Here is a 144,179-nt window from a genome sequence, read left to right as displayed (position 1 = left end):
GTTTCTCACTATATCCTCGCAATGGCAGAGAGAGGGCAACAGAACTGTCGGACACCCCTTTTATAGGAGCATTAATCCCATTCATAAGGGACCCACCTTCTTGACTTAATCACATCCTAAAGGCCCCGTCACCTAATACCCTCACACTGGGGGTTAGGGTTTCCATATAAGAATCAGAAAGAGGACACAGACACCCAGTCCCCCCAAGGGATAAAATAATTTACAAGCCTTCAGATTAGAAAGATGCAGCAAAACAGACTAAGAAGTGACCAGAACATTTGCAGAGATCCAGGGGAGGGTGGTATCCAAGAAACAAAGGGAACAAGGTAATTTAACAAGAGCTTGATCACTATGACCAGTTTGTGTCAAACATAGAACAAGATGAGAACAGAGAATTGATCACTGGGATATGGCAACGTGGAGGACATTAGTGTCCCTGACAGGGTGACCTCCCAAGATTGTTTCCAGACTACTTTCCTTTCTCTCTACTCGCACCACCTAGGAGGCCACTGTCATCTCTCCCCTGGAAGGTGGCAACAGACCTAACACTAGCCTCCCAGGTCTACCTGTGCCTTCCTCCCAGCCGCTCCCACACCGAGCACATCTAATCCTAGCCACCACCACTACCCCATTTAAATCCCCGAGATAGCTTCACATGTCTTGTAGAGCGAAGTCCAAGCCCTTCATGTGATTTCCACCCACACGGCTTCTGCCCGTCTCTTCAACCCTCTCACTCCACTCCCACCAAAATCAAAACCACTCCCACTCCCATCACGGCCTTCTCTTGCTTCCTGGGGAGCTATACGCCCTCCCACCAAAAAGTCTTTTCATATGCTATTCCTTCTCCCTGCAACATTCTGCTGCCCCAGCCCCAACACACGTGCCCTATTAAGTCACAAGCATCCTTCCTCCTTCTGTTTAAAAGGGAGGCAGAGCATGTCCATCTAGCCTAAGTTACATCCACTCAGCACCTCGTACCCTATACCCTACTGCCCCTTACCACGTGCCCCGCGGATATTGAATTTATTTTTGGCAGAACTTTTCAACATTATCATTACATCATTGCTCTGTTGAAATCTGCCATATCCCCTGACTCAAAACAGAGGCTTAATTAATATTTTTAAATAAGTGAGTGAATAGTGGATGAACTCTATGAGATATACTATATTATTGTCCCCCTTTCACAGATGAGGAAACTAATATTTAGCAAGACCCAGACTTTGTTCAGGATTCTAACCCAGCTCGGCCAGACTCCCAAGCCCTAGCTACTACCCCTAACGCTGTGTGTGTGTGTGTGTGTGTGTGTGTGTGTGTGTGTGTGTGTGTGCACGCGCGTGCACTGCTCACCACTACCTGGAGTTTCTTAAGGGAACAGTTTATATTTTATTCATCTCTGAGTTTACAGACTATCCTGTATTTATTGTTAATACTATAGTCTCTAGAAACATTGATCGAATTGAGTTGTAGAGAATTGAATTCCATAGATTTGAGCTGAACTGAGCAAACATACAAGCCCTGTAAAAATATGTTTCGGTTGATCTTAGGAATTTTGTATTTGGTTTATCATGACAACTGCCGCCTCCTCCTCCTCCCCCTGCATTGCCGCGGTTTCTTTCTTCAGGGAAATGTTATTTTGCGCCCACCCTTATAGCTAGTGGCTTCTGGCAAATGTTCTTTCCTGCTTTTTCTTGCTCACCTCCAGCACTATTTGTGTTCGTCTGACAGAGAGGGGATTCGGGCCATTACAGAGCAACAGCAATTGTGTGAATGCTTTCAACTCAAGTCAGTGCACTTATGGGAAGCAGGGCTCTCAGGCTCCTGCAGACTGCAGACCACTTTGGCGAGAGGGAGGACGCCCACTAACCACCAACCACCCTCCTTCCCACGGGAGGCTGCCCCCGATGAAAACCACACCCCGGGAAAGGCGAGGCTGGTACTGCCTCTGATGGGCTGCAGACCAGACAATGTCTGCTTTTATTAAATAAAATAAACAAATGACTTAATACTGGAAACCAGGCCATAGATATAATAATAATAAAATAATCAAGCACTAATGCCACAGCCCACAGACCACCTGGTTCTCCAGCTGTGGATTACCAGGGGGTCCTCCAAAAGACTTCAGGGATAATTAAGGTGGTAATGGTAGTCATAAAAACAATAAATAACAATAATAACTGTTAACTTGGAATGCTGCAGTAAAATTTACGCAGAAGTTCACATTTACCCTCTTAGATCTCGTTGAGATACCATAAGTCTATGAGGAATACCAAACAAGAATATGATGACCGTTCCAGCACAGGTGAAGGCTCAGAAGGACTGGGTGACAGGCGGAATGCCTCATGGTCAGGAAGTGACATAGCCACTGATGGGTAAATTATTGACATACACCCTATTGGCCATCCTGCTGGTTTGGGACTGTGGTAGATTGAATTATTGTTCCCAATGCTTTCCCTGCTCTCTGTTCTAGAATTATACATCTAAACACTTTGCCACATGACTTTTTTCCCTCCCACTCTAGGTGGGCTATAATTCCCTGCTTGAAGTCTGGCTGATCATGAACTTGTTTTGGCCAATGAAATGCTAATGAGCATGGGACTCATAGCTTTAGAGGGTCTGCATGGCTCCAAAGGCTCTCTTGCACCCCTACCATTCACTGTAAGGAGAGTCTCAAGGGTCTGGTGGAAGGTGTTTGAAAGACATTTGGAGTTGATGGCATCCAACGTGCATGGAGGTTGCCAACCCGTCCAGGTGTACCTAAGATCAGCCAAAGTCCAGGTATCTTGCAGACCCATGAGGGAGAAAAATAAATGCTTGTTGCTGTTAGCCAATGAATTTTGATGCTGTTTGTTATGCAGCATTATGACAGCAAAAGCGAATACCGGGAGTATGTCTCATTTTCTGAGACAGAATTGGCTGAAAAGTGATGAAGCTGTCACAATGAGCAGAGAAATGAGCACAGACTTTGCCGTCAAACTCTAAGACTAGGATTCAAATCCCAGTCCTGCCATTCCTCAGCTGTGTGACTTTGAGGAAATTACCTGACAGCCTGAGCCTTCTTTCTTTATCTACTACTGGAGATAAAATACCTAGTTGATGGAGTAGCTGTATGGATCAAATGAGATATATTATGTAAAAAAACAGAACAATATGGTAACCATAATTGCTCACAATTGTTAGGTTCTTCCTTTTTTCACAATACATGCTAGACTGTGGGCACCTTGAGGTTAGCAAAGGTGTCTTTCATTCTACATGCTACATTTTGAACACCAGGATTTAATAAGCATTTATTCAAAGGAGGGAAAAGGAAGGAAGGAAGGAAGGGAAGAAGGAAGGAAGGAAGGAAGGAAGGAAGGAAGGAAGGAAGGAAGGAAGGAGGGAGGGAGGGAGGGAGGGAAGGAAGGAAGGAAGGAAGGAAGGAGGGAAGGAAGGAAGGAAGGAGGGAAGGAAGGAAGGAAGGAGGGAAAGAGGGAGGGAAGGAAGGAAGGAGGGAGGGAAGGAAGGAAGGAAAGAAGGAAGGAAGGAAGGAAGGAAGGAGGGAAAGAGGGAGGGAAGGAAGGAAGGAAGGAAGGAAGGAAGGAAGATAGGTTTATAACTAAAACACAACTAACTTCAAGAACACGCATGAAAGGCGCTCTCACATGCCATTCCCCTCAAAGCATTTCTCCCAGGTCAGCTGCTATGGCACAGGGTCTTAGCCCAAATGTGTGCACAGAGTATGCACATACTTTTTTATCTAGTATGAGAAATAAAAGCGGAGAAATGAATGCCTTCCTCATGGTTAGGATCATGTGAACCCCAGGCTGAGCAGCAGATGGAAGCACCTGGCTCCTGGGACTACTGGCTCGCACCTCCCTTGTGCGCAGGCACGCGGCTGGAGCTCCGTACCTGCGTGCTGACTGAGTAGAGGAGAAATGAGTAACTTAGTGAACCAGGGCTCACACAAGCCAATGAGAACCTTCTACGAAGGAAGAACATATGGGGCAGTGGGAAGGCACCGAGGCAAGACCATGCCACCAGGCCCTCAAGACCACGGAGTCTCAGTTCCCGCCCAGTTCTAGAATTCTGTGATGATGGTGAGGAAGAAAAGCACAGCCATAAACAGCACAAGCAGCCATTTGATGGGCTGGTTGCCTAATAAACACATTTGTTTATTATATGATAACATCAATGTTTTTGTTTTGGGCACAAATTATTACTTTTTTCTAATTAAGCTTATGTAAGCATTACATCTTATGTAAGATGATCATGTATCAGAGTATCTGAAACCAACAATATCAATATCAACAGATGATATTTTATTCTGGAAAATTCTTTTGATGCAGGTCTCTTGTCTAGAAAAGTATATTACTTTCTATATGCCATACTTTGTTAGACACCAAGGGTACAGAGATTTAAAAAAAAATAAGTCCTTCTTATGTTCCCCATTCAGTCAAGTCCTTCATGGTTTGATCAATCAGTTTTTGGCTCCTTATTAAAAAGCAATTTCCCCAATGCTGATACCCGTGGGATTCTAAGTCTTTCTTCTCAGGAGTCTGGTGAAACTCTGACAATATTTACAAATATCCCAGGAGGCTTTGACTCTCTGTCTTTATCCCAGTCCCTTCTCCATGGATAAAGTACAGGTAAGGGTATTTTTCCAGCTCACTGTGCTTTTTCTTTTAATCATACCACATGCTTCCTGGTCACAGATAAATGACTCAGGGGTGAAACACAAGAACCAAACTAAATCAAATAAATCCTCTTATTCAAGAAATTGAAACTTGAATGAAGAGACACAGGGGTGGTCTGCGAGTTAGCTGTTTCTGTGTAACAAGCACCCACAAGATTTAATTAAAGCACTGGTTTATTGTTTGTCAGGGGTCTGTTGTGGACTCCCCAATTCCTGCCATCCTAGCATTTGGCCCATTATGCGCACAGCCTTTCTTCAGCTATGCGGGCTATGCCAGAGTCCCTGATAACTCGCCACCTCTGCTGCAGTTCACCAGTCAGTCCGTGTCACCTGCCACCAAAACCCACTGCCGCCATCATCATCGTCGTGACTTTGAACATATGCACCACATTCTGTCAATTCTGCACACAAAAATTTCTCATGCTCATCTCTTCTTTGTCTCGGAGTCACGGCCTCGATGTGGGCTTTCCTCCTTTCTATCCTGAACCCCTGCGACAGGTTTTCTGAACCAGAATATTAACCCACTGCAGCTGGGCCCCACGGCGTACTGGCCCAAAGCCTTTGCACGCCTCAGGTGCAGTGCTGGCTTAGTTACTGCGTTTGGCAATTTCCAACCGTGAGGTGTCCCACACCTTTTCATGCGGAAACAAGTTGTTGACTCTTATGACATTCAGTGAGAGTTAAGGTGCTCTTTTCACCTGTTACACACTTACATTGAATTCTGTAAAGAAATGCATTTCTTACCACTTTTCCATTAACATCCTGTTTTAGGCCCCCCAGACTCTCTTTCTATAGTGCATAAAAACAAACATACAAATGGTAAAGATTTTTTTTGAAATGTGTCATTTGTGATATCTTTAGTAGACAAAATAACTAGTTTTACCTTGAAAGTAAATTGTATCTGTTCAGCTTTATGATAGTGGAGTCGCTCCAACAATGTGATGATCTGGTTGTGTATGGGAATTTGAGGATTACGTTAAAAAGATAAGAAGGGATGGAACAAGCCACTCTAGCGAAAAGGACCCTTAACAGTTTGAATGTGTCAGCAAATGCTCTGACCTGGTCTTCTGTTGTTGACAGAAAGGTAATACCTGAAACACTAGGCATATATTTAAAGAAGAGTTTGGTCCCCTTCCAGGGACTGACATATACCACTGACACAGCCCCCAGTATATGCGAGGTGGTCTTTTCTCTCAATATATGAGGTTTGTTGGTTTCGTTGGTTTTTATTCTGAAGCTTGCAGGGCTTCACGAACTAGGCTTGTAAATCAAATCCTGCCCATTGCTTATTTTTATAAATAAAGTTTTATTGGAACCCAACAGTGCTCATGTGTTTATGTATAGTTGATAAATGGCTTTGCACTACCCAAGCACACTGAGTGGTTGTGACAGAGATCATGTGGCCACAAAGCTGATTAACTATAGCCCTTTCCCCAAACTGCTTGCTGACCCTGGTCCAGAGGAAAGAGGCTTCACGTGGGGTCAGCAGACCTGGGTTAGAACCCCATCTCTGCCAGTACAAAAGGTGTGATGCCGAAGACATTAACTCTTTTCTCTGAGTTTGGCTTTTCTCATTGTTAAATGAAACCAATGACACCAGCCCCATGGAAATATTATGAGATTTAAAAACTATGCAAAGGGACTTGGATGGTGTGGCTCAATAGACCGAGCACTGGCCTGTGAACCAAGGGGTCAGCAGTTCGATTCCCAGTCAGGGCACGTGCCTGGGTTGCAGCCGGGTACCCAGTGTGGGGTGCTCCAGAGGAAACCACACATTGATGTTTCTCTCCCTATCTTCCTCCCTCCCTTCTCCTTTCTGAAAATAAATAAATATTTTTTAAAAAATTAAAAAATATGCAGAGGACTGGGAACAGAATAGACTTCACAAATATTTTTACATCCTTTATCCCTCACCCTCCACGTACAACCCACTCCCTTCTCTTGAGGGGTACGATTTCAAGGTACAAAAAACGTACTTCAGATACCTTTACTGACATAGGAAAAATAAAAACCAAAGCTTTTTATGATTCCCAAATGGATGTAATTTCTCTTTTTTTCTTCCCTTTTCTATTTACGCACCTCTGAAGGAATGGAGCAGGCAGCACACCTACAGGTCTGGGTAAGACACTGCTTTATAATGTGAGAACAAATCAGCAAGTTAAAAATGTAGGTGTTTTGCCAAGCTACTCAAAATCAATGTAGTTCAAGGACCACAAAATGCCTTCCCTCCAGTTAGAAATGGAATTCCCTTGCACCTAAGGTTCAGCATTCATAAACTGGTATTAATGCTTGACAACCCAATGATAAATTGTCTCCCATAGATACTCTCTCAAGAAGGGCCAAATTGCATAGTCACAGAGTTCTACTGATTCTTTAACTCTCTTTGCCACAACTTGCAAAGGTCCTTTTGTGCTTCTGTAGTTGTAAAACAGACGTTCAAGACGATCACCTCAATGTTCAAGTTCTGACAACCTGAAGCCACCACCCTCACCCACAAAAGCGGGTTCTCTGTCTGAAACTGCACTTGCGCTCTTCTGCCCGTGGTCTCTGATTCCATCTCCCAGGCAAACAGAAAAGCAAAGCTCTGTGTCCAGTATTGAGAAAAGTATTCCAAGTTTCTCAGTCGGAATTTGCCTACAGTCCTTGTGCCCAAGGAAGAAAGAAGGTGATTGAAGAAGCTATGTCCAGCTGCAGTGAAAATGAGCTGAAGTCAGATGGGTTACTCAAGAGAACCAACCATCCAAGAAGAAGTCAAGAGGAAGTGCCCAGTATGGACATTGCACCGGAGGAGTAATAATACTGACAATAATGACATTTTTTAAAAATACTGTCTTTGCACTGGGCGGTACGCTAAGAGCTCCAGCAGGGGGACTATGAGTTTGTTCCCTGCACAGTGCTGACTGTGTGTAAACGGCGCTCCTGGAGTCATGCAGTGCTGGGTCCACACACTCATTCACAGCAGGCCCCACACAGGATGGCGTCCTACATTCTCCACATGCTTTCCCTCGCTTAGTCCCTGCGACCAGCTTCTGAGGTAGGTTTTGTTACCCTCTTTTATCCAGACCTGTGTACTATCAATGAGGTTAAATAACTTACTCGTGTCTACGTGGTTGCTAAGGAGAGGAGTCAGGATTCAAACACAGATCTGCCTTGCTTCCTGCTTTTCCCACCATGCCCCCGTGTTTCTCCTTGATCTACTGATTGTCAGTGATGTGTTTTAACAGCAGAGAGGAGGTTGAGAAGCTTTCACAGTTTGCAGTATTCCACCAGGACTTACACAATTTTCCTAGAATGAAATGGGAGCTCAAAGAAGACAGAGCTCTTTGAGGCCGTGGGACACTATTTAATAAACTGCTAGCCCGGCCTCTGAGATAGAAAAGACTATTATAATCTCCGAGATGAAATCACTGTGAACAGGTCTCACATCCTCGCAGAGGGGCAGCTCCCTCCCGGAGAGAAGCATTCATACGGGGACGGCCTGGTCAATTGTTAACCCGGTTTGTGATAGGAATCTGTTTCCCACCACGACAGCGTCAGACATCAGCACTTCCAGCTTTAATGATCAACCCATCCTCGTTCGGCCTCTGCGTCTTATCACGAAGCTTTACTTGGACTTGAACATAAATATAATAATTAACAAAGGACCCAAATAAAACCCCACCCAGTTATTTATTGACCATGGAAAAGCAACTTTTCTCATAAAGTGATTTAGAAGAAAGATTGTGACGGTAGTGCTCCCAGCCAGAAAGAAAGTGAACAGACTCAAGACCTACCCAGTTCAGAGAACTCCGGCCAACATCAGCACCTCATTGCTGGAGGCAGCTTGATCTAGGAAGGAAAACAGACTGTGGAATCTCGGAAGCCTGACCGTTAATCTCACTTCTCATGCAATTAGAATGGTGATGTCTATCTCTGTTCATGTAAAGCAAGGGTTTATGAGAAATCACTCATCAAGGGCCCAGCATGTGGTGCGTGGCACATGGGCGGGGCATGCCGCTTCCCTCTGACCCAGGGGCCTAGGATCTGGGCCCTAGATCCTAGGCCACGTGGACCTCACCCACATGCTCTTAGAGTCTCGAGTCACATAAATCTGTCAACACTTGGCTGTAAGCAATTTGAAGGCGGTTCCTTTTGGTTGTATCCAACACAAAATATCCCCCCTACATAACAGACACTCAATAATCATTTAACTAACTCATTCATTAACTAGTTGACAAGAGTATCTGGAGCAGTTGGGGAGAGAATGTTAAATTTAACAGAGTTTGAAATGTTAACACGAAAGAAGTCAGCTGAACAGGAGAAGACAGTAGAACACGGGGCCTTCCCGACGCTGCACCATCTGGGGAAATGACCCCCCGTTCCTTTTCTCGGGAACCGTATTATTGGTCATTTAAGCTGGTTCTAGGAAAGGCTAAAGTGATGAGGATGCCTATCAATGCCTCCTCTGTACTCCCTGGAGGCAGGACCACTTACTGCGGTCAGATATCATCTTCATCCTGCCAAGAGTCATTACTAATTGGACTGGGGAAGGATACCAACCCAAGGATCAGAGGGTCTGTTTTAGCAAGTTACAGGCTTCCAAATTATAAAACCCAGTAGACTCGAGAGTTAAGCCCCCCATTTTGGGATTGTCAATTTTAGGGCCACATGGGCTAAGGAATAAACAGAGAGAGAAGGCTAGTTTGCGGGGGTGGGGAGGAGAGTAAATCAACCGTGCAAGGAAATAAAGATAGATGGCCATTAATTTCTGAAGGCAAGGACAGCAATGGAATTGCTGACTAATTTGGGGGAGCCTTCCAGTTGTTCATATACATACTTTATAATAGTCACAGATATTTGGAGGCCAGGTTAATACTGGTTTAAATGGCATGTTATAACCCTTCCCAAGAACTAGGTCAAAAAATGTCAGATTTCTATCCTGGAAGGGGCAAACTTTTGCAGAGAAGAAGTAAGAGTTTTCTCGTGTTTGAGCTCCCATTCTGTGCAATAATCAGGATTCATGCCCAAGCACAGGGCGTAATTTCCATTTCAGAGCCTCTCTATTCCCAGGCAGCATAGTTCTCACTTGAAAATCTACCATTATCAAACAAAAGGTATTGTGTCTTGCCAAGTTTTATAAAAATACAATAACACCAGGAAAATAATTACAGAGGTATAATACCAGTTAAAATACAAGAATATCAAATTTTAGTGTGAATGCAAGCACTTGTGTTGCCCCACAAGAAGGAAATAGAGGCATTTAAAGAAGATGTTTGGGGATTCAAAGAAAAGAAATCATTTAAGTTACGTCACAAATGTGTCCTACTTGGTGACGCAAGAGTTGCAAGACACTGTTCCTCCTCTGGAGCTCGTCATGGCACAGGGGAGGGGGAGCAGGGGGAGACACTGAAGAAAGAGCATCCTCCGTGCCAACCACCCCCACGGGAGGCGCCTCATTCCCATGGATGTCAGGACCTGGGAGAGAGCTAGCCTGCGGGTCAGAGTGAGATAGAGGAAGAGAGACCAACAGGCAACAGCCGGTCACAAAACGACTGTGCGGCTGACACGTCTCTGATAAATTCTATCAGTGGTCCCGTTCCCTGCCTTTCCCTATTTCTGTGTACTTTCGTGGAGTCCCCCACCACGGGAGGGGGAGGGGGTACTGCCCACTTCTTGACTCTGGGCTCAGCCATGGGATGTGCTTTAACAGAGAGGACGAAAAGGAAATAAGGTGTGCCAGTGCTGAAGTTGAGAAGAAGCCTGGTGTGCTCGCAGCTGCTCTCTGGCATCCCTGCCACTGCCCTGCCAAGAACATACCTGGGCTGGCCTGGGCAGGGGAGGGAGACGCATGAGCAGAGCCGCCAGCAGCCAAGGCCAGCCTGGGCCAACCAACCCCCAGTCAACTTGCAGACTGCGAGAAACCATACATGGTTATGGTTTGCTGTTCACATGTTTCACGTAATATCTAACTGATACAATCTTTACTTCTAAATGGTTTGTGTTTAATAAAATCAGAGGTACAATAAGACTCACCAACAGCACAAAATAAAACAGGAGCCAGGAAATTAAAGGGAGATGAGAGGGGGAAGCTACGGGTGAGCAGCGGATCACTGAATTTTTCGCTGGGACCAAATATCTTAGCCATCACAATCAGAAGGAAAAACAGGAGAAAAGAGACCAGAACCCACAGATATTTCCAATGGCCTGGACAAATTCAACTGAAATAAGGGTGCAATGAAAAGACTACAGGCTTTGGAATGAGAACTTAGATTCTCAATTGCCAGGTAAGTATTCTGAGCTCTTTCTTCCTCACCAGTTAAAATAGGAAAATGATACTCTTTTTTATAGCACAGATATGGGGATTAAAAACAGTAGTATGACAGAAGAAGAAAATAGCTCTTGGCAGATAAGCAGTAAATGATAGGCACTGGTGTTGGTAATACACTAGGCAAGTGTCCGCTTGTGTTTCCGGCCTTCACATTCTATCTTTCCCCCAAGCTCTGCTTGATTTCTCTCCTTCTGCACAGCCCTGTACCCAGATCCTCTGACTTATTCCTGATGTGGTGAGCTGGTACCCCAATGTGACTCTTCTCACCCTGTCCCTAATAATGACAGAAATAGTAACAACACGCACATAACTGCAAAAATAATGGCAGTTAAAATTTATGGAGCCGCTCACCAGACATGATTTTATTTACATTACATCTTTTTTCCCTACGTATTGGCCCCCCGTTTTACCATCAGTTTACAAATGAGAACACTGAGAATCAGAGACACTAATCACTTTTCCAAGATGACTACCGTTAAGAGGCAGTGAAAGAGTTTAAGCCCATGGTTTTATGAGGTCAAATACTGCCCTCTACACAGCTACACCACTGCACCTCCCGGACTCTGGTGGCTGAGTATCCTCTGCCTCTGAGTCACCAGTTTCTCGGTGGTCAGACGTGACGGATGGTTGGGGTAGGCGCCCTTGACCCCTAAGCAGACAGTGCAGTGACGATTTCAACCCTGTTAGAGGGGACTGACAGAAAGATCCTCTGCCCCATCTTAGGGAAGTCAATGAACAATGAAGAACAATTTCCCACCTCCCACTGGCTTCTGCAGAGCCAATCTGCAGAGGGTACCCGGGGCTGCCCACAGCCCCTCTGTGGGGCATGCTCTCTGCTCTCACGCGTGTCCATCCTCCCTTCAATTAGTCAGCTGGCAGCTCAGCGACTCCATCAGGCTGTTCCAGGAGGTCACACTTTGGAAAGGCTAACAATGAATTAAAATTTCATTTTAGACCCTTAATAGCCCAATCAATAATTTAGGGAGCAAAGGAAACATTTTCTGGGAAAGCATTAGCTTAACACTGAAAAGTATCTGCTCATGCCTTGGACACGACACCATTTTTGCAAGGGTTGGGTAGGGGGAGCAGAGGCTGAGAAATGCCTTCTGTATGTTCTCCCTCCTTCCCCATCCTCTCCTCCTCCTGCTCTCGGTCCTCTCTTTTACCTCTCCTCGCTGCTCCCATCTGCCCTGTCCTCTGTCCCATCTAGTCTCCTCTCTTCTTCTTCTGCCCTGCTACTGCTGTTACTATCTCCTATTTTCTCTTCCCTCTCAATATTATGCTTGCTGGTGCAATAACTAATTAATACTGTAACACACCTGTAGCTATGAATTTTTTTTAGAAACAGCTCAAAACCATTACCCACTAGTGTTGTTTAATTGCATTTTGAAGTATGAGTCACATTTAAAATTGAAGGTCCACCTTAAGGATAGTGCTATGAGTCAAATCAAAATTTTATTTTTTTCCCATGTGCTTGGCTGATTAAATATGTTTAATGTAAAAACTGTAAAAACAGACAAAAATTCTGAGAGTCCCAAGGCTGTATTTGAGAATTCACATGGTGGTTAATAATACATCTGACTTGCTAAAACCTTTGAACTGATTCCCAAGAATGTACTTCAAAATGCATTCTCTCTCTCTCTCTCTCTGCCTCCCCCCTCCTATTGTTGCTGATTGCAGGCTCACTAAAAAATCCATTTGGTTCTGGAACAAGCAACACTTCAAAAGAAGTAACCCGACAAAGGTTTTCTTCAGAAGTTTTTAGTGCAATGGGGCTGATTTTTAGTGCAAAGTGCAAAGCCCAAGGATCCCAATGCCCCACACTTTTCCACCCAGCCCAGTGATGAGTCACCCAATGAATGCAAAATAAAGAGAGCAATTACGCTTGTAAAAGAAAGTGAGCACTGTGGTGGCCCCTGATAACAACACAGAGGACAGAAGACTAGCAAATAGCAAAGGGTAGGTAACTTGTCCTCTCTCATCCTCACAAAAAGCAAGGCATTTGGGTGAATGGGTGATAAGAGCTGTAAGAGTCCCCACATCTCATTCTGCACCATGGCTGACCTCTGAAAATCCCTCTAAAGTCTGTGTGTCGGGAGATCAGAATTGTCACAAGAGACCATCCTTATTTGGAATCCTAGGATTAGGTGATCTTCAAAACCATTTTCAGATTTACAAAAGTATTTAAAACTAGATTATTTGCTCAGGTCTACATGGCAAAGGTGATGGTGGAAACCCAGTATCCTGATTTCTAGATCAATTCATGTCTCTTGACACTGCCTCTCTAGGTCTGACCCCCGATCCCCACACACTTTGTAGTTTTGCCACGACAAGGAGCCCAGGCACATGCTTGTCTGCCACCTGCAGGGACCACCCAAGGAGATAGTCCCGTTCATTTGCCATCTACTTCCACGCTGATTCCTCAGTCAACATTCAGTCAACTCCCGAGATGGCTGCTGCATCTCCAACTTTAGCTGCGTCAGAATCACCTCCATGCCTAGGAAAACACTGGTTGCTCTGCACCACCCCCGGAGTTTCAGATTCATTACGTCTAGACAGGCCTAAAAATGTGCATTTCTGACCAGTGTCTTGCGACAGTTCTCCAAGAGTCTCTTGCACTTCTTCACACCTTGCAGATAGAGGCATTGGGGTTCTTTATTCCGGACTACTTTTCAAGGAAGTTTATATAGTGAGCAGCTTTAGAAAATGGAGACAGTAAAAGGCAGGTGTATTCACTGTCCTGTATAACAAAGATAATGTCTATCTCCAGGCAAAGTTCCAGCATGCTTACTGTCCAGTAAAAGAGACTGATATTCTCCAAAGCCCTGATTTTTCTCCAAGAATGCAAGGGATGTGTGTGTACAGGCATTTTCTGGCCCTCTCGACATTGCCCTGTGAGAATGAAGGCTCAGGGACTGATGCAAGCAGTATTACATATGTATTATGTATTATGTATTATGTATATGTATTATGTATTACATATTTTAATTTATTTACAGGGTTTTCTCTACACCTCCTTGCTAGTACATTGCTTGAGTTCGAGGACTCCTGCTGTGTTCACTCTTTCATTCCCGGGACTTAAAACAGAGCCAGGTGTGCAATAGATGCTCAATAAACATTTGTTGAATGAATGAATATATAAGAAATAAATGAACAACTACTCAAATAGGTTAACATAACTTTTAATTCCATCTTATAGATGAGAAAACAGATATTGGGAGAATTTGAGGAACTTAGCCAAAATCACAGAGCTAGGACACTGCGAAGCTGGGATTTGAATCAAAGTCTCCTAGCTGCCACCTAAACTTGTCACACTTTACTTTGACCCTCACTTAATTTTCCAGATCTGGTCTGATTTCAACATTATGGTTTGTTTTTTTGTTTTTTGTTTTCCCAAAATCAAGTTGATCTTGTGGACAAAGATTTGCAGCTTCTGAGGAAGTTAAGGGAAGTTGATTTAAACTCTAATCACAATCCCCACTATAGGCTCCAAAAATAATTTTGAGCATCTTTAGAATTGGTGGCTTACGTCTCTAGAAACGATTCACTTAAACATGAACTACGCTTATTTCCAATGTATACCTTTCAAAAGCTGGTGTCCTTAAGTAGGGGGTCATAGCTCAGGTTTTCCTTAACGCTAATTCTTTGAAAAGTGATTGTTCTCTTATCTGGCAACTCTATTATGATATCAGCTAGCAAGAAATCTCCCTACCCCGACATTCCCTTGCCAAGACAGCTCAGAGCCTGTTCGAAGGACAAAGCATGCCTCCCACGGCGGCATTTGGACCCATGTAATTCAGATTCACTGAGATAATCAGTGTGTGATCATTAAAAGAGCACTGCACTGTTTACAGTTCTCAAGCATTTCAGGACATTCTCCTTTGTTCATTATACTCAATTAGAAATGTGAATGAAGGTTTCCATTAGGCAAACGCTGATCCCTTTTCCCATGTTTACTGTGGAACAGAAGCCAACAAGTCTCTTTAATTTCCTTCCAAGTTTTGTATACGAGTTGTATTGTTGAGAATGGGGTTTGGTGATACAACTGTTCTTCCTCTGTGAGTTTGGGCCACTTGGTAGGAGGGAGTACAACTCAATCAAAACTGCCTTCTGAAGAACATTATAATTTTTCTACTTTGTTTCATTAGAGTTTGGAGATACATTTGTGGAATTTTGTGGAAATCAAAATGCATTCTCTGTACACTGACTTTATAAATAACCAGATGCTATGGCGGACAGAACTGCGGCTCAGCTGGCCGGGGCCCATCCACGTGGCGCCTTGGTGAACGACCCAGCAATGAATGCTGGGAGTAGCAGATCTTGATTTGCAACATTCCAACCTTGGGGGTTTGCTCGGAGCAGCTCGGCTCGGAGCCCTCCTTTCCCATGAGACCCAGCGCTTCCCATGCTCCCTACCAGGCTACTAGCCAAAAGCATCCCCCGAAGTTTCCCATGTCCTTATCCGTGCAGGACCTGAAATATGTTGCCATCGGTCTCCACAAAGTAGTCCAGAAAGGCACGTGCCATGTTACTCTGGATCATGGCAAAATTCAGGAAAAGGTACAGGTCTTAACAGTCCGGGTAAAATCCAAGTGTAGTAGAACAAGATCTTGCAAGGAAGTCCGTTGCAACGCCAGCATCAGCCAGAGCCCACACGATCACAGAAGCAGCATCTCCTTTCTTATTAGTTAGTGCAGGCCACCTGGCCCCCTTCCTCACTATAAGCTACATAGTTGCTTGCGTACTTCTCCCTTCTCACCGCTCTCCTTCAAACTACGCGGCAAAATTCCCTCACCACAGACAGCAGGTCTCTTCCCTCACTACTACTGCCCCGCACGGTAGAAAGGCTTCGCCTTCCCAAGCCGCACGGCCAGGAGAGCTCCGCATGGCTGCTACATCCTGCTTTCCTCCTCCTTTCTGCGCCAAGTGGCAGAGAGACTGAAAATAGCTCCTGAACCTAGTTTAAATCCCGGTGCCTCCTCTGCAACCCGTCTTCTGACTCCTCCCACAATCGACTACATCTGCCCTGTTCTCTGGTACCTTCTGCTTCTCTCCAGCTGCCATTGTTAGTCCAGGTGGGCGTGGCCCCGAGGTGTGGCAGAGCTGCCTTCCCGCTCTTGCACAGGCACAGCAGCCCGGGAACCAATTCCAGCAACAGCACAGGTTGAGGGCACACTCATATTTAGCATGACTATGAAGCTAGCCCGCTGTTATTGATATGCAAAGTATCTCTTAACCAATCCCTGGGCTTCCTCATCCCCCAGCTATTGCAGCTTTGGGATTTTTTTTCTTTCTCTGTTTTCTATATCCCTGGGGGGAGGGGGGCTTCTCAGCCTACACCTTGTCCTGCACCTCATTCCACACCCGTTACAGAACCTTACTTGGAAATCAAGAAATCTGGATTCGTATCTCAGTTCCCCTTACAAGCCAGAGGACCTAGGGGAAGCTATTTCACTTCTCTGAGCTGAGGTTTTCTCACTAGTGAAAAATGGATTTGTAACAGCCGTGCTAACTACCCCATAAAATCATTATCAATATCGAATGAGATGATATGTATGAAAATGCTGATAATGTTTATTATTTAGAATTAACAGTCACATAAGCAGGTCTCATTGAAGGTAATCTTCAAAGTCACACCTAATTTATAATTTGACGCTCCAGGAACGCTTCATTACAATAGTCTAATGTCTCATCGGAACATTGACTCTATCAACAAAGAGCATAACAGGAGGACAGTTTCAATTTAATCATGCACGTATAATTGCAATTGGAAGGTTACACATGAAACATCCGCTCCTGGGGGTGGGGGGAGGGGCGTATTATGCTTCAGCCTTCAAATGCACAGAAATGGATTCTTTCCTCTTGTGTGGCATTTCACAAGGTCTCTGCCCTGGGAAAGGGGCGGGGTGGGGGGGGGCTGCAGAAAGAGGGACGGATTGGAAAGGTCTCGTTTCTTTTCAATTAAGATAGCCAGACTCCAAAGACATCATTCACAATGGGCAGTACACGGAGACACTCCCCCAGAAACACTTCAGGGCTGCTGGCGCGTGGCCAGGAGGGAGCTGGCCATCAGAGGCTGGCAGGTTGGAGCAAGGCTTTCCGCCGGCCAGATTCAGGAAAGGGAACACCCGGAGCGGGGCGGGGGAGGGGGGGGCACAAAGTAATTACCGTCATCAGAGCAATCACAACAACTCTGGAGTTGGGCTCCGTGGTTCACAAACAGGCGATTCCTTTTGTTCCGATGTTGGTGGTGACCCCTGGTACAGAAGCTCCCGAGGCAAAAAGCAGGGTATAACCTTTTCCTTCTTAATCATCAGCATTTAGCAGGGTAAATGTCATCTGCTGTCTGACTTTTCATCAACCACATAAAATCCTGGGATACTACGGTCCTGCACTTACTTAGAGACAAGCTTTAAAAAAAAATGACGTCCCCTCTTTCCTTTTTGTTTTCAAAATCATTTCATTTGCGCGCGCGCACACACACACACACACACACACACACACACACCTCCCTGTAGGGATTGCTGGAGGTGGCCTGCCTGCAACCTTCACATCAGAAGCTTCACAAGGCAGGATTATTGGAAGCAAATTGGGTAACGCACACACGACACTAACGAGGAGACTCAATGTAACTGTCGTGGGGAAATTATAAAAGAGCTGATCAGACATTGAATGTGAAGGAAAGGCCCCGAGGATTGTCATTTACGTAGAGGTGGGTTAACCTATATGGGGAAGATTTCCTTTGGCTCGTTAGTACTTGAAGTCACAAGCATTTAAGGATCTGAGACGCACCCTGGGAACAAGCCTGCCTCTGCGTCTCCTGCTGGAGAGTGATTAGCTGCATTAACACGAGCGCCCCTAGGGATTTTTCCAGATCAACTCAAATGACAGGGTTACCCTGACACCAAAATCTTAGGAAACAGGTAACCTGGTTTTGCAGCCCGCAACGCAGGCCACAGGAGGCATTGGCTCTCTTGGCAGAGCAGATGTGTCACTAGGAAATTACTGAAACAAAAACACATCCACCCTGCACCTGTCACAGAGTCACGTCCTGATGAGAAAAATTACCTGGTGGTGCCTGGTTCCAGAGATGTCTCCATTTTATTCCCAGGCCTGCCTGTTACTGATCTGTAGCTCCAGGAGCAGATTGCCCTAGGCAGTGTGAATGGTTGGGGTGGGGGTTGGACAGCCATCATCAGCCAACTCTTAGCTTCGGCAATCAGCTCTTAGCTTCTGATTTGGTCCGGAACAGCCACACAGCCTAGGACATGACCATGTCCAAACTCCAATCTTAGGTGGTCCTTATCTAAGCCCGGGCGCAACCTTTGTGAGACTCGAGACACACGCGCCAGCATTAAGGAGAAACAGGTGTTTCCATGAGCCAGCATGCTGAGGGGAGCCAAGGGTCCCGATTCAGTAAAATTTCAAGCTCCGGTTTCACTGTGGCAGAGTCATGGGTTTGGCATTGGGGTGTGCCATCACGACACCTGGGTTTGAATCCTAGCTCCACCACAAACGGCATGACTCCGGGCCAATCACCCACCTCCGGAGCCCCATCTCTCAGTAACCGAGACAATAAGAGAGGACCCACCTCGTAGGACGAAGATCTGCACCAGCCTCAGATCTGCATTTCAAACACACGGGAAGATAATCAAAGAAGCATTTCACAAAAGGGACTATCAAACCAAGATTACCCTGATGGTAGTTCATTAAAAACTAACAACCATAATTAAGTAAAATCATGGAATGGAATTTTTGTATCATCGATTAATCTTTCCTTCAAAATAAACCCGACTACCTAGTGGAGAAAATGTGTTTTTGATTCATTAAACAGCCCCACTGGTCGGGCTGCAGTTCCCTCTATATAATACTGTTAGTGAGGAGAGTGTATCTAATCTGTATTCTTGGCAGAAAGCGACTGGCTATCTTCAAAAGAAAAAGATGTATTAGAACTTTATCAAAAGAACACAGAATTGAAAAGAGGCTTAAAAACCAGGCTTGAGACGTGGCAGGCGAGGGACATAGACTGTCTCCTTGACCCACCTGATAAGGCTCCTCTGAGCCTGCTCATCAACTGCCAAGACCTCCACCTTGATGTCTGGCCTGCCTTTGGCCTGCTTAGCCCACTTCAGGCAAAAACGCTGCTAAGTCAGTTTGTGAGAACCCCCTGCCTTGATATCCGATCACCCTTGACATGATTTTCTCACCCTTCACCTTTCATGTATAAGTTTTTGGCATGCCTTTAGCAAGAATCCTGTTGGGTCAGTTTAGCAAAAAAAAATTCCCTGCCCTTAATGTCACCTCCTACTATTATTCTCTCCACTGGCCCGTTCTGATTCTGCTCCTGGCTCTCAATCCCCAGCTGTCCTTGTATTCAGAGTTGAGCCTCATGCCTCTCCCCTGTTGCAAGAGTCATGACCCCCAATTGCAATAATCTTTTTTAAAAAGATTTTACTTATTTATTTTTAGAGAGAGAAGGGAGGGAGAAACAGAGAGAGAGAGAAACATCAATGTGCGGTTGCTGGGAGTCATGGCCTGCAACCCAGGCATGTACCCTGACTGGGAATCGAACCTGTGACACTTTGGTTCGCAGCCCGCGCTCAATCCACTGAGCTACACCAGCCAGGGCCAATGCAATAATCTTGAATGAAGTTTTCCTTATCCCTTCAACAAGTATCAGGACATTTTTTTTTTTACCATGTGAAAGAAGGAGGCTTCCCAGGATCAAGAACACAAATACCTTTCCTCAAGAATCATCTGTTCTCCCACCCAAGTTCCACCACGGCACCTGGGATGTCTCCCGAGTTCTCCCGGCCTTTGCAGCGCTTGCCCCTGACTCAGTGCACTGGAGGGAAGCGTCAGATTGTCTTGGACTAGGTTTGCCTGCCCAAGCCCTGGTTGCCGGGTGGTGGAAAGAGGGATGGTTTTCCCTCCAGATTCCACGGACAGAGATCAAGTAGGTGGGGTGTTTCCTAAAATAGAAAGGGGGATTAGATTCTGTGCAGCAGAAATATCAATTCTCTACTGTGACTAGCTATTGCATGTGGCCTATGTATTGGGCAGTTTTCGTATCTCATTTCACTGAGCCTCACAAGCACCTGGGAAGACCAGGTGTTATTACACCCATACTACAGATGAGAAAACTGGGGCTCCGATAAAATCAGTGCCTTTTTCAAAGATTAAGCATCTGCTAAGGGGTGAGACACCTGTCTGACTTGATGTTTCCATGCAATTCACCTGGCTCCCATGTGAGTTGAATGTTGGGCCCAGGGCTGAGTGGAACAGCTGATCAGAAAAGAACCTTGTGGACAAACACGAGAGGAAAAGAGAATGGTGAGAAATCAAATCAGGGTCTGATTTTTCTTCTGTGATTACAAGACAAGGTGCTCTGTCTGCTTATGTGTGCTCACACACAGCACAGGATGGTAGAAAACAGTATTGTCTCTTGTGGGCATGCACGCTCCGGCAGCTCACTCCCCACAGCTGTACCCTGCCCTTGAATAAGGAGGCTGGGCCTCGTGGTCGCTGTGCTGTGTGAACCTCACTGCCCCGGAGATGCTGAAGTTCCGTGCGCCATGAATATTTATGATTCCTATTTGCCAGGCACCAGTGGAGATCGGTTTGACCTGAGGGTGATGCAGATCTGAAAAGGCTCTGTCCCCTCCCAGGAGTGTTTTCTTTCCTGCCAGTTGATGACATTCAAAACGATCATGGAAATTACTGACTGTGAGTGTTATTTCTTAATGTTTTAACCATTTTTACTCATACGGAGCTAGACAATAAAGTCAATAATAGTTTGAGTTTCACATCTAAAAATCTTTCATACACAATTATAATTTTTTTTCCTCCAACCCTCTGAGCAGGGTAAAATAGTAAAGCATAAGGATTAAAAACAAAAGCCAGGCTAGAATCTTTGCTTGGCTGCCTACTAATTGAGCCTCTCAACTTCATCTGTAAAACTGGAAAAGTAAAAGTATTGGCTTCATAGGGATGTTATAAGAACTTTGCACTGTACCTGCCCTGTAGTAATCACCACATGGAGTTGCTAGCATCTTTATTTTACACACGAGAACTTGGAGAAATGCAGTCATCTGCCAGGATCACAGAGAGCAACAAAGGCTGGACCAACCTTGTCCTTTGATTCCAAACACAGGACATTTCCCACCGTATCTCTCTATCTTCTCTTTCCTGGCCAGCTTCCTGCTGGACTTTAAACACACAGTGCCTTGCCGATTCATGTTTATTCTTGCGTCCACTATGATTATTCCAGGAAATAAGAGATTCTGCTCTGGGCCTAGCAGGTTTGCACCCCCTAAGCCGGGCACATCTCCAGCATCTCGCATTTCCCCTCATTTTCTAGCGATAACATGTTGCCCACGTCTGCAATCAACAAATTCCGAAACTTCTATTTTTGTGTGGCCTTGCTAATGTGCCCTTCACATTTACTCCCCACTGGGTGAAGTAGGACTTCCTGGCCCAAGGGGTACTGTTGTTCAATACAGAATTCTTTATCCAAGTGCAAAATGTAACCATGGTCCAGTAGATTCGAGAAAATAGGGAACGAAGCTCAGAGAAGAGATGCAAATGCAACATGTGAGAAACAAAAGATGCTGATATCTTCCTGTAGGAGAAAATCCAGTTACCCAAAAAGCACAATCAATGGGCCATTTCTAGGTGGCATCAGGAAGAATTTAGAAACAAAGGAGTTTATAAATAAAAGAGTGAGATATTATCCTCCTTGTGTATACCATGCTGGAATACAGCTACTTTCGCTGTGAGCCCTGAGAAAACTAGAAGGTGACTTTATTGAAATGTCAAGAATTATTAGATTGCCCTGGCTGGTGTAGCTCAGTGGATTGAGTGCAGACTGTGAACCAAAGTGTCGCAGGTTTGATTCCCAGTCAGGGCACATGCCTAGGTTGCCGGCCATGGCCCCCAGCAACCGCACATTGATGTTTCTCTCTCTCTCTCTTTCTCCTTCCCTTCCCTCTCTAAAAATAAATAAATAAAATCTTTTTTAAAATCTGCTTAAAAAAAGAATGATTAGATCATTGATTCTCATGTTTTTTTTAAATACAAATGTGGAAAATAAGTTCATCATGTGACTGTACTGTCCCTACGGAACGGAGCGTGGATGCCCACTCACGTAGGGCTGGAGCTCTGATGCAGACGGGCAGCTCCGCCCCCACGGATCTGTCCTTTTGTGAGGCAGAATAATGTCGAGGGAAGCTCAGGATGAGCCTGAGGTCAGATAGACCTGGCTTACGTCCTGACTTCGCATTTAGCAGTTGCTACAGGTTGCTTTTTCTTCCAGAGCCTCAGTTTTCCATCTGTGAAAGGGAGATTGTTATGCCTATTCACAGGATTGCAGAGATTAAATGAGCAGAAATCAACTTTGAATCCATAAATATTAGTTTCATTCCAAATATTAGATGTTGTAATGGCTGTATTTTGCATCTATGAAGTTCATTATTTTTCCCCAAATCCTTTAATGGTTACTATTTTACTTTATCCTCACAACCCCAGGGAGCAGACAAACTAAATAAAATTGAGCCTATTGAGTGTGGGATAAGTATGACAGAGAGGTTATTCAGAGCGGCCCAAGGTGACAACCCAGCTGACAAAGCTGAGATAGATTCATGTCCTTTGATGGACGCCCTGTCTATCCCCCTTTCAGGACCCTGTAAGTCTTCCTGGTGTTGAACTTGAACATGATCCCACCCAGACAAACCTCCCGGGTACTCAGGTCCCACTTGTCTTCTCTTCCGTTTTCTCTTTGTCATTCACAACAACTTGATTCTTCTCAGTGCAGATATTACCTCCTCTCCATTACTTATTTAGAGGGAAATGATTAATATAAGTGTTAATATGAATTCCTATTTCCGCTCAAAATATCTTCCATCTCACAATTCCTTCCAAGGAATGTTTCAAGTATTAAAAATAAGTACAACTAAAAAAAAACATATGTTAAAAGGTATTTATCACTATCTTGGCATGGGTCTGCCCTAAGAGATTTATTTCAAACTGAAAAATTTTAGGTGTTAAAAAACTTCGATAAACCCAATTAGTAAGCATATATATCTAGCATTTTTAAATTGCTTTTTATTTTACCAGCTAGTAATCAAATGTAATAACTCTAATCAAAACTAAAGCTTTTTATGGTTCAAGGGAATATTTTAAAAGGCAAGTTTCTAATCATGTATCTAAGCCCTCAGATGGACTTTTGGCAAAATTACAAAATATACATGAGCTATGGCTCTTTCCAAAGCTGAACAAGATGTCTCATTGGTCACAGCTAAAAAAATAAGTTATAAGGAAATGACATAATAATACTATTTACCGTATAGATAATACTTATTAAAGGTTCGTTTTTTGCAAGGTGCAGTACTAAGTACTGTTCTTTTTAAAATGCACAATAACAAATAAGCAAATACATTTTTTAAAATGCACAATAGCACTATTCTTGTGCCCATTTTAAGTAGAAGAAACTGCGTCGCAGAGAGGTTAAGTTATTGGTTAAAGGGGTCTCACATCAACGTGGGAACAGGGCACTGAAACTCACGTCTCTCAGACTATTTTAAAGAGCACAAACTCTTAACTGAACTCGGTCAGTAATTTCATCCACAAGTATCTATCGAGACCTCTGAAGGGCGGCGCGCATTTGAAGATGCTGGTGATGCAGGAGTAAGCGAGAAAGGCAAAACCTCTGCCCTCCCCAAACATTCTTTGAGAGCAGATGGAAAATCAATACATGAACTAATGAACGAGATCGTTACAGATGGTGTAAGTGCTGTAAAGAACAGAATGATGAGCCAAAGAGCCAGAGAGAGGCAGCTGACAACTCCCAGGCACAGCTCTCCATGGCCTCCCTGGGGAGGTGACCCTGGAACCAGGTCCGGAACCACAAGGAGTCTTCTGACAGGGGGGCCCCGAAGGAAGAGTGTTCCAAGACGCCCTGCCAGGACACCTGCTGGGAGGTCGGGGGGCCAGAAGGGGGGCCAGGGCAGGGCAGCCGGGGCGGTGTGAGCAGGGGCTGCGGGTGGAGACGGGCGGGACTGAAGCCGATGACCACACGCCGTCCCGCCGTGTTAGAAGCAAAACAGGAACGTGAAACCCCACTGTCCTGAGGCAAACACGGCCCGGAGTGAACAGGTTAAAGATATTTCCGTCAGACACCTTATAAAGGAAAGATTTAGCCTGAATAGCAACATAATAATTGTCACTTTTTATATCTAGATAGAAAAAAATTCCACTTCAACATTAGAAATTAGTTTTTTGGTTAATCTATTAGGTAAATGGAGGCTATGAAAAGTTTGAGTAACTAGGGGTGGGGGGGAAAGGCAGAAAACTGTACTTGAACAACAGTTAAAATTTAAAAAACAATTCGAGTCACTATCCCCTTGCTTTTCCCCCCAAACTCTATTGAGTGATAACTGACATGTAATATTGTATAACTTTAAGGACTACAACATGCTGATTTGATACATTTACATATTGCAATATGGGTATCATCACAGTGATAGTTAATACCTCCATCACCTTGCTTTAATTTACAAATTTATTAAATAGATCTTTAAAAAGATTTTATTTAGTTCGAGAGAGAGAGGAAGGGAGGGAGAAAGAGAGGCAGAGAAACATCAATGCACAAGAGAAACATCGACTGGTTGCCTCTCACATGTCCCCAACCAGGGACCCAGCCCGCAACCCAGGAGTGTGCCCTGACTGGGAACCGAACCTGCAACCTTTGCATTTGTGGGGTGATGCCCAACCCACTGAGCCACACCAGTCAGGGCTAAACAGATTTTTTATATCATTGCATTTAACCCAAATACTGATGCCTCATTATATATATTTTCAAGTTCTTTCGGTGAAAGTTCACAAACAAAGGGCACAATTTTGCATTGTTTGTTTTGATCTTTGTCATTTCCAAGCATACAGTAAAATCATTTACTGGCCCTTAAAAATCATTCACCCTTTCAAGGGTACGGCTCAGCGGGTTTGAGTCTTTTCACAAAATGGTGCAACTGCCCCCACTCCCAAGCCTGCAGGCAGAGTAAGAAGTTGGGATTTTCCTCTAAGGATAACGTCCCTGGAGGCTCTCAGGCAGAAGTTTTTCGTGTGTTTTACAATAACCTCCTGACCGCAGTCACCCTCCTTTCCCTCCAAGCTCCACCGCTCACGGGGCCGGGGTGGCGGGGGGGGGGCGGTAAGCCAGCCAGTGAGGGACCAAGTCACCTGATCTCCCACCCCAGCTGGCTGGCCCTTCTCTCTCATACTCTGCCTCCCAGATACACAGGACCACACTCAGTTCTCGCTTACACGGCGGCCTCTCTCCTCTGTTCCTGCCGCCTGGAGGACCATCCTACTACCGCCTGCCCCTTCTGCCCCATTGGGCAAGTCCTGTCCCCTGCCACTCTGACAAAACGCCATTTCTGCCCTGATCCTCTGAGGCCCAATTACCCCATTCTGCCCTCTGAGATTTTGAATTTTAATTGTGTTCATTTTTATTAAAAACAACACTTTATGACCTCATAAAAATATTGGAAAATGAAAAAATAGATATATAAACTGCCTACTATTCTAATGCAAATGCTGCTTTCTTTAAATTACAGGGAGGTGAACATATTTTTGCATAGGACTATTTTCCACGTTACAGATCACTGCTGTAGGACAGATTCCCAGGAGAGGAAATACTGCGAGAACGTGCAAGTACAAGTAGCCTCCCAAAATGCAAGATGCTGACACTGCAGCCTGAAGGGGAGAAGGGTCTGGGTTCCTGCCTCTTTTCACACTTCTTCAAAATTTTATTTACTTGTGAGTTGTCATTTACATATCATAAAAGTTCACTTTTTTACAGTGTATAATTCAGTGGTTTTTAGTGTTTTCACAAACGGTGCAACTAATGGTTCACAAACCGGCCCCCGTCCACGGGCACACGGAGGCAGGGACAGGCCGAAGGAAGGGCCAGGCCACGCCAGGTGAGCGGATGGCAGGAGTACGAAGCCAGGGAAACTACCTACGAGGCTTGTCTTGGGCAACCCCAAGACCAGCAAATCTCAGCATCCGCCCACAGAATCTTAAACGTTTATAATCGGGGCTTTAACTGGGCTCAGTCACATGTCCTATCCAAGAGATTTCAACAGGACATCGCTCTCTCAAGGCTGCGTCCTCCAAAACGGCTCTCACTGTGGGAACGGTGGGCCGAATGTCTAGTCCAAAGACGGAGGAGGGGGCAAGGAGCTTCTGATGGCCAGGGTCCACTTCACAGGACAACCAGCAGTCATGTACTCTCCACGACCTCCCCTAACAGCCACCACCACCACGCTATATAGTTCCAGAACGTTCCCATTGTGTCCAAAAGACCCCCTGTGTCCATCAGCAGTCTCTCCCTGCTCCCACCTCACCCCAGCTCCTGGCAACCACTACCCTGTTTTCCGTTTCTATGAATTTGCCTTTCCTGGACATTTCGTATCAGTGGGATCATGTAACACATGGCCTTGCGTGTCTGACTTCTTCCACTCAGCAGGAAACCCTCAAGACTTGCCCACGCTCCGCAGGGGTCAGCACTCCATCTTCTCGTGGCTGAGTAGCGTTCCAAGGTGTAGGCAGGCCACGCTCTGCTTTTCCACCCATCAGTGCATAGACATTTGGTTTGCTCCCATTTTTTGGCTATTATGCTACTATGAACACATAGGTACGACATTTTTGTGTGAATATATGTTTTTACGTGTCTTGGATATGCTTCCCTAAGAGGAGAATTGCTGGATCATATGGTCAGTCTATGTTTAACTTTTTAAGGAACTGACAAGCTGTTTTCTGAAATGGCTGAGTCATTTTACTTGTCCCCAAGCAACACGAGAAGGTTCCGATTTCTCCACATTCTCACCTACACTTGTCATTGTCCATCCCTTTTCTTGCAGCCACCATAGGAGGTGTGACATGGTACCTTGTGGTTTAGATTTGCATTTTCCCAGTGACTAGTGATGTAGCATCACTTTATGCATCTATGCTTCGTGCTTATGTTACCGGGTTATAATGGTTTGTTTTTACATCTGTCTGACCATCAGACTCTGAGTTCCATAGGAGTAGACATGGTGTCATTTGTCTTTGCATCTCCAGAAACTAACATGAATACATGAATGAATAAGGGGACCAGCTAACGGAAGAACAGAAGACTTGAGGAATTCCAAAAGGCCACATTTACAATGAATAATAACAAGTTAAATAGGAAAAAAATAAAGGAAGAAATAGGTGATACAATGGAAATGATTTAGACAGAAGAGAGAAATCTCTGTTAGGACTGAACCATCTAAAGATGGCAACTTTGGGCTGAGATTCCAATAAGCAGTAGCAGGTAGCTAAGAAAAGAACTGAGCAGGGAAGGGCATTCGAAGAGGGGAACAGCTGGTACAAATGCTTAACATCGTAAAGCAAGCGACGCACACGACGAACAGAGACAAGATCCAAGAAGTGAAGAACATCAAACCAAACACATCGTAGCCAACACTGAGAAAGGCTTACATCCGTGGTGGGCATGGAGATTGCTCACAATGTTTCAGTTCTCTCATTTAACAAACTGTGACATGGCAGCTGTTTTCTGCCCACATGAATGCAAGTAGGGTCATATTACTTGCTCTGACCAACAGAAGTTGGGGAGTCGAAGAAATGGGTCACTTCCCGGAAAACGAGTCGCAGGAGCTTAAAGGGCCAGCCTTGGATGCACTGCCTCTGCTCGCCTTGCCTCGGGGATTATGGAAGCTGAGTATAAAACAGAGCCTCTATCAGCCTAGGTCCTCCCATGGCTATGACAGCAGGAGTCCCGAGGCAGACTACAGGGACCCAATCAGGCTGCTGTACACAAAATACCACAGGCTCAGTGACCTAAACCATAGATGCTTATTTCTCATTGTTCTGGAGGCTGCAGAGTCTAAGGTCAAGGTTCCCACTGATTTGGTCCTTGTGAGAGCCTCCTTCCTGTCTTGGAGAGGGCGACTTTCTCACTGTGTGCTCACATAGTGGGGAGAGAGAGGAAGCGAGCCCTCTGATATTGCTTCTTATAAAATTACAAGTCTTATCATGGAGACCCCCAATTCAGGATCTCATCTAAACCTAATCACCTCTCAAAGGCCCCATTCCAAACACCATCACTTTGGGGTTAGGGCTTCGATACATGAATTTTAAGGGGACACAATTGAGTCTATAATACAGATTCAATGAATATGCAACATGCAAAAAACCACAAAACATCATTTTTGTCATCCCACAAGAAATTAGCCCATCTTGATTGATGTGCTATTCTATTCTACGTTCTTTGAAAAGACCGATCGGGAACACTTCATCAGGGGCGCGGCCTGATGTAGCTTGCTTTTGAATGCGTGTGAATGGCCTGAAAGAACAGCAGCAGAGGGAAAGGGAACCGCTCAAAGAGCCGCTGCAGGTGTTCAGGGTTACCAGGGACTCAAACCATAACGGTAAGTAGAAATAAGCATAAATCTTTGTGACTTCCAGTAGATGAGTGTGGGAAGTAGGAAAAAGAGAGTCCATTCCTATCTCTGTATTCATAATCCTTCTACCAGCTCAGAAATCTAGAGAGAGTCCATAAAACAGATTTTTGAAAGATTCTAACACATCACCCTCTCAGATTTCAGTCAGGTGCATTGCCATCCCCTCCCCCCACCTCCCCCGTCCCCTCCACCTCCACCATCATCACTGCCGCCCTGTTCCTGGGCCAAAATCAACAATTACATTCTCCTCTTCCGATCATACCACTGTCCCACCATTGTGGGGGACCAGAGTAGAAGAGCCTGAGTCGCCAGTCACAAAACTTGGTCCACCACTTATCTTCCCCTGAGCTGGCTCACAAATTCAATTTGTGTTTACTTCTCCCCGCGCCCCCCCCACCCCCCCCACAAGGAGCGGCGCCGATGGGTAACAATAAAGGATGCACGTGGCGCCGGAAAGCAGCTCCATGGGGATGAGTAATCACAGGAGAGCTGTTCACAGGGCTATTGAGGCAGCTCTCTCACTTGTAATTACTCTTGACAACCAGAAATTTGCAGAAAGAGAAGATGTTTGGATTATGTTGTTTCCAGTAGGCTTGTGATCACTCAACCTCCGTGAAGGGAATTGGATGTCCCTTCTTTTTGTAAGAACCACAAATATTTCTTTAGGAGCACAATCAGCTTTTCCGGTAAACACTGTTTAATTTAGAATCTTGTTTGCCTAATTGCCTTCTGTAGTGACAAGGCAGAAGATGGTATCACTGCTTTGGCCATGGAGTAGCCAGTGGTGCGGAGCAGGCTGAGGGCAACAAGACCGTGATTGTGGACTCTGGGCATTAAACTCCTACTGGATGGGAGTGGGCAAGAAAATATGTCTTCCACAAAATATTTCTGAGTTCAATGCCTTGCTGATAAGAGCGTATTATTTTTGGAAGCATTTTTGAGGAGTTGCTGCCCAGTAATATAATGTAGCTTTTACACACCACGTGCATTAGGAGAAAGAATGCTTCTCGCTTGCAATAAATCTAGGCAGCCTCAGCAGGGTAAAGATAGTAGCACCGAGTGCTCGTAGAGAGAAGGGGTGGGAGGGAGGGCTCCCCGGTCTCCCTCAGACTCTCACGCCCACACCATCATCACGGAGCCACAGAAGCTTTTAAGTGCCCTGGTACCCGCTGGAGAGGGAGAAGGGAAAGGACTGTACCTTTGAGGGGAGCTAAGCAGTCCTACATGGGAATGAAGAGCAGTTTGCAAAAGGGGCTGAAAAACCTCAAACAAATAGCTACCACTGCCACCTTTTTCTAACCGTGGAAAGGGAATTCATGAACAATAGATAGACATTTACAGGCAATAAGGAAAGCAAAATTTCCTTTTTGCAAGACTGCATCACAGAATAATGCTCCCTCCCAAAGATGTCCACATACATCTTTGGTTCCCAGAACATGGGAATGCTACATGGCAAAGAGCAATTAAGGTTGTAGGCTCTGGCCAGGTAGCTTGGTTGGTGTATCCTGATGTGCCCAGATTGCAGGTTCAATCCCTGGTCAAGACACACACAAGGATCAACCAATGAATGCATAAGTAAGTGGAACAACAACAACAAAAAGTTAAGGTTGCAGGTGGAACTAAGGTTGACAATCAAGGGCCTGAAAATACTGACATCACTCTGAATTATTAAGGTGGGCCCAGTGTAATCACGGGTCCTTACAAATGGATGAGCCGGTGGAACAAGGAATCTCAGGCTCTCGTTGTTTCATTTTCCCAAGGACACAGAGCCACTGTGACTCCCATCCGGCTCTCAAATACAGCCTGGGACTCTCTTGTCTTCTCTCTCCTTTGATGATGCCTTGGTTTAAGTCCCATACCCAAAGCTGTGTGCAACCCTCTTAGCAGATGCCCCTGGGGTCTTTCCCCAAATATGCAGTAGAGATTCGTATTTCCAAATAAATATCAAAAGAGGAGCAGTTTATCCAAATTAAATGGAGCAGAGAAAAAAGGTAGAAATGGCATCTGCAGAGGTCGTGACCTGTGCTGGGGCACTACCGAGGGCATGGGGCGTTCTGTCTTCCTCCTGGGGATTTACACCCTTCTCCGTGGAAGCAAACTCGAGCTATCCCACTGCTCGCAGACCCAGGCTGATTCTGAGTACAATGCATGGCAGCATCTGTGGTTTGCACATTGTTGAGCTAAAAAGGCTCTAATGTGCTAGAGCAGAGGCCAAGCAACCCGTATCCATGGCAACTTCGTGTTTAGTTTCCAACGACAGTTGTGTAGAGGATTCAGTCAGATTCTTATATTTGTCTAAATGGCACCCAATAAATATTTCCCATACCTAACATTTTTGTCTTGGAAACAAAGGAAGAGGAGATTTGTGTGGGGGAGGAAGGCAGGGGAAGAATTCACCACGAAGGGACTAACTTCAGGAAAGTTAAAATTAATGTGGTATGTGTCAAGTGACAAAGAACTGAGGAAATTCTAATAGGTGTGCATGTAGAAGTGAGTGTGTGTGTGTGTGCAGTGTGGGGGACAGAATTAAAGTACTCGGCCCTAATCTCGTCATTAAAAAGTGATTCTAGCCCTGACCGGTGTGGCTCAGGTGGCTGGGGATCATCCCACAAACTGGAAGGTCACCGGTTTGATTCCCCTTCAGGACACATGCCTGGGTTGCAGGCTGGTCCCCGGTCAGGGTGCACGTGAGAAGCAACCAATCAATGTTTCTCTCCCTCTCTTTCTCCTACCCATCCCCTCTCTCTAAAAATAAATTAATAAAATTTTTAAAAGGCGATTTTTAAAAATTGTGAAATCTGGTGTTTACAAACAAAAGGTCTACTGTTATTTGTTAAGTGCCTATTCAAGCATTGGTCTAGGAACTTTGCAAACATCATCTCAATCCACACACACACACACCCCAACAAATCCTGCAAGAAATCTGTCATCATCTCCATTTTACCCTGAAGGAACTTGCATAGAAAATTTAAACTTACTGTTATAGATTTCATCTGTGAGGGATTTGAACTCAGGTCTATCTCATTCGATTTAAAAGTCACTGCCTTTTCCATTGCTTCACATTCTAAAGGGATCAAGGAATATTAATTTTTAAAAACTCCCATCCTTCTTTGAATAAATGCTTCAATAAGAAGATATTAGCCTGGCAAATAACAAATTTCAAATTCAAATCTGAGAATTTTTAACACTGCAATAAACAGAGTCTTGTCAAAAATTAAACAGATTCATATTTCACTAGAAAATAATTAAATATGTGAATATCCTTCATTTGCATGTGATTTACATGTGTTCATTCTAGGTCAACAAGGGGTAGAAACCGGGATGTGAGGTCTAGTAAGCAAGATGCTAGAAACATGAGAATGTGAGTCTGCAAATTGTCCTGAGCAGAAAATTGGACAGAAGAAGCTACCTCTCTCCTCATACTCATCTAAAACCAAACTCACCTTTTGGAACTTGCTAGCATCGCTGAATTGAATTACTGAGTTGCCTCTTAAGTCCATTAAACCGTCTCACATGCCTGCAACTTTCAATATGATAGCAGCTCTAACTACAGAAGAATGAACCTTGTACTAAGATCAAATGAAAGTATAAACAGCCAGCTCTGTAATAGGAATTAGTTAAAGCAGCATAAGAAAGCAAACAGCTTCACTGAGGTGGACTTAATATATTACACTGCACAGTTAAAGTGCACAACTTGAGAAGTTTTGATCTGTGTATACAGCTGTAAAACCATAACCACAATCAAGATAATAAATGTATTTATCTGCCCCCAAAGTTTCTTGTGCCCCTTTGAAATCCCTCCCTCCGATCTTTCCCTCAGATCTCTCCCTGCCCAACCACCAACACCCCCGGGCAGCCATTGGTGTCACCAGAAGCTAGTCTGCATCGTCTAGAACTGAAGGTGTGCTTCTAAATTCTCCTGGCAGTGAGGGACAGTGCAGGAACCATACAGAGTCACCATAGCTACCTACTCTGCCAAACAGCAGTCCTTCCGAGCCCCACAGTGAAAGCCCATTCTGAACCTGCACTCTCATCAGCTCCTGGCTACCTAGGTCACGTGTGATGTTTGGCGACTTTGTTTCAGACCAACTATCCAGGTCTGGCCTTTCCCACTTGTCCCTGGGCTGTCTCAGCCTGCTGTCCACCTCCCTGCCTGCCAAAGGGACAGGGAGCCATCGTGCCTCCTGTCCACCATTTGTGTAGAGAGTGGGGCTGATTCTGTGCAATGCCCTAGAATAACGAGTTGTGCCTTGTGGGAATGCAAACAGTTCTCAGTCTTGTGTGAGCCTCAGAAATGTTTCAATCTATTGCTTTTCGGCGGTTCTTTCCCCTAGCCTGTCATGCATGCACCTTTCAGTACATAGTCCAAGATCAGAGGGGCGCCACTGCAGAACTCAGGGGTGGTCTCTCTCTCTCTCTCTCTCTCTCTCCCTGCCACCCACTCTGCAGCTCCCTCCTGTGTGTCCCTCAAATTTGGGCTGTCTCAGCCTTCCTGAACTCCAGTGTCTGTATCACTAAAGCCACTGATCCCATTTCAGGTCCCCTTTCACGGAACAAACTGGGATGACCCTCCAACCCCCATATCTGCCCCACCCCTGTTTGGCACCACAGCCTCGCACTGCCTGCTGTCCAGCGTTTGGAAATCAGTAGTTCATTCACTTTTCCCCGTTACAGCTGTTTATAGCAGGAGAGAAATGTCTGATTCAGTTCACCTTTCAGGAGAGGAAACAGAAGACTCTAGGAGCTGGGTTTTCAACAGTCAATTAGACAAAGGCTTGTCATACGACATAAGAGTTTAAGCCAGCACCTTCCAAGCCTACAGCTGCCAGAAGCACCAAGACCAACACCTCCAGGTACAAGAGTGACAGGCAATCACATCCACGATGAGGTAATCCCTTCAGTGCAGCATTATTCAACCTGACTCCTCAAAGTTGAAAACATTCCCTCTTGCTCGTGATAGAAAGCACTACCAGAACTGATCGTGTCATTTTGGTTTGCAGTAACTAATCTTAGGATTTGAAAAGACAATCTAGAGGAATCTGTAAAAAATGTTTAATAGGTACCATCTGCACACGAAAATGCGCACATGCCATGATTGTAGTGTCGCACATTCTCACGAACTGAACACACATACCCCCAGCCCCAGGTTAACCAAGAGCCGGTGATCAGCATCCCAGAAGCCCTCACTCATTATCGCCGCCCCCCCCAACTGTCTCTCTCCCCGACAATGGCACGCACAGTCCTGACTTCTAACACAGGTTACTGCTCCGTGTTTTTGTGTCTAATAAATGAACTCGTAATTATGTATCCTTTTGTGCTTGTGAGATTCATTTGCATTGTCGTGTGTATTTGTGGAGCCATCATTCTCGTCGCTGAGTAATCTTCCATTGTGACAATGCAACAGAAATCTATTAATCCTTCCCATTGTTGACGACCATTTAAGAGTCTCCAACGGAGCGTTATTACGAGTACCCCTGCTGTGAACATCCTGTGCACGTCCTTCAGGGAACAGCTGTATACATTTTTGTTGGGCATATACCTAGGAGTGGGGATTCTGGTCACAGGTTAAGCATTTATTTAGCTGTAAGAGGCATTGCCACCCAGTTTTTCCAAGTCCGCTTTTAAAAGCCATCTGGCTGTTTCGAACAGCAAACAAACAACTCTCGGCATGTGTACCCTGGGATATAAGCTATCCATGTCAACAAACAAAACCAAATTGACATTTCCCCAGCTCCGACGCAGGTATAATTTCCTCAAAATCATTTAAAGCCCGTGACAGGACAAAAGTTAAATTACTGAGAATAAATTTAAAATCTAAAACGCTAGACTTGAGGGTCGTTCCATTTTTGTTTTGCAGCAACAAACTCCTTTTAATCTAAAACAGTCTTCTGCAAATCTTAACATATAAAACCTACAAAAGCCAGGCAGCTCCAGAGACAGCTCTTTGGAACCACAGGGCTTTGAAGAGCCCAGTTTGAAAACACTGCTATGCTCCATCGCCTTCTGCTTCAGAAGGAGGAAACTTATGTCCAAGGAGGAAAAACAAATGCCTTTACAGGGTCACGCAGCCAGGCGGTGAGAAAGCCAAGTCTCAGAATCCAACTTCCTCCTTGCCTCACCCTGTGGAATGAGATCCTAATCGGACCTCGGACACCGCGAGAATCAGGTTCCTGCCCGGTCCAGAGCAGGTGTAAATAGATTTTAGGGGGTCTCAGACCCTTCTGTCTCAGGAGACAGAACAGAAGACTCTAGGCGATGAGTTTCAAAGAATTGGTTTTCAAATAACCAGTTGGTTATTTCACCTCAGAGTTGCTTGACGCACATAGAGCAATATTTTCTTCTGCTGAGAAAATGAGCCCACCCCACCTGGGAGAGAGGAAAGTCACAAAAGCTACTGCAGCCAGATGCTAGTTCAAAGCAAACCATGTTTACGGAATGTGAATGTGGACAATTGAACAGAGAATGTGGACAAAATGCATGACCTTCTAAAGTCTACCAGAAAAGAAGCAATGTGTAGATACGTCCTGGCAGTGTATAAATCTAGTTCCAAGTAGCGAGAGAAAATGGAACGTTGGAATCTGACCCAAATATTTTCTTTCAAAGTATTGGGAAAATGCAAGTTCAATTTAACCCAAGCAATTGACTTTAGGTCAATTTCTAAAGACCTAGAAATCTTGCCCATCAAATGGTTCTCTTAAAATTTCACAAAGACTCCAATGAAGCTGAATTCAATTTCCCCCTGAAGAACATATGGACTTTGAAAAAGGCAAGGGAGGAGGTGGCTGGCAAAATATGTTTTCCGTTTAACACATTTTTTTGAGAAAACAAAAAAAATGATGGCTGGATTTGCCCTGGCCCATAATAATAACCATTTTTCCTATCACTGATCTATGATTACTAAAGTTTTTCTGGTTCTTTTCTATGAAATCATAATTCCTTGTACTAATAGCGCTTGAGCAGCTGCAGGAAAAGGGCTGATGTGGCAAGGCAAGCCTCAGAAAAAAACCAACAGGTCCTGGTCAATCATCTGAAATAGAGACTGTTCCCGGAGGTCCTTCTGGGTAAAGCACCAAGGTGTCATCTCTGAACATGGACAGAGAATTTCAGTTTCACGAAGAAGGGTGGGGTCAGAGAAGGAGAAGGAAGAAGAAGATAACAAAGAAAAAAAGAAGAAGAACCTAGAAATACACCCCGACTGGTGTGGCACTGGGGTTGAGTGTCATCCCGCAGGCCGGAAGGTGCGCGGTGAGATTCCCGGTGAGGACGCACGCACGGATGGCCGGCCGGGGCCCGGCCTGGGGGCGTGCAGGAGGCAACCGATCATTTCTCTCCCACATCATTGCTTCTCCCCTTCTCTTTCTCCCTTGCTTCCCCTAAACATACATACAATTAAAAAACTAAAAGATCATAATATTATACTAAACCAGTGCATTAGTAAGTGGAAAATTGGCCCTTGAGATCCTGGTATCATAAATGTTCAGTTTGGTTACTGAACTCATAGTTTTCCCCAAAGCGTGTCGGCATTTTCTCACTAGAGCACACACGTGTGAGGCAGTTTAACCAGAACACAGAGTGGCCCAGCCCCCCAGTTCACCATCATTTTTCAAGCTTTTATTTGTCACCCAGTTTTTTAAATAATTCTTCCTGTTTCTGCCATAGCCTTAGCACACATTGAGCTCAGTCTCCTGGGGGTTTTGGAGAGATGGATTGAATGGATTTAGGTCAGGACCCTGCCCACAGGTAGCAACTAGGGGGACATGCACACCTGCACGGGGCTGAACATTGGAGGCAACCAGGTGGGTTAATGTTGGGGAAGGAGGAAGGAGAAAGTCCTTCCACCTGGACTGGGTTGAAGGGGCTGAGACCAGGGCCGCCCATTATGAAAGGGGCCTATCCTGTCTTCTCTGACCCAGCCCCCACCCTACTCTCTAGTCCCACCCCTCTGTCCAGCGGTGTCTTCCTACCGTCCCCTCCTACCCCAGGGGGATTTACTCAGGCAGAACCCCTTCCAGCTACCCGATGTGCCATGCTCTTCCATGCGTCTGAGTATGTTCCCTCTCCCTGTTCCTTTGTCCCAGACCTGCTATTCCCTGTTTGAAGACATCAACTCCAGTGCTATCCTAGACAAAATGAATCAGCCCATGTTAATACTAACAAAAATGCTAGCCAATGGCCCTGGCTGGTGTGGCTCACTGAATTGAGTATTGGCCTGCAAACCAAAGGGTCACCAGTTCGATTCCCAGTTAGGGCACAGGCCTGGGTCGTGGGCCAAGTCCCCAGTAGGGGGCGTGGTAGAGGCAACCACACATTGATGTTTCTCTCCTTCTCTTTCTCCCTCCCTTTCCCTCTGTCTAAAACGAATAAATAAAGTCTTGTAAAAAATGCTAGTCAATATTTATCATTAGAATTATATTCTAATAATGTTATTTAACCTAGAACAACAGACCCATGAGGTAATTATTGTTATGATTCTCTTTTTATAGACAACGGAACTGGAGAAGGAAAGCAACTAGATTTATGAAGAGAAAGGATGACCGGCCCCCAACATGATATGAATTAGTCATTCCACCATTATATCACCCTCCCTTTGATACTTTTCCACCCGCCATGGTCTGAGCATTTGTGTCTCCTCAGAACTGATATGTTGAATCCCAACCATCAAGGTACAGACATCAGGAGATCAAGTCTTTGGGAGGTGATTAGGTTATGACAGAGCCATAACCTAATGATTATGAATGGGATCAATGCCCTTATAAAAGAAAGGACCCAGAAAACTCCCTTGCCACTACCACCTTTTGAGGACATAGCAAGAAGACAGCCATCTAGCAAGAAAGACCTTGCCAGACATTGAATCTGCTGGCATCATGAACTTGACTTTCTAGCCTCCAGAACCATGAGAAGTCAGTGTTATTTTTTAACCGCCCAGTTTGTGGTATTTTGTTATAGCAGCCCAGACAGACTAAGACACCATCACCAAATACCACAATGAAACACAAATAGTTCGGGTGTGTCAATCAGAGTTTCTAGTCACAGACAACTGAATCTCCTTCAGTTACTTCAGAGAGCGTAAAGCAATTTCATCAAACATATCATGCAGTTCAGACCGTCTCTGAGATGCAAATTACCAGATTTATGCTATATAATGCAGGACAGATGCAGCTGGGTAAAATGCATCTAGAGAAAGCATTCAAGCCCACCATGGGACCACCCCTGAGGAACCACCACCGCTCTCCTGCACATGTCACCAGCCGGACGAGATGCCGGAAATACCACCAGGACGGCCTGACACCTCCTGCCCGCCCCCCAACCACTGGTCAGAAAGGTTGGTTTCTCTGGTGTCCTGCCCTTCCCTGGGCTTGTTTTCCCCTCCTGACCTGGGGGCCCTCCACTGCCAGATCTGAGGTCACGTGCCTACATTCTAGCTACAAAGTAGTTGAAGCAAAGTCGTTTGGGCTCTCTAAGCTCTGTATATAATAAAAGAAAGCCGTTTCCAGTGGGCTAGAATGAGTTTTCCTTTTTATTTTTAATTAAATGTATTAGGGCGACATTGGCTAATAAAACTAGACGGGATTGAAGTGTAGAATTCTATGATGCACCATCTATATATTGCATTGTGTGTTTTGAGGCAACAAACGTACAGTTTTGATCTTTAGAAGTTATGAAGTCAACAGAGATATAAATTGAGGAGATCTGAAATAGAGGCTTCAGTGGCTTCCGAGGCAGGCAAAGGGGTAAAAGAAAAGGACTCCCCCAAAGAGAGCAGAGGGCTCCCCAGATGGCGCCATCCGGCAGAGAACAGCGGGGCGGTTCTCCCGATGGCAGCACCCTGGGAGAGGAGAGGAGGCACGGACCTGAGACAGGCTGGAGGGACAGTAACCATGTCTAGTCAGTACACCTGCCTAATTTATGTCCATTTTTACACGGCAGCAGCCCGCTGGTCTCCCTGCAAACTATGTCTAGCCATTCCTAGAGAAGCTGAGGCGAAATTAAAAAATGGAAAATCCAAACAGAGATGTAAACTTAGTGAAGAACGGAACTGTAGACTAGACGGAAAATGCTTTGGGAAACAGAGACGTACGCTACCGTTTATAACGTCTGGCATCGATGGCATGAACAACATCTAACATTCACAATGCTCAGGACACTATCTTTCCAGAAATATACTGTCTATTAAATAACCTCAGAGAAACATGAAACGCTATCAAACTGACATGTGGATGATTAAAGCAAGTTTTTAGCAAGTTGATATTTTAACACACTGGTCCTGGGAAGAATTGATGTTTGCCCAGTTGTTTTTAGGGAATTGCTGTTAAGCCCTTTGGCCTAGAACCCTCTGCCCAAATGTCCCCTCTCAGAGAGGACTCTCCAGGTCAGCTGACCTACAGGAACCCGCCCCCAGCCCCCCGCCATCACACAACTCTGTCGTGTGTATTTCACGGCTCTCATGCCTCTCTGAAATTACTCTGTTCAGTCATTGGTTTGGGGATACGTTGTCTGTCTCATCTCACAAGAAAGTAAGTTCCACAAAAACCGTGACAATGTCTTACTCCACCACTGTGCCCCCACTACTGAGAACAGTCCCTAATACACACCTGAGGCTTAATCAAGGTGGCACCATAAGGGTAAGTAGTGATTCCCACCTTGCAGGGGAGTTAGGGAGATTACATTTATCGGTGTGTATTAAGTACTCAGAAGACAACTCGGCACATCATAAGACCTCAGTAAATGCTAGCTATTATCAGTTATTTTGAAACAATGCTCATGTTGTTTGCATATCACATTGCTAATAACTGTTCCTTCTGAAGAGTTTTACCTAACTTACCGGGATTTTAAATCTGGATTTTAGTCAGAGGACCAACGTGTTTCCCGAGCAGCTCCACGTGGTCGGTCCACAGCCCGGACTTTGCAACATCAATGTTTAATGGAGTGTAATAATATACATTTACATCTGCTACAGATTAATAATTAACACGTGATATTTAATACAAACCAGGATTCAAACCCTTAGTGCGTCTTCAAAAATGCGGCCATCTGGCCCCCAAGTCCTGGGAATACTGTGCAGTGAGACGCCAGAACTGGAAGGCTTGTGGTCCAAGGGATCTCTCTGCTTCTCTGCCCCCCTCCCAGCAACAATTAATAAAGGTTGAAGACCTCCAGAGCAGATGGAGCTGGCCCCCTAGATGCCTTTGCAACGTACAATTAAAGCCCGCTCAGCGTGTGTGTCCACAGAACGTTGCAGTCCTAGAATCTTGGCACTAAAAGCAACTCCACAGATCACCTGGGCCCCACCCCCCAGCTTACAGGGGATGGAACAGAGAAATGAAGTGAATCAATCAAAGATATAGACTATTTTTGTAAGAGTGGACACTATAACCCAGGTTATTTCTGTAATAATACAATGTCTAGTTTTCCTGGGTTTCTGCTTGGATATGTATGCCTGGGTTTTCAGAAACAGAATTCATGAGATTTTTCTTTGGAAAGAGTTCACTCCTTGTGGTGTCAGAGGATGATTGTCCCATCTCCTCGTACTCCGCCTGCTGGTTTTTGGGGAGGTTTGTGGTGCGGAGGGTTGTACTTGGATTTGTTGCTCATTTGACCGTGCCATCGTTCAAACCCAAAGGCAAGTACAGGGAACAGGAAAGGTACTCCCAGGCACACAGTGGCAGGTCCCAAACAGAGGTTTATTAATGTTGGTGGCCTTGAACCAAATAATTTCTATGGCAGTTACAATTTAAGCACTGAATAAGGGATAACACAGAAATTGTTAGCAAAGATGGGAAGACTTAGGTTCTAATTGAGCATTCCATTCACACCAGTGAGACAGGCTATTGTCGTAGTTAAATGCACCGCTTGCTTCTCAGCAGCCGAAGTTGAGCCTGGATTCCCACTTCATCCTGAGTACCAGTGGGAGTTGCTGCAAGCTTTGAGAAGTGACCTGTTTTCACACAGCACCTGGCAGCGGCGAAGGGAGAGACTCCGACAAATGGAGTTGGGAGACAAGGAAACAGGTAAAGAGAGCATGGCAACAGGCAGGGCGAGGGATGAGGAGATCATATTCTTTCCTGTTAGGTAGGATCCAAATATTGGCAACAATTGGTTTGCCAAAGCAGTCCTACCCAGGGAAGGTTGAAACACATACATACATACATACATACATACATACATATGTAGGAGAGCATGAGAGCAATGGGGAGGGGAGAAGGAAAGAAGGAGGGAGGGAGGGAAGAAGAAAGAAGGCGTGGAAGAAAGGAAAGAACGAAGGAAGGAAGAATCCTTTCTTTTTTCCAATCACTGCTAGTGTATTGCTATGCAGTAAACCAGTGGTCCTCTCGATGTGGCTCACCACTAGCAGTATAAGCCTCATCTAGAAGCTTGTTAAAAAGACAAGTTCTTGGGTCCTACCCAAGTTCGACTAAATCAGAATCTCTTGCTGATAGTGGGACCCAGCAACCCACATTCTCACAAGCCATCTGAGTAATTCTGATTCATACTCACATTTCAGAACTAACGTGTGTGTGTATGCATGCATCCTATAAACACAAGGTGTACACACAGTCCTGGTTCAGTTTGAATAGTAAATAAATTATGTTCCCATAACATATAAAGCAATTTGCAAAGTAGAGAATATTCAAGATTTAAATAAATTGTTAATTTGGTTTAATATCCTTGTTCCGTTTTCTAGGTAATAAAACCCTGTGTATAATAATGGCCAGATTCAAATGCATCCAAGATGATGACAGACCTGTTGAAAGTTGACATTTCAATATTTTAAATCTGTGTAAATCCTCTCTCTGTCACATTTTGCAGATTGCTTGCATCCTAGGTAGGAGTGAACTTGTTACCGATTCAAACTGCACAACAACTTTATGGCCACCTTCATCTATAACATAAATTTGTGTGTGTAACAGATACATGTTTATATGTTTATAATTAGGCAATATATAAAAGAATTTTTCAAAGTCGCTGTCCCTTGTGATGTATTCTTTGTACCAGATGGGTCATGATTTTATGGCTGTAGGAGCCTTGGTCATGGCCAAACTTATTCATTCCCTAGTCCCAGGACATACCTTTGACTCTTCCCTACCTTTGCTCCTGTGTTTTCCCTGCCCTGAAATGTCCTTCCCACGTCCGTCATATATTTCTGGATCCAATGCCAATGTAGAAAAGAGGGTATTCCCCCACAACGACAAGCAATTCTCCAGATCTCAGCTGGATTTCCCACAATTCAACAAAATTCCACTTTATTCACCCAGAAACAACATCAGACCGCACAGGTTAAGGGTTCGGTACTCAGAGCACACCCCGCCCCCACTTCAAACAGCAGTAGCAAGCCCAGGTTCTCACCTGTAGTTCTGACCAACATCAGAGGTTTACATAAACCCCTCTTCAGGTTTAATTACTTTGCGGGAGCAACTCACAGACCTCAGAGACACACCGTGCTTACTAGATCACCGGTTTACTGCGAAAGGCTGTAACTTAGGAACCACAGTATGGAAAAGAGGTGGCAAGGTGTGTGGGAAGGACGCAGACCCTCCCCGCCCTCCCCAGGTGCGCCCCTCCTCCAGCACCTCCACCTGCTCACCATCCAGAAGCTCACGCATGCTGTCCTGTGGGGGGTTTTCTGAAGGCTTCATGACTTAAGCATGATTGATGAAACCATTGGCCATGGGCAACTGATTCAATCTCCAGCCCCTCTCCCTCCCTTGAGGTCAGGGGGTGGGACTGAAGGTTCCAGCCTTCTGTTGGAGGAGGTCATTGAAAGGACACAATCACCAGTTGAGCCCCAATCAGAGGCTCATCACCTCCTCTCTTGCCCTTGGAATGTGGGTTCTGCCCGTCATTCTCACACTAGGAGTCATTTCAAGGATTCAGCCCCAGGAAAGTGAGGTATTGTCGAGACCATCTGGACTGAATAGGTGACCGCATCAGTTAAGACTTCTATATAAACTCTAAAGATTCTGGCAGGTAGGTGCAGAACCTAACTTGTCTATGGCCATCCGAAACAAGCCTTGCTTGTGAAAACTGCCACCCCACAGTCTGGAGGGATCTGCTCCGTCTTCAGTGTCTCCTTGCCCTCAGGGCGCAGAGAGCCAGTTTCAGATTTCACTGGAGGAACTGCCAAAGCTGCAAGCCGACGCCCTCTAATCTCAGGGCCGGTTCTGCGGGGAACCAGTCCCCATCCCACGACTTCACTGAATTGCCTCTCCAAAATCCCCATCTCTAAATCAGTGGGGGGGTCAGGGCCTCAACCCATGAATTTGGGGGGAACGCAATTTAGTCCACCTCAGTTTCTAAGAGTGAAAAACTAACTTACATTAAAAATGAAATCACTGAGCCACATAATGTAGAGAAGCGAGCGACTGTATGTGAACGTGGGAAAGGGGCAAAACGTGTGTGAGGAGGTTCGGGACGAGGCCTGGGTCCTGGCCTTGCCCTTGCTCTCCACTAGTGACCTGGAGCGTGTCACTGTCCTCCCCACTGAGGAGAGGCCCTGGCCCGTGGGGATTCCTCAGATACCTTACGGTGCACAACTATAGTTGTTTCCAAAGAAATTCATCGCCAAAAACCAGTGAGAAACAATTACAGAGACAGAAGTTAACAACGGTGGAATGAGCCGCTCCACACTGAGAGACAAAGCCCAGCCCATCACTTGATTCCAAACGATGGCTAACCTGCCTAATCCGAAGGTCCTCTCGCCGGGATAACAAGAAAGTCACTCACCATCGTATTGCCTATTTTATTTTCTTCTTCTGTCCTGAGGTTCCCCCCAAAATCCCGGGGTCTGAGCTGCACTGACATGGAGACAGGCGTCTGGCTTTCAGCCTCTGCTGACGGCGCTCCAGATGCTCAGCGCCCCGGCTCCCAGGTTCCCGTAGAAGGGTGTGGGGTCCGGTCTCTCAGGGTTCCCCAGAGGCGTGGGAGCCCTGGCACCCTGGTGCCGGCCCGCACCTCCTTCTGTGTCAGCACCCGTCAGGCCGCCACCACGAGTCTCACGGGAGTGGGGCACACAGCTGTGCCTCGTGGAGAAACCTGCCATCTCTTCAAACCCTCGGTCTTGGGGGGCCCAGTGCTCTGCCCCTGAACCCAGGAAACTCCCAGCGCTGCATCCGTCGACCTCCTGCTGCCCCTCATCAAATAATCAGTCTCTATTCCTTAAAGAAAACGAAGCTCCCTGAGTCCTCCCCGGGCCCTTGGAATGCAAGGCTGAGGGTAGAAGACAGGTGTAAGAGGAGAGTATTAGCATCTTTCCATGAGTCTGCCTCTGACGGTTAATTTTATGGGTCATCGTGGCTGGTCCACAGCACCCATATATCTGCTCAGTATTATTCTAGACATTTCTGTGAAGGCGATTTGGGGTGAGATTAACATTTAAATCAAGGAACTTTGAGTAAAACGGCTTACCCTCTGTAATGCCGCAGGTCTCATCTAATCCGTTGAAGCCCTAATAGAACAGAGACTGGCTTCTCTGGGCAAGAAGGAACTTGCCAGCACACTGCTTCTGGACTCAAAATACAATTCCACCTGGGTCCAGCCTGCCCTTCAGATTTTCAGCTTATAGCTTCACAACTGCGTGAGCCAAGTCCTTAAAAATCTCTCTCTCATATATACACACACATCTATGACACGCACAGGTAGATCAACATGCAAAGATAGAAATATAGCTACAGAAGTGGGAAAAGTGGCCCTTTACCTCTGCGATCTTACCCAAAAGACACATAACCTCAATCTACTCATAAGAAAAATATCATACAAATTCCAAGTGAGGGACTTGACGCGTAAATAACACCCCTCAAATCTATCAAAGCTATCAAAAACAAGAAAGGCTGAGAAACCGTCACAGCCGAGAGGAGTTAAGAAGACGTGGCAACCAGACGTGACGCAGTGCCCGAGGTGAGACGCCGGAGCAGGAAAGGACACGAGGGGGAACGGAAGGCAGTATGGATAGAGGATGGCCTTCATTTAACAATCACGTGTCGATACTGGTTCATGCGGTGTAACAAATGTGCCATGCTAATGTAAGCTGTTAGTAACAGGGGAGCCAGGGGGCGGGGTGTATGGGAAGTCTCTGTGCTATTTTTGACATTCTTTTATAAACCTAACCCTGTTCTACATTAAAGATTTATTTTTAAAAGTCACTTGACTACAGTGAGAACAAAAATGGTACTTCAGAGAAGACTGTGCTATCCAATTAATTACTCTAAGAAAGTAGGAATTACGAGCATTGGAAATCTATTTGGAGTGCCCTGATTCCCCTGATGGGACGACACACTTACTCTGGAAACTTCCGTTGTTCGTTGGGAATGGAAACAACACAGATATGCTCTGTTTCAGTGGGATGTGGCTGGTTTCTTTCTGGGTGGAGTTGAGGCAATCCAACTTGTCAGTTTCTGGTACATTGGTCATCATCAGTGCCTGATTCACCCCTCTATGACATTTTATTGGTGTTTGTTCTTGTTTATGTATAAAACTCACCTTTTTCTCCTCCGACCCACATAAAGCAACTACTCTACCATGCCTCATGAGCTTTTGGCAAAAGCTCACCCTCCGCCACACCCAAAAAGACTAGGAAGTAATCGTGTTGCCAGTGTCTGCCTTTCTAATAGTAAAACACTTACCTGAGATGAAAATCACTTCACTAGGAGTTTTGGGGTGACAAGCGGTATTGAAAGGCTCCATTTTGTTTGGAAGCTGTGGGTTTAATAGGACATTATTAAACCATTTAATCTCTCCTGTCGAGACATTTCAAGCTGTCCCCTCGGGGCCCTTCCCCACTGGAGCTCCCGGAGTCAGCCTGTGGCCGTGTTGGTGACAGTTCAAGAAGTTCATCCTGCTCTCATTTCAACTCAGCAGCAGCAGCAGGAAATTCAAGTTTGAACATCTCAAGGAAAAATACACACTGCCTTTCATTTCCTGCCACCCAGGACATGGACCGAGATGACCGCAGTGAGGGCAAGGGGAAGACAAACTGCAGAAATAAGCACGGCTCTTCTAAGTCACCAGGTTATTGCAAGTGACAAGTAGAGCCATTTTATTTCTAGGGAATACACCAACCCTCCCTAAAGGGAAGAGAAACATAACATGCCCTTAGAGGTAACTTTATCAAAAGAATAGCATTATCTAAGGAAATGGATTGTTCTGCAGAAACGAAAGCTCAGAGTTTTACATGCAGGGATTGTTGGTTTTGAAGCCAGGATTCTCAGGCCATTCCTGCACCTTGCTGCACTCAGATCCCGGGAAACCTCTCCTCTCTCCAGCACCCAAAATGCACCTGCCACCCTCTGCTCTTCTACAGTCTGCAAGAGGAAGCGGATAAAACAGGAGCAGAGCTTTGGAGGGAGAGAAACTTGGACTCAAATCCCAACCCAGCCCAGCTCAGCCCTTATTCTCTGGATGACGTCAGAGAAATGGATACCCCTTTCTAGGCAGAAGTGGCAGCATTTTAGGGTTGGGGAAAACAGTCCTTATGAGGGACATCCAGCAGTTTGACTCCAGTCAGATCGCAAGGCAAGAGTTATATCCATTTTTTAAAATCGCTATGAAGGCTGCTCTTTGGGAGTCCATGTGCCTGTGTATTTCTGGAAAACCAGCAGAACCAGCTTTTCTTCTAGTGTTGGAAAAAATGTCTCCTCCTTCCTGTCAAATGGGAGCTGTTTATAGGCCAACATTAGAATTGCACTCAGCCCAGCTGATACTAAAGGAGGAGCACTTGAAACAGAGCATTTGAAACCAGGGAATAATGGTTTCATGTGCCCATCTCAGGTCACTTCAAGCCAAACACTGATTAGTAGAGGGCCGGCCAGAACCGAATGCACGATTTAAACGTAAGCTGTGCAGACTCCTTCCTTTCTCCCCTTACTTCTTCTTCGGTTTCCTCCTTCTTTTTCTTTTCCTCTTCTACTTCTCCCTCTTCTCCTCCTCCCACGCAAGCATAAATGCACCCAAGTTAAATGCATGTAGGATTGCATGATCCAATTCTGCGGCACCTACCTTGCATCATAGTATTAAATGTGACAAAATGTATAAAGAAGGTATCCCAGGGCCCGGTGCTCTCCCAGGTGTTCAAGGATGGCAGCCGGTGTTGAAGACAGAGGCTTGGCTCCGTCAGCCACTCAGGGCCACCTGCACTTCCTCCTCCCCACCAGTGACCAATGTCACTCCAAGGCCTGTGTTTATTTTACTGTGGCTTCCTCCCAGAACTTCATTATCACAAAACCTTTCTTTCTGCTCTGCTGAAAGCCTGGAAATTTGTACAGACCTCAAAATTCTTGCAGGTTAGGAAAAGGTATGCAGAACCAAATGAATACGTACTAGAATGTCACAGTAAAGAAAAACTAAGAGTGGAGCCCTGGCTGGCGTAGCTCAGTGGACTGAGCGCGGGCTGAGAACCAAAGTGTTGCAGATTCGATTCCCAGTCAGGGCACGTGCCTGGGTTGCAGGCCATGAACCCCAGCAACCGCACATTGATGTTTCTCTCTCCCTCTCTTTCTCCCTTCCTTCCCTCTCTAAAAATAAATAAATAAAATCTTTAAAAAAGGAATATATTTCTAAAAAAAAAAAAGAAAAGAAAAACCAAGAGTGGAAAAGCACAGCATGTATTACATTCGGGAGAGTCAGTATGAGACAAGGAGAGAAGACAAACTGGAATCACATGTCTCTGAGTTAAAAACCCGTCTCTGGAATTTCACCCTGGGCAGTTGTCTGAATTTCCCTGAGCCTCAGTCTCTCCACATGTAAAACTCCATCTTCTCAGCAGTTACTGCAGCAAGGTGGTTTCTGCTCTGTGCAGCATCCTAGAGAGAGAAAACCCAACAGGTGATTTGCATGGGTCAGGGCCCAGATGGGGAAACACATAACCGCCTGGATATTCCAACAAGGAGAACTGAGACAGGGAAGTGCTGAAACAGGGTGCAGGACTGGAGATGCAGGAAGGAACCGCTAAGAGCACAGAGATGCCAGGTGCGGGACTGCGGGGTGAAAGGAAAGAAGTCCACAAGTTCAGCATCTGGCCGCTCTGACCAGGAGCCCTGCCAGCTGGGGCTTAGACCTCCGAGGAGGTGCTGCTACCAGAGCTGGTCCCCAGGAACTCAGGCAGGACAGAGGAGTAGGAGCTCAGTCTCTGAGGAGCAGGTGCTGCCTCGCTGGCACTGAGACCCCTGAGAAGGACCACTGAGGCTGCTTCGGGGTTGCTGGATGAAGCCATGGACTAGGGCCGAAGTGCTTTTTCGGGGCAACACTAACCAGAAGGGAATGCAAACACTAAGAAGTGTGTACCTTTCCCTCCTCCATCCTTCCCGCCGCTTCTTGGTCCTGCGACGGTAGAACCTGACAGGGGTCCAGCTGGCAAAGCAGAGCTGAAATCTACAAAATCCCACCCAGCGCAACAGCATGACGTGGAACACGGACGGGGCGCAGAGCCGAAAGTCAACAGCTGGAAAACCAAGCGCACAGTGTTTCTCCAAACACAGGAGAGCGCATGCGGGCTCCAGCACCGCCGCTCTACCCTTATTCCCCCAGCTAAGCAGCAGCTAAGCATTGTTAAAGAATGGAGCTAAAAACATTGATGGCTATTTCCTGGAAAAACACTGTTGTAGCTAGTATACATTTAAGGGGAGGAAGCCCTAGGCTTATTCTGGTCCCTTCATTTTCTAGTCGTGTGACCTGAGCAAATTATGTAATTATCATTATTTATTATTAATAATATTTAATTATTTATCCTATATTGAAATTCTTGGTTTTGCCTTCTTGCTCCTCAAGTCTCCTGTGCCTTCACTTCTCTCACACCTCCAAACCAAACATCTTAAGACCCTGATAAAGACACCTATTTAGAGATCCTATTTCCTACATACCCACTTATCTAAGTGTCAACCAATATTTATTGGGGTTCAATGTCACAAATGGAAGATTCTAAAATAGATTATTAAATTAAGTGTATATTCAATGCCTCCATGTGCCAGGCACATGGTTGGTACTGGAAATACAAAAGCATATACAGTCACTGTCCTCAAGCGAAAGTCATGTATGCATGTACATATAATACAATTACAAAATACTGCAGCAGTAAAGAAGTATGGACAGGTTCTTGCAGGATCGCATCTGAGAGAGTGCCTCATGCTGCGGGTGGCAGAGAAGCCTTTTGGAGAAGGTGGCAGCTGAGATGAATCTGACTGCATGGCAGAGAGCATTCGAGTCAAGTGAAGTCCAAGGACGTGAAAATACTTGAAACAGACTCACCAATTACCCTTTTTCTAGTACATCTTCAATGCCTCATTCTCCAAGAGATTGCTTCTCTACTCCAAATAAAAATTTAAAAATAATAATAATAATAATAATAAACTTCCTTCAATCCAGTCACTAGCTTAGGCTATCGTTGCTCCAAACTTCTGAAAAGCAATGTGTCTCCTCCCTAAATAACCACCACGTACTCAACACTCAAACTTAATTATGTCTATTTTGCTTCAGATTTTGTAAAGATCAAAACATTACAGATGAAGTACTTGATTCGTACACTTGTCCAGACACATTACCCCCACCCTCCTCAGTGGTAAGTATCTTTCCTTTGCATGTCTTCTGCTACTGTTCTATATGTGTGCATCCATACAAACTAGAACTTGGTCGTGTTTCTGCACCAAATACATATGGTGTCTGTCATATGTATTTTTCCTTTTGAAAGGTTTTTTTTTTAACTAGACTACTTTGTGTTTTCAGCCTGTATCCATAAAGAAAAATACAGTCTCATTTTAACTGGCGATAAAGTGCCTCTAGCATTTACACAGCACAATTTATTTGACTTCATCCTGCTTATTCAGATTGCCTCTGGTGTTCCGATACTATCAGCAACCTGCCATCTGTCCCTGTCGGCGTCTCCCGGTGCGCGATGAGCGAGAAGGAAGTGGCTGGACGGCGATGCAGGCACGTGTTGCTCTGTTGATGTTCAACCCAAATCTCTTGCCCCGTTTACCGTGTTCAATAATCCCCGCTCCAGCAGTCAGAAGTGAAATCTAACACGGGGCCCCGGAAGTTGACCCTGAACTGTCCAGCATCTCTTCTGCATACCATCTGCCCTTGAGTGAAGGCTGCTGGTGAGCAGTAAGTAAGGAAGGAAGGAGGCGAAGCAAGCTTCGTGGGGCTTCGCCTGAGATTTCACCCTGGATCATCTACCTCTCCTTCCGTGTCCCATTTCCCCATTCCCTTGTTTGTCTCCCCTGACAGCAACTTCTAAGTAGAGCGCTTGCCCCCAAATCTCGCCTCAGGGTCCGCTTCTGCAGCCCCTGACCACAATTCAGGCACATTTCAAATGGACCAAATATTGCCGATTTACTCACCAAACTGCTTGACCTTGTGGCTACTCTTACCAGCAGGGGTGACTTGCTGAGTCTCCACATCACCTTCAAACTCTGGAGTTAGCCACCAGGAACTTTATTTCTTCATTCTGATCATTGAGAGGAAGATATCTCACTGCTGCCTTTTGCATTTCTCTGATTACTAATGAGGGCAGACCTCCTTAAGTCTGCTGGCCCTAGCCATTTCCCCTTCTGTAGGTTGCCTATCCATTGCCTTTATCCATTGTCCCATTGAAGCGTTTGCCTTTTCTCACTGATATGGAGGAGTTCTTCGATTCGGTAAGCTAACCCTCTGTAGTTTACATGGTCACAAATACCTGCACCTAGTCTGTGGCTTGTCTTTCAAGGTATGCCATCTTATACTGAAAAAAATTTTCATATGCTCACATTTATTTCTTTTCCTTTATAGACTTGTGCTTTTTGTTTCTTTTTGTGAAAATAAAATATTTTCCTAACCCAAGGCCATAACAATGTTTTCTTATATTTTCTTCTGAAGATTTAAACATTTGTTTAACATATTTTTGTCTTTAGTCATTTTGTGTATGGTGTGAGGTAGGGATTTGATTTCAACTATTTTTTTCCAAATAGTTTTTTGCTGAATAATTTTTTGCCACTAATTTTTAATGCCAGCTGTGTTATTTACAGATTTTCCATCTACTCATAGACTCCTTTTGTTGCATTGGTCCATTTTTCTACCCCTTAACCAAAGCCACATGTCTTAATTACTATGGTTTTAATAATAATTCTTGATATGTGTAAGGCAATTCACCATCTTCTTTTTCTAAAACTTTAACTATTCTGTCTCTTTCTTCTTCCATATGAGTTTCAGGAAAAGCTTGTCCAATTCCATGAAAAATTAGTATTTCAATTAGAATGTCACTGAATGTTTACGATACTTAGGAAGGATTGATTCTTTATGATAAAATCTTTCTACTCATGAACATAGTACATTTCTCAATTTATTTGTGTCCATTCTGTAACCCTCAAAAATATTTTGTAATTTTCTCCATAGAGATTTTAAATGCCGTTTGTTAAACTTACCTTCTAGTAATGTGTTATTTTATTACATATTTCACTTTGCTCTTTCTGCTGTTTAAGATAGCTATTAATGTTTGTACATTGATCTCATGTCTAATAACCATGTCGAACTCTAGTACATCTTAGTTTATTGATTCTACTGAATTTTTCTACATAAACAATTATATTAACTGCAATTAAAAACATTTGTTCTACTCCTTTCACAACCTAATCTCTATCTTTGATTTATTACATTGGATATGGCTTCTAATATAATAGTAGAAATGATTAAATTTGCCTACTTTACTTTTTCCTGACATTGGTTAGAATACTTGTAAAGTATTACCATTATTATGTTTGCTATGTACTATTAATAGAATTAATCAACTTAAGGAAGTGTCCTTTTTTCAACTGGCTGAGAGTTTTAAAAATATGTGTGTGTATATATAACTATTATACAGTATTATTTAATATATAACAATGGCTGAGTCTTGAGTTTTACCAACTTTTTTCTCCATCTGTTGAGATAATCATATGGTATTCTCTTTTAATGTTAATATGATGCATAATGTGATTCAATTTTCTAATATGAAGCTATTTTACATCACTGAAATAACTCCTACTTGACATTTATATACCTGAAAGTGTGTATGTACCCCCCGCACATGCTGACTTTAATTTGTTTACATTTTATTTAGGGTTTCCATATCTGTTTTCCTAGGTGAAATTAACAATAATTTTGTTTTACTTTCTTGGTCCAGTTTAAACATCAAAGACTACAACATTGCCACAAAATAAGCTGAATAGTTTTCCATCTGCTTTAATTCTTTGAGACATTTTTATAAAATGAGGATCTTCGGTTCCTCAAAGGAGACCTGCACACTCACAGCTCTTCTGGTGAAACTCGCTTGTTGGAACCAGGCGGGACAGAGGACAGCTGGCTTTGATGCTGAGGGGTGGGGCGCTGGGGCTCAGGGTTCATAAGTAAAGAGAGGGAGAACTTATGTCACTGTCTACACTTCTCGGATGGTTATTCTTTTCAGTTCTGTACATCTTCTTTACTAAAATTGGTACTTAAACACATTTTTTCTAGAAAATTATTTATTTTATCTAAGTTTTGAAGTCAGTTTATAGCGTAAATATAATTATTATATTCTTTGTGATTTTCTATATCCCTATTGTACACATAGTACATGCTCTTTTTTTATTCCATTACATCTTTAATCAGTTTATTCCATTTTTGTCTTTAATCAGTTTTGCTAAGGCATTACCTGTTGTCCACTTTTATCAAAAAAATAATATTTAGAGTTTCTTGGTTCTTTGTATAGTTTCTTTATTTTCTGTTCAGTTTTTTGGTCATTTCATTACTCCTTTTTTCCTATAATCTTTAGATTTACCTCTTTTTTTTTAGCTTCTTGAACCAAACACTTAGTTCATTTATGTTCAACTGTTTATTTGTTTAAAAATACATGTAAGCTACTGATATGGGTGTGTTCTTCCAATATTTTATAATCTTCATTGGGTTTACTCCCTAATGTATTGATTTTAAATCTAATTTCTTTTTTTCTAAACACGTGGGGACTTTTTAAATATTTATTACTGATTTCTAATTTCCTTTTGATTACAGAGCATGGAGTTTATCACACTGATTCTCTGCATTTCATCAAGACTTCAGTGTCCCCGTCTGATCACGGTGTGAGTGCTCCACGTGGAGCGGAAAGGCATGGAGTGGTCCCTGTTTGTCCAACTCAGAGTTCTGTGTTGTCTGGGTTTGCTCCTTCACAGCGTTTCTGGAACTGCTGTTCTTGCTAATGTCTCTTCAGCTTCTGTGAGCATCTGTCAGCGGTCAGCTCGTCTGCTAAAATTATTGATCTGACCATCTCTCCTTGCATTTTGGCCCACTTTTACTTTACATTTTCCCAGGATATGCTATTAGGTGCACATGGATTGTGATTGCTACATCTTCTCAAAAGATTGTCCTTTACAAATTGTCCTCTTTTTCTATGCAACACTTTAGGTCCATTTTATATAATATTGCTACAGTAATTCATTTTTCCCATCTCTTTGCTTTCAACCTCTCTGTGGCTTTGTTTTGTGGTGTCCTCCATCAGCAACATAGAGCTCGATTCTGCTTTTGTATCTAATCATCTCTGTCTTTGAAGGCTTATTCTACTTACACATATTGTAATACCTGATACATTTGGAATTATTTCTGCATCTTACTTTGTGTTTGGAGTTTATCAACCTTTTTCTTTGCTTCTTTCTATCTTTCCTTCTCTTGTTTCCATTAGGTGCATAATGTTTTTTACGTGCCTTTTTTTGTCTATCTGTAGATTTTATTCTATAGTTTTATTTACTGTATAGCACACACAATTATCTATATATTATTCTAACACTGTAATGATACAGTCAGCATTTTATCTCCCTCTTAGAAACAAGGATTTCTGCATTCTTTATCCATCAAATATCCCTCCCCCTTAGTTTTGTCTTTAAGAAGAACACAACATAGAGTTTTTATTTTGTTTCTTTCACATCAACTCTTAATAAAATGTTCAAAACAATGTATTAACTTCAGTGCCTTCCCTAGGAACACTTAAGTCTGCATCCCTTTCCTACATATCTTAATAATTCTAACACCGACGATCTCTGTGTGGTAAACTCTTGTCATTTTGTACACCTAAAATGTACTTACTTGCCTTCCTTCTTGAATAATAATTCATCTGAACTGTTATTGTTGGTTGACAATTTTCAATTGCGCTTATGAGTCTTGGCCTCTATTTTTGCTATTGGAAAAGTCTATTGCAAGTTTAATTGCTGTTTCTTTGTAGGTAGTTCGTCTTTTCTTTCAGGGCTTTAAATTTTTCCTTTCTCTCTGATATTTTGCAGTTTCTGTGCAATAAGCAAGCAGTGTTCAACACAGAGTGAATTCCCCGTGCTAGCTTTAATTCACAAATTCTTGCTTTGTGTCCAGTCTAACGGTGACTTTCTTAGACATTAAGGCTTGCCCCACTCCACGGGCATCTGTACGGAGGAACATCCGTGAGAAAATGAAGTCCCTTTTTCTAGCTCCACCCCTCTTTGCTGCTCCACCTGATGGCTGGGTGACAGCTTTTACTTCCAATTTTTTGACCAGAAGGAACTAATCCACTACAAAAGCTGTTGACCGGGGAGCTCCATCTCTTTCTCCTTTTACATTCTGAACCGGTGTGAGGCAGCAATTCTGTGTGTGTCTGCCCCCTCCCCAATTCCCACGGGTGGGATCCAGACTGGAGTGTAGGGTCAGCTGGAGGCGAGACAGCAGGGAACATCGGCAGACTCGTTTAGCACATGGTGGGACAGTTCAGCCTCGTCCTCCAACACGGCTTTTGGATCAGGGATCAAACTCACGTCTTTACTTTTTATTTTTCATTTTTTATTTTTATTTTTTTAAAAAAAGGAAACCTTTTCCATTTCCAGTATTTTTTTAAGATTTTATTTATTTATTTTTAGAGAGGGAAGGGAGGGAGACAGAGAGAGAGAGAGAAACATCAATGTGCAGTTGCTGGGGGCCGTGGCCTGCAACCCAGGCATGTGCCCTGACTGGGAATCGAACCTGCGACACTTTGGTTCGCAGCCCACGCTCAATCCACTGAGCTACGCCAGCCAGGGCCGTTTTTACTTTTTAACATTTGAGATATAATCCACATACTGTAAAATTCATCCCAGTGAGGTGTACCATTTGTTCACTTTTAGGAGAGCCCCAACGTTGTGCAACCATGTTGTTTATTCCCAAACATTTTCGCTACACCAAAGACAGCCCCTGTACCCACCAGCAGTCACACCCCCGGCCCCTGGAAACCACGAATCTCCTTTCTGTCTCCGTGGATTTGTCTGCCCTGGTCATTTCACGCACGTGGAACCACGCCTTGCGTGGGCTGTGCTTGTCTGGCTCCTTCCCCTGAGAACACCTCACTTGGCTCTGTCGGGGTCGCTCTCGGCCGGCTTCGCATTCAGTGGTGCACAAAGGGGCGCTGTTTTGGGAATCACGGAACCCGTGTAGGTCCTGACTTCTTAGTCAGTGTCAGTCAGTGACTGTGCCTTTAATTCCCAAGAGTTACTTATAAAGTCCCTTGTTCTTCTTTCTGCCTTGCTTTATTCTTTTCCCCTTTTTTAAGTAAAATCTTTTTCTTATCATATACATGTAGAAAGCAACATAAATCATAGGTACATATATGTAGTTTGCTGTGTATAATGCGTACCTCCTACCCATTATTATATTCATGGTGTGTAATCATTATACCCATGTATAATGCACATCATTATTTTTCCCTTAAAAGTTTGGGCAAAAACATGGGCCTTACATATGGCAAAATGCAGTACTTTAATGAAGTGTTACAACCTCGTCATGAATACAATATTATCATCATCACAAAAGTCCCTCAAATGTTCCCTCATGCCCCCTTCCACCCTATCTCTGCTTCCTCCCAAAATAACACCATCCTTATCTTAGCTTCTAAAACCATGAGTCTTACCAGCTTCTAAACTTTATAAAGGGGAAATTATAATGGTACAGTTGTGTGTGTGTGTGTGTGTGTGTGTGTGTGTGTGTGAGAAAGAGAGAGATTCTGTGGCTCATCTTGTCTGTAACACTGCCGTGTTTAATAGAAGGTACCCCTTTGTTTTTTGCTAACCCACCTCCACTTTCCAAACTCCTCCCCACCTCACGGCCCACAGTGTTCTTAAAGCCAATCACCAATGAGACATCACGAGGCCCTTTTTTTATTCTACTCTCCATTCACAGAGGTGGAGCCTGCGCGGCCTTCATGGAGGGTGTGGCCCTGTCCCCCAGCCCATGAGGAGCGTGTTGGCAGGAGCTGAGCCCTCAGATCCACGCCCCCCCATCAGCTCGGAGAGCCCAGGAGGTCTGTGCAGCAGCTGTCTCCAGCACTGTGTGCTTTCATTGGCCTGGAGACCAGAACCTCCCACTACGTCCTTTATTGCCTTTTTTTACTTTTTAAAATCTATTATTGTGCACTGAAATGGAAAAAAAGGGTATTTACCCAGCATGAACTTGCCCCATCTTGAAGAAATGTCTCGACTATTTTCTTCAGTTCTTACAAGCTGATTTAAGGCAAAAATGCTCTCCAAAAAGAGTTCTTTTAAATAATCATCTAGTTACTCTATCTAGGAAATACGGGCTTTCTCTCCGTCTTGACCCTTGTTGACCTTGGGACATTTCACAGCGAGCACATCCCTGGGTCTAAGAACCCCTCACCTCACCTCACTCCATCATCCTGCGTCTTCCTGATCATCTTCCTTCCTCTGTAACCCTTCCTTCTCTGGTCCACATTCTCCTTGACCTCCCACTCCCTTAATGCACGAATTCCCTCAAACAAATCTCTGACTTTGTCTCTATTTTTTTCCTCTCTGCACTCTTTTCTTGGGCGAGTTCCCGAACTTTTATGGCATCAGATGGCAAGCAGTTCCACACGACTGACTCCCGGTCTTCTGCGCGTACTGCTGAAGAGGCCCCCTAGCCTCACGCCCACATTCCCTGATGTTTTCTGGACACCTCCCACCTCTCCACGGCCAGCCTCTCGCGTGTCCCCAGGTCCCACTGTTGCCTCCACCAGGTCCATTCTCCCCCCTCAGCACCACCACTTTCCCGGGTACTCGGATAAACACTGCTAAGGCAGCTTCTACTTCTTTCTTTCCCTGCCCTCCGGCCAGGAGCCAATCGTGAAATCCCGCAGGTTGGACCCTTACCGCGGTTGCTCTAGCTACTTCTCCAGTTTAAGCTCCAGTGACCGCCTACGTGAACCGTGTGCCCAAGCTCATTCCCCCGCCTCTAGTCCCTTTGCTCCCCAATCGACCCGACACTCAGCCCCCACTGTCACCTGACTGCAGTACAGCTTGATCATGTCGTTTCCCTGCTTAAAAACTTGCTTGAACACTGCCTGTGCCTCTTTGGTTCTTGCAGAGCAACACACAACAGACGCCTTTCAAAAGGCTCAGTGACCTGGAAGAAACTTGCTGCCCTTTAGGTATCCTTCTAACCACGCCTCCAACCGTTACCCTGCTGACCCTGTCCTGTGGGGCAGCCACGCCTAATCCTCCATGCCCCGCTTCTGTAACCTCCTTGTCTCCCATGACAGCGCCAACTCCAATTTCTTTCTCTCCCATCTCTGTGAATTCAAACCTTACTGCACTTCTTTATGCCTTGACTGAAGAGCCACTTCCCTTCCTCCAATGTTTCTTTGTATCCCACAAGCCGAAATTAACCTCCCCCCCTACCCTGACACTCTTCAGTGCTGTAGCACCCGCTCTCCCAGGCAGTCAGCTGCTATACTTACAAATGTGTAGCATAACTGCTATGAGACTGTAACCCCCTGAGGACAGAGCATATTGTACTAATCTCTGAGCCCTTCACAAAACCTGGCACAGTCACGGACTCAATGTAGGCATTCAATAAGTATTTCCCAGCTGAGTGAATGCATTCAAGACACGTCCGAGGAGATCCATGCCTTGGATTGGAGGCTGAAGGGGTTAAAATATTTTTCTCCTCCCAGATTCAATCATCTGATTCTCAAAGTTACGGCAAATCAAAATATGTTATCATAGAAACGCGTGGAGTTTTAATTAATGGTGCACAAAATAACCAGCAGCTTTTGGGGAATGTTTGGCTCTCATTTAATCTTACATAACCAATCATCTCAAGACTCGGAGGCCAAAGACTTGGAAACTGGAAAAAAAAAAAAAAAGAAAAAACTTCAACCCTCCACTTGGCCACTCACAGCTCAGTGAAGTGCAAAACCTCACTGTGTAGCCTAGACTTCACACCTTCCAACGTGCGCGTTTATCGAACTTCCTTTAGCAGCATTGCAGGGGTCACTGGCCCAGCACGATGCCTCGTCTCCGGTGGTGAGACGAGAATATTTGATCCTGGGCTGAAAAGCTTAGATCTCTCTCTCACAGGCAAGAGTAAAGGAACGTTTTCACAAGTGAAGTCCGCAGGCACAATCTGAAACTCTATTAGCAAATTCAGTCTAGTGTCATGAATGGGTAGAAAGGCAGGGACGGCCTCCTGCCCCCACTATTCTAACGTGATGTACAGCCAGCTCAAGAATTCTAACCCGCGCCCTAAATTCAATTTACAGTTAATATCCTGGCACTGTTTTCGGAGTGCAACGACACATTTTCAGGAAAAGTTGGAGCAAAACACTGCAAATTTGCCTTCGGGCACGTAAACGTTATTGCATAATTAATTGAGACGGGCATTAACATGACTAAACTCACAAAAACAATCCCAGTTAGGGAGCTGTATCTGGAGAGGTTATTTTTTTTAACCCCCAAACCCACAGAATTCACTGTTTCAACTCTGTTTTGACATCAAAGGTTCCCCCCCAGGAACGGCTCGAGATTTCAGAAACCGTGGGCTGGAATGCAGAGGGAGGTGGAGCACCTCGAAGGGTGCTCAGGAAGCCCAGCGCCGAGACCTGCGCCAGCTCGGAAGAGTGGACGCAAAACTGTGCTCCCCATGGGACGCTTGCCTCTCTCTGGGGAAGGTGTTTTGTCCGTGCAACCTCTGATCACTTTGACAGTAGTTAGAGCAAAACTAACCACATGCACTTAGAAATCACTCCCTCTTTCCTGGGTTTCATAACGTGAGTATACAGTTTCTCCTACCACCAGTACTGACTCTTACACCTCCCAGGCATAAACTCTCATTACACTAAAATGAGAGGCATTTCAGCCCTTGCCTTTATATTAATCTCATGTATGAATTCTGCATGTTATTCTACGTCTTCAGCATCTCCCCTTCATGGCTTGGTTTTAAGTGGCATGAAGTTGTATTTAGCAGAAGAACAAGCGTGCCTATTTAGTTGTACGCATCACACATCACCTTAAGGCAAGTGCTCTGTTGGAAGCATTACTTTTCATTTTCTCATCAAATCGGTTCTTATCTCAGACAGATAGCAACAGTGCCTACTGAGTCTTTTCCTCCAGAGCTGTGCTCTTGGGTTCTGCCCTGTAAGAATAAGAATCTACTGAGCCATTCGCACGACTGTACCGGGAAGCTCTCCGAGAAGAGTCTACGAAGACAGAGAATACACAAAGGGTCAGGGCATACCCAGGCCAGCGCAGAGAAAAAGTCTCACTTCGTGTTTTCCCCTTCCACCACTCAAATACCGAGTCTCCGCCTACAGCTCTTAACCGCTTCAAAAACAATTTCATTCCAGGACAGTTCTTCAAGACCCCAAAATTTACTTCGCCTTGTTCTAAAGTAAGTAATGGATCATGAAATTTTACAAACACTACTTACATTCCCAAACGTTCACAAATACAGTAAGTCAAGGATGCCCTTGTCATTGGGATGGACCCTTCTTCACTCAGGCTGGCCTCCTCATTCATTTCTGTCCCTCGCCGGGCCCTGCACGCATTTGCGAGTACGACCCTTGACTGCTAGGCCCCTCCACGTCTGGGCATCGATTCTTTTCACCTTCTGGGCGGGGCTTTCTTTACAAGGGGGTTACGGCACCGCCCCCCCCACCCCCGGAAGCTGAACTCAGAGACTCTCCACGACCTGCCCGAGGTCACATGGCTAATAAGTGAAAGAGAGGAAACTTTTAATGCATATCTCAAATCCGGAGTTTTAACATCGAACCTCTCACCCTTATTTTTATGGAGTGAAACACTTCTGTTCAAATAAACACTCAGGCGTGCCACAGACATGTCAATGAATGGAAGCTGAGCCCTGTGGCTATATAGTAGGTGTTGGGAGCTCAGGCCGGAGACCCGCAGGGCTTGGGGCACCCCACCCTCACTTTTTTATTCTATTACCGCCCTGCTCCCAGCCCACCTGGCCCACCCATTGGCTTCTGAGGCACCTTTACAGAGCACAGCAAGAGACCTTCTCATCCTAATGTCATTACGGTGGCAGGTATCAAGTGCCTGGTACTCTCGGAAATCAGCCCTTTAGGAGGGTGAGAGAAACACACTTACAATGTAAGACATAATGCACGGTAAATTACAATATATAAGTATATAATATGTAAGTATACTATATATTTTAATATTCATATAGGTAGTTTTAAAGGATGTTTGCAATGTAAAAATAATGTGCCTTGGCTATATAGATAATACCATATGAAAAGAGCCTCCCAAATTTTTGTAACCAAACAACTCAAGAAAGAGGAGATATGTCAGTTAAGGTTTGTTAAGGAAAAAAGAAGCCGCTGATGATTTCAGTATAAAGCCATTAATGCAGGAATTGGGGGTTTCCACAGCCACGGAAGGGTTAGGGGGCACAGCTGAGGAGATCTGACTGGGACATCAGGACAGGGCCACGCAAGGGCAGCTCGGTCAGCAGCTGGAGCTCTGCCGGCAACAGCCAAGCGCGTGAGGCACAAAGTGCTCCAGGAGGAAATTCTGGGTCTGCAATGGCCTCCGGAGAACACCGTCTTCGCCTGCTCTTCTGCCTTGCGAACCTTATACAACCTTTTTTCATTAGCTAATTCTAGACTGGAGCGATCCAGGAATGGGAACAGGGATAAATGCAGTCAGTGCCTTCTCCTCTGCCTTAGGAGTCGCAGAGACGCAGAGCTGACAACAAGCAATCAGACAGGGGCACCTCCGGAACAGGTAAATGTGGGCACAGGAAATGCTGCCTTCCTCACCTGCAGGGGCGCTACTGAGGCACGTCTGTTCACGCACCTCCGGGCTCTGCCTCACTGCGCAGTGTCTCCCGGTTCTTCTCTCCCCTGTTGAGATGGCGAGTGTAAACTCGTTAAGGTTACAGAGGATGGGATCTGACCAAAGACTGTCAAAGGACAAGCAGATATGCATTAAGACAGAAAGTGTAAGTGATACATAAATTGAAACTGACATGTAAGTCCAAGAAGACAAACAGGTACCGGGGACTTGGTAGGATGGAACTCTTGGCAAGGATGCACCGGTGGAGGCATGGAGTCTTCCAAACACTGATATTACAATGAAGACTAGAGTCACACAGCACAGCACAGGCTGCCAGTTTCCTCCTCTCACAGGTCTCTTTTTCCTTCTAATTAAAAAAAAATTATCCAGGCACATTGCCACTTAGAATACAATTCAATATTTCCTACACAGCCCCCTAGTAGCCCTGTCACTAAATGTTCACCAATGATTATAAACAGATGCATTGTATGGAACTCTCAGAAAGAATGCATTCTTTTCCACTTCCTTCTTCCTACTGCTTGAAATGCAGGTGTGATGGCGGGAGCTCCAACAGCCATTTTGTACCAGGTAATCTTAAGAATGGAAGCCATAGGCCAAGGATGGCAGAGGAAATTAATAGAAGTCTTAGTCTGTGATAAAATTGTAAAAGCCACCTTAGGACTTCTTCTACATGAGAGAGAAGTCAGCCTCTAAATAACTAAAGCCACAATTGTAAGGAAGGTCTTTGTTATAAACAGCCAAATGCAATTCCGAATTGACAGATGATTAAAACTATCAGATGATACTTTCTTAGAAGTCAAGCTTAAGAAAAAGGCTGAAAATACCAATGTCTGCAGGGGATTGGTAGGTAACTGGAATAAATAAATGACATCAGTAAAGGAGGGGCACTGGGAAGATCAGAACATGACCAGAAAACAGATCACGTTAACTGGCTTACCAGAGAGAATTGGAGAGCAATTATTAAATATCTCTTTTTATGTCAGACTCTCATCCTCCATAAACTGGTTCTCATAGGTCACAAATAGACTCATGTCACTTCCCTGCTTCGAGCCATCCCCACTGGCTCAGGACAAAATGTAACTGCTTACCCGTGGCCTGCAAGGCCAGTGTCCTCTCACTCCTGCCTGTCTCTCTGGCCTCGTCCCTGCCTTTCCCCCCGACTCTCCACCTGCACCCATCTGCAGATGGGTAAGCCCACCCCGAACGGTCTGGAACGTCCCCCCACCTCCTGCTCTCAACCTTGCCTCCCCCAAAGGCGTCCCTGTCATTGCCTCCCCGGGGACTCCCAGATCACGGCCTCCTATGTGAAGTCTGCTCTGAGCTCTATGGATGTTCCAGGAGGAGAGATGTTGCTTTCAGGTGCGGGGATTGGGAAAACACTAGTTGCAGAAGCGCCATGTGTGATGGGGCTTAAGTGATGAGTAAACTTTGGAAAGGCTAAGGCCAAGGAAAGAAAAAGTATACGTCAGAAACAGCAACATCGGGAGCAAAGGCCCAGAGGTGAGAGATGTGCTGTGCATTCAGGGAACAGCAGGTGGTCCCGCTTGGTTTTAACAGCAGGGACACCAATAAGACAACCTTGCTAGGGAGAGCTCCAAATGTCTGAATAATGACACAAGGTTAAAAACCATTTAAGGGGGCGGGGAGGTGCAGGGAAGTAGAAGAGGACAAAAGGGGAATGCATGGGGATGGGAGGGGACTTGACTTGGGGTGGCAAACCCACAAAACAATATACAAATGACACATTATAGAACTGTATACATCAGAAACCTGTATCGTTTTAATAAGAAATGTCACCCCAATACATTCAATAAAAAATTAAAAATGGAGAAATTTAAATCATTTACTGAGGACATGCAGAAGGTTGCACTAGACTCAGTAGTTATCAAGTCAAAGACACAGTCCCCACCCTTCAGGAGTTCAAGTCTACCGAGGGGAACAGGCAGGCAGCATGTTTGGGGTGAGTATCGTGATATACAGACACGCACAACGTGCTCTGGGGGCTCACGATGCTGACCGCTCTCGTATTTACTACGTGTCTAATGCGCTGGGCTCTTTACAAACATTATTTCACTTTGGATTCATCGCATCCCTGGAAGGCAGGTATTTTTATCTCCAAGTTAAGTGATGAGAAAACTGAGATTCAGAGAATTTGCTTGAGTGGGACCCCGTCCAAGGTCACACAGATAAAATAGTAGCATTCTTTCCACTACATCATGCTAAAGGAAGTTTACTTAGCTTGGTGGACAATGAGGTGTCCTGGAAGGGCTTTGAGCGGAGAAATGACATATTTGGAGCAATGCCTCCGCAAGATTAATGCGGCCGTGATGCAAAGGACGGAAGAAGGGCAGAAAGGCCATTAGACAGCTCCTGCAGGTCCAGGCTTGAAAGGAGGATGCTCAGAAGGGGCTGTTTAGAAAGAAAAAAAATAGTGCTCTCATGCTTGTTGTGGGTGGCAGTCGTTAGTGCTGTTCGTCAAATATTCCATCTCCCCTTCCCCTGGGCATATTCCTTGCCCCCTTAGAGTTAGGTGAGGTCGCATGACTTGCTTTGGCCAATGGAATGTGAGCAGAATGACAGGAATCACGTGGTCTGATCTCCCTTCGGCTGCGGCGAGACAAACTGATCCAGAGAGTACGGGCCCATGTGCCTGGGAGCCGGCGTGACAATGATGTAGAACAGCATCCGCTCTGGTCCACCATGGACAAAAGGCATTACCAGTGAGAAGTAAAACTTGTTGTTTTAAGCCACTAGGATTTGGGGCTTGTTTGTTACCATAGAATAACCCAGTTTTCCCCACCTGATAGACGGCACAACACTTCCTGAGACTCAGGCATTGCAAGCACCGCTCCTCAGACTTCAGTGTGCCCTCTAATACCTGGAGACAAGACTAAAATATAGACTCTGATTCAGTAGATCTGGGGAGAAGCCCAAATCCCACATTTCCGGCAATCTCCCAGTCCCGGGGGGTCTGGGTGCTGCTGGTTCACACTCGCAACACGGCAAGAGTCTAAAGCTGCACTGCCTGAGAGGATAGCAATTCTCTACATGTGGCTATTTCAATTTCAACTCACTAACATTAAATAAAATTTAAAATTTAGTTCCACAATCATACCAGCCACATTTCACGTGCTCCAAAGCCAGACCAGGCCGGTGGCTCTGGGTTTAACAGCAGAGAACTCTTCAAACATTCACATCACCGCCAGAAAGTTTCAGTGGAACGTGACATTTTAGAACGATACCCAGAAACATAAGGTGACAATTAGCCCTGGCGGCTTCAGGGATGGAAATGGTCAGGACACGGGCGAGGAGAGCTGCAGGTATCATCAGCCAGCAGTCCGTCCAACAGAGGGCAGAGGGCTTTCAGTCCCTGGACACGGAGCTGAGACAGAGGCAGAACGTGACGTTCGAGCTGGGTACAGGACACACCCCTGCCCTGCCTAATCACTTCTCCCCCTGGTGGGTCACTTGGAGAGATCCCGTTTCAGGGAAGGCAGTTCCAGGGAGCCTGCTCTCTCTTTGCCCTGATCTTGTCTGCCCCGTTCCACTAATCTGTTTACTTCCCCGAGAAAACACGCGACACCAAGTGTAACACTTGTTTTTGATCTCCTTCCCCCAAGAAATCAATAGCACTCAGAGAGAGCGTGCCCGTAAGCACTGCCAAAAGAGCTATAGAGTTACACAGTGCGGGAGGCATGTGGCTGAGGGTGGACGCGAGCTGCAGCCTGCTGCCCGCTGCCCGGGGGAGGCTATACACGCTGGTGCCCGTGACCTTGTCTCCCTTCCTTCCCCTCCACTGGGAATTCAGACAAGCGAGAACCTCCTTCCTGTTCGTCTCATCCTCTCTTCCCCGCTTCCATTTACTCTGAAAATAGTGGATCTTCAGGGTAGATTTTTTTTTTAACTTCAAGCTTGGACAGGAGTTATTAACCTGAGGTCTGTGAGCATAATGGAATTGTACACAAAAGTGTGGTGTGGGTCACATAGTCCCCAAGGTCTATGGGGACCCCCCCAAGCGTAGCAGGGAGGTGAGGAAGTAACAGGACCTGGCTGGCTCCATCCAGGTTCCACGTGGCCCAGTACATCCGGGATTAGGCAAGGAGCAAAAGGAACCTGAAAGGAACTCAAGGGTTAGAACAGAGGAACAGAAGGACAGACAGAAGTGAGAAGCTGCTTGTGAGGGACAACATGTGAGTGACCTGCTGGAAAAGCCACCGAAGACCAGAAGCAATCGAGGACCATGTCATCAAGGGCCACAACCCAGACCATATGCCCCGCGAACATGAACTCACTTCTCACCCTCCCCGGTATCACGAAGGCCTTAGTCACGTTCCCGGGGAATAACCCTAAATGGGTCAAGTCCCCCGACCTGGCAGCAAATAGGATTACCTGTCACCTTCTCCCTCCATCCAGAAACCTGACGCAGACTCCCAAATGGCCACCGTAGTCAGGTCAAGTTCTTTGAAGGTTGTGCTCCATCTTTAAACATTCGGGGTTTTTACTCTTGTCATCTAGCCATGCATGTTCAAATACAGAAATCATGATTTTTACCACAGATCGAAAACACTATCAATACTTCAACACCCAAAAAGCTAGGTCGTGATTGCCCCGTGGATTCGGGAACTTCCTGTCACGTGGACCCTGCAGATTTGGAACTCCGTGTGAGAAGCGTGACAGACTTGGTGGACTCCTCGGACACTTTGTGGACGCCCACCATGTGCACAGCCCTCGCCAGTGCTCCTGGCACAGAAACACAGACGCCTGCCTGCAAGGGACCCACAGCCTCGCAGGCACAGAGAAGCAGTCAGGATTCTGTGCACGGATGTGCCACAGCGGAGGAAAGGACAAGGTGCGAGCGACCGCAGCGGAGGGCAGCGGGGACCTTGGAAGGCGCTGAGATAATCTGGACACGGGTCTCTGCCTAACAGTCTTCCCGAGGGTGTGACTCCCTTTCACGGAAGGAGAAGGGTTTTCCCGCACGCCAGGACCCTCTGAGAAAGGCAGAGGGCCTCGGTGGGCGTGCAGACAGAGACCTGCGCCCCAGGCCCACCCTCACTGCTGAGTCAGGACGGCCCCCGGCTCGGGCAGCCGCTTCTCCTGGTTGTGATGTCGCACACACATCCCCTAACTTGAGGGAGGGCACGGGAGGGTCGCCGAGGAGCCCACAGAACACCTGTGACCCCACCCCTTCCTCAGAGGGTGGATACCAAGTTCAGTCGACTGGAAACACAAAACGGGCCCTTGAGCAAGTCTCTGGGAAGCTTCGGATGGGTCAGTTAAAAACCCCCATCCCTCCAGTGCACAGGCCGGCTGACTTTTTCCGTTAAAGGCTCGATGGTAAACGTTTGAGGCTCTGTCCACCACGCCCGGTCTGTACCAAAACTCTCCCCCTCCGCTCTTGTCGCTGGAAAGCAGCCCCAAGGAAGCCCTCCACGAGTGGGCGTAGCCGTGCTCCGGAAAACTTTCTGACGGACATTGAAACTTGTAGTTCATGTAACTTTTCCTTTCGAGAAATACTATCATTCTTTTGACTTGTCCCCACCCTGCCCCCCAACCATTTAAAAATGTGAAAAACGGTTCTCAGCTTGAGGGCTGCACCACTGCAGGCCGGGCTCACCCACTCCCCTGGTCTTAGCCAAGTTCTGCTCTGCAGTCCCGCAGCGGCAAGTGGGTTTGAAGAACACCCTGCCACTTGGGCCGCATCAGCCCTGAGTCTACGCAGCCACGTGGCCATGATGACTGAAAACTTCTGGAGGCTATGGAGATGGATTTGTGTGTACAAAAGCTCCCTTTTCTACTGAGAAATCTTTTCAAATTGTTGGATGGATACTGCAGGAAGTCTGGTTGCCAGGAGGGAAAGGTTTTTGTATTTTTATTGTTTGCAACAAACAAAGAGGAGAAGGAATTGAATTATTTCACCGAATAAAGAACAGAGCACAGGCACAGCCTCCCCACAGTAAGACAAAGGTCAGGGTCAGAGCAGGCGGGACCTGCTGGGCTGCTGCGCCCCCAGGCTGGGGGCAAGTGGCTTGGGTGGAGCAAGCGTGGCCTCCCATTGTGGCCTCCCATTGTGGCCTCCCATTGTGGCTTCCCACGCAGCCTCCCACGCAGCCTCCCACTGCCTCGCCTGGATTCAGGGGTTTGCACTCCTGTGAATAAGACAAAGTCTCCCGGCAGCACATGCTACAGATACACATCAATTCCAGGAAATGTTACCGCCAAACACTGCCTGCGTCATGAGCCGTGAGCAAGGCCAGCTGCTAAGGAGTGGAATTTTCTATCTGTTGAAGAGTTCGCGGCAATGCAAAGTGCTGTTGAGCTCCTTGGAGACCCAAATTGGATTTCTCTTTTTTCTTTTTTCTCCCTACCTTTAAGGATCAACTTGGGTAGCAATATGGATGTTCGTCGGAGGGCCTGGGAAGTGAACTGGTCATTCAAGTACTTCCTGCGAACCCTCTTCCTGCCCCTGTGCCTATTGTCTCCTGCACAGAACAGACCTTTAGAGATTCAGTTCCACCTAATTCACTTCATATTTACTGAATCCCCCTAGTGTCCTACACTAAGCTAGTTGTTGGAGATAATGCAGTTAACCAGACCAATTTGTTTTGACTATGGCTAGCAGTGAAAACAGACACGTACCTAGTAGTTTAAGTATGATACACAGTACAATAATAAACATGTCAGGTGCTATGAATACATCGGGAAAGGTAATCAGCCTACTCCTGGATGTAGAGAAGGCCTCCCTTGGAAAGGGACCCAAAGTTGGTGGCTAGGTGAAGAAGAAGAGATTTTCAGGAGAGGGAGTAACGTATGTGAAGATCCCAGAGTAGAGAGAGTATGCTGCAGCCACAGAAGCGAACTGCTACACTCCAAAAAGCTGGGAAGAAGCAAGGCCTGGGACCATGGCCTTGTTCAGCTCTGCTCCTAGCACAGGGCTTGGCACAAGTGTTCAGCGACTGTCAGCAGCAATTTTCAGAGCTGACCTCCCTCTTCTCTTCTCCCTTCTATGTACCACGACCTTCTACAGACCACGTCATCACAGAGCTATTTGCCTACAGATCAATTATCGGTTACAGTTCAGCCCCCCATTTAAACCAGAAGATAGATCTTATTTATTTTGTATTCCTAGTGCCCAATAAAATGTATGGGTTTAACAGTTAAAGAAGATAGAAGAAGAAAAGAATGAAAGAACAAAGGAAGGAAGATGGAAGCAAAGAAAACAAACTAGAAAGGATTTCAAGGCATTAAGATAAACATTACTGTGGTCAAGGAATTTCTTCCCTTGGCAACTAGAAGCGCTGCAGAAATGTGACCTTCTGGGCATGGACGGAAGAAGAGCCTGTCTCTTCTCCACCCTTTGACTCTTGTTTCTCCACCTTTTAAGTGCCAGCGTATATTAGCCAGCTATTTCTGCAGTAACAGTGCATGTCCAGGCACCCCAAGCTATCGAGCTTTACTTCTTGCTGACAGGTCTCTAGTCCATCTGCAAATTGCCCGGGCCAAGTTGACCTTGGGGGATCCAGAAGCCTGTCTGAGGGTTGGAGTCAGGGCTCCTCCACACTGTCTGTTCACTTTGACCTGACGTGTGTACTCCTGTGAGCTCCATGGAAGCTTTCCCCACTTTCGCTGGTACCATCTTTGTACGCTGGGTGAAGTTCAGTCACCTCACCGTTTCTAGGTCTGTCTCACAGTTCACCCTGGGATTTCACATCTACCAGGTTGTCTCAGTCAAAATGTCCAATCCATTATACTACGGCAAGAGAGAAAAACAGAACTGGTTTTCCAGAGTAGAAGATATTTGCATCTTATTTTATGCTGAAGGGCAACAGCCAGTAAAGAGAGAGATGGGTTAATGAATGGGGAAAGAAATGAATTGATTGATGAACCAAAAGTCTGAATAGGCAAGAAGAGAGAGGATCAAGGGCATAGGTGGAAATGCTGGCCTTAAACAGGAGAAAAGGGAAGGAAGGAGCAAGGAGTCACTTCCTTTCAAACAAGAGGGAAAAATTGAAGATGGAGTTAACAGAGAAAAAAGAGGCAGGGAGGTGGGGACTGTGCTCGTAAGCTCCCTATCCTCTCTTCTCTGTGTGCAGTTTACCATCATCCTCAGAAAGAGAGGGCGTGGTGAGGAAGAGGACCTCGGGAAAGAACTGTGCAGGTGGAAGAGCTTCTCTGGGGACAGGAAAAAGCACTAAGGAAACATCCATAAGAGAGGTGTGTCAGGCCTAGTGAGGGCCCCGCTGAAGATGCAGATCAAGAGTCTGTTAGATCCTCATGCCTACCAATAGATGATTTTTCTCCAAAGCACCCTGCCACTAGGGTGTAACAGCAGGGAAACTTGGTTGTTGACTAGATCCGAGATTGGATGTCTGCTGAGCAAATTGAAGAATCAAAAGAGTGAAAGGTACTGAAAGAAAGGGGTCAGATTCACGAGCCCTGGAGTAGAAACTAAGTAGAGAGGGAAGTAAGATATGCAAAGCAGCAAAAGACAAGTCAAATCATTTAGGACCATGAGCCAAGTCTCATGAACAATCAATCTCTTATTAACGGAAATGAATAAATCAACACATCATATCTTCCTTGAGTTGTGTTTTGGAGAACTCAAATAACATTCCCCCCACACCCAAGCTGCTTACAGCCTATCTGGGGACACAAAATTAATGCACAAATAAATGCATGTTGCATCAAAAAATGTAGCAATATTTAAATGATTTCAAGTATTTTAGAAATACAATGTAAGCTAGGGCATGGTGGCCAAGGGAGTGCATCCTTCTATCCCAACACAGAACAAGGGCTGGCTGCCAGATTTCTTCCCATGAGGAAGGAACTCTGACTCATGGCTACCAGCAAATGGCAAGATCCTTGCTGGAAGACAGGATAGGGTCTTAGTCTTCTTTATGCCCACACTACCTGGCATAGACACATGGGGATGCAATAAATGTCTGAATGGATGAAAGAGTGAATGAATCTCTAAAAACCCTAACACCCACAAAAGGAATCATAGAAGCTGAGTTCAGTCAAGTAGAGAGAAAAGCTGGGACCCTGAAAAAGAAATATGCATACTCGGTCTTTCATATATATACAGAGAGCAAGTATATCACCTAAAACAATCTCAGCTTGAAAGAAGAGAAAGTAAAGAAAAAGTTTTAATCACAAATCCACACTTGGGGATTTAGGGCTAGAATTCACATTCTTGTATGAATGTAAAACAAAACAAAACAAAATAGAACACACTACCTGCTTTTTGCCTGATCAGGAGTCAGGTAGAAAAGGACCCACATCTTCTCCAACGAACATCCTCTAATAATTCTTACTGACAACGCTCCAGGGAGCATGAACCTATGTTAGAAGAGGCAAACCACGAGGGAACAAGCCACTGAGACTGTGAATAATCAGCGGAAGCAAGAGATGGCAGAATCATACCCGCAAAATCAAAGATAGTGGAATTATCATACCAGAATATAAAATATTTAAAGTAATACAATAAGTATAGAAAGTATTCAAATGCATCAGAAGATTGAAGATGTCAGGTTAAATTGATAAAAAAAAAAACAGAAAAGAGCTAGAAATGGAAAAGAAGTTCAGCAGTTTAGTCATAAGAGAAGGCAGAAACAGTGAGCTGTAAGATCAGAAGGAGTTACCAAAACACAGCACAGAGAGAGAGAAATATGAAAAACTATAGAAAGGTTTTGAAAAACAGAGTGACAACGTCTATGAAGACCTAACTGGAGTTCCAATGACAAGCATAGAGAGAATGGGAGAGAAAAAAATATTTTAAAAAATAATACTGGAGAATTTTCTGAATTGGCCCCTAAAGTTAAAGCCCACTTTCTCTGTTAAGGAAGGGTCTAGGATTAGACGCCATGGTCCCAGTAGCTCCTTCCCCCTGGGGTAAGGGAACTATTGGTGAGGTGGAAGGGACAGACACACCACTGTTAGGGGAAAAAAACGGGATGAAGAGTCACAAAGCTAAGCCGTGAGAAGCCAGATGCAGCACAATTAAATTTCCCTGAAAAGCAGGCATCGAAACCTCAGAAAAATCTGTCCCCCAGTACTAAGGAAGGAAGACAAGCTACAGCTCATCTTAGAAGGCTCTAGGTGGGCTATTAAACAACGCATTCAACTACTCCCTGACTGAGAACTGTATGAAGGAGAGAAAGAGGTGGTTTCCTCAAATTAGTGCCAACAAGACTAAGTCACTACATTATCCATTTTGATTTAGGGTAACTCAAAAGGCCTAAGATGAAAAAAATCATAGAAAATATCACATAGATTGACATAAATGAATTTTTCAGACATTTAAATTTTCCCCCACGCAGTGACAAAACTCTTTGAAATTCAGCTCCTAGAAGTGTGTACGTTAGGGTGACTTCCACAACAAATAAAAGAGAATCCAGCTTGGACTAGCAAGGAAACGCATTGGCTCAACTGAAAGCTCCCTCAGGAGGAGCCTAAATCCACCATGTCAACCTCATCTCAGGCTGCAGTGAGATGCTACGGAAGTTCTGGACTTTTACATGCAGCAGCACTCGGGGATAACGGGAGAGGGATTACGTTCAAAGGGATTCCCAGAAACAGGGACAACTCTCCTAGAGACTCCTGTGTTCTGTGCTGGTCTCAGCCTATCAATAACCGATGTTGTGACTGGACCAGCCCTGTGGTTCCTATTATGATGCAAGATGCCCTTCAGCAGCAAGCATCGAGGAGACATTGCAAAATAAACAAACAAACAAACAAATAAATAAATAAAGGCATTTTACTACAGGACCTTGAAATTACACAGCCCACCTGGGGCTACACAGTGAAGTTACTGGAGCCAGGGGGAGGGAGAGATTGAGAGAGAGGGAGAGAGAGAGGAAGAGAGAGAGAGAACATGCCCACATACAGGCCAAGGGCTGGGTGAGGGACTAGGGTGTTATGGGTTTACTCTTTGTTGGTGAATTTAAAATGTAACAGTGATAATTTAAAGCCTGGGACGAGAAAAGACAAGTGGCACAAATGGTCCAAATGGTCAGTTATTGAAATCAATCAAGTTCTTTAAAACACAGGGAGCCCAAGTAGGAGAAGGTACCCTGGCTCTTTAGTCCTATAATTGGCAATGTATCTATTGAAAATAGTCTTTATTGAAGTGAAATCAAAGCTTAAATCATGCATTTGCATTACAAAAGAAAAAAGAAAAAAAAAACAATTATTAGGGCTCACACTCCACCCTACTAGACCTCTCCTTACATCGGGTTATCCAAATTAGGTCGTATGCCAGTTTCTGAACCAGTCACTGCCAAGAGAGATGGCATTACCCTTTGCCCATTAAATCCAGATATCTGGCAAGAACAGTAGGATGCTAAATGATTTTACTATTTGTGGGGATAGGGAACATTGGAGGATGAACAGATTTGATGGAAGAATATGAGTCCTGTTTTGGACATATCACTTTGAGGGTAATCCCATAAAGAGCAATTGAGGTAAGAAATGAAAAAATGTAGGCAAAGCAAAAGACAAAAAAATTTACAATATATCTTTTCAAAAGAAAATACTGAGGGAAAACAGATCCAGCATTTGGAGCTGCCCTTTTGTGGTAGACAGAGAGCTGACCATACAAGAGGCTGATTGCATTGCTTCGGGAAGAGGTATGTGCCCATGGGAAAAGCTAGGGCTAGCTAACCCTAGGTGCTAAAGAGGAGGTATGAGAAACACTTTCACAGCTATGATATGTGAACCAAATGATCTGCCCAAAACTATCAGACATCCAGGTCACTCCACGTCTCTCGGACCACGAAGGGAACTGGGAAGTCAAAGGCAATACTTCTGAACCATAAAATAAGAAAGCCGTCAAACATTTGGAAAGCAGACCAAACTCAGAACATGCTGCCTTTTAGTACTTGCATTTACTTCCAGGAAGACAAAATGCATCTGCAAGTGCCTTTCTGAAACTCAGGAGAACAGTGATGGTCAAAACTCTCCGACACCCAGCGACGACGGAGAGGCTCTGCAGATGGGTAGTGGTGGTGGTTGCACAACTGTGGATGCGCTTCGTGCCACCAAGCTGTGTACTTCCCAATGGCTAACATGGTAAAGTCCGTGTTACGTACACTTGACCACGATAAAAAAAAATCTCTGGGCATAAGAAATAACTGGTAGGAACCAACTACACGGTATCCATGCTTATCAGCTTAACATACGCTAAATTGCACTGACCGTCTGTATAGTGATCTGGATCCTTTGCTGTATTTTTGGAAATGTTTTAAAAATGAAATTATCGGTTATAAATAATGATAGCTAACCACTGAAGAATTTTAAACTATGAACCAGGTGTTCTGCCAAGAGGTTTACATGTATTGTTTTCTTTACAAAACCCCACGCCGTAATGTGGCCCAGCCACACTTTGCTGATGGGGCGGGCGCACCGAGTCACCGAGAGGCTGGGCAGAGCTGGGAAGTGGTGACCTGAGATCTGACCGAGGCCCCGGCAGCTCCAGTCCAACAGTTTCATCAGGCCGATTTCTCAGAACTGTAAATTTCTCAACTATTATGTTCCTCTACTGCTTAGACTTTCAAAGTGTGAGCCTTGAGGCTAATAAAGGAGTGCTGGGCCTATTGCAGCAACAGCCAGTTCGAGATGAAGCCAAAGAGTGAGTACTAATAGATTAATATCCGTTTGCCTAAAGGACTCCACAGGAGGGTTCGATCACTGCGCTTATCTTCTCCAACAAGGTGAGGGCCTTGAAAGTATGTACCAGTCACCTAAGGTAGAATCCTGGGGACCGCCCTGGAGCGGAACAACCTCCTCAGCATTCCCAGAAAAGGCTAACACCCAGTTCGCCTGTAAGTGCTGCCATTTTTTCTTTTACAGTATATTTCAAATATGCCTCCTTCCACCCGTTCCCAGACGTCTCATCATTTTCTGCCTGTTCTGTGACCATCTCACAACCAGGCTCACTCTTCCCTCCCCCGGCACCCTCAGATCTGTCCTCTACGATGCCGGCAAAATCATCCAGTTTTTTAACGAGTGAACGAATGAATGAAGGGTAGACAGATAAAGGGAGGATGAGGATCTGAACGGAGACTATACTAGCAATCACTGGATAGCAAACTTAAGAATAAAAGGAGCTCCAGTGGCAAATACTGCATGCAAATAGTAGCGCTGGATAGCAGGGGGCGAACTGCAGAAATATTTTGGAGGTTTAGACTTGTTTAACGGAGCATCCTAAGAGCCACAGACAGTGAATAAGGAGCTTGAAGTAGAGAAGTGGCATGGCCGTGTACACATTTTGGAAAGATAATTTTATATTAAGTGGCCTCACAGGTGAACAGAGTAGGCCTTTCCATGTAGTCAGCCCTGGTTTCAAATACTGGCTCACGACTCGCAGGCTGGGTGAACCTGGGCAAGTTGCTCAATGTCTCCACATTCAGTGCCCTCACCCAGGAAGTGAGAAGAGTGGTAATAACCTTGGAAGGCCTCTGGGAAGGTCAAGTGAGTTAATACATGTATAGCACTTAGAATAGTGATACAAATAAAGCAAGGGCTTAGCTATATTTTTAAAAAATCGACTAATAAGAATTTTATGCATATAAATAAAATTCATCCTTAAATATTTTATAGATTCTGTTGCTACTAAAAACAGTATATTTTTCCCATTTCCCTGTCTAATTGCTTATTACTAGGCCAATAAAAACTAATTAATGGTATGTTTTTATCTTATAGTCATGCAAAATTCTCTTATTATTGTAAAATATCATTAGTGGGTCCCTAGAGTTTTGTAGATAAACAAAATAAATATCAGCATATGGAGACAGCTTTATCTCCTTTTCGCCTGTATTGAAATTGCTTAATTGCTTTTCTTTCGTAGAGCATTTTCTACAGCATTTAAGGACATAGAAGAGAGTGGGGGCGGGGGGTGACGGGTGATGGAAGCAGACTTGACTTGGGGTGTGAACATACAAGATAATACACAGATGGTGTATTATAGATTCGCACACCTGAAACTTACATAAATGTTTGTTAACCAATGTCACTCCCAATAAATTCAATAACATTTTTTAAAGGTGATGAAGTAAATAGCTTTAATAAAACTCAAAAAAATTAGCCTAAAAATAAAGAAAAGATTAAATAATGAAATGGAGAGAGCTTTTACTTCCAGCCATGAACGGCACAGACACAAGATTCATCTTCATTTTTAAAGAACTACAAAATCAACAAAATGCATGAAATAACTGTTTCCAGTATGTAGACAATAAGCGGTACAGGGCTATGGTTTTTGAAAGAAGGGAAAAAGAGACGGAAAGCCCTGTGACAAATAGGGACACATACCAAAAACTTGCCAAGCAACTAAAGTGTGTGACACTAACGAGTACACACGGTGCACATTCTGGAAACCCGGTCTGTGATGACAAAGAGGGCATCAGTGGTCATTGCAACCTGGACACGAGAAGTGGGAGTCGGCTGGGAAGAAACACAAGGGAACCTTTTGGGGTGATAGAAATACTGCATCTCTTGACTGTGGTGATGGCTACACAAATGTACACATTTGTCAGAACCCAGCAGTCTGGCCCTGCCAGTGTGGCTTAGTGGGTTGGAGCATTGTCCCATGCACCAGAAGGTCATGGGTTCAATTCCAGGTCAGGGCATGTACCTAGGTTGCAGATTCGGTCCCTGGTTGGGGTGTGTGCAAGAGGCAATCAATGATTCTCTCTCTCTCTGGAATCAATAAAATTTTAAAAAACTCATCAACCTGTGCACTTAAGATGGGTACAATTTTCTCATGTAAATGACACCTCAGTGATGTTTAGCACTTGAGAACATGAGAATGGTGAAAAGAACCACCACTTTCCAGTCATTTATTTTTCAGAGGAAACTGTCCATGTTCCCTAGATTTTCATTGTCTTGTCATAGGCCTGCATCTTAAATCAGGGCCCCTTCAAACAGACTCTGAGAAGAAGATTTGTGTGAAACAGGTTCACTGGAAAGTGCACGCAGAAAACACCCTTAATAAAAGTGTAGGGGGGAAAAGTACAGGAGACGTGCAGGGGCGGATGGGACAATTGAACTGCGGAGCAGCACTGGCCATGGCTACCCCGCTAGGAGCGAAGGCCCTTCAGAGCTGTCCAAAAACGAGACAGCGGGGCAAGGATTTGGTATTTCTGCATCAACCAGTTTTGAGATGTGAGCTGTCCCCCGAACACAGTGGACCATATACACTGGGTGGTAACTTGAGCAAGAGAGACCCTTGGCAACAAAGCAAGTCCTAAAGAAAGAGGTAGCTGTGGGCCATCAGCTACCGACACTCGCCACAAAGAGGGCATGAGTCTTCCAGCCCTGAAGGGAGTAGCTGGGTAACACACCACAGTGCCCACTAGCGGTTGGGTGTGGGATTCTCTGACTGGTCTCTTCATCTCTTTTGCATCTTTGCTTATGACTGCTTTCTCTTTAATGTTTCATTTCTTTTTTTCCTCAATTAGATTTACAGTGGGTTTATCTCCTTTTAGTGGACTTTTTAACAATCAGCTTTTGGATTGGTTCATTATTTCTACTATGTTTATTTTTATTTTATTTAATTCAATTTTTTCCTTGAATAACCTTGACTAATTCCTTCTCCCTAATTTCTTTGTGTTTATGTTTTATATTAATTTATTAAAATGAATGCTAATTTTTTCTTTACTGATGAAGACATAATGGAGGTATTTACAATTCTAAAATTTTCTCTACAGATAGCTCTATACCCCATGGCTTTTGATGCTAAGTATTTTTTGTAGTTTTTATAATTTATCTTTTAAAGGTATTTTAGCTTATGGACACAGACAACAATATGTGATCACAGTGGGGAGGGGGTGGGTGAAAGTGAAAGAGGATATGGGGGGTACATGGCAGTGAAAAAAGCAATAAAAAATAAAATAAAATTATTTTTGTTTCAAGTTTAGTAGAGTTTTTCATAGTTCCCCAAAAGATGAAATTTTTGTCACCTTTTAATTTTTTTAATTTTTATTGGATTATGATAAGAAAAGATACCTTATAAAATCTAATGTTTTAATTTCAAAGGTTTAATTTATGGTCAAGTAAATGATTGATTTTGTAAATATTTGATGGACAAATAAAAATACACATATTTGTCTCATAAATTGTTGCATTTATGTAACATCCCCTGTTATTTTATTCAGTGCATTTAACCTTGAAGTCACCTATGTCATAAAATAATGCCTGCCTTTTTTATGTTTGCACTTGCCTGTTTGCTTTTGTATCTCTTTGACCCACTTTAATTTTCTATCTTTCTTTATCACTTTTTTAGGATAGATATACATATAGACATATATACAAACATAGACATAAACGCAGTTTTTAAGGCATATACTTGAGTTTTATGTTTTAACACAACTAAAACTCTTTGTCCTTTAAAGGAGAAAATTAAGAGTGTCCATATTCTGTATGATTTGATTTCTTCTTTTCATGATCATTTTTTACTCCTTATTTTACCTTACTATTTTCTCATTTTCCTTTGTTTGCTGATTTGCTGAAATTGATATTCTATTTTTCACCTTATTAATTTGGAAGTAATTTGGAAGTTTTATTATCTGCATTTCATGGTGACCACCTTATTTTTCCTTGTTCTCATAGTCACAAAATCCTCTTTTCCTTTGAGAAAACAAGATACCAACTATTCCCTCCACCAAGACATTTTATTCCCTCTGTTTGCCACCCTAATTAGCCTATTTCCTCCCCTTCCTCTACCACAGGCTCTTAGAGTTGCTGAAACAGATTATTCCCTTTTAATTCTAGATAACAATTTGATTTTTCCTTACATGAAATCAGTATATACCTTCTCTTTGAAGACATATTGTTTAGCATTGACATTACATATTCCCAATCTGTCCTTACTCTCTTTGATCTAATTTTCAGAAAGAAAGAGAAATCGAGGTTAACGCTATACCCTCACTCCTCTCCCCATCTTCCTTTGGCTTAAAATATTGGGTTTTGTCTGAACAATCCACCCTAGAACCCAGTGATCCCTTTCAGGTGTCGGTTTGTTTCATTGCTCCTCTTCCGAAATGTCAACCCAAGTCTCATAAATCTATCCTTAAGTCTCTTTATCTTTTCCCACTTGTCTTGCTTTTTCACCTCGGGACATAGAAGGGGACGTGGTGAGATGGAAAACTAAAGGAATGAGATACAGTTTACACAGGATACCCTAAACCATGAGATCTTTTCTTGACCTCCCTGCCCTCCAGATCTCCCCCTCTGTTATCTGAGGTACAGGACACAGATGAGCTAGGTTAAGCCATAACTTCTGGTGCTAGAAACTGATTATAGGTTATTGATTCTCATCCTTTAGGAGAAGAGCTTAAAACCACCCCACCCTTGGTGTATACTCAGTCCATGGCAAGACAGCATCAGGAGAGCCTCCTGCTCTGCATCAGCTGGTTAAGAACTAGTCCTCCCTGGCGGAGAGACATGATCCAGAGAAGATTACAGGCCACCAGATGACTCTCCCCCATGAACAATCGGCAGAAGTATTCCTTTGATCTCCGTTACTCCAGGGAGAGCAAACAACAGCTACCCCCAGATATAAAGACAGGGCTCAGGAATGCAGATGATACCACCGATAGTGAAACCTGCCACCACCCAGTGAACTTGCACTTCGGCCAGTCGGTGATCCTGTGTGCATGGCCTCATTTAATCCTCCAAGAACCATGTGGGGTCAGTGAGGGTCAGGAACATAAAGTAACCCATCCGAGGCCTCGCAGCTCCTAAGTGCTGGAGCTGGAATTCACCCCGAGGACTGTCGGACTCCAGTGCCCCTGATCTTTCCAGACGGCCCCATGGACTCTGTCACAAAGTGCACGGCATAAACAAACACTCCACATAAATCAGCTGTCATGGACATGCATCCAAGATGTGGACGTGAATAGCAACTGCCTATTAACAACTCGCCATACGCTCAAGCTTTCTCTCTGCTGGGAAATTTCTCATTGCAAAGGGGGAACCAAATATTTGGAAACTGTAGTGTTCTGAATCAGGCCTTCCCAAAAATTCAGAAGCCCCACACACACAGAAACAACCCTTTCCCCAGAATATTGAGGAGGCCATGGCAGAAATCCCAAGAGGGAGAGAAAAAAGGAACATCTGGGAAAGCTGTCAGGGGCCATAAGCCGCTATGTTGCCACGAGCTGGCCTGCGTGGGTCTCTGCGGTCACAGCCATCCCCTGCAGTGGAGAATGGTGCGCCCTGAGCGCCAGCGTCTCCACCGTCACTACAGTCCTGGGCCCAAACCGCACACACAGTGAGTGTGGATAGCTGGGACCTGACAGGCAGGTGTGAGCTTGAACCCAGGCTGTGCTCCTGTGAACTGTGTTTCTTAACCTCTCTGGGCCTCAAGTTCTTCACCGTATGTATACACAGGGATGAAAAGACCACCCACCGCATTGAAAAAGGAAATAAATTAACATTTACAAATGTACTTGGCACATAGTAGGTGGTTAATGCATGATAATCACCCTCCCTTTTGGCACACAGCACTTGAGAACACTCTTTACAAAGTTACTTCTTCGGAAAACTAGCTCGGTGCCATTCTGGTGTCGGGGTCAGGAGACAGGGTGGAGGAGCTTCTGGAGTTAATAGCAGTTGGAGAAAAAAAACATATACTTTTTTCCCCTTTAAATCCACAGTTAACATTATTGTTTTAAAGACTCGAAGAATTCTTACTATATTGAGAAAGGTTTCCTAAATTCCTAAAGCCACTAAAACGTTTTTATAGTTTTGTGACACCAAGTTCCATCTAGAGCACACATTTGGAGAAAAACAATATTTTTAAAGGAGATTTTAATTCTCTTATACAAAGGGCACAAAGTGTCGGAAAGAAATGTATTTTTTCATTATGTTTGTAGCACCTTTATCTGAGGCACCTAAACACACCCAGAGATAAACTGCCAGCTGTTGAGACAGGCAGGCAGACCTGATCCCCCTATTATGGCACCACAGGTGCCAGGAGCCACGATCCGACCCAAGAAAGATGGAAAGCAGCAATCAGATGCTCAGGAAACTCAGTGCAGAGCGTTTCTTAAACTGCAAAAGACAGGGGCACGCACGTTCATCATCCTCTCAAGACGCAATGACAGGTAAAGCCTCTGGTCCTCAGAGTGTCGGGTTTGCTCTCTCAGCTGTCACCCCACTCTGCCCACAGGAGAGCCCAGAGGAGCAGGGAACAGAGAGAGAGCCCCGGGCTCCAGAGCCAAATACTGGGGTTGAAACTGTCTTAGGCTTGTGTCTTTCCTTAGTTAGAAAACAGAGCTAACATTATGTTGATTAGATAAGATCTATGCAACATACTTCAGTATAGTCAATGTCGCATCTAACCAAAGCATTTGGAAAACAGATACAGGTGCCAATTTAGAACCTGAAGGACCTTAGAACTGACCGGCTACAACCCTCTAATTTTACCGATGGTGAAACTGAAGCCCAGAGAATGACACGTGGTTTGTCCAAGGTCACACAGCTCATTAGTGACAGAGCTAAGACTTAAGCTTGGGTTTCCTGAGTTTTAATCCAGAGATCTCCCCGCTGTACCTCAAAGAACAGACTCATCTTCGCTTGAGTTTAACATCAAATGAGAAGAAAATTAAGCTGGAGATAGCAATGGATCTCATAAGAAAATATGAAGCCCCCTTATCTGATACATTCAGGGAAAAAGGAAATTCTGGTTATTCAAAGAATCTGTCTAACGGAAATTAAAAAATTCTTTCCACAAAAAGGTCAGGGAGCCCTGATATACACCACACATAGATTAATGACTTTCGAACCACGTGAAAGCTATACAGTTCACCTTTGAAACTAGGCTGGACATAATTTCCTCTGTCTTTGATGACTCTGGATTCTCGCATTGCCTCAAGGCACCCATGATGAATATCAATCACGGGCACACGGAGGGTGTAAACTTAGAGCCCCGCTCTGCAAAGGCACTGCGAGTGCAGGGCTGGTTAATGGGGCTCTGGGTTAATGGAAATCCAGGTAGCAGAGAGGGTGCTGTGTACAGATTTATGACCAATTTCCAGGAACTCAGCAATTTAGGAGATTTTGTACCTTTGCTTTTTTTCAAACTTAAGATAGCCTATTGCTTAATATTTTACAGACTTCAGAATTAAAAGTCAGCATTGTAAAACAGAAAAACAGTGTGGATAGTTCGTGAAACCTCAAGATATGAATGAAATTTCCAGGGCAATAATTCACGTTAAAGGAAGAGGAAGGAGAGACCCAAGACATGAACTGACAACCCAACTAGAGACAGGACAGGGACGCAAACTCCAGATTCCCGATTCCCTGCCCAGAGCTCTTTGCTGCAATGAGATGCAGAATCTAAACATTTGATGTTTTACTTTTTACACAGGAGAGTCTAAGGGATACCACCTGGAATCAAGGGCAGAGCATTTCAGAGAAGACAAATCGAGGTTACAGCAGCCATGGGAAGCAAGGAGCAGTGTCTGCTGCAAAGAGTGGAAATCCCCCACTTAGTTACCACTAACCTGCCCCTAAACATATGAAACCCGCCCCGCGCATGCCCAGGAAGTTCTAGCAGCATAAGCGGATGGAGACAAACCTCTCTCCGGCTGGGTGCTGTCTGGCTTCCAAATGCCTACTACCACTCCACCCGGGTGCCCCCCAAATCCTTTCACACTAAATAAGTGCAATATTGAATTTACTGACTTCTCCTAAATCTACATGGCTTCCTGCAGTCTCCAGCTCAGTTGGTGGTAGCATCATTAACCTATTACCTGAGCTTTTTAAAAAGTTCGGTACCAACTACCACAGCCATAGTTCAGATTTCTATTGGTTAGCCAAAAAGGTTGTTTAGTTTTTTTTTCTGTACAAAGGCTCTAGTAGTGCTTAGTTATCTTTAACTTTCATTTAAAACAATTTTGTTAGATTGCATAGTGACAGCTGTCATAGCAGGGTACATTTAAAAAAACCTATCAAAATTGGTGAATTTTGTGTAGCCATTTTAAAATTGAAGGTGGAAGAAAATACACAACATTTTCGGCACAGTACACTTGATTATTTCAAGAAAGGTAAAAACATCACTGAAATGCAAAAAAGATTTGGGCAGTGTGTGGAGAAGGTGCCGTGATGGATCGAACGTGTCTAAAGTGGTTTGTGGAGTTTCGTGCTGGAGATTTCTCCCCAGTCAGGTAGACTAGTTGAAGTTGATCACAATCAAATTCAGACATTAACTGAGAATGATCAGCATTATACCGTGAGGGAGATGGCCAACATACTCCAATATCCAAATCAATAAAATTGTTGGTGAACATGAAAAATATGTCTTTTATTTAATGGAAAAAACTATAAGGACCTTTGGGCCAGCACAATATCATCTCACATAAATGACTACAATAGGATTTCTCCTGATACAGCTCCCAACAACCCCACCCCAACACCAACCACCCAGGATAAAATTTTCGTAATGTGCTCCGCCCACCCCCGACACACGCGCACACACACACACACACACACACACACACACACAGACACAGGTATATTCCAGCAGCACCAGCCCTCTCGCCACACTGTGCCACTTCTAATCTCTGTAACTCTGAGCACGATAATCTCTCTACCCAGAACATCCTTCCTTCCTTACTTTCCCCAGGTTAATGCATATGAGTATTTTCTGTTAATGCTCCAAGACTCAAGATGTCACCCTTTGCAAGAAGCCTTCCCTGATCTCCACGTTCAACCTACAGGATATACTGAGTGCCCCTGCTCTGTTCTCCCAGAGTCCCTTGTACTTAAGTCTCTCATTGCGCCTGCTGCATCGCTGTACAGAAGACCCACTGAGGTGTCTGTTCTCCCCACTCTGCTGTGAGTAACCTGGCAGCAAGACCCAGACTCTGCCTTATTCCATTGTTGTCCCTGGTACCCAACACACTTCTGAGTTCTTAATAAATGTTGAATTAATGAATAATCCAACCAATTAATAAATTCATCGGCGATCCTGTCTATCTTTGCTGTCCTTGCTAGTTAAGTTCACAGGGTAACATCGGTGAACCCAGGAAACACCCATGGGCCTGTCCCCAGTGCAGAACAATTTACGATGTACACAGAAGAGGTTTTCCAATAAGCACGCAGCGAGCAGTCGGAAAGAGCTTGTGAAAAGATGCATTTATTCCATATTGAAAATGCGAGGCTTTTTCCTTCAGATGCTGAAAGCTCTCAATGCAACTGAGTAGCAAAAATGTCACAGCAACTACAAGGACTTACATTAGCACAATTCATGCATGTAACTGCGTTTTACCCTCAAAACAGTTCCAGGAAGGTGGTCAGAGCCAGCGCTATCCCCGTTTTACACACGGGAAAACTAGTTTATGGAAATCATTAAGCACACCGAAGTCCCAAGATTAGTTAAATGGAAGGCTCAAATCTGACTGTTCTGACTCTTGGTTCTCTACACCACACTACCTCAAAATGTTTTTATTCAAAATAAAAGCCGAAATACTCTGATTTCTGAATTATCATTTGGCTGCGTTTTCCTGAGGCTCAGGAGAGTCCTGCAGGGCTGCGCTTGGCTCACCCCCCACCCTGCCACCCCAGGCTGGCTGCCCTTCCTTCTCTCCGGGAGGGAGGAACACAGCTTCCTTTAGGACCCAGAACCAGATGCTATCCTGACACTGCCTGAGGAGCTGCTGACCCTCTCCCTGTTCCTGGTTGCTTAGAAGCAAGAAAGCAAATTAGTATCTAAACAGTCTCCTTAGAAGAAAGGCATAATTCTTGTAACAGGTCAAATCCTATCCAGCAAATGTCACTGCACAGAAATCCTCAAGTGATGAGAAGATTCTCAGGTTTCAGCCATGGATCGTTTATTTAAAAAGCAGCCTTGTTGTGACAAAATTCCAAATACATTCACGGGTGTGCAGGCACTCACACACACACGCACAGGTACACTCCTATTATTTTGAGTGATTTTCTGCTATGTTCTCTCAAGGTTTGTTGACGTGTTAACTCATTCATCTCCATAACATGCCTATGAGAATGCCTTAATATCTCCATTTGTAACTGAAGAAATTGAGACTTAGAGAGCTATCAACTTAGTGGTTATGGAGACATTAAACTACTTAATCAAATCCTGATGTTGCCACTTGCCTACTCCATGTAAATTACTTGATCTCTCTAGCCTCAGTTTCTTCTTCTGTGAAATGGAGCCAATAATGATAACTTTCATCGCACGACTCGGCTATGTTTTGGGGCACCATCTCTGCTCCAGGCAGTGGATAAGAAGAGAACGCACACAGAAAACACACGAACTCTTATTCACCTTGATCCAGAAAGGACTCACATCACTTACAGTCCCCCTGCATTGCTGAGAGCTAGTTGTATACCCGCTCCCACATGCCAGGGGGCTGAGACTGTGGTCTAGCAGTGTGCCAAGGAAGGAGGAAACTCAACAGTGAGTCCTGGGGGAAAACAAGGCAACCTCGACGTACTTTCCACATGTTCTGACTGAGAGGGCGGTGGGGCATCTGCCTGAAAGAAAGGCTGACTAGCAAAACCTCCAGTCCTGGCAGAAATAAACATAAGAACATCATACAAGTCATAAACATCCCGATACCTACGCTTCTTTGCAGGGGTGAAAAATAATCAGGCAGCATGCATTCAGTAATAGGATAGGATGCTAAATTATTGGGCAACCCTGAATAATGAGCATATCTGAGAGGGGTGAACCTACTTACTTTCTTGTCACTGTCCCCGTGGTCTCCTCTGAATTATGTTCTCTCTGCTAATTTCTACAAGATTCGATCCAGGCATTTCTTGAGCCACTAGGTCATTCCATTTCACGCAGCATCATAGTCAAGTTTAAGAAACAAAAGGAGGAAAGAAATTGTATAGCAAAGAGGGAGGTTCCGGAAGTTTTTCTTTCTGCTTGCTGATGAATAATGACATCAAATATTCAATCGTTTCTCCTCTGAACATTTATTGCACAACTACTGTGTGTGTAGCAAGTTCAAGGAGACACAGCTCCTACTGACTAGTATACACAAGGACTGCCCAGAAGGTATCCAACCATGTAATATGAAAAATAGAGACATTTATTGAAGAAGACACAAGATATAAGAAACATTGTACACAGGACAATGATGTCTCAGTCCCCTTCAAAGTAGGTACCTTGGGACCTCACACAGTTCTCCCAGTTTCCATCAGCTGCCCCATAGTATTTTCCTGAATCCCACTGGAAAGCTGAAATCTCTTCCCTTTCAAAGGTGATTTTAGTTTTGGGAAAAGCCAGAAGTCACAAGACACCAAATCTGGGCTTTGGGGGGCTGAGTCACCTCGGTGAGTTGATATTTCACCAGAAAACTCTGCACAAGACGTGATGCACAAGCAGGCGTGTTGTCATGATGAAGCTGCTAATCATCAGTTGCCCATAGCTGTGGCCTTTCGAATCATCTGAATAGTTTCCACAAAGGAAAGTTCAAGCTTAATGAAAAATTTGATGCAGATTCCTTGCTCTACTTGCTCAGTCATTTTGAATGCGAAGGCCACACAGTACACGTGCTCCCTCTTCAGCATCTACCGCCCCCACTGACTAGCACAGTGAAGCCGTCATTGTCCATGCATGCACATTGCAGTCCACTCTCCTTGGCTGCCAGGTTACATCGATGTCATGCAAACCGATCTCGTTATATTAACAATGGCTGGACTTTTTCCAGACAGACCTCATAGTAATCTTAAAATATAGTTTAAAGTTTTCTGTGTACCTTCTCAAAGTTTAAAGTAGAAATACAAAGTAAACCGCTAAAACTTTCTATCAATGTGACTGTCCCTGTCAGAAGTGGCCCTGTCACCTAAATACCTCCCTCTCCCAGCCACTGACAAGCTCTCACAGTAAGTAATCACTACATGACCCCGTCCATTGTTCCCTCCCTCCCTCCCTCTCTCCTCCAGGTCCAGGCTTCGGCCTGATGCCCCTGGGCTCTGCCCTCCTTCCTAGAAAGTGCTTTCCCCTGCTTTTCACCTTGATGTCTGCTTCTTAAAGGACCTGAACTTACACAGTTCCCCTCCTCTTTGTTTGGGTAGATCTTGCTCAGCTGTGAGCTTTATACTGTAACTTGTTTATTGAATGAGCTAGACCTTAGACAAATCTAATGTATTCTCTCCCTCTCTCTATTGCAGAACTGCAAACCTTCCCCATGGATGCATTTTCCACCCCCTGTGTGTAATCCTGGGTGGGTTTTATATAATTAGAATTAAGTTTTCTTGGGAGAAATAGAAACCCTGTAAATAAGTGGCTTAAATAAGATAGAAACCTATTCATATTACATAAAACAAGCCTTGACATGAACTGTCCAGGGATGGGGTTACAGCGTCATGTTCCTCAGGGACTCGGTTCTTTCTAGCTCCCTGCTCCCCCAAACCTCTCCCTGCCTTCACAGCCCGAAGAGCGGCTGGAGATCCAGCTAACATATCCACATTCCAAGGAGTAGGATAAAGGAGAAAGGAAGGAAAGGAATGCCTAAGGAAACTGACTGTAAGTACAATATGAAACTTTGTTTTGTTGACCAGCAGCCTGTGTAAGGTAGCTTTTTAGGTAGGGTACAAAGTGCCCAGTGGAAAATCTAGGTTTGTTACAAAGTGAGGAGGAGAAAATGGACAGGCAACTGGTGGTCTCTGTCACAGCTTGCATAGTTCTCTAGTAATTCAGCTGTCCTCTGGCCACACTCAGGTGGTAGAAGGCTTTGTCCATTGTCACATTAAAACCCCGAGCCCTCACCCCACCGAAGCCTCCCACCTGTGCACTGAAGGCCAGGGCAAGATTAGCTTCTGCACTGCTTCACCCCCACTCCTCTTGCCCTACCACTGGACGGCCGTGTAAACAACTCGGAAGTTGTCACTCCCTCCCTCGACAACGAGAAAACAGCTGAACAGAGTGAAAGTCAACGACTCTACATAGAATCATCAGAGTCTTGAGGTCCCAGGGCAAACTAGTGCCCTGAAAACTCAAGAGACAGACAGGCCAATACTGAGAACCACAACTCACCAAGAGTGGACGCTGCTGGGGCCACCAATGGGCAGAACCTAACGACGAACTGTTGGAGGCTGCGTGCGGACGGCTATGACAGGCAAGGACTCCCGGGGGCCCAGTCGTATGGAGGAACAGCATACGCTTGTGCGTGTCACTTCCAGGAGCCCCATCAAGTTCTCGCGATGAAAACGGGAAACATTTCATTTTGTGCTTCCAGCAAAGAGGAGGGGGGAAAGCAGCCAGTGTGAAATACATCCAGAGTTTTATCTTCATCATCCCTTAAGATCAGCTACATTATCACAGCCTGACTCATGGAAGGAAGGAAATACCTACCTCGAGCACCCTTGCCCTTCTTGTCTCACCTAAGTAAGGAAAACGAAAAGCTGAGAAGCGTGGGGAGGGTCGCAGCCAAGAAGCACATGCTCACTGAAAGGCTGAGAGTGGACCGCAGAAGTACAGAACGCTTTCCCTCCTCCCACACCCCACCGCCACATCAACCGGGCTCCTGGGTAACGGCAGAGACTACTATGGGAAGGAATACAAGGTTAAGTAAAGTCTATTTAAGAAGGAATTCCTAGCCCTGGCTGGCATAGCTCAGTGGATTGAGCATGGGCTGCGAACCAAAGTGTCGCAGGTTCGATTCCCAGTCAGGGCACATGCCTGGGTTGCAGGCCACAACCCCCAGCAACCGCACATTGATGTTTCTCTCTCTCTCTCTCTCTCTCTCCCTCCCTTCCCTCTCTAAAAATAAATAAATAAAATCTTGAAAGAAGGAATTCCTAAGGGAACCCATAGACAATCCAGGAGACAAAATTGAGGACACTAGAGAAAATGGAAGCCTCACACATACACAGCTCATGCAAACAGCAACAGCGCATATCTCCCAGTGAAATGAATATAAAGTCTCGCACCCATGGCCTATTTATCTCAGTGTATATGACCAAACATATCATGTCTGACTTTCAGTAAAAACTTATGGAAAGCATGCTAACAGGCAAGGAAAAACACAAGATACAAAGCAAGGACAGAACCAGACTCAGATATGAGATATTTTGGAATTATCACACCAAGTACAATAACTATGATTAATATGCCGAGGCTGTAATGAAAAATCAGAATATGAAAGAACAGATATAATGCAAGCAGAGAGATGTAAACTCTAAGAAAGAATCAAATGGAAATGCCAGGGATCATAACCATTGTAACAGAAATGAAGACTAGCATTTACCCACTTCCTTTTTGGTTAGGGGAAGCCCCATGCCTGAGTCTTTACTGACAGGATGTGAGAAAACCTGATGTGTGTAACTCTCAGGACATGCTTTGAAGGGCCATGCCCTTCACGGTAGTCATTAGGGCTCTATTCACTTACATTCTACTGAAGGGTTGTACTTCCTGACTCTTTGATATTGAATGCGGTCATGTGACGGCCTGGCCAATAGGTGAAAGGCAAAGCCCTTCCGATGTGAGACTCTCCAGCTTGCCCTTCCCCTGCCACAATCCCTACCCATGCGTCAGATGACACATGCCCATCCTCTGGTATCCCTGAGTGACAGAAACATGAAACAGATATCCTAATGGCCCATACAAACATATCACATGAGCCAAAAATGCGTCATCAATATTTTGAAGGTGGTTATTACCATAACACAGTCTAGCCTGTTCCAACCAATACTCCCCCGCCCCTTCCCATCTCCATGTTCACCCTAGCTGAAGCACAACCAGGCGCTGAACCCACGTGGATCCCGTGAACAACATCCTCGTGATACAAGAGCAACAAAAGGGGAAGCACCTGGGTCTCTGAAGAATTCACAGAGCAAAGCCATAATATCAGGTCAAATTTTTCTGTGAAAAGGAAATAAGCTTTCATTTTTGTTAGAGCTGAATCTATATCCTAATTAATAAAGTAGGCCATGCATCCTCTGGCTGGTTGCTTCCTCTTCAGTCACGAAGAAACCCAGAAAGACTCCTTTGTTAGCACAACATTGTACATTTGAAATTCTGTGCTTTACCTAAGCATTTATAAACGTATTTGCACACACCATTGCACTAACTGTTAGTTCTTAGGAAGCGTTAGATGAAAACACTGAATGCTATCACCTACAAGGGGAGAAATTTGATCCCTGCTTTACCATGGCTTTGTTTAAATCTCAATTTATTTAAATTGAGTATGAGTGTAAATACGAGTTGAAAGAGTGCCACCACTGAAATATTGCCAAGAAGAGGGATGTCAAAATGCTAGCCAGCAGGGAAGTCAGTGTTTGTAATGGAAACTGCCCCAGGTGAGGTTTAAAAAGCACAATAAGCGTACTGGCTTGTGCAGCTCAGTGGATTGAGCGCAAGCCTGCAAACCAAAGGGTGGCCAGTTCAATTCCCAGTCAGGGCACATGCTTGGGTAGCAGACCAGGTCCCCAGTAGGGGGCATATGAAGGGCAACCACAAATCGATGTTTCTCTCCCTCTCCTTCTCCTTCCCTTACCCTCACTCTAAAAATAAGTAAAATCTTTATTTAAAAAAACACAATAAGCACATGATATAAAGCCTTTGTTAAACTAGCCAGTGTGTAATCACATGTAATTACAATACTTTAAAAGAAAGAGGCATAGAATCAGGGAACAGACTGACAGCTGTAATAGGGGAGCAGGACAGTGGGGACTGATTGAAAGGAAGTGAAGGGACTAGTCAAAGAACATACATGAAAGACCCATGGGCCCCACTTACATAATCAGTCCCCATGGTAAGGGGACTGATTATGGGAGTGGGGGGTAGGCTGGGTGGAGGGGGGCAAAGGGGGAAAAAGTGGAATAACTGTAATAGCATAAACAAAAAACATTTAAAGAATGAAAAAAAGAGCCCATTTCTCCAATTCATTATGCACTAAATGAAGTCACATAAATAGTATATATTCCCTAACTCTTTGCATGGCTGATTATATCACTTATGATATAATCTTCAAGACTAGAAGTTTTTAAAAAGATAAACCATAACTGCAAATGAATTAAATGTAAAAAGGGGACTAATGTACCCTGACTGATGTGGCTCACTTGGTCGGGCATTGTCCCACAGAGCACAAAGGTCACTGATTCACTCCCAGTCGGGGCACATGCTTGGTCTCTGGTCAGAGCGTGTATGAGAGGCAGCCGATCAATGTTTCTCCCTCTCATTCATGTTTCTCTTTCTCCCCTCCTTCCCCTCTCATAAATAAATAAATAAATGTTTTTTTTAAATCTTTAAAAAAGAAAAAGAAGCTAACTGGCTCCTCTGACTGGAAAACTAGCCATGGCTTCAGGAGACGCTTGCCCCAACAGCTGAAACAATGACCAGATCTGGTTTCTCTGTGTCTGTTTCTGGGTTCACTTTTGGGGGGTTGGCTTCAATCTCCAAGGCACAAACACCCCTGCCACTGCCTCTCCTCTCATTTCAGGATGGCTGCCACAGAACTACACGTTCTCTTGTTTATCTACATAAGGGAGAGTATGCCACCCAACCACTCAACACAAGTCTGGAATCCAGGCTTGACCAAACTAGCTGAGGTCATATGTCCACGCCTGAGCAGAAGAACCTATTCTGGGCTTCAGAGTGGGGTCAGCATCCTCTGAAACATGGGGAAGAGATAGGTAACTACAGCATACAGTGGTAGTTCCTTTTCCTCCCACACAGGTGACTAGAATGCATTTCTCTGCTTCTCTTGCAGCTAGGGACAGTCATGTGACTGACTCATAACAAATAACATGAAACCCTTGCCCATGACATCAACCCACCTTTAATTCTCTTTTTTCCCACCTGAAACTAAAAGGAGAAGACTCTGAAATATTAGAAGGTAGAAAATGCAGAAATCTCCAAATGAGAAAATAGAAGCCAGGAATGCCCACCCACATCAGCCTATGACATGAGTAAGAAATACATTTTTATAGTGATTAGGCATTACAACAGTGAGCATTAGTATTTACTGCTATAGTAAGTCTTACTTTAACTACTACAATACTGCAAAGTATATTGGAGTGATGTTTCCAACAGTAGGGCAAATAGATGTTGGACAGCCCAAAATAAGCAACACCCACTGCAACAATGGTTTTCGGAATTTGGATTACCTTTAAGTAAACTGGAAGCAATTACTCTGACAGAAACATCTAAGTCTACATACATTTTCTTTTCTAGAAGAGGAGCATTGTAATGACTTAGCCACAAACCAAACAAACAAAGCAGCAATCACCTCTCATGCTATAATAAGCCTTTGCAAACATGCCCTGCATTTGCACATGGCTTCCTTAATAAATAGATGCTATTTCTTATGTTCACCAGCAGTCATATCAAATCAGAGATGTCATTCAAATTGGCTTTGCATCTCAGGGAACCACTCTTCAATATAACTGGCATTTTCTAAAATGGAAAAAGGTATTTTTCTAACATCTCTTCGATTTTAATGTGCAAGTAGAAAGCAGACAGAAGACAGCGGAAACCAGGAGGCATAGCAAAGGCAATACAGAAGAAAGTATGAACCGGTTCCAAAGCCAGTGAGAGAGGCAAAGAACAGTGACTGGTCGAAGCCCAAGTCAACTACCTCCTATCCTAAATGGAATGTGCTCAGAGTAGGGTGGGATTGGTACCAAATCCAAAGCATAAGCAGGAATTGCCATGCCAGATGACAGACAAGTGTGCGCATTGCCTGGAGAGCTCCTTACTCTTCAACTGGATAAATTCTACTCCTCTTGCAGGTCTCTGCTGAAATATCATAGCCTTGGGAGAGGATCTCATGAAAATTCCCTCTTCATCTCTATATAGTTATTCTTCCTCTTATAATTACCTTAATAACCTTCACTCTTCTTCCATAGCTCTTCTCATTACTGTAATTACAGAGTTATCTGTGTAATTATTTTAGGTCTGTCTTCCTACCTAGAGTGAGAGCCCTGTGGTGGCAAAGACCCGTTCACCTGTGTATTTCCAGGGCCTGGCACAGTGCTCAGCACACAGCAGAAACTCATCAATTCCAGTGCCATTCCAATGGGTGAAGGGGGGCTGGCATCAAGCTATTTTAAAAAGACCAAGTGCCTGAGCACACCTTAGCCTGACATTTTCCTTTTGGCCAATTTTGAAGGGGGAAAAAAAACCTAGAAACCAATGAAATATTGTCTCTTAAATTATCTAAGAAATCATCTGTTTTGTAAAACACTTGGAAAGACTGTAGGAATTTTTTTCTTTGGACTCTTTTTCTTGGAGACCAACACTATCACATCACGGCATATGGACTAATATCTCTAAAATTATAGCCCCTCATTTCTTTCCCTGGAGAAAAACCATGGCCCAGCACAGGAACTTTAGATCAATCTTCATTCCATCACTCAAGTTTTTTCTCTTCCCTGCTACATGTTTCCTAAGTGTCATCCCTCTCAGAGAGAGCCCCATTTTTCTCAGCAGTGTAACTCACAGGTTGTAAAAGTGGAAAAAGATAATATGGCAAACAGCCCAGCTCCGAGTCTATGACACAGTATCAACACTCGATTACTTTCCTTCCTTTCACGGCACTCTCTGTCCCTCAAGTCCTCTCTGCCACTCAATCTTACTGCCGTCTCTAGACTTTTCTTCCACTTGTCTCCTTATTCAAATCCACTTCAAGCTCAAAGCAGAAAGGATCTAATCATCTAATTCAAAGGTCTCAATGATTGATGGGGTTTTCGTTTTTTTATTTATTTTTTTTTAGAGACAGAAAAATTAATGTGTTGGTCCACTTCTTTATGCGTTCATTGGTTGATTCTTGCATGTGCCTCCATCAAAAGTGCTCACCATCAGACTCATTTTCCATTTTCCTGGCAGCCATCCTGCTCTTCATCCTTACTCAACATGCATTTTACCTGGCTGGCATAGCTCAATGGATTGAGCGCGGGCTTCGAATCAAAGTGTCGCAGGTTCGATTCCCAGTCAGGGTACATGCCTGGGTTGCAGGCCGTGACCCCCAGCAACTGCACATTGATGTTTCTCTCTCTCTCTCTCTCTATCTCCCTCCCTTCCCTCTCTAAAAATAAATAAATAAAATTTTTTTTAAAAAAGATGCATTTTAAAGGTCTGTTGTATGCCAGGCCTCTGTTAAGTCCTGGAGATACACTCAAGGGGCTCACAAGTGGAGGCAATGACACATGGACACAGAAGTTGCACTAAAATGATGTGGTTCAGAGGGTACAAGTTGGAGCAGGATACAGTGACGGCACCAAAGAGGAAGCATTTGATTCCATGTGGGGAACAATGGCTCTCAAAACACTTCACAAGATGATGAAACACGAGCTAAACCTAGAAAGAGAAGTGACTGTTGCTCCCTGATTACACACAGAGAGAAAGAGACAGAGAGAGAGAGAGACTGAACTTTACCACAGATTTTATTACTAAGATCCACACCCATGGTGGTGTCCTGGTACCAGAACCCTGCGGCCCACCCACAGGGCTCGACAGGAGGCCAGTTCCCTGAAACACAGCCAGGGGTCCCTTCCATCTATTAGGTATAATCCGGGTTCCCGCCATCGGTAAGAAATGCTGACCCACTGATGATGTTGAAGGGGATGACTAGACAGGACCTCTCCTAAACACAAACGCACACCTTGAAGTTCAGCACCAGAAACTAGCAGTAAACACAACAGGCATGGCAAACAAGGGGAGAAGTCCTGTGAGTCTGGCAAAGGCACCAGGGGAAAACAACGATAAGAGTAATAGCTAAGATAGACTGAATGCTTACTGTGCATTATGAGTACTTTTATACTTTTCGTGCACCAATTCCATATACAAAAATTGTCCCCATTTGATAGATGAGAAAACCAAGGCAGAGAGACGTATAAGTATCTTGCCCAAGGTCACAGAGCTGACAAGCAAGGGATCTAAACAGGAGATAAACCTGGAAGGACTCAGTGCAAAGTTCATGCTGAGAATCTCTCTGCTAGGCGGCCTCCAAACCAACAGTGCTGTCCAACGAGGTTGACGGGAGTCAGAGTGCAGGAGGATCAGCAAACTCTGACCCTGGAGCACAAGCCCCTCAGTCTGCACTGGGCACTATCCTCCCCGCAGAGCTAGAAGTCGGGGTCTGCTGCTGATACAAAGGCAGAAAAGGCAACATATTTCACGGGGATTAGGAGCGCTTTCTCTGACGCCTGACATTGATGAAGGCAACAGTTTCCCTGCAATTAGCACAACAGTAGTCCGCTTCACCTAGCCAATTAAAAAATGCACAGAACCTTCTAGAAATAGCTCCCTCCCAATTATCACTTCCACAACTTGCAGGGCCCAGAATTTTCCATTTCAAGTCTGTTCGAGTGATCTTCATATTAATTCTCCCAAAATGACATTTTATCATAAAGAGTATCTCCATTTAACTTCCCTGTGTCAATATTAACGATGGCATTTGTGTGTTTATTAGGTAAAAATTGGGTCCTGACAATCACGCAGTCAATTCCAGGGCCCACGAGCTCATTCATCAGGGCTCCTCAATTGCTTTTTTAATTTCTTCTGTTGACATTGACCCTGTGTGAGGTTATTTTTAAAAATCTTTATGAATATAATTTATGACTTAATTTTAACAAGTACTAGATAGATGTTATCGCTGAGTCCATGACCTGAGGTGGTGAAGATTTCCTACCAGATAGCATCAAGATTCATTTAAATTTCTCATTTTGTAATTCCTGTTCTATTTCCCTGGCAGCACCAAGGGTCAACTATAAATGAAATGAGAAGTGCCTCTCACACTAACTGTTTTTTATTGATTCCTTGGAGCAGAAATATAGATTTTTCTAAAGCAATTGAAGTGTTAGAAAAACAAACCACCTAAAGGAAGACAAAGAACGTTTTTATGTGTATCTACGGCAATAATACTGCCAATGAGATGTTTGTCCAATGTATGCAATGTTCTGCATCACGGCATTCCGAAGTTCATGTTGTCAGTAAAAGACAGACGCATTTTTTGACTGAAAGGTTCTCAAGAATCGGTGCCATGTGGATTTGAAACTGACCACCCACAGGGTAAATAGTGTTTGACCTATACAGAGTTTTAAAAATAGAAAAATGTTACAAAAAGGCTTGATTTCTAACTTCCCTTGAAAAGTCAGAAGATGGCAGGACCGTGCCCACACCTTCCCATGGCGATAACGGCCCATCCCGGGGACAGTCCCCGCACTCTGCCGTCGTCACGGCCTGCCACTCACTTCTGTCTTACACCTTACACGCTTCACGCTCTCACATTACCAGCCTGATCCCTGAAGGCTTCGAGGTTGTCAGCCTCCTTATTTCACAGATAAGGACCCTGAGAACCAGAGCGACTAAATGGCATGTCCACACGGCCAGGACAAGGACTGGGTCCCAGTCTCCTAACCCATGCCACACTACTGATTTTCTTAAATTTTGTCCTTAACAATATCTACCGGACTTACGGATGCACGCTATTTAACACCTCACTGAGTGCAACGAACAGGTAAATATTATCGTGCCTCTGGTCTTGCCAAAGACATTTGTAATAATGATAACCTAATTTACTCATCCCAACAAAATGCTTTACCACCTACAGATCTGTCATCAGAAAGAAATACTAGCTGTGAGGATTGCTCAGAATGATAATAATGTGATGCCATATTTTATTGACTTCTGTCTGATGCCTGCAGTAGCAATTAGGCAACACTCTCAACACAAGTACTGCCGAGCCCAGGAGACTGAGCATGGTCTTGGAAGAGACTAATAATAAGAAACACTAAGAAACATCCCTGTGTTAGGCAGCCAAGACGGCCCGAGGATCCATATCTCTGAGTATGCATGCCCTTAAGTAATTCTCCTCCTTTTGAGTGAGAACTGGACCCAGTGACTCACTGCTAATGCAGCGACTGAGGCAAAGTAACGGTATGTCGCTTGAAAAGATTAGAATATAATAGACTGTGGCTTCTGTCTTGCAGGGCTCTTGCTCGCCTGCTCTTGGATGGCTTGCCCTGGGAGATGCCAGCTGTCGTGCTGCGCAGCCGCCCTGTGGAGAGAGCCTTGCAGTGAAAGACAGGGGCTTGCCAACCACCGCACGAGTGAGCTGAAAGCAGAACTCCCTCCCAGGCTATACCCGATATGAGACCACGACCCCAATCAATGGACTGACTGTAACCTCCTGAGAAATGTTGAGCCGGAAGAATCCAGAGAAGCCATTCCAAGATTTCTGACCCACAGAAACTATGAAAAAATAGTTGCTGTTTTAAGCCACAATTTGGGGGTAATTTGTTATACAGCAATAAACAAACAGGCTCCTAGACCAGATAGAAATCAGAGTCCTGAGTTATTTATATATAGTGAGCCACTTAAACTCTTACCACATGTTGCAAATAATGTATACATATATGTGCATGTGCATGTATATGTAAACACGCATGTGTATGGGCATGTATATATCAGAAATATGGAATCATACTAATTAAAAATACACACCTCTGAGTAAAACAGAACTGTGTTCAAATCTGGCTCAGTCATTTATTAGCTAGATGACCTTGGGAAGATACTCAGCCTTCATCTCCTCACCTGAAAATTCAGTTAATAATCTCCCCATGTTTTCTAAATGACTCCGCTTCAATACTTAATCATACTATGGCAGTCACTGGCTGCAGTCCACTCTGAGGTCAGATCCAGTTCCAGCGGGCTCAAGCCATAAACCAGCCAGAAGGTCCTCCATGCATTTAAAATCACCTGTGCTTCACGGTGGGCTCCACAAGCATGCGCCAGGCTCACCTGGCCCAGGGAGTTTTGTGGGCATCAGACTGACCCATCTGTGAAATGGCATTTCTAGACACCTCCATTGTAAAGATGATATGTGATATGTGCCCAAATACCATGTACCATTCAGGGGACGATGATCAGTTGAACCTTTGATCACAAGGCTTTTATACTGTTCAATGTGAGCAGAAGAGAATTGTCTGAAAAAAACTTATTTTTAGCCAAAGTTCAAGATTTCTAAACTATAATTCTACAGATTATGACTTTTCTCTTCATTTTTATAATTAACATCTTTGGCTTGCTAACTCCCTCAAGGAGAAATAAATTTTCACAGAGCAGCTTGCTGAGGATTATTTATGGATGCAAAAATTTGCCATCCAAGGTCGGCGATAGCTCAGTCCAAGAGTCTCAAGTGTTTGTGTGGGAGGTTGTGGTTGTTTTTCTGTCATCAGATCCAGAAAAGTGAGCCTGAGCAATTATTCACAATCTGATGAACATTATTTAGAATGCTTTTAAATTTGCTCCTTTATTTCACAAAACTTTATTGGACATGCTTCTGTGCCAAACACCATATTAAATACGAAGATAATGAGATGACACATTTAACCTAAAGTGGATTACAATCTAATAGCAGAGACAGATGTTTAGAGAAAGAATAATACTATGAATAGGTTCGACACTCTCACGTACTGCAGGAACCCTGGTTATTGAAAGCAGGAAGGAAAGTCTGCTTGGGGAGACAGCGAAATAATTCTAGGAAGAGGGAGTTTGCGTTGAGCCTTGAAAGATGAACTAGAATATGCTCAGGGGTGGAGAAATGATGAAGTTGACAGACTTCCAGGTCCAATCAGATGAACAAAGGCAGAAAGGGACGGAAGGCAAAGAGGTGTTTAAACAGCTGCAAGAATATAGAGTTTAAGTGTATGAAGATTACACTGGGAACCGAGGCTGGAATGGAAAGATCGGCCCAGATCAGGAAAATTACCCAGACATGAAGGAATAAAGGTGCAAGCTAGAGCAGGAGAAGGTGAAATGAAAAGGGGTCAACAGTGTCAAGGGCGGCAGCCAACTTAGAAAACAGCTGTCACAGTGAGGAAACTGATCGAATAATGCATTCATTAGTTGATTTTGTGGCTTTTGTTTCTGTGTGAAGCAAAAAGGTGAAATAAAGGAGAAGCAATTAAAAAATATGAAAAAAATAAGACAGTCAAAAAGAAGATATATAGCAAAAAAAAGAGTTAATCATGGAAGAGATAAAACACGCTGTTGAGAAATACTCCATGGAAGGAGTCAGAAGGACATTCAGGACTTACGATCGTGGAAACTTTAAAAAGTTTAAAGCTAATGAAAGGGAAATAATTGAGGGAATTACTTTAAAAAGTTAATGCCACACAGTGCAACAGAGGGTCTAATCCAGATTCTGTATAAATCCCCAGGAAGCTTAGCACTCAGCCCTGTCTTGAAATTCATTGCTCCTATGAACTACAATGGAGATAAGCAAACTTCTTCTTCAAAAGTCAGACAGTATTTGAAGCTTGCATCGGTCTCCTTTGCAACAATTCAATCTAACATAATAATGCAACAGCAGTGACAGGCAATACACAAGCAAATGGGCATGGCTATGTTCCAATAAAACTTTATTTGTAAACACAGGTGTCCAGCCTGCAGGCAGTCATTTACCAACTCCTGCAGCAAATGCTTTATGATTTCACTTTATTCAATACAAACTACATAATATTTACTAATATTGTAAACCATAGAAAAAAGAATAGCTACCACTTACAGGGTGCTTATTATGTGTTGGACACTTTCTAAATATTTTCAATATAAATTATATAGCTTACTTGACATAAAACTGTGAGGTAGAGATTAACATTTCCTTTTATAGGTGAAGAAGTTGAGGACTGTAGAGATTAATTTGCCTGAAGTCACTGGTTAATGATGAAACTAGAGTTTAAAAGGCAAGATAGGATTTCCCCTCTGAGCAGTATACTAGACTAGCTGTTCTGAAAAATCCCTCTCACTGGAAACTATCTAGATGCTAGATAAATTATAACTAATATGGTTTAAAAGGCCATTTTTGAGCTCAAAAGAAAGTAAGAGAAATCCCCAAAGACCAAAAAATTTAGCCTTTTATTGTAAAATGAGTGGTAAGTAAATACAGAAGCTGAGACTTCTCTGCGGGTAAGTGATAGTGATGGGAACCCAGAAAAATCAGGGCTTATGGTCACAGACAAGGGACCTTTGACCAGTTAATAAACCTGAGACCCTTGTCCACAGCAGAACCTGTGGATGGGGCTCCATCCTCAGTGAAAGATCAGATCAGAAACAGAGATCAGAAAACAAAATGTCCATCTGCTGGGGTGAGGGGAGTGAGTGGCTATGCCCAAAATCATGCTTCTAGAAAACAGAAAAGAAAAGATTAGAAACATAGGAAATTAATTCAGGAGACTCAATATTACATTAAGATGAGTTCGAGAAAATAAAAACAGGAAAAAAGATGAAAGAAACCAAAAGGCTTTTTTTAAAAATATAGAGAGAGCTGAAGAAAAAGAAAAAATTCCAAAATGAAATGGCCCATTTGATTTCCAATAGAGTAAATGGCCAAAGCAAAAACTATAAACTTTCAGAACACCACCAATGAAGAGAAATGGCCTAAACGATTTGTCAGAGAAAAAATAAAATCCACCTATGAATAAATGAAATTCCAACTGATGTCAGGTTCACCAGTAACACTGAGTATTAGAAGACAAAAAAAATACCTTAAAAGTTATGAAGAAAAACCATTTCAGTCTAGAATTCTATAACAAGTCAAAATATCAGTCAAGGATAGGACAGAAATAATATCTTGCAGTTAAAAAGAAAACACCTAGAATTAATTTTTTAAAAATTGCATGGGTGGATTTAAAATTAACACATGTATTTTTAAGATAGTCTTATTAAAGTAAAAAGTGTCGATGAGTGAAAATGAAAACAAAAACTATTTCATTCACTGGGAAATTCAAAAGTCTTCTGTTATGTTTAACACAAAAAATGAAGAATCCATATATGATAATAAAATATTACTGAAATACTTTAAATGAGATCTGAATGTGTTTTTAAAACATCATCATTCCTGGATGAGAAGCATTAACACAAAATCATTAAGCTCTCTGGGAAGGGACTTGAAGGGCTGGTGAAAACAGTGAAGGGACTAAGCAAAAAGCAACAACAAAGAACACTTCATAGACAGACAACAGCAGGGTGAATGGGGTGTGGGGGGAGGTACAAGGGGGCAAAGAGGAGCTAAATGGTGGTGGAAGGAGACAAGACTTTGAGTGGCGAACATGCAATACAATATACAGATGAAGTATCATAGAATTGTACATCTAAAACCTATGTAATTTTATTAACCGATGTTGCCCCAATAAATTCAATAAATTTTTTAAAAAGAAAGTAAAATAAATAAATAAATCTCTTGACCCTTTCTCTCCTAAAAAAAATAGGTACTATTAATAATTCAGTCCCCCAAATCAAAGAAAAACATAAAATTAAGCCCGTTTTCAATGAATTTAGGTGAGGTAACCAGGGCATACTTAGGTTATAACCAGTTCAATGACTAAAATCACCTGATAACTACTTGTTTCTCGTCATCGTTCAGCCTCACGAGAAATCACAGGAGTCTTCTACGGAAGACGGTAGACCATTGGCAAAAGCTCACAAAGACAAGCAGATGTTGTGGTTACCAAGTTGGAGAAGAAATCATAAATTTTACTCCAAAAGCCGCCTGCCAGAAGTACTATAAAGAGGAAATCCAAGCTTTATCCTCTACCTCCCACTTGAGGGAAAATATTCAGATGCATTTGTCTAAACTCATCAAAGAACCTTGGCAAGTGGGTCGTCTTCTTTCCAATAAATACAGGCCAAAACAGAACGTAAGTGTAAACCGCTATGTACAGTAATCTTCACCAGCCTCAATATGCTCCTTCTGAGAAAATGTGTGCGAAAAAAATTGAAGCAAATCCTACGAGTCAAGAAAATTGTACCTTCCACTAAAATATGGGGACATTAACATGAAGGAATGAGTGTGGATTGTTGCTGAGCAACCTCACTTCAAGAAATGTCAGATAGTGTGCTCTTCTGAGAACCCGAGAAGATGAAGGGACAGATATTGTTTCATTACAAGAAAAAGGGAAGGGAACCAATACAGTGTGTTTCTGTACAAATTTCTGAACCAAAAATATTTCTACGAGGAAAAAATACGGGCACTTTATTTTAAATACTATGGAACTAGAAGCTGTCTATTTTCCGTGGACCTTGAAGGAGTTTCTGGTGTGGAAATGAGGGGGGAGAAAATTAAACCTGGAATACTGGCACCAATAAGGCAAAAGTAAGAAAGGGGGAATGTGTCTTCTTCCCCAAAAGTACTTTAAGGCCAGGAATAGGTGAATAAAACCAAGTGGCAAAACAGTAATAATCAGACAAGCCAGAGTAGCTGACCACAGTCCAGAATGCAGATTTCTCTGACAAAAAGCTGCCCCATAAAACACAAAGCTGGAGTCACTGGTGTACATATAGATGTGTGGTAGATACAATTCTAAAGTGTCGCCCTAGCCCAGAGTGACCCTTGCCCTTGTAAACTCTCCCCCGCTTGAGCGTGAGCAGAACCTGTGAATATAATGTGGTGAGGGGTCAGCCCTGTGACAGTTGTGCCCACACGACACGGCTGAAAGGAGATGCTTGGGAGCAAGGCCTCGGGGCGGGCTCTGGGAGCTGAAAGTCACTCAGAAAAAAGTCAGTGAGCACCTGAAATTAACCTATAAGTATGACGTACGTAACGTTGAGAAGACTGACCTAACCCGGGATCAGAACATACCATAAAGCCATTTAATCAAACCAGGATGACACTAGCATAGAAATAGGGAGTAATCCCAGAATGTGTAAAAATTTAGCATATGAAAAATGTAGTACTTCAATTCAATGGAGATAAAATATAGCTTGTCTGATCAATGAAACTGCCTAAAATGAAAAAACATTGTAAGAATATTTAGGAAACTAACAATCAAAAGTAAGGGAAGCCTTGTAATCAAGATTGGAAAGGCAAAAGATACTTTTAAAATACAAAAAAACAAAGGTATTTGTCTATATAGAGATATTTTTAATATGTATAAGATGAATGACAATATCAACAACCAATACACAAATGATTGGGAAATTTTGTCACAGATCAGTAATAGGCATCACACAGTGCTGGGCAAAAGCAGGTTGACAGTTGTGAAACACAGAGTTTATTCTTGTATCATTACTTACACATTAACTAGTATATTATTTCTCTTATTATTGTTGTTATTATATCACATCCTTACTCATGATTTATCTTTTAGGTAACTATGGCTGGTAACTTAACCTCCTTTTGCCCACCTTGTATACAAATAATTCTTATAAACTGGCAAGAAAACGAAAATTCAGTACACAAACAGGCAACAGATTTGAATGGACAGTTCATTAAAAATCAAATCCAAATGGCCAAAAAAGGTTATAAAATACTCAAATTTTCTAATACTGAGAAAAATGTAAATACCCTCATCAAACTGACAAAAATTGGAAATACCTGTATTACTTATTTTTAGTGGTGATGTGAGGAAATTGTACTTAACTTAAATGATGTTACATGAAATGTTACTATGTTTTGGGGGAGTATGCTGACAACATCTATTAAAATAAAAAATGCACACTTCCTACACCTAGACACCCCACTCCCGGAAGTGCCTAAAGATCACAAATGCCTAACACCCTCTAGAGAAGGATGCTGTCTACAGCTTTGTGTATGGTGACAAAAATTGAGGGCAATGTAAACACTCAACAATAAGGGAACACCAGGGGGACCAAAAAAAAACAGAATGATCTTCTGAAGGGTAGGACCCTTGCAGAATAGGCTCCTCCCCCCCCACCCCAGGTGAGTGTTCTAGAAACCCATCTGTAATCAGTGTACCAACTAGCGCTGTTGTGAGAGGCTGCATTCAGCTTCAGTGAATTTTTCTGAAACACTTTCAATGTGTTTGCCCATTTCATGATGGATGGTTTTCAAATGCACCTACCTACCCTATGCTGAGTGCTCACCATTTTTGACCAAAAATGGCATGATCCCTATTACCCACTCTCCCTATTCATTTGATCTTTCCCCAGCTGACTCTTTTTTTGCTTCCCCAGGTGAATAAAGTCCTCAAAGGAAAATGTTTTGTCAATGTGGAAGAAGTGAAACAAAAAACATCATAAATACTAAAAGGCATCAAAATCGATGAATTCAAAAACTGTTTTGAGCCGTGGGGGAAAAGTCTTGATAAGTGTATTACATCAAATGGAGAGTACTTTTAAGGTGACTAAAGTTCAAACATGTAAGAATAAATATACAATTTTTTATAAATAAAGTCTGTTTTTGGGGGTCCCTCCTCATACTTTAATAAATTATGGTTCATTCATGTCGTGGAATATTATGCAGCCATCAAGAAGAATGAAGTAGAGCTATTCCGGCTTTTGGAGATTTGGGGAACTTTCATGAACTGATACAGGTACAATGTCAGTGTGACTGGAGTGAATTATGTGACAGAGGAATGAGGTTGGAGAAGTGTATTCCAGTGGGACACGGGCTCCCTGCTCCATGCTAATGAACTTGAAGATTCTACAAACCACATGATAAAAAGAATAACATCGAAAGGTAAGCCCTGCAGAAAGCTAGGCCATCCCAATTAATCTAAGGCGACTTTGACTTCCTCATCTTACCTTCCCATTTGTCTCTTATTTGCTTCCCTCCCTTCCTTTTAGGTTTCCCAAGAGCAGCATCCGAGTGTTAAAAAAATAAGTGCAAGAGAGATAAGGGACAACTGGTGTTGCAGCTAAGTGATTATTGTACTGAGATCCCTACAATAAAATGTCACCAAATCAGGCTCGGGAAGAAACTGTTTTCCAAATACACTACACTGTTCTTTTGGTAATTTGATTGTGGTGACAGGTCAGTCAGGCTGTAATTGGGTTTAATTAGCCTCCCCACTGCTGCAATATTCTTTACCTTCATTCAGACTGTCAAACAGCGGGCAGAAGGGAGGGCCGGGGAGAGGGAGGCAGGCGGGGCCGGGGAGGGGGAGGGGGAGGGGGAGGGGGAGGGCAGTTCATTTTCCACCTTTCTGAAATGCCAGATAAATTGTTTTCAAGCTGTCTCGCAAGCAAATGCCCCACTTTCCAGTGTAAATGAGGGGACTCACGTCACCATGGCAGCTCTCCGAGAGAGACGGCCGGTCCCTTCAGCAACAGACAATGAACCGGGGCTCATCTCCTGTAGAACAATGTATGGTTCCCAAAGCCCGGGGAAGAGAAAAATCCCCACATCCCCTCTGTGGTTCCCCCTGGTAAGATGCTATTGGAGGGGGCTGCCAGAAGCTAAGAAAATTGTCTAAAATCAAGCAAACATATTCAAAGATATAAAAGTGTCGTGTTGCGAAGCAGACAGGGATTGTGTCTTTCTGTGTATCAGATACCCCACAAAAGGGGAGGAGCAGGACAATTTCTAACTGGCGTCAAAATAATTGTGTACATATTACAATTTTATTCAAAACATAGTATTCTTTTTAAATTCAAGACTGTTCTAGCATACTGAGACATTTCAGGAACTCCTGCCTCTGAGAATCCGCTGTCATTCCCAGAAGTTTTCATCAGAAGTCTTCTGGGAAAATGACCTCTAAGGACACTGCATTTTTTAAATGAGTTTTTAAAGCGAAGATCATCCCTGGGACCGGTCTGCTCCAGGGTGCACAGCTCTCTCTTCCTTCTTCCCGCAGAGCTATTCAGCACCGGTCATAGTTCATTCAGCCCAACAACGGAGGGCAAAGCAGAGACACTCACAGGCACTCCAGCGCCCACTCCCTCTCGGCTACTGGTAAGGACCACAGTTGTGAGGACACGGAGCCATTGCCAGTCCCTCATCTCCGCCCCTCGTCTGGAGAACCAATCTGAGCAGACGGATACACCCAGGTCGTCATCCTCAACACAACAACTGACATTCAGAAACAAAAGAGACATGTAGCCGTTTTGTCCAGTGGTCCTCTGGATATTGAAGCTAATCTTCCACTTATGAACTTCCAGAGGTATTAAACTGAGGCAGCCTCTTTCAACTTTGGAAAAATGAATGACTTGAGTAGTCGTCCTTTATGCGTGATGGAAGTGTGCTACTCTATTCAATATTCACTGCAAAGCTGTTCCACACAAGTCTATTCAACACAATGTTTCCCAATCCCTGGACCTCCTCATCCACTTTCATTGAAGCCAGTTCTGTGACTTGGGATAATATAAATTAAAACGGATCCTCCTTTCATATGGCAAGCCTTTATATAATATTATAAATCTCCCTTGATACTCCAGCACAAAGTCTCTCTTCTCAGCAAACATCTCCAATTCCTTGAAAAATTTCTCTTTGTCTATGGCTTCAAATACTTCATAATCTTTCATACTCTCCTGTGAATACACTCTAGTCTATGTGTGTCATCACTCATCTGAGGCATCCAAACTGAATACAACACTCCAAAAGTGGACTGAGCAGCTCAGGGTAGAGTGGAAACATCTTTTTGTTCATTGTGAACGTTATGTCTCCAATACTGCTACCAGAGATCACATTAGCTTTGTAGAAACTATATAACATTGTAGGGTTTGTGGCCAGTTAAAATATATGATATATTTTATATGTACTAAGAAATTTTCTCTCCTTGATTATATACTGGGAAGATAAAATTAGGAACTTAAATGCAGGACCCTATACTCATCCAGGGGCTACTTAACCTCCTCAGATATGGCATATCTTCTGGATCTACCCCCTTCAGACCAAATCCACAACCAAGACTCCCTTCCACCCACTGCCATCCATCCAAGTTAGCTAGTTTATCCTAAAGCTGAATTCACAGATTCTTAACTAAGCACCTATCTGCTATGGAGATTTTGAGTAGATGACTATTCTTTTTAAGTGCATTTCTCCTTCCCTGTTTCTTATCTCAATTAACTGCATCACTACCTCTCGTTTCAGTTTCCTAAGTTAATAATCTAGGAGAAATCCTTGGGTCTCACTCTCCTGTCACCTCTCTGTCCTATCAGTCCAGACTCTATGGAGGACACCTTCTAAATGTCACTGTGATCTCCCAACTTAGCTTCATTTCCACTGCTGGTCCCCTTTTCCGACCCATCTCCCCATTACCAAATACAGACACAGCCACTTTGTCTCCTTTTTCCCACTTGCCCCCAACAACCTAAATCTCATCATTTCTCTCCCCTGCTTAAAATCCCTCCCCACCCCTTAGTGGCCTAAATCATTCAACTGCCTACAGGTTCTCGGTAATCTAGCCCTTGACTTCTCCAGCCTCACCCATCACCGTGTGCACACCAACCTCCTGCACGCTCCCCAGTTTCTGCCTCAGGTGTCCCTGCTACTTTGAACATCCTCGGCCCCCACCTCTTCAGCCAGCTCCTTCCTTCTACTCAAACACAGAGCTTGAGTCTTTTTCTGTGAGAAGCCTCCATTGATGGTGCTCCCAAGAACGGCCCAGGGGCCATCCCCACATGCTACAGTCACTGCTGACACTCACTCCCACCTCTTGCCTTCATCCTCACATGCGCTTCTACGAACTCTTGTTCACCTTCTCTCTGGTAAGACCCTGGTGATTACACTGGTCCCCCCTGTATAATCCAGAATAATCCCAGCCTCTCAAGATCTGTAATCACTTTGGTAAAGGCCCTTTCACCATATAAGATAATATATTCACAGCTCCCTGAGTTCAGGACTTGGGCATCTTTGAAGGCAGAGGGAGAGATCATTGTTCAGCCCACTACATGAGATGAGAGTTAAGGAACGGAGAAGGAAGAGCATTCCTGGCTGAAGGAACAGCATGTGCAAAGGCTCTGAGGTGAGAAGGAGCACAGTGCGCTGAGCTCCTGGAAGAAGGCAAGGTGGGTGGAACCCAGACAGCAAAAGAAAAGGTGTTGTGAGATGAGAAGAGAGACATAAACTTGGGCCAGTGGGCGAGAGCCTTGTTAGCCATGTTGAGGAACTTGGCCACAGTCCCAACAGCGATGGGAACCTACGGAAGGCCACCAAGCGCTGGGAGTGATGTAGGCCGATTCATGTTCTATTAGATGACCATCCTAGCTTCAGTGTGAAGAATGGGCTGGAGGTACCAGGAGTGGGGGTGGAGGGAAATTTCATTTGCGTTCCTGGGAAATGTCTGTGAATATACTTTCATAATTCTAGGCATCTTGCGTGACTTGCAGTACTATTACCAATAATACTACCACTTGAAAGCCAGATGCCCTTACATGTGTGTTGCTTGCATTTCACAGATCCTTTCTCAACACGCACCAGCACTCGGTGATGTAGAAAAGCACTGAGCCACCAGCGCAGGTGAGAACACTGAGGCTCGAAATGGGAACTCTCTTGCCCACTGGGATTCACCCAGACAGAAGCTCAGCCAGAAGTATCTCTTACTTCTCCATTTTTCCGGCACGAAAACAGATGTTACAGCATTGCTGAGGTCACCTGGTCATAAAAGTTGACCATCACTGCCTCCATCATATCATTTTAGAACATTCTCAAGCAGCGTTACATTCCACACTCACTGGTCATAGGAAGAAAAGAAATTCCTCAGAATTGCTGCTTCCTTTGCAGTTCAAAGAATGGTGACAGCTCTCTGCTTACGTTAGAGAGTTTGAAAAAAAAAATTAGTCCCTGAGCCTTTGCCTTGTCTCTCCCCCAGCAGGCTCCTGCGGCTCCCTGCTCAGCACAACAGACCATTAGACATGCTGGGTCTAATGTAATGACTCATGTAGCATGTTCGCGCCTTCCCAGCACATTAATCACCAGTTTCTGTAATATCCCATTTGTTAAAATCCAGCGGTAACGCAAATCCTCATAACAGGAACCCTCAATTACAGGGAATTTGTTTCCCCCACATCTTAGCACAAAGAGTCAAATGACAGAGAAACGAGCTAATGGGCATTTTAAAGGTGCAGGGACACAATACCTCCCGTTCCGGATATGGGGTCAGGACATTGTGAATTGTGTGAGCAAACCAGGGAAAACAAAAATCCCAAATCCTGAGTTTGCCTTTGGAAGTGTGACCCATTGTGTACTGACCTCATTCTCTGATTCATTAAATTGCACAGGCAGAGTCGGGAGACAGCTCCGGGGCCGGAGCCGGGAGCTGGATGGCAGGATGATGAAGAGATAGATAGCCCCAGCTCTCAGGAGCTCCCGCTCTGGCGGTGGGGAAAGAGCGTTGCTCTAGCCAGGGCTCTGCTTACAAGGAAGGCTCGTTTCAACCCAAACCGACCTAAGTGAAAAAGAGTAAAAGCCCAGATGTTTCAGGCACCTCTGAACGCACATATTCAAATAATCCACAGAAGCCTGTCTCCATCGAAATTCTTCTTTTTTACTTGCTGGTTTCTACTACTGTTAGTTTCTACACTTTTGGTGGCAAAATCTCCTCTAGCCAATCCAGCTTGTATTTGACTAGTCTGGCAAACCCAATACAAAGAGGGAATCTCTTTTCCAATAATTCCAGCAAAAGGCCTGGGCTCGACTCCTCAGGCTGGTGAGACTCATCTTTCTCTGAACCAATCACAGTGGTCAGAGAGGGTCAGTTACCCCCCCTCTCCCCACCAAGCAGGAACAGTGGTCGGCTCCACTTGAAACCACATGAACTGAGAACATGAACTTAAAAATCCAGGTGCTCTTACCAAACCAAAGACAAGTGGATGCTGGCCGCATAACAAACCGCAGGTACGTTCTACAGCTGTACATAGACTGATGTGCAGTAAGGTGCTACAGGTCAGGGAAGCGTGTGCAGGGCATGGGAGGACACGGGGCAGGAGAGGAGCTAATTCTGTCTGTGGCAGGGACAATCAGGGAGGGCTCATTATGCTCAGACTGAGTTTTAAAATGTCAGTAGGTGCGTGCTCCACCTCGCAAAGAAAGACATTCTTCCGGGGCAGTGGCACTGAGCCACGAAACAGCCTGGACTGCTTGGAGGAATGCAGAAAATTCCTCTGCTTCACTTCCCCCCACCTCTGCTGTCCCTGGATCCTCCCGCATTTGCCTACCTCTCCCTGGGGGTCTCAGCCTGCTCCAGACCCTCAGCTGACACTCAGAGGAACATGACATGTGTCAAAGGGACTTCTTCCTCAGCCCGGGAGGCTGGGTGCACGTTGGGCTTCCAGCACTAAAGTCCAGAGCCCAGCTAGACCCCTGGGAAATGTGAGAAAGTGCAGCCCAGCCCAGCCATCCCCTCTGAAGTCTCTCCGAGACCAGCCTGTCCCCAGCCAGCCTGATAACTGACCGACGACACACGAGTGAGCTCCCACTGAGACCAACGAAAGAATCGCCCAGCTGAGTCCAGCCCAGCTGAGTCCAGCCCAGCTGAGTCCAGGCCAACCCTCAGAACTGTGAACTGAAGAAGGGGCTGTCCTTTAAACCACTAAATCTCAGGAGGATTTATCACGAAGCAAAAGCTAACTGATGTACCCCCACTCATTGAATAGTTTTGGCACTGCGCTCTGTTAAAAACTCAAAGAAAATGCAGACCTCTTGATATCTGTATTTAATGTTATGTTAGGCCACAATATTATCTCCTACAATGCTTAAAAATGAAATCCGAAGGTTCCCATCACAGATTCGTTTCCTAATAGGGGTAAATGCGCCTGAGTCTTAGATTCCTAATTAGTGAAGCTTCTGAAATTATCCTGGAATCTCACAAAGGTGTTTTTACCTTGATCCCACACCTCACCCCTTCACGAACGAATACGCCTCCCTTTGTCAAAACAGACGTGGGCGCCAGTTACCAGAAACACACCAAGCACGTGCGTTAGGACGTTTAAGAGGCTTCTAACCCTCACAGATGATTTTGACCTGGGGAACCTTAAAATTAATAAACTGTGAAAGGTGTATCTTCTGTCCTTGTTGGATGAAAACAAACATTAATACCCTGCTGATGAGTCATTAACGCATGTCAACAGTTAGAAATAAAACCACGCTGTTGCTTTCGCCCAGAGAGGTGGAGTTAATTGAGTCGACAGTGAAAGTCAGTGTGCCGAAACTTGCGAATATGAGGAACCACAAACCTGACAAGTTTATTAAATAATAATATTTCCATGGGCCACAGGACATCTTTTTTTTAAAAAAAAAATGATAACTAAAATAACAAAGTGAGAGTTTAAAAGGAAGAGAGAGGAAATATCAGCTCAGAACCCAGACGTGTCTGCCTTCCCGGTACACACTGTGAAAATGATTCCCAGCTCATTAGGGAGGCCAAGGTACGAGTGGAGAGAAATGTTAATGAGGCAGAAGCTCAGTTAGCTAAATTCATGTGGGGCAATATCACATGGACTAACGGAATAAGCCATAAAATTTTAAATTCCAGGCAGACTCCTGCAAGGGGTTTTGAAGAAGCAAGTCAGTTCCCGTTCTCCAAAAAGCACAAACTGGAAGCTGGGAATTACACATCTGAGCACAAAGGCAAAAGTCACTCTAGAGGAGCGGGTAGCCAGTGAGTGAAATCCGCAGAATTGAGGGGTTAAGGTCAGCTCTTACAGAAACGTCTAGGAATGTCCTTGTTATATTACACAACTAAGGCCGGAGTAGAAGAAGGTAGATTAAGTGAAAACTGGGAATTCAACTTAAGAGACCAGAAAATTAACTATCAGGAATTCTTAGGCCTTAAAGCAATCATTTTCCTTTGTTACGAACAGCACCATTTATCCACTGCACCGGTGATGGGCACGTGGGAATTTCCATTTTATGATATTATTTACAAGCAATGCTGCTATGAACTAACTTGCACGTGCCTCCTGGTGCACAGTTGCCAAAGTTATTTTAGGACTGTGATCCTCATGTTAAAAAAAAAGGGGGAATTTACTAGATACCGATGTCCTGAACCCAGCAGAGACCAACTAAATGACTGAACCCAGATTTAGGAGCAGAGGGGAGGAAGAGAAAGGAGGGTTGGTATGGAGGGGGTGGGAAGGTGCAGTGTCAAACATTGTTTTCAAACATTGAATATGTCAATACTCAAATTTCACCAGCTGCCCCAAAATGTTATTTTCTACCCGTTTTATTTTCCAGTTGAGGAACCAGTTAAGGTCCATATCGTGCACCTAATTGTAAGGCTCCACTATCTCTCTCCAGCTGGAACAGTCCCTCTGCCTTTTCTTTTCCCGTGGCATTGCCTTTTTAAAGAGTCCACACCAGTTGTCTTATAGAATGCCCCACATCCTAGACTACTTCCTTACGGAGTCATTTACCGTGATCCTCTAGCCTCTGTATTTCTCGTAAACTGGAAGCTAGGTATAGAGACTTCATTAGGTTCGATTCACACCTCTGAGTAAGAAGGACACTTGTAGGTGACACTGTGAGCTCCTACTGCATCACATCAGGAGGCCCTGGAGGTCAGGGTGCCCCACTGTCACTGGGGACTAAGTCTGGTCACTTCGTTAAGGAGGCAATTGCTTATCTCTGCAAGATAACTTTTTCTTAATTCATATTAAGAGGAGTGGCCTCAGAGATTCTGGGTCCCTTTGACAGGAATGGCTCTCCAACTGGCCTCCCATGTCAGTGGACAGGGTTGTGGCATTTGGGGTCCTTTGGAAAGTGGGAGGAAACACAAGAATTGTCATGGGGTACCTTCCTCCCTCACTCAACAGCCTGAATTTGGAAATCAGCTACTGTACTAAGTATCCGCTCCATTTTGGACCCCATTACACTTTATTTCATTTAACCCTCACAGTATTATGAGGTTCTTAGGATTTTAAAAAAGGGACACTAAGGCTCTGAAAGATCAACTCACAGAGTCACAAAGTAAGTACGAAGCTGGTGTGCAACTCAGGTTTGTGGGATTCTGATGCCTCTTCTCACAACGCTGTTTTCTCCCTCATAGCCCATGTCTCCTTTCCTGGAGATCTGGAACCGCAGCGGGAGAGACAAATCCATCCGTCCTTCCCGCTCGGTTGAAATCAAAGTCTCTGACCACTTCCTTAACCTGACACTGTTCTCATCCAGGATCAAGCCACCCAGACTCCGTTCCAGTGTCTGATTCCAGATCCATACACTAGACCATTACACAGTGTCTTCTTACATACGTGAGTGTTAATAACAAAGCTAATACAGAAAATCCTTACTAACCAAACCTTCCTCTACAACCGTGGAAGTTAGTGCCACAGTAGAGAAAACTGAAGCTCCACAGTCTACAGCCCCAGTTAAAACCCCAGCCTCTCCCATGGAATACACTGGGGAAAATTTTTAACCACTCTGTGAAGACAATAGTAGTTCCAGCTTCATGGGGTTGTTGAATTGATGTATACAGGTGTTTGAAGAACACCTTTTAGTAAGTATCCTGAAGGTGTTAGTTACTATTTACGACCTGTTTGATTGTTTCCCCCACTACCACTTCAACTGACATTCTCTTTATTTCTTTATCGCCACAGAAGTGATCACATTCTCCAGACTCATGTTAAAGATGGGAAGTCCACTCCCATACTTAACGATAACTTGACTGAGTCTTACTTGATTATTAAATCTTTTCACCCAATTGTGATCTTTTCAAAACAACCTTTGAGGAACTCAAAAATAATTACCCACCCATCTTCATGAAGAAATCTTAATTCAGAAAAACTAGATGACCTACCTAAGGTTGCTCAATTAGTGAATAAACAAGCTGGACCAAGGACCCAAATATCCTGCTTCCCAAGTTCAATATTCTTCGCCTAATAAGCATGCTGCCTCATGGTTGCCATATTCTAATCTTTCTAAAATGTAGTTCATATTACATCATTTAGCAGAATACTCTTCAGTGGCTCCCTGTTGTTAAGTGGAATAAAATTCCTCATCCTACAAATACAGCTGAGGCCTAAATTCCAGTTTTATCTCCTGTGAATACCTTTACTTCAAATGTGACACCTCTTTTTCAACCAATCACTTTCCACCAGGAATACCTTCTCTTCCCTTCATGGTCACCCCCTGTGAAAAGCCACATCAAACCCTCTATCACACCCATCTCAATGACCAACAACTGCATATCGCTTCCAGCCAACTCTCACAATTCAAGTGGATCGTATTTCACCATTTTACACCACTCACTACACTGGACAGTGGATGTTTGAGGGCAGGTCTCAAAACTTCTAACGGCATTCCTGGCACACAGCATGCACTCAACAAATGCTTTTGGAATTACATTGAATTTATGCTCCATCAAATTTGAGGCCAGAGTAAAGAGTTGTGAGGAAGTAGCAATGCCCTGACTGCTGTAAGCTTAGGGGACTTGGAACTGCCTCAACTTTCGCCCCTGTCCTGTCTCCACTATCCCTTGCATTTGGCTTTGACTTCATTGCTAATATAGTTCGGGTTCTAATCCCGTCTCCCCCTACAGCTTAAATTGGTTTGTCCCCCTGCTCCAATCATTCAAGTAGAACAATTACATTAGCACAGAAACATTATTTAAGATCTCCTCCAGTACAGCCAATACAACAGGAGCACTAGCCAGTGAAAAAAGCTGCCAACGGCCCCCAGGTAGGTAGGCCCCAGTGTTGCACTGGCCACTGGAGGAGGTCTAAAATATCACTGACTGGCTATTGAGAATCAGAAGTCACAGGCAAGTCAGACAGAAGGAAGTATATAAAGACATACCAAAGCACCACTTCAAACAACCAAGCTTGCTGTGTTATTTTAGAAAAAAAGCCACATTTTGCTGTCCCAAAAGGAATCTTGGCCTGTGTTCAAAGTGCTCACCAATCATCTTGACAACAGCCGTCATCAGAAATCCTTGTGCGTCATGGCACCAACCCCCTGGTGTACCATAACTGAGTTTCCTCCTCCTCAGTCTCCTCCCCACAGGAAGCCAACTGATCACATCACAGCTGCAGAGCTCAGGCCAGTGGAGAAGGTGATGCAGTGGAATGAGCCTGAGCTTTAGGGACAGGCTGGGCTTCAACCCTGGTGCTACCATTTGTAACTATATGATCTTGAGCAGGTTACTTAGCTTCAGCATTGACATCTTTAAAACAGGGATACTAATGTTCCCATAACTGAGTTGTCTTGAGGATGGTAGGAGGTAACACATAAAACTCCTGACACATATGTTTATTAAACAAGTGAGCATGGTCCTGAAGGACATAAAGAACAAGCAAGACTTCCTACCTGAGTACAGCCCTAAATTTGAGGATCTCCAAGTTTGGAGAGAAGGAGTCAGACCAGTTGTATGGGTCTTCTAATTATTTTAAGGTACTGCTTTGATCTTGCAGGCAGGCATGCATTCAGCCCACAGTGAACAGTTGATACTCACTCTTGAAGCAAGCATACATGACACACTGGTTTTACCAAAATAAAATTTGGTCCCTCCCTAGAGTTGCCCACAAGGTAAGTGGCAAAGGCAAAAACAAAAGCAAATAATCATGCTATAACAATTGCTATCACTATGGGCACCCATAAAAGGAGGTATTAATTGCCTTGGAAGATAAGAGAAGATTTACCAGAAGAACTGACATTTGAGTTAATGTTCATGAACGAGTGGCTGGTGTCAGGTTTCTCTGAGGGAGAGGACTACCTTTGATTATGAATGTGTTCTGATGAAGTTCTTCTACAGAAGAATACACCTTGAGAGCCAGGGTTGGAAGGGGACATTAAGAGAATACTAATCTTCTCTGCCTTAGAAATGAACAGAAAAGTAAGTGGTAGTGAAAGGCAGAGAAGAGACAATGGAGAAACACAAATAATAACTAGATCTTATGGAGCAAACCAGTAAGAAATCCTTATGCTAGACTTACCAAAGGACTCAAAATCAGAAATGAGTGTCCACCCATCTTTGATTGGTTTACATTGCTAAAGACTACAGTCTCTTCACTTTTCCAAATTGCCATCCATTTCCTGCACCAATGTCCAGGAGTTTAGAGAAAAATCCATGGAAAAAGAGCAAAAACAAATTCATTCACAGTGTGTCACCGAGAAGAGAAAGACCACCAGGGAATGTGAGACAAAACTAATACAGGGCTCAGCTGAGGGAAGAGTTCAGAACCAAAAGCACCACAGAGTTGAGACCTCATGGAGAGAGAAACAGACTTCCCAGCGACCATAAAAACAGAACTGTAGTCAGTTGGATCGAACTCTCATGGGCAGAGTGGCCTCCCTGATCACAGAACAGCAGAGAGAGGAACAGCACAGAAGGTGGGTGATCGCACACGCGCGAATATGGTGGTGATGGGGGGGGCCAAAGGGCAGGAGCTTGGGAGTGGCTGGAGCACAAAAGACAAGGAGAAGGTACAACACCTCCCCTTCCCACCTTTGACTGATCTTTCCTGAGACTGATTCATTTTTAGGGACAAGAATTCCACCTCTGGGAGCTCAGGCTAGGATGTTGTTTCTGTGATTCCACCTGTGTGCTCCTAGGACTCTACCTTGCACAGAGTTGCTCACATCCACCCATTCACTTCCGGAGCAGGAGCAGGGCTACTCACCTTTGCATTCCCAATACCCAGCACAAGGCACATGGCAGGCAGGACACAAATACTTCTGAAGATACAATTGTAACTTAAACGCCTTCGTTTTCTATTTTAATCAATAACATTATGAATCATGGTTTTCATTTATTAAACTCTCACTCTATATGCCAGGGCTCTTACTAGATGCTTTAAGCACAATATTTCTTATTCTTTTAGAATAAGTGCCATTTTTACAGAGCCTAAAATAGCACCTGGTATACAGAAAATACTCAAAATACTCTTGAATTAATGAATGAAGGAGGAAGAATCAGAGGCCCAGAGAAATGAAGGGACCTGCCTAAGGTCATTCTGGTAGTTAGGGACAGAGTAAAACAGATGCCCCCAGATTCATGGCTGATCTAGAATTCTTCACATTACAGCATTCAGACCTAAGGACCTTAAAGATTCCTTTCTGCTTGTGGTCGCTGAGTAATGGTTTCCCCCGGGTGTCAACCTCTGAGTCCTGGGCCCTGGGAACATGTTACTTTCTTTTTTTTTTTAAGATTTTATTTATTTATTTTTAGAGAGGGAAGGGAGGGAGAAAGAGAGAGAGAGAGAGAGAAACATCAATGTGCAGTTGCTGGGGACCGTGGCCTGCAACCCAGGCATGTGCCCTGACTGGGAATCGAACCTGCAACACTTTGGTTCGCAGCCCGTGCTCAATCCACAGAGCTACGCCAGCCAGAACGGGAACATGTTTCTTTCAATGGTAAAAGGATCTTCGGAAGATGGGATTATGATGAGACATTACCCTGGATTAGCCAGGAAGACCCAGTAAAAAAAAAAACAAGTGTTCTCATAAGAGGGAGACAGAACGCAGAGAAGGCGTGTCAAAGCCAGGCGACCTGAGGTAGCTCACCCAGCCGCTGCTGGCTTTGCAGCCCAGGAAGGGGCCGGCCGGAACCAGGCAGGCGGCCTCCGGCAACTGGAAATGGTGAGGACACAGATGCTCTCCGAGTCTCCAGAAGGAACAAGGGCCTGTCAAAACCTTGCCTTTACCCCAATAAAACTTATTCTAGACTTCTAACCACCAGAACTCTGAGATAATAAATGTGTGTTGTTTGAAGCCACTAAATTTGTGGTCACTTGTTATAATAGCAATAAGAAACTAGTAAGTGGTTCTAATCATCTTAATTATTAGGTCATCAATGTGAAACAAGTACTTTTTTGTTCCAGAATTTTCTACCAGTGTTGCGCGTGGGTCACCGGCCAGCAGTGACCACGGAACGCTGTGGATGGCTCGACGATAAACACGCGAGAAAAAACATACACAGAGACAAACTAGTTTCTGTGGAGAAGTAGGGACAAAATGGCCACCCCTTCTAGTGAGGAGCGCGCTGATTTACCGTCCATACCTGCTTTTATTAGGCTCATTTTGCATAATAATTCAGGTAAAGTACAGTACTCATTCGGGGAAGTAAGGAACCATAGAAAACAAAGAACTCTGCCGGTCTATTGAGTTGGGGGGTCAAAGAGCTGTAAGACTGAGGAACAAACTAACTTCCTCCTAAGACCCTTCTCATTCAACTGAGAGCATTCTAAACAAAGAAGGTTTCACAGTAATTTACATGTTCTTTCTTAGGCCTGCTCACCCTGGGGAATCCGCACTTCTCAGTACCGAGCTGCACCACCCTGTCATTGTTTCAGGCTTAGGTGGAGCAAGGGAACTAGGTCAACCAAGAGATAAGGAGATTTTCTCCCAGACGATGAGAACTCAGGCTATGTCAGAGCCGAGGAGCGAGGGTCCACCACCCCCTTTTGCTGCAGCCCCCCAAGTCCTTCTTTTGGGGGGCCTCCCAAAGTGATCGTGCCTGGCTTAGGTCGTTCCCCCCGTGGGGAATCTTACCCGTCTTTGGCTAACCGACCAAGCTTTTGGGGGGTTCAGTTATGAATAAAGCAGCAGAAACAGCATTCCTGCCAGGAAGATAAGCTTTTGTCTCCTTGCTGGCTCACGGTTCCAAGGGCGTTCCCTTAGCCTTAGCTAGGCGGGGGTTTCAGCCTCTGATACCAGTCAGGGCAGTTCCCAACAACCAGAAGCTTCTTGACTTATATATATATATATATATATATATATATATATATATATATATAATTATTAAACTAATGATATATAATGGCCTTGTCTCCAGTAATCTTTAAAGCTCTCCTTTGGGAAGATATTCAGTTGTTTCCCAATTTCTATTATTGCTACCAAGAAATAGCTCTTGTGCGAAAATATTTCTTTTATAAGTAATCTGATTTTGTCTCTACTTTTCAGATCTTTTTTTTCCCTCTGCTGTTCCACAATGTCATTATGAAAGATTGAGTCTTACTTAACCTGATAGGGATTTTCTAATATTTCCTGAATCGGAGAATTCACATCTTTTGAGTCTAAAAAATTCCCTGCCACTCTCCTCTGTACGATTTCTTTCCAGGTCTCTCTACCTCGATTTCTACTAGACATATGTTGTGTTCTCTCGTTTTCTCATGTTGGTCATGATTCCAGGAAAAGAGAACTACACGTAAGGCCCTAAAACTCAGGGCCTTACCTGTACTCAGAAAAGGCCCTAAAAATCTTGGAGACACTATGTTCCCAAGCTTAATCTCTAAACTAGAAGATGAAGGTATCCACCACCAATGAAGTACCTGCTGGGACAGTCAGGAACTTAACTATTTTTTCAGTATTTAGGGTCACATTTTTCAGTTAAGCCCAATGAAAGGGTCATTATCATACAGTTCTCTATAAAAATGTTTTTAGGATAGAAACAATGTCAGATCAACATTTTGTGCAACCTTACAAACCAAAGAACATGTATAAAATAAACATTAATGAATAAGGTATAATTATAAAATAATCAGGGTATCAACAATTCTATTTAAGAAAGAGAATGCTACCAAGAGCTTTTGAACCAAATATGTTCCCTTCTCCAATCTAACTCCCATAGAACTACTAATTCCAATAATAGCCTCACCCAAAATAACTATCTCAATTTTATGTTTATAATTCCCTTTCAGGAGAGTGTGCATCCACAAACGATGTATGGTTTAGCTTTGTTCTGTTTAAACTGTAAGTGGAACCATTCTGTTTGCACTCTCCAGAGTCTTCCCCTGTCTCCCCAAACATCGTATTCATGGATTCCAGCAGGTTCCTGTACATAGTTGGAGTTCATTTATTTTACTGCTATTCCATTCACTATGCCCATTCACTATTCCTATTTCTATTCTATTTCCTATTTCCTATTTGTGGACTCTTATATAAATGTTTAAAGCTTCACTTGCACAAATAATTCTGCTACACACATCCTTGTATGTATCTCCTGGAGAAGTGCCAGCGTTTCTGGAGGGGTTGTAATTAAGAGTGGTATTGCTGGGTCACAGGGAATTTGCTATTGTGCTTACCTATTGATGTGTAGAAATGTTACCACAAAATGTAGCAACATAAAATGTGGCATTACCTCACAGTCTCTTGGGTCAGGAACCCCAACACAGCTTAGCAGGATCCCCAGCTTCCAGGGTCTTCCACAAGGCTATTAGCGAGATGTGAGCCAGAGTTGGGGTCTCACTGGGCTGTCCAACTGGGGAAGAAGCTGCTTCCGAGTTCATGTAGTTTTTGGGGGGATTCAATTCCACATGAGCTGCTGGACCAATGACCTGGCTCCCTACTAGCTGTCCACCCTCAGCTGCTTGTTACTTGGACTTCAGCATAGAGCCACGGACAATGTAGCAGCTTGTAGCATCAAAGCCAGCAGACAGACATCTGTTAGCGCCCTGGAAGTCGGGACATTATGTCATCTATTCACAGGAGGGACATCCCATCACTCTCACCACATCTACTGATGAAGCATGTCATGGGACCTGCCGTACCCAAGGCTGGGGAAGTCAGACGGAGTGTAAACGCCAGGAGGTGGAGGTCACTGGGAGCTGCCGTAGAGCCTGTTCACCACATCTGGTTTAAATCACACGGCGTCATCCCCGGCGGCTTCCTGAGTGGTTGTATCCATTTATGTCCCCACCTACACTAACGAAAAGGGCCTGGTCTTTCACCTCCTCACCAATATGCGTTCCTGTCACACGGTCTTTATTGCCAGCTGTTAGATACAAAATATGTCATTCAGTGGTGGTTTTAACTTGCATTCCTCTGACTAGTGGTGAAGTTTAACATCTTTTCACAGATTTAAGACTCATTCTTGTTTCCTAGTCTGTGAAATTACATTTTCTGCCTCTTGATCTTTTTTCCTGTTGTCTTGTCTTTACTCATGGATTTTTAGGGGTTATTTTATCATTATTTTTATTGCTTGCTAATCTGGATTCTAATACCTTGCCTATTTTGTGTATTAAAATATCCTTTCCTAACTGGAGGCTTTAGTTTTGCTTTCTTTATAGTTTCGTGATATTTTCATCTTAATTTTTGTCTGAATTTATTAACCTTTTAATTTTGGGAGATACTATGCAAGACAGGTTTACTTACACTGAAGTTAATATGATAAAGTTTCTTCTAAAGAGTTCTAAAAACGTCTTCCGACACATTTCAGTCTTTAACCCACTTGGAACTGGCTTTTCGTGCTGAAAAGAAGGCACCGATTGTTTTTCCATATGAGATTCGTTTGTCCCAGAAGCAGGGGTCTACCCTTGTCCCAGGAGAGACTCTCATGTTCCCACTGTCTCACACTAAGTCCCCCACATGCACGAATCTGTGAGTTTTGTCTTCATCCTTCCCTGCGCTATTGCTCTAAGCTTACACCAATACAATGCTGTTTCGTATGCAATGCTTTGTGATACTTCTTGATGCTACGTAGGGCAAGCACACCCCTCTGCTTCTCCAAAACCATTCTTCCTTTTCAGGGCTGTCTTAGCTATTTCTAAAACTATTACAATAAGCTTTTCCATTTTATTACTGAAAAAAAAATATGCTGCATCTTTTGATTGCAAGTCCACTGAGTTTAGACTAATACGAAGAATATGCATGTTGGGCACTGTTTTAAGGGCTTTATATGAACCAGCTCATTTATTACTAAGGACTACCTTGTAATGTATTAATAGCCGCTACAGATGAGGAAACCCAGGCCCAGAGAGCGGGTACACAGAGTATACACGTAAAGATACTGAGACCACCTAACTAATACGTTGTGGGGCCGAGATTCAAAGGCAGGCAGTCTGACGCCAGAGTCCCGGCTCATAACCCTTGGTTGATACTGCCCGCCATGGTTCCCCAGAGCTGCCATAGCGAAGTGCTACAAGCTGAGCAGCTTAGAGCTACAGCCCTGGAGGCCAGAAGCCCAGAAGCTCCCTTAGCACGAGCTCTCACTGTTTCCATGCTTTCAGAGCCGTCCTAGTAGAGACTTCACACGTCTCCGGGGTCCATGCCAGGATGGCATATCTTGTATCTCAGGTGAGCGCTCTAACCTCTCCATTACACAATTTTCATTGCTGACCCTCTTGATACAGCGCCCTCAGAACACAGTCCCACCGATTCTTCCCTGGTTTCTGATTTTTCACAAACTCACAGAAAGGATAAGAAAAGAAAAAAACATTCCCCAACACATTTTTATATTTTAAAATATTGTTTCACATGATCCCAATTAAGCAGAAGTCAATTATAGGTATGAGGTCTGTCTGGAAAAAGCCCAGCCATTGTTGATATAATGAGAAGAGTTTGAGCAATGTCACCGAAACCTGGCAGCCAGGGAGGGCGGACTGGAATGTGCACGCATGAAGGGAACGATGCTGACCTCACTGTGCTAGTCCGTGGGGGCGGTAGATGCTGCAGAGGGAGCACGTGTACCATGTGGCCATCGCATTCGAAACGACTGAGCGAGCAGAGCAACAGATCTGCGTCCCACTGGGCATGAAGCTTGAACATTCCTCTGTGGAAACTATTCGAATGGCTCAAAAGGCCGCAGCCGTGGGCAACTGGGGATCAGCAGCTTCATCACAACAACGCGCCCGCTCCGGTATCACATCCCGTGTAGAGTTTTTTTATGAAACGTCAAATCACCCCAGTGGCTCAGCCCCCTGTGACTTCTGGCTTTTTTCCAAAACTAAAACCACCTTTGAAAGGCAAGACATTTCAGAGGGCTGATGAGATTCAGGAAAATACAGCAGAACAGCGGATGGTGAATGGGGAGAATGGTGTGAGATCCCAAGGTGCCTACTTGGAAGGGGACTGAGGAGTCATTGTCCTCGGTACAACATTTCTTGCATCTTGTATCTTCTTTAAAAAATGTCTCTATTTTTCTTATTGCGTGGATGGATACTTTCTGGACAACACATAAATATGTTACCTATAATAATTTAGACTTGTATTGATATATATTACTGTGTAATATATATTATTTTTTATATATGATCTATACATAATATATATAACTATACTATATATAATTATATATTTTATACACACATACCTCTACACTTACGCACATATGTATTACATGAAATATAGAACCCCAATATCCATAAGTTAACAATGGTTGTGTAAGAGTGGTAAAATGGTGGGTGACTTTTATTTTCATGGCTTTTTGTATGTTACTAGTTTCTATAATGACACATACTGTTTTAATCAGTTATTTTTTAAGTATATTTTATTGATTATGCTATTACAGTTGTCCCATTACACCCCCTTCATTCCCCTCCACCCTGCACACCCCCTCCCACCCACATTCCCCCCTTTAGTTCATGTCCATGTGCCATAAGCTCTTTAGCTTCTACATTTCCCATACTATTCTTGCCCTCCCCCTGTCTGTTTTCTACCTACCATCTATGCTACTTATTCTCTATACCTTTTCCCCCTCTCTCCTCCTCCCACTCCCCTGTTGCTAACCCTCCATGTGATCTCCATTCTGTGGTTCTGTTCCTGTTCTAGTTGTTTGCTTAGTTTCTTTTTGTTTTTGTTTTAGGTGTGGTTGTTTATGATTGTGAGTTTGCTGTTACTTTACTGTTTATATTATTTATCTTCTGTTTCTTAGATAAATCCCTTTAACATTTCATATAATAAGGGCTTGGTGATGATGAACTCCTTTAACTTGACCTTATCTGAGAAGCACTTTATCTGCCCTTCCATTCTAAATGAAAGCTTTGCTGGATACAGCAATCTGGGATGTAGGTCCTTGCCTTTCATGACTTGGAATACGTCTTTCCAGTCCCTTCTTGCCTGCAAGGTCTCTTTTGAGAAATCAGCTGACAGTCTGATGGGAACTCCTTTGTAGGTTACTGTCTCCGTATCTCTTGCTGCTTCCAAGATTCTCTCCTTCATTTTTACCTTGGATAATGTAATTATGATGTACCTTAGTGTGTTCCTCCTTGGGTCCAACTTCTTTGGGACTCTCTGAGCTTCCTGGACTTCCTGGAAGTCTATTTCCTTTTGCCAGAATGTGGAAGTTCCCCTTTATTATTTGTTCAAATAACTTTTCCATTTGTTGTTCTTCCTCTTCCGCTTCTGATACTCCTATAATTCAGATGTTGGGACGTTTAAAGATGTCCTGGAGGTTCCTAAGCCTCTCGTCATTTTTTTTTAATTCTTATTTCTTCATTCTTTTCTGTTTAGTTGGTTGTTTCTCCCTTCTGGTCCACTCCATTGATTTGAGACCAGTTTTCTTCCCAACACTATTGGTTCCCTCTGCATTTTCCTTCATTTCACTTAGTGTAACCTTCATTTTTTTCATCTAGTTTGCAACCAAATTCAACCAATTCTGTAAGCATCCTGATCACCAGTGCTTTGAACTGTGCATCTGATAGGTTGGCTACCTCTGGATTGCTTAATTGTATTTGCTGTGGAGCTTTGATCTGTTCTTCCATTTGGGCCATTTTTTTTGTCTTGTCTCACGTGTTACATATGAGGGGCGGAGCCTTAGGTGTTCACCAGGGTGGGGCACCCCAGTCGCTGGGTTGTGACACTGTATGTGGGGGCGGGGTCTGAGAGGGAACAATGGCACTTGCTCAACTCTCTGTCAGACTTCAGTCCCTTCCGCCACTTCCCCCAGGCAAACTGGGCCCTGCTGGTGCTGATTCCCGTGTGGGTGGGCTTGTGCACGTTCTAGGACCCCGTGGGTCTCTCCAACGAACTCTCCTGTGAGGCTGGGAGTCTCTCCCTGTGCCTCAACTCCCACAGGAGTTTTCAATCAGTGCCCCAAGGCTCTATTTCCCGGCGCTGGGACCCTGGGTTGCACATTGCGCCCTGCTCCACAATCTGCTGCCTTGCTGGGTCTGCTGGTTGCCACCTTGCACCCAGGGTCCACCAGCTGCCATCTTGCACGCCCGGGATCCCTTATGTACCAGGTCCCACTGCTCTTTGTGCCTCGACCCCTCTCTGCCCGGCTGCCCAACTCCGCCACTCCTACTGGTCTGGATGAACATGTCTATTTTAACTCCTTGGTTGTCCGACTTCCATACAGTTCAATTTTCTATCAGTTCTGGTTGTTATTCTGTTTCTAAATTGTTGTTGTCCCTATCTTGGTTGTGCAAGGAGGCACAGTGTGTCTACCTATGCCTCCATCTTGGCTGGAAGTCCCCAATGTTGTTATTTTTAGTAAAACTAAAATATGTATCTCTACTCACCAAAGATTCTTATTAATAGATTCAGCTAAAACATTCATAACGTTTTGTCAAATGCATTTATTTTTTGAGACAAAGGGTCTAATCTCGACTTTCTAAGTTCTATTGTCTGTGACAGGAAAGCAGGATCCCTGGAGCACGCTACCTCCTCCCTCGTACAAGCATTAAAATGAGAAATAAAGAGATCTGGGTCTGAGCCCCAGTTCTGACAGATGCTCACTGTGTGACTTTCAGCAAGTCACTTACACTGCCTGGTTTCCAGCTTTCTCCTCTGGGAAAGGGAAAAATTGAATTATAGTGTCCAAAGTTCTTTCCAGCTTTAAAACCCTGCCATTCTCTAAATGCCTTCACTGGGCAGACCCAGCTCCCTTCCTGAAAATCTAAACACAAATCTTCCACTTGAACAGAGGTGCTGTATCGCCTATAAAACAGAGCTGACATGTATAGACACTTAATCACTCCATGTCATGATCTAATTCCAAGAAAACACAGTTTCCCTGAATATGAGATATAAATGCCAAATATGCACAAGCTAACAGTGATTATCTATGGTTCATAAAAAGTTGCTTCCTCCCTACAAAATGCAAGGCTCTAGCACAAGGAATGGTAAGAAAAAGTTAAGAAAATATATTACCTGCTCTCAGACAGTATTGCAGCTGGGTAAACATCGGTAAGTAGACACAAATGGCACAAGGTATAGAACAAAAATCACAGCATGCCCTTGACATTTGAAGATTTGCAGTTTAGTTTTAATTATTTGAAAGCCTGTATGTTTCCTTTTGCTAAGATATTTTTATTGGGGAATTATCCAGAACACAAACACTGAACCTCTTTCACAGATTTACCTAAGCCAAATTGGTGTTCTGGAAGCTTGTTTTAACAGATGTCACTTGTCAGTATAATATGGCACATGGTATATTTTCAATAAAATTTAACGATCAAATTAAATAAAATACGTTTATTTGTGTGTATTTTAATTACTCTCTAAGTAACAAAAAATTGTATTTTCTTTTTTTACCTATTTCTTTCTTTTACATTTTTAAATTTATTTTTAATATATTTTGTTCCATTACCATTTATCTCCCTGATACCCACTTCCCTCCCCCCAAATTACCACACTGTTGTCCCTGTCCATGAGTCCTTTTGGTTTCTGCTTGATCACACTGTCCTCCTAACCTCCCCTTCCCCAAGAGTTGTCAGCCTATTCTCTATCTATGAGTCTGTCTCTATTTTGCTTGTTAGTTCAGTTTGTTCATTAGATTCCACATATGAGTGAAATCAGATTGTATTTGTCATTCTCTGACTGGCCTATGTCACTTAGCATAATGTTCTCCAGGTCCTTTCATGCTGTTGCAAAGAATAAAATTTTGTTTTTTACAGCCAAGTAGTATTCCACTGGGTGAATGTCCCATAGTTGTTTTATCCACTCATCTACTGATGGACACTCAGTCTGCTTCCATATCTTGGTGACTGTAAATAACACTGCAATGAACATAGGGGTGCTTATGTTCTTTCAAATTAGCATTTTGGGTTTCTTCAGATAAATTCCCAGAAGTGGAATCACTTATATTTTTACAATGGTGTGAATTTCCTCCTGCTTTTTTGGAAATCTAAAATGAAGCTGCTTGCCCGCCCTGGCCAGTGTGGCTCAGTTGGTTAAAGCATCCTCCTGTAACCAAAAGTTGTGGGTCCAAACCCTGGCCAGGGCACATACCTGGGCTGAGGGCTCATTTCTGGTCTGACAGCACACAAGAGGCAACTAATCAATGCTTCTCTCATGCATTGATGTCTCTCTCTCCCTTCCTCTCCCCCTTCCTTTTTCTTAAAGTAATGAAAAAAAGTATCTTCGGGTTGGGGAAGGGGAAGAAGAGAGGATTTAGGTAGGGCGGTCGGGGGAAGACTTCTCTAAGGAGGAGACATTTGGGCTGAGATCAGAGTGGTATTAGGTGATCCAGAGAAACAGCTTTCCATGCAAAGGGAAGGGCAAGTTCAAAGGCTTTCAGGATGAAACCAATTTAGATTGATTAGGAAGCTAAAAGGAAGCTAATGAAATTGCAGAATAATAAAAGGGGAGAGTAGTATCAGAGGATGTGATGAGTGATAGAGTCATAAATGATTGGATGGTTGGATGGATGGATGGATGGATGGATGAATGGATGGACGGACAGATGGAAAAAAAATCAGAGCAGAGAACTCAGCCCAATGTAAAGTTACTTATTTATCAAAGTATTTGCTGAATGTCTATTGTGTGCCCAGCATAGTTCTAGGCACTGGGGATACAAGAGTTAACAAAATTTAAAAAAACACAAAAATCCATGCCCTGATGGAACTTTACCTTAGGGGAGAGCAGATAATATGCTTATTAAGTAAAGAATATGGCAAGTTAGAAAAACAAAGCATGGAAGGAGGGTGGTGAGGACAAGAGGTGCAGTTTTAAGCAGGGTAGATGGGAAAGGACTCTGGTAAGGGGACTGCTCACAAGGATTTGAAGGTCATGCAGAAGAGACTCGGACAGAGCAAAAGAAAATCTAATAAGGGCGAAAAAGCAAGTGTACGGGTGCTGGTGTAAAAGTGTGCCTGGCATGTTTGAGTAGCTGCAAAGACACCAGTAGGGCCAGAGCAAGTGAGTGAGGTTAGGGCAATGGATGAGAGTCTGTAAGTAAGGTATGGGAGGGTAAAGATCTTAAGAACTCTCGCCTTAACTTGAGTGACACGGGAAGCCTTCTAAGGATTTCGAACAAGGATGCAGGACATGACATGCTTTAACAGGATCACTTTAACTTCTATACAGAGATGTTCCTGAAGTAAATCAAGGGTGGAGACAGGAAGGCCAGTTAGAAGGCTCCTGCATTAATCTAAAAGGAAAGGTCAAATTCAAATCGTGACTGCATTGCCCATAGGAACTTTGCTGTACATGATGTCTGGATTTGATGGTCCTATCAGAACAATGTCTTAGAAGGAATTGAGGTAGGGAAGTTGACCTATGAGGTTCATGGCAACTTAGAGCTGCCTGGGTGAGAAGGGACATGCCTGCAACCATCCTGTGAGCAGAGCCCTGGGCAAGAGCAACATCCTCTGGCAGGATCGCTCATTGCTCCAGGTCCACTCCCTACCCCTCGGTCTCCTGTCTCCCCATTTCCCCGGGCTCTGGTCCTCAGCTCCCATCCTGCTGCAGACCACACACCTTCCCCTGATCTCCAAGAAATTAAATCTGGCTGGCACTCCAGATCCCACCTTGCAGATGATGAACTAAGCATCACTCTGACACTTGCTAGGACGAACCCTGCACACACTTCACTTTCCCCTCTGCCCATCTGGCCTTGAGCCGGACATAGCAATAGGAGAAAGTCTCCCAATTTCCAAACTAAATTTTAGAATAAAGCCTGAGTATCAACTCAGGTGGCTGAACAAATAAGAAAACTTCTCGTGGTGATAATCCCAGCTTCTGCCTCACCCACCCCACCACCAACCCTCCCCCATATTGCCTGGAAGCACAGCCAGGTTCTAATGTGGCAGCCTGCCCACCTTCTCAACAGACAGAACTGCCTGAAACAGAAAATAAATCCTCTGCATATATGGTTGACAAGCTGGATGGCTAATGCAAAGGAGACCAGTAATTTATTGAAATAGAAATTGAGGTCATTTAGGCAAAATTTAAATACTTTGTTCCTAGCCAGTCTTTTAATCGACTTAAAGAATTGTAGCTCTCTAATGAGTTGGATATACGTCAAAGCCTTTATCTTACTCTAGTCCGTTCTTTCGGTGGGCTCTCTGTTCTCCCACCACCTCTCCATATGTTCATTGAATGTAGAATGTTTATGCTACACATTGCACAGCACTTTTTACACTTGTAATCTCTTTTTACAATATTCTATCTGAGAAGAAAACAACCCAATCAAAAAGACCAGGATTCAAGACAACCCACTGAAAGAGGGAACATATTTGCCAACGATACATCTGATAAGGAGTTAATATCCAGAAGTTATAAAGAACTCATACAACTCAACACCAAAGAAACAATCCAATTTTTTAAAAAATGGGCAGAGGACCTACATAGACACTTTTCCAAAAGACATACACATGGCCAATAGACATATGAAAAAATGCTCAACATCACTAATCATCAGAGAGATGCAAATTAAAATCACAGTGGGATATGATCTCACACAAGTCAGAATGGCTGTCATCAGTAAACCAACAAACAAGTGTTGATGAAGACGTGGGGAAAAGGGAGGCCTCATACACTGTTGGTAGGAATGCCAACTGGTGCAGCTTTTGTGAAAAACAGTGTGGGGGTTCCTCAAAAAATTAAAATGGTCCTGCCTTCTGACCCAGCAATTGCACTGCTGGGATTATAACCCCAAAGAAACCCAAAACACTAAGAGAAAGAATATGAGCACCCCTATGTTCACTGCAGCATTATTTACAACAGCCAAGAACCATCCAAGAGCCCACCTACAGGTGGGCAAGAAGCTGTGGTACCTATATACAATAGAATATTGCTCGGCCGTAAATAAGAAGAAAGTCTTACCATTTGCGACAGCATGGATGGACCTAGAGGGTATTACACTAAGTGAAATAAGTCAGTCAGAGAAGGACAAATAGCATACAATTTCACTTACATGTGGAATCTAAAGAACAATACAAATCAAGGAACAAAACAGAAACAGACTCCTGGAGGTATTGAGAACAGACTAAGGGCTGCCAGAGGAGAGAGGGACTAGGAGACTGGGTGAAAAAGGTAAAAAGGGTCTGAGAAGTACAGATTAGTTGTTACAGAAGAGTCATGGGGATGGAGAGTGCACCATGGGAAATGCAGTTAATAGTACTGTAATAAAGTAATAAATATGCATCGTGCCAGCTGGGTGCCGGAAATATCAGCAGGAACATTTTCTAAAGTATATGACTGTGTAACCAATATGCTGTACATCTGACACCAATACAAAGTAATATTGAATATAAGCTGTAATTTAAAAAATTAAACAGAGAGGGGAAGAGTGGGGTTCAAAGTCAGGAGGGATAAAGCCCCAGACCATTACTGAACGGCCATGCGCTTCCGCCAGCCACCACCTCTCTGCCCTCAACTGCCCCCCGCAAAACCAGGTAACACCTGTTCTGCACACTTCCCAGGAGCGCCGTGAAATCAGGCGCAGTATGACCATCCCATACGTGTGAAGACGAAAACGAAAAACCTCCACGTGATGGCCATTTACTATGGAAGAGGGCATACTGATATTTTCAAATCCAAGGACCACAAACAAGAAATCATTGCATGAAACCAACTAAATACTCAAAATATTCCTCTTTATTTATTCTGGGGTAGATTCTCCTGCACACACAGGGCTCTGAACTGCCTACAACTCAGTGCCTGTCTTAGAGTACTCACCGTGTTCTGCCTTGGTGGGAGTTGCTTGGATATTTTTCTCTTCTCTTGTCCTTGGTACATGAGCTCTTTGAGAACACCCACCATGCCCCAGTCATCCTTGTGTTCCATGCGCCTAGGAGTCCATAAAAGAGGTGAACGAATGGTAAAGGAGGGCATGCTAAACAAAAACAAAAAATAGCCTCACTGTGGAGCCCAGAGTATTGCATTTTTTGCTCTTAATATGATGGCCATTGATGTCATCCCCGTAAAAGTAAAATAGCACCTGAGGAACAATTTTTTATTTGCAGATAATTTTCAAAATGTAATGTACCTCATAAGAGTTTCACATATTTTTGCTGTCACACAAAATATCACCTACAATATGTTAGAAATCTAGCAAGTCCTTCTACAAAGAAATAGCTTTTCTCAGTGGCAAAGAGAGTGTTTTCAACTGTTCTGGAGTTATTTAAAGAAACCTAAAGTAAAAATGGTCCAACTTACATAAATTACAGAAAATCTACCTTTAAGCATTTGTTTTTTTCTTTGCTGTTGAGATATCTAATCAGTTGCCATTAGGGTTTTTTTTTTTAACTTTCAGATAGATTGATCTCTTAAATCTTAATGGGCACATTCATTAAAGGTTCACTTATAGTTAAAAAAATAATTTCCTTTTCTTGGTTTCATATACTAGTAGCAACAGAGAAGCCTAAAGTAATTGCCTAGTTTGGGCCACATTCTATAAGTAAGATTCTAGGCTTTGCCAGAAACAAGAGCATCGGAACCTGCTGACATACATACTAGGAAAAGACCAGGCAATTGGTAAGTAGCAAATCAAATTCCATAAACAGTGCCAACCTTGGAAGACAATTTTACTCTCATGTCGCTTCCGCTAGTCTCTTTCCATTTTAGGCTTAACAACTGGCAAGTCAACAAACTAACTGAAAGAGTTTTAAAAATGGGACGGTTTCAGAAAAGTTTGGTCCCCCACCCAGCTAAGTGGCTACCTCATGGGACCTTGGGGGACTAAGTGAACCAACACACACCCTCCTCAGCACTGCGTGGCACGACATTTTTAAAGGATATGTCATGAGTTCTGAAGATGACTTGAGTTAAAAACAAGACCATGGTCAGAGGGAAAAGTTACTGTGTATAAGGTAAAACAAAGTCACTGAAAAATCAGTGTTTGTTGGCATATATAAATAACAGTATTTTATATTTCATTTTTTCCTGCAAGAGACCTTCATTGACTTCTTGCTCTGACCTCATATGCACGCAGCAGTGGAATCGCCAAGGAGACATGAAATTCACCTGTGGGGGCAGGGTGGGGGGGAGAGATGGAAAATGACAATTACGGGCACCAACAACGACCGAGCCTTCGTGGGGGTGGGGAGAGAGGGCTGCGCCACACTGAACAGCGGGTCCCAGCTGGAGGGAGGGAGTGAGGAGAAGCTTCCAGGAAGAGGCGACATCTAGGTGGAGGCTCCAAGTGCGAGGGGAACAAGGTAGAAAAGAGTTCTTTGCAAGGATTGCTTGTAAAAAAATGAGTAGAAACATTTCATGAACCTCATCCCCAAATCAGCATCACAACTTTATAGTCCAACGCACAGTCTACATAATCAATACACTCAACAGTGACAACAAGTAAAACATTTGAACTCTTAGCCTGTGTTTAGCACCATATGCAGCGCTGTATATATGCACTGCCTCATTACCCCTCACACTGACACTATGAAGTAAGCGATACTGTTATTCTCACTCTATTGATGAGAAAACAGAAATTTCAAGAAAAAGGTTAAGTAACACTCCTTAAGACTATACAACTAATTCAGTGGCAGAGCTAGGATTCAAACCTTCATCTGACAGCACAATACAGCTTCTCCTCCGAACACATGTGTAAGTAAAAATATGCAGAGATAATGTGCATTTTTTAAATGTATTCCACTTGGTGGAAGAGCTGTTTCTGAAAACCCTGAAACAGACACACTGAAAAGGAACCTGCAGATGATTCTCAGCAGAATATATTTTATATACTTGACAATGATCAAACTACTGATACTAACTGAAGGTTGTAACTATTAGCATCCGATCTGCTTTCATCCCAGGCTGCCCTGTAAGGAGCCAACAACATAACAAAACTGGCTCTGGCATTCTGCACAAGCCTGCAGGGGTTAGAGAAAGGCCAAAATGTGGGAGCACCAGCTCACTTCCTTAATTACTGAACCCAGTACAATTGGTAACCAGGGGGAAATTAAATGCCTCTCTTTATTAACTAGACAAGCACAATAGAAAAATGATGGTTTCTCAGCAATGTTTACCTTGCAGTAACTCCTGAGCAAATTCACTCCTACTAGACAGGAATGGATAATTGTACTCTAGGTAAGATGATATTTTTTTTTAAAAAAAAAGATAAATTAAAAATACCGATAATTAAATATTGCCTACAAATTGAAGCTTAGGCTAATAATACACATGGTAAACAATAAGAGGAATTTACATCGTGATCTAACTAAAGCGAAGGTTTTTAATGTAATTCTCAGCTGTAGAATGTATTGTTTTTATTTAATAAGCTTAGTGTATATGATCAGCATTACAATACTTTACCTTCTCCACATGTTTATTACTATTAGACACAAGACCTTGACACAAAAAATATCACTCTCTTAACTTTATTCATACCCCAGTGACCGTTATTTGGCAATTTAGCCAAATTGGAGAGTACGGGAATGACATGGGGTTCCTTCGGATTTAGCCAATGTTTGTGGGTCCCCTTTGGCCCTGCACACCCCATCATTGCCTAGACGTGCACCCTGTGTTCGAGAAACTGCAAAACTGAAGAGATCATTCATTCAAAGCTTTAAAATGAAATCGCCCCAATTCAAGACCCATCTCTCTTCTGTGTTCTTTCCGTTCTTGTTGCACTCATGTTCCACGCTGGAATGTGGAGGCAGATGCACGTGGCATCACAAAGACCGTCTGTTTTTGTTCCTTCTCTTGCAGGCTGCTTTCCGTTCCAAGGATGCAAGGATGCGGGTGGAGCAGGCAATCAGGAATTAACCCCCTGCTCCCCACAGACGCTTGCGCTGCCTCGGTTAAGCACAGTTCACAGGCCTGTATTATTTATGTACGGTGTAGCCATACAAAAAAAACATGTTTTAAATACTTACGTTTAATATGTATTTTTTTAAATATAGGAAAAGAAACATATCAGTAGGTCTTAGATCTAGATGCATAATGAGATTTCAGAAAGCATCAATAATTATGGTGCTGAGGAAAAAAGGAATTTAGTTTTGGATACCTGATTTTATATATTATATTTTATATACACATATAATATAATATATATTATATACACATATAATATAATATATATTATACACACACACATATATGTGCATAAACCTCATACGCAGGCAAACATATACACAGTCAGGTGCTTTGGGAAATGTTCTTATTTTTGATAAGCTTGCCTCTGTGCATCACCTCTTTTGTCAAACAGATAAAATTCTTTACTTATTTTTTTCTTAAAGGAGGTAAAGTCCATTTAACCAACCTGCTGGACAGAATCTCTTGCCAATAAACAAGAATCAAGCAGAATGTTAAAACAGTACTGTTTGCTTTCAGTGCATTTTAGCCCCAAACGGACTGGACAGTGTTGTCAGCAATTGAAGGGAGGATAAGGGGGAGGCCAAGAACACACCACGTGGGAGAAATTGCATTAGGCCGAGGGAACAATATTCCTCAAATACTGCTGAGACTGGGATATTAAGAAATAAAATTTAAACAAGAAGAGGGAGATGAACTTAGGTCCTGCTGACATACTGCCGGGGCCTTGTCAGATTTGAACAGTGTGGTGATTGTGGGATAGGGGGCAGGGGGGCGTGGTATAAGGGGACTAAATGGTAATGGAAAAATACAATAAAAATATTTAAAAAATAAATATGTGAAATGCTGAATACACATATAAATGTATATATATATATATGTATATGTGAAATACAAATATATGAGTATATATAGAAAACTGATAACCATAGGGGTTAATCTTTTCCAGGAAAGATGAAAATTACCTTTGCACAAAAGAAAATAATCACACCCTCACTCCAATACCAGGTTAAATTATATTCGTGCTGTGTCCTTCATGCAGAATAGCAGGCATGCATTAGGGTAGAATTGCTGGAATTAACCTTCCTTTGCTTCCTCAGATTTTAAGAGGCCAAGATCAAAGACCAGGTCCCATCAAACCCATTAAAATAAAAACAGAAATTGTTGGGGCCTGGGAAGGAACCCCAAGGAAAATTCCCTCTTCCCTTTTAGTGCAAAGCTCTGTTGCAAAGAACTTCACTTTGTTTGGATCCTTGTTAATACACTACCTATAATTCCAGTGAGAAGCAGGCTGCTTTGAATGTGAGGGGAAATTGTATATGGATGAAAAGAAAAAGAAAAAAACTAGAGTCTTAAGCAGGACTTCCTGAGCTTATAGACAAACCAGCTCAGCGTATACACACCAGTTGCAAATGTGGGACTGACCCCGAGACCTGGCTGTCTTTGCTGAGACCTATCATTGTGCTTATTTATTCCCGTGCCTTATCCCGTAATGGTCCCACAGAGATGATCTTCTTTCAGCACCATCTGCTACTAGGAAAAACAGGAACGTACACTACACCTGTTACGAGCGTCTCCACATTCTAAGCCTTTTCTCTAGGCAAAATTATGCAAGCAATAAACAGGAATTACCAGCTGATAGGAGAGAGATTTCCTGGTTCTGGCACCTTTTAATCAAGTTCCTAACTGGTCCTGAAACTAGGAGACGGAACCACTTGGCCCCTCGAGTAATCTATAGGGCATGTCGGCGCTTAACACCAAAAACGTGGCCAGCTGGCTACGCAAAGACTGTCTTGGGCTTTGCATTATGCTGATGTAATTCCTTCCAGAAATATTGTCTGCCACGAATATCTGTGATCAACAGACTAAGAAATCACAAAACTTGCTTGACATCTATATTCGTGAAGGATAGCTAAAGAGTCCAATAAATATTTATTGAGTCCCTACTGGGGCCAGGCAGTACTTAGCCACTGAAGAGGACAGGCTTTGCAGGGGACAGAAATCCACACGCTCCTTCACACTCGGCTTCCCAGCGCTTCGCACGCATCAGTTTCTGCCTGCGCTGCTAAGGTTGCCCCGGAAGCAATGTTGACTGCAAGCCAACTTTCTAAGAGCTCCTCGGAGACAGATTTTTTTCCCTCAATACCTCCGAAGGCTACTCCCGCACACGTACCTTCATGACAACTACATTGACGAAACACTTGCCGTTCTAGGGAAAAAATCAACAATTGTCTGGGGCTAAACACATTGCGATGTTTTGATGATTCCTGTTCCCTGCAGGTTACGTCTTTCCTTACAAAGGCAGCACACAAAGAACTCTTTGTTGACATCCGTTAAGAGCGCTCCAGCACTGTATTAAAACTTTAGGAAGAATACAGAAGATTTTAGTATTTCACGCTGGAGGCAACAAAGTTTTAATTCAATATACATTTTTTAATTTTAATTTAATAACTCAATCTTAACTTGAAAAATGTTTGAAAACTTGTACTATTCCAGGCACCACCGGATACATATGGTCAGGGTTCCTCATGGGCCCCTAATCTTGTCTGGGCAACACGCCCCTGAAGCAGCCAGACAGTAACTGTGATGTCAGACTGTATGCTACTGACCATGAGTCCTGTATGAACAGAACCAGGGGAGAGAGCAGAGCGGGCTGGACAAGTCAGGGCAGGCTTTGTGCAAGGGGTGGCCCTTAATCTGGGCTGTAAAGGAAGGAAAGGATCGCTACGCGGAGAGAGAGAAAGGAAAGACCTTCCAAAGTCAGGTGATCATAGCTACTGGGGAAAACGGTAGGATAAAGCAACAAAAACCTATCAACAGGAGAAGAAGACGTCACCCACCCCAGGGAGTTTGGGTCAGTCATACTGTGTAAGAGTAGCTGTGAGAATGAGTGTGTGTGCCTTTGTGTGTTATAACAGGGTATACTTGACCTTATATACACAGGGGTGGGAAAAGTAGGTTTCTAGTTATGAGTACACAAACCACAGAGTTTATCCTTGTATTATTATTTATTAATTGTTGTATTTTTCCATATGAACAACTATAAACCTACTTTTGCCCACCCCTGTACATGCATTAGATGTGTGTGACGGAGAGATAAAGACAGACAGAGACTATCTGATCTATTTACAATGCACTCTTGTAGAATCGCTTTATGGAATAATACCATTCCAAATTGCCATACCATGTCCCTATACATTATAAAGAAATATCACTAAAATTCTCATCCCACAATTAGCATTATATCTTATAAAATGCTTATCTCCCTTTTGAGTAGACAGCCTTAGGAACAAATGCATATTATGTCTATTAATTAAGTGTGTTCATCTTTCACATTTCTGTTTTGATAGGGGAACTTTGGAGAGGAGGCTGTGGAATGCTCTCCTGTGCAGATGTACCTAAACTAATCGCCACCTCCCAGGAAAGAGACCCAGGCATCATTACGGACAGCCCAGCAGAGATATTTGTCGAATGCATGACAGTAGTCAAAAAGTGCAGAAATTAGACTAGATGAAGAAGTGAACAGATAATATGAAAAAGGCCACAAAGCTGTAACATAAGCCAACAGGGCATCCACACTTTTCTGTATACTGCATTCCGCTCATGTCGCTTTACCTCCAAAGACAGATACGTGCGGAGGTAATAGGAAATGCAAAGGTCACTGAAGACGGAGTAAGTGGCAGGAATAAGGAGACTGTCCCTGCAATAAGAGATGAAAATGGCTTTGCCCATTGCATCCGGGGAGGAGAGAGGGACAGAAATACACATCCCAGCGCTCACGAATTCACACTAATGATGAGGAAATACCATCACGGAGACATGGAATTATCCCAGAGGGAAACATGAGGTGGAAAAACCAACAAGATGCATGCGCTCTGCACTTTCATGTGAGTCAGTCCAGTCTCCTCTCTGCACTGAGCACGGACCCAAAGCCGCTGAACCCCTCAGCTGGGGCCCCACTTCACCGAGGAAAAGGGTAAGGTCATAGGGAGTTCACAGTAAAAAAAATGCTAAGGTTATGTTCACTACTGTTTGCTTTCTGCTGCTTCCCAATTGAAAAGGGAACAGGTACAAATAGTTCACAGCCTGTTTTAACTGACCTAAGGCCTAGCACCTTGAAAGCACAGAGTAACAAAAAAGAACAGACTCTGTACCTGCGTGGCCCATGTTCCAAGCTCAACTTCAGCACGTGTTAGCTGTGTGATCTTAGGCAAGTAACCTAACCTTCCTGTGTCTTCACTTTTTCATCATGAAAACAAACATGGTAATACTAGTCCCCATCTACAGGTTGTTGTGAAGGTTTCAATACATACAAGGGGCTTAGAACTGTGCTTGGAAGGCAGTGCTGGCCGTCAGTCACGTGATCGTTGTTCCTGGACTTAAACCCCAAGCTTCACGGAGGGTTCATACATGCTGGTGACATAAATCCCCACAACGCCAGCAGGGGCTACAGATGCCTTCACTGGCAGACAAGGAAACAACAGCACAGAGGAGTTCAGCAATGTCCCCAAGGTCCTATAGCTAGCTAGTAAGTGATGGATCCCGGATACGAACCCAGGCCGTCTGGCTCCAGGATCTGAGCAATCAGCCACCACTTGCACTCACTGGTTCCCTTTCCCAGTTGTCAAAGAGAGGCTGATGCTTCTCGTTTCGTTCTGCTTTGCTTTGCTTCGTTGCTGTGAGGGGTGTTGAGGGAGGTGGGGAGAGAGATAAGAGCTGGGGACAGAAGCTCCTAAAGGGCAAGGCTCTCCTCTGCTTTACTGACTCCACTGGTGCCTAAAGCAGAACCTGACACGTGGAAGCTGCTCAAAATGCATCTGTCAGATGTAAACGATGAACCGGGCATGCGCATAGGAGGGTGTGATACACGAGAGGACTGATCATTATGCAGGCTAAAGGTATGTGTCTGTTGGGGAGGTGTCGGAGTTGAAAACAGCCGTTGTTGAGGGGTCAGTACATTGTTTGGAGGTAGGAGAGGTAGCAAGAGGGGAGGAGAAGACACGTAGATGACCCTTACAGCTTCCTGCACGAATCAGGTTGTGTGTCGCTCTCTGGAAGCTCCCAGGAAAGAGAGACATGGACTCTCTGCTCTGTATCTGTCCCACACTCGGTACTAAGTCGTTTTGGTAGTGACTGCATTTCAGTGAGAGAGCCTGGAGAAAGACCTGCTGGCGGGAGTGGGGGGGGCGGTATCACTGGGTGTCAGATAAGGGGCATCGGGCAGGGCTGAGAAACAGTGGAGAGCAGCATGGGGGTGGGGGTGGGGGGGTCCCAGAATTTCTCAGTGGGAAGCACTAAGGGGTAGTGTACTTAGGCGATGCCACAAAACGTGTCTTGAATTTGTGTGAGACTTCCATTTTGCCTTAAACTGTGTGTTGATCTGGAATGGATCTGCACATAGATCTAGATGATGGTGGAAGGGACCTTCTCTGAGTATCTCTTGGCTCTGCTCCTAAAAATAGACTCTTGATTCCCGTGGACAGTCTGTGGGGCCAAAAATGGCAGCCGGGTAAGAGAGAGCTTGACCGAAGGCAGTGAGGGTGGCATCAGAGGGAAGTTCGACACGACCCCAAGTGCAGGAGGCATCTCTGGGCTCAGCCACCCCCCATCCCTCACCACCATTTGCCCTTTCATCAGTGCTGCCCTTCGCTGGGCTCTCCCACTGGGTAATGCCAGCTGGGCCGGCTGAGACCTGCTCTGCGTGGCTGTGGGGAAGAAGGTCTCCAGTCAGAGTCAGGGTGTGGGTGACGGGAGGAGAAACACAGCCGCTCTTGGCTCCCCGCTCTGCAGAGGGGCCTGCTGGGAAGACAAACAAGTGCTGGGACAGATGAAGAGATTTTCAGGCATTGACCTAACTCAACTTTTCACCAGCTTTCCTGCCTCTCTCTCTCTCCCAGCCCCATTTGGCCCTTTTCCTTGTATGCAAGGATACTTGTGAGAAGAGGGACAGACTGGCAGTCATTAAGCCTCTACTACGTGCAGAAATTTTTTTTGCAAGCATCAAAACAGCTCTCTAAAGAGGTACAGGTAACCTATTTTTGTAATTGAGGACCAGAGACATAGAATTTTCCCACAGTTACAAACTTGGAATTAACAAAACTAAGTTCAAACCACGTCCAGAAAAACTCAAAGCTCTTTCCACCACACTGTGTTGTTGCCTCTGAGCACACAGCCAGCTGGCTTTGTCAGCCAGCCTGGAGCACCTGGACCAGCCAGGGTCCCACACAGATGGGACGCTCACAGCGGGATGATTTGAGAAGGGTTTACTTCCAAGGGGGCTGCTAACAAAAGTGGGGTGTGTGGAACCACAAGGGTTAGTGCAATAACCTGAAGCCAACCACGCAGCTGAGCTGTCAGCACCCAGAGGCCCAAAGAGGCAAGGACAGGGTGTGATCAGCAGAATCTCCAGAAGGAGGAGGTCATCAAAAGTCAGCCCCCAGGGCTGACTGCCTTGTGAGAGGCAGTGACCTTCAGTCATGGGCACACTCAATCTGAAGAGGCCTTACAGGAAAGGTAAAAATATCCCAACGTCACTCTCTTCTCTCCCTCCCATCTCCCGCCAGGGGCAATGTGAGGCCCAACCGAGAGGCAAAAGCAGGTGACATGGCCCACATGAGTCAGTCTCCTCCGAGAGCAGGGAAAAGAGAATGGACAGAGAATCAGGAGGAAGAAAGGAAATACACCACTGCACTGGTTTAAAAAAGAAAGGAGGGAAGGGGAGGGAAGGGAAGGGAAGGGAAGGGAAGGGAAGGAGAAGGGAAGGGAAGGGAAGGGAAGGGAAGGGAACGGGAAGGGAAGGGAAGGGAAGGGAAGGGAAGGGAAGGGAAGGGAAGGGAAGGGGAAGGGAACGGAAGGGAAGGGAACGGAAGGGGGAGGGGGACGGGAGGGGGAGCGGAGGGGGGAGGGGGGAGGGGAGGGGAGAGGAGAGGACAAAATCATAAAAGAAATCTCTTGCCTTCTTACCAGTTTTCCCTAAAACTAACCCAACTCATCAAGATCCCTGAATATGTCGGTTCCCAAGCCCCTTGGAGAGCAATGTCGGCGTCTGTGGAACCCAGGATACACTCAGTCTAGTGAGTGCTTTGTGCCATGTGTAAGGACAGCTTCCAGTCCAAAACCACAACGGTCCACATGATCACCAGGCCACGATAGTATGGGGTGAGCCATGGCCCACGTGGTGACCAGGGCACAAGAACGTGGGGTGAGGAGGTGAACGGCAGAGGAGAGAAAAGCACAGGGGATGCGCTTTTAACCGCTCCCACTGGCATTCGCGCGCGGCCTCCGTTCCGGGGTCGGTGGTCGGCCCGGGAAATGGCAACCTCAGACACATAGGAAAGATGGCGATCCTAAGCAAGGAAGAAAACAGCCCCGGGGCTGATTCAAGATAGATTCAAATTCTTAACCTTTCACTTGCTCATTTTAAAGACAGCATTTTTGTCAAGCCATTTTAAATGCTATAAAATCCCCTGCTCCCCTGAAAACGCATTCTAAAAATCTATCATGTCTCTGCTAAAAAACATTTCTTTTGTGATCTCACATTTGTAGCCCTTTTCCAAGTGCCTCTTGTTCTTTCCTTTTAGACATGACAAAGACAGACTGCACGGCAGGCCAACTTTGGCTCCTACGTCATCTTATTCCTTTGTCTGTCTCTTCATTCACCAAGACTTGTATGGAGGGCCCACTAGGTATGACAACAACAATCACATTGCCATTTACAAATTCTCTGTATTTCACCGTGGCTCATAGTCACAACAAACCTCGTGAAGTCAGCCTGGAGGACACCAGTGTCCCTCTTTTACAGACAGGGAAACTGAGCCCCCAAAAGAATGAACTTCTTGCCTACAGGCCACAGCACAGAACAGCCCGCAGGGGCCCCCACGGCTCTACAGGAAGCGGCTGCACCTCCCTTTCCAGCCCCGTCCCCGAGCTCCAGTCACATGGGCCTTCCCTCCGCTCCTCAAACACGCACATTCATTTTGTCCAGACAGTGCATTTTTCTAGGACATTTTCCCTCCTCTCTTCATGTGGCCGACTCCTTGCCTGTCAGGGCTCCATTCAAAGGCCACCTCATCAGAGAGGCCTCCCACGACCACCCAGTCCAGGGGGTCTCCCCAAGCCCCATTATAATCACATCATTCGGCTTTTGCTTCTCCACAGCAGTCATCACTGTCTGATATTATCTTATGCGCTTATTTATTTGTTTCTTGTCTATTATTTCTCTATCCTTTAGAATGGAAGCTGCATGAGAGCAGGGCTCTGCTCTATCTAGCTCACTCCTGTGTCCCCGCACCTGTAGCACATACTTATCATGGCTTCTAACTGCACATTTCGGTAGTTTTTTAAAAATACTTATTTATCTTCTCTACCCTGTCAGTTCTGTGAGAGAAGGGACCCTATCTGTTTTGTTTACTGCTATGCAACAAATTAGGCACTTAGAAAATGTTTCACGGAAGGAAGAAAGGGGGGGGGGAGGGGGAGGGGGAGGGAGGGGAGGGGAGGGGGAGGGAGGGGGAGGGGGAGGGGAGGGGAGGGAGGGAGGGGAGGGAGGGGAGAATTTTAGTTTGCCTTGGACCAAGCACTCTGCTAAGCCATTTATACTCTTGTCTCATTTTGTCCTCAATTACCTGCAAGCAGATATGTTGTCCCTAGTTTTGCAAAAGGAAAAACTGAGGCAATGGGAGATAACACAATTCAAGCAGCTCTGGCAGGGAGCAAGTATAGAACAATGTCTCTTGAAGACATTGGAGCAAATTTACCCTTCCAGCTCCTAGGCAGGAAAAAGAGGAGAGGAAGACACAAGAGTATGGCTTTAGTTCAATGTAAGAAAGAATATTCCCTTAAGACCTGTCCTGGGCAACAAGGATCCGCCTCAGGAAATAACAGGCCACTGTAACCACGTAGAAACTTTATTTTGTTAATGTGACCTTTTCTCCTTTCTTTCCTTCTCATTCAAACTGGCCTCATCCAACACCCAGACTCGCCTGCCTCCTCCAGCATGGCAAGACCACCCCATGAAGCGTGAAGCCCTCAGGGCGATGAGGTTCTGATCGACATCGGATAACCTCAGGAACAAAGCCTAGGGTGTGTTGACCCGCGAGACAGGGTTTCAGTCACACTAGAGGTGTGACCTCCAGGCCTCAGTTGTGTTTCAGCTCCGGGTCCAGAAAAGCAGCAAAATCAGACGGAGATGCCAAGGCTGACATCAGGGCCAGGTGCACTGATCAACAATGCTGACCCCAGCGATGACCAATCAGTAGACACCATCTCGCGGACCATGACCCTAAATCCCTTAGTCAGCACGATTAATGATTTCCCCCTATATAACTCACCCCCTGGAAGCCACGGGAAGCCGGGTCTTTGAGCATCCGCTCACCTGTGTCTCCAGACGAGGGCCACCTCCTAAACATGAAGTTATTTTCTCTATTGAAACCTCACTGCTTTTTACTGGGCTTTGACGTCCGCAGGCAAATGACCACTTCAGCCTGGCAACACCACCCTGTCAAGGGGTGAGCTGGGAGGTGGCGGGGGGAGGAGTCAGGACCCATACAATTGACAAGATCAGCCAATCAAGGAATTGGTTACATACAAAATGAGGGAGCGCATGTGTAGACAGACACACTGGGAATAATGGTGTACCCGGCTCCTCACCATCCCAGAAGTGAGTTAGAAATATGAAAACGGGGAGAGCGGGGAGAGATCCTGTGGTTCTGTGCACACCTGGCACACAGATCTTAGTTCCCAAATACCATGCTCCACCAAAGGGAAGCAGGGTCCTCTGTCCTATCTGTGTCACGTTTCTGTAAGAGAGAAAATGTGTCTAAATAAAGAGCAAAGGAAAAAAGGTAACAAGACTTGTTCTCAGTGAGTATGCAGGGGGTTAGTCCAGGGTTTCTCCCACTTGCAAGTGCACACAGATCACTTACCTGGGGATCCTGCTAAATGCAGACTCTGATTCAGGAGGTCTGAGACCAGTCCCAGGTTCTGCCAAGATTTCTAACAGACTCCCGGGTGAGGTTGATGCTCCAGTCCACAGACCAAACTCTGAAGAGCAAGAGGTGAAACAACCACATGATTATTAATAATAACCCAATTACCATTTAGGAAGTGCTCAACATCGCCAGGCATTGTATTAAGTGCTTCTTCTCTAATCCTTGTCCACTGTTGATAAATGTGGCCTGGAAAGTACTGGAAACGCAAATACCTTGCCCGAGCCAGAGACATCGTAATAGCAGTATGCATCAGACATGGGAATCAGAGAGATTTGCGTTATTAATTACTCACAAATCAACTACTTACTCAGTGTATCACCCTGGCAAGTTATTTAATCTTCCTGAGCTTTACTTTTCTCTGTCTGGATTGCTATTAGAAATAAATGAAATAGTGACTGTAATCACTTAATGCAGAGCCTAAAGTATATAGCAACTGTTACGGAGCGAATTCCGTGCTCCAATGCTGTGTCCTTCCCACCACCCTACACAGTAAAGACTGATGCTACCAGACCATCTTAATATTCCTCCCTCCCTTCTACGAGATTGTCATCACAAAGTGAAGATATTTTGTAAGATATTCATCTAGAGGGAGAGCCCCAAAGGAAAAGCATGTGCCAAGATCAAAGAGAAGAAAAACGCTTTTTGATGAAAGAAAGAGCATCAGCCAAGAAGCACTGCCCCCAGAATCAGGCAGACCGGTGCTTTGGGTGGTCAGGACTACTGCGGTTAAGGCAAAGCGGTCCTGTAGCCCAGAGGCAGCCGGCAGTGGGCACGGAGAGGTAGGTCTGCAGCCGCTGTTGCTGAAGAGCGCCAAGGGCGAGTCTGCGAAGTTCAGCTTGCTTTCTTCTGTAGGTGACCCAGACGGTCTTGTTGCAAGACAAATCTCTGCTTACTGAACAAATCCTCTTACACTGTCTGAACATCAACAGACTGCAGCTCTGAAATCCAGATTACACATCATAGCACTCATTGGGCATATCTTCGAAGCATGAATTGATCTGGGAGCACCGTGTCCTGGTATCAACTATGTGGTGTTGCTGATACAAGGACATTTCACCGACCGGGAAAAGACTATTTGGTGAACCACACCTGGCCATTCAAGTGGCTCAACTCCTGGTGTCTTCAGCTTCATGGATTTCAGTGACCCTCATGCCCATTTCACAGTGAAATTCGTTCTCTTTCAGGGCGTCTACACTCGCCCTTGCATCCCTCAGGAGTGAAGTAATTTGTTGTCTGCTCTGATGGATACGTGCATAGCTTATTTACTGCTCTTTGGGTAGAACACTTCCCGCCCCACTCGCATTTCTTCAGGATTACTTAATTTCTACATTCATCTTTTCATTTTGGACCATCTTATTATCACTTGCTCAGACTTCAATTTCTGTGTCTTCAGTCATTTACAAATTAAATCTCCCCACCTGCTCTCCCTGGGTGTAAATAGGCTGAACATTGAGACAAGAAAAAAATCATTCTTTGTTGCTCTGGTTCATCCTTCAGTGAACATACCCCAAGAACACTTGCTCCTAAACTATTTCTGTTTGCCAACCAGCAGCCTGCCAGCAAACCCACCCACCCACCTGATGGTTGGGGAAAGATGACAGAAGGGAGAGGAAAAGAAACCCGGGAGGGAAGAGAGAAAATCCAATGACCAATATCCTGGCCCCGTTCCAACCTGGATAATTAGTCTGCCTCCATTTCAAACATTTTTCCTGTTTCAGCATGTATGCGTGTGTGTGTGTGTGTGTGTGTGTGTGTGTGTGTGTGTTGAGTGGGGGGAAGGGAGCTTCATGAAAAATTATTATTTTCTGTTCCTTCTCAGCCATGGTCACTTAGAAATAACCTTAAAATTGTAAATATAATCCTGGGGAGAGAAGCACATGGCCCAGGGTTCTACCTCAAAAGGGCTCAGAGATAGGTAACCAGGCAGAATTTCTCAAGGTCTCAGGAAGCTTCTGCAACCTCAGAAAGCAGCCTTCAGAAACACAGGAAAGGCACATTGAAATAAACAATCCCCTTCTTCGGGGAACAATGCAAGGAGGCACGGAAAAGGCATTGCCCCCTATTCATGGCTCCTAGCTGACTCCTCCAGGTTTTGTCCTTGGCCTGACCCTGCTTTTCTCTTCCAAAAGCCATCTCTCCAGGTGACATCCGGGGCACAGATGGGACTTAGGAGGATGGAAACATGAGTTCTTGTAGCATGGCCAGCTCCCTCTCTTAGACAGACTGGGCTTCAGCCACTTGATAAAGATTGAAGATTTCCTTCGAGAGGAAGGGGAGGATTGTCTTAATACACAGCCAAACAGTTTAGGGCGAGTCCCTTACCCCGGAGCTCCTGGAAGGCAGGCCCTGCACACACCCGATGGCAGAAAGACACCAACGGGCACAACGGGGCTGTGGGGAAGGGCTTGGGACGTCCTCTACAAGCTGGATA

This window comes from Phyllostomus hastatus, unplaced genomic scaffold (assembly GCF_019186645.2).
Source record: "Phyllostomus hastatus isolate PE091 unplaced genomic scaffold, TTU_PhHast_1.1 phas_contig_196, whole genome shotgun sequence".
Classification (NCBI taxonomy): Eukaryota; Metazoa; Chordata; class Mammalia; order Chiroptera; family Phyllostomidae; genus Phyllostomus; species Phyllostomus hastatus.
The sequence above is the reverse complement of the archived record's forward strand: the minus strand, read 5'-3'. Positions refer to the sequence as shown.